Source organism: Arachis hypogaea, chromosome 3, assembly GCF_003086295.3.
Source record: "Arachis hypogaea cultivar Tifrunner chromosome 3, arahy.Tifrunner.gnm2.J5K5, whole genome shotgun sequence".
Classification (NCBI taxonomy): domain Eukaryota; kingdom Viridiplantae; phylum Streptophyta; class Magnoliopsida; order Fabales; family Fabaceae; genus Arachis; species Arachis hypogaea.
Genome location: NC_092038.1, coordinates 6,984,822 through 7,129,000, shown reverse-complemented (window position 1 = coordinate 7,129,000; position 144,179 = coordinate 6,984,822). Strand labels below are relative to the sequence as shown.

General features: G+C 35.0%; 12 protein-coding genes and 1 non-coding gene across 18 annotated transcripts; 8 read left to right on the top strand and 5 right to left on the bottom strand.

The window, feature by feature from the left end:
• Positions 1-9,230: 9,230 nt before the first annotated feature.
• On the bottom strand, positions 9,231-12,488 carry LOC112789193 (peter Pan-like protein). Its single transcript, XM_025830980.3, has 7 exons — positions 12,270-12,488; positions 11,937-12,152; positions 11,131-11,361; positions 10,535-10,627; positions 10,265-10,452; positions 9,799-9,992; positions 9,231-9,567 (listed from the first exon to the last, which is right to left on the bottom strand). The coding sequence occupies exons 1-7, from the start codon at positions 12,270-12,272 to the stop codon at positions 9,422-9,424; spliced, it is 1,071 nt and encodes a 356-aa protein (XP_025686765.1). The 5' UTR covers positions 12,273-12,488; the 3' UTR covers positions 9,231-9,421.
• A 1,087-nt stretch (positions 12,489-13,575) lies between these two features.
• On the bottom strand, positions 13,576-17,735 carry LOC112789192 (photosystem II stability/assembly factor HCF136, chloroplastic). Its single transcript, XM_025830979.3, has 9 exons — positions 17,125-17,735; positions 16,322-16,557; positions 15,873-16,003; positions 15,534-15,666; positions 15,306-15,428; positions 15,074-15,148; positions 14,754-14,869; positions 14,389-14,472; positions 13,576-13,925 (listed from the first exon to the last, which is right to left on the bottom strand). Exons 1-8 carry the CDS (start codon positions 17,492-17,494, stop codon positions 14,406-14,408), a joined length of 1,251 nt encoding a protein of 416 aa, XP_025686764.1. The 5' UTR covers positions 17,495-17,735; the 3' UTR covers positions 13,576-13,925; positions 14,389-14,405.
• Positions 17,736-25,696: 7,961 nt separating this feature from the next.
• On the bottom strand, positions 25,697-32,279 carry LOC112789190 (probable E3 ubiquitin-protein ligase ARI10). The gene is made up of 2 exons (XM_025830977.3): positions 31,148-32,279; positions 25,697-26,568 (listed from the first exon to the last, which is right to left on the bottom strand). Exons 1-2 carry the CDS (start codon positions 32,221-32,223, stop codon positions 25,887-25,889), a joined length of 1,758 nt encoding a protein of 585 aa, XP_025686762.1. The 5' UTR covers positions 32,224-32,279; the 3' UTR covers positions 25,697-25,886.
• Positions 32,280-41,881: 9,602 nt separating this feature from the next.
• On the top strand, positions 41,882-45,138 carry LOC112789189 (uncharacterized). Its single transcript, XM_025830976.3, has 6 exons — positions 41,882-42,766; positions 42,946-43,098; positions 43,183-43,308; positions 43,412-43,471; positions 43,664-44,250; positions 44,348-45,138. Exons 1-6 carry the CDS (start codon positions 42,211-42,213, stop codon positions 44,987-44,989), a joined length of 2,124 nt encoding a protein of 707 aa, XP_025686761.1. The 5' UTR covers positions 41,882-42,210; the 3' UTR covers positions 44,990-45,138.
• A 1,016-nt stretch (positions 45,139-46,154) lies between these two features.
• Positions 46,155-49,384, top strand: LOC112789185 (protein GAMETE CELL DEFECTIVE 1, mitochondrial). Its single transcript, XM_025830972.3, has 3 exons — positions 46,155-46,844; positions 48,571-48,757; positions 48,950-49,384. Exons 1-3 carry the CDS (start codon positions 46,243-46,245, stop codon positions 49,151-49,153), a joined length of 993 nt encoding a protein of 330 aa, XP_025686757.1. The 5' UTR covers positions 46,155-46,242; the 3' UTR covers positions 49,154-49,384.
• On the top strand, positions 49,075-55,899 carry LOC112789183 (TMV resistance protein N). 4 transcript variants are annotated; one of them, XM_029295683.2, is made up of 7 exons: positions 49,075-49,149; positions 49,248-49,309; positions 51,228-51,663; positions 52,001-53,099; positions 53,208-53,474; positions 53,592-54,395; positions 54,500-55,899. In XM_029295683.2, exons 2-7 carry the CDS (start codon positions 49,273-49,275, stop codon positions 55,649-55,651), a joined length of 3,795 nt encoding a protein of 1,264 aa, XP_029151516.1. In that variant the 5' UTR covers positions 49,075-49,149; positions 49,248-49,272; the 3' UTR covers positions 55,652-55,899. The 4 variants fall into 4 exon arrangements, with proteins under 4 accessions (XP_029151516.1, XP_025686753.1, XP_025686754.1 ...); XM_025830968.3 differs by lacking the exon at positions 49,075-49,149 and having other exon boundaries at positions 49,225-49,309; XM_025830969.2 differs by lacking the exon at positions 49,075-49,149 and having other exon boundaries at positions 49,239-49,309; positions 51,244-51,663.
• A 6,276-nt stretch (positions 55,900-62,175) lies between these two features.
• On the top strand, positions 62,176-64,193 carry LOC112789186 (lignin-forming anionic peroxidase-like). 2 transcript variants are annotated; one of them, XM_072226492.1, is made up of 5 exons: positions 62,176-62,329; positions 62,409-62,557; positions 62,948-63,142; positions 63,324-63,489; positions 63,612-64,172. In XM_072226492.1, exons 1-5 carry the CDS (start codon positions 62,191-62,193, stop codon positions 64,007-64,009), a joined length of 1,047 nt encoding a protein of 348 aa, XP_072082593.1. In that variant the 5' UTR covers positions 62,176-62,190; the 3' UTR covers positions 64,010-64,172. The 2 variants fall into 2 exon arrangements, with proteins under 2 accessions (XP_072082593.1, XP_025686759.1); XM_025830974.2 differs by having other exon boundaries at positions 62,213-62,557; positions 63,612-64,193.
• Positions 64,194-66,308: 2,115 nt separating this feature from the next.
• LOC112789188 (protein MAIN-LIKE 1-like) lies at positions 66,309-67,387 on the top strand. Its single transcript, XM_025830975.2, has 3 exons — positions 66,309-66,820; positions 66,914-67,001; positions 67,079-67,387. Exons 1-3 carry the CDS (start codon positions 66,309-66,311, stop codon positions 67,385-67,387), a joined length of 909 nt encoding a protein of 302 aa, XP_025686760.1.
• Positions 67,388-67,499: 112 nt separating this feature from the next.
• LOC112772216 (uncharacterized) lies at positions 67,500-68,861 on the bottom strand. The gene has a single exon (XM_025817116.1). The coding sequence runs from the start codon at positions 68,859-68,861 to the stop codon at positions 67,500-67,502; it is 1,362 nt and encodes a 453-aa protein (XP_025672901.1).
• Positions 68,862-88,647: 19,786 nt separating this feature from the next.
• Positions 88,648-95,368, top strand: LOC112772208 (disease resistance protein Roq1). 2 transcript variants are annotated; one of them, XM_029295687.2, is made up of 6 exons: positions 88,648-89,025; positions 90,322-90,741; positions 91,211-92,363; positions 92,548-92,808; positions 93,221-94,027; positions 94,123-95,368. In XM_029295687.2, the coding sequence occupies exons 1-6, from the start codon at positions 88,997-88,999 to the stop codon at positions 94,813-94,815; spliced, it is 3,363 nt and encodes a 1,120-aa protein (XP_029151520.1). In that variant the 5' UTR covers positions 88,648-88,996; the 3' UTR covers positions 94,816-95,368. The 2 variants fall into 2 exon arrangements, with proteins under 2 accessions (XP_029151520.1, XP_029151518.1); XM_029295685.2 differs by lacking the exon at positions 88,648-89,025 and having other exon boundaries at positions 89,614-90,741.
• Positions 95,369-118,497: 23,129 nt separating this feature from the next.
• LOC140182894 (uncharacterized) lies at positions 118,498-120,082 on the top strand. The gene is made up of 4 exons (XM_072230778.1): positions 118,498-118,506; positions 118,821-119,445; positions 119,550-119,746; positions 119,867-120,082. The coding sequence occupies exons 1-4, from the start codon at positions 118,498-118,500 to the stop codon at positions 120,080-120,082; spliced, it is 1,047 nt and encodes a 348-aa protein (XP_072086879.1).
• Positions 120,083-124,028: 3,946 nt separating this feature from the next.
• LOC112793781 (small nucleolar RNA R71) lies at positions 124,029-124,136 on the bottom strand. Its single transcript, XR_003198476.1, has one exon. It is a non-coding gene; the product is annotated as a small nucleolar RNA R71 (small nucleolar RNA).
• A 7,511-nt stretch (positions 124,137-131,647) lies between these two features.
• On the top strand, positions 131,648-136,432 carry LOC112789182 (disease resistance protein Roq1). The gene is made up of 5 exons (XM_025830967.3): positions 131,648-132,186; positions 132,671-133,820; positions 134,007-134,267; positions 134,690-135,496; positions 135,592-136,432. Exons 1-5 carry the CDS (start codon positions 131,702-131,704, stop codon positions 136,279-136,281), a joined length of 3,393 nt encoding a protein of 1,130 aa, XP_025686752.1. The 5' UTR covers positions 131,648-131,701; the 3' UTR covers positions 136,282-136,432.
• The last annotated feature ends 7,747 nt before the right edge of the window (positions 136,433-144,179 follow it).

Here is a 144,179-nt window from a genome sequence, read left to right as displayed (position 1 = left end):
AAAATGACATGAAATAATCTTGTTTCATGTGGCTCCTTGAATTAGACCTCATGTTTGAAGAATTGGTGTTACCTTGAGCTTGCAAGCATGAAGTACTTGATGATCTCCTCACACCATTTAGAAAATCACCTCCCATATGCAATGCAACCCTGCTAGCAGATTTCTGTCTCAGAGCTAAGCTATTTCCTTTTCTTGATGGCAATCCAACAATACTCTCTTCCTTCATGAGGATCTCTGTAGCCCTAATGTCCGATTCAGTACTCCGTTTATTGTTGTTGTGCTCCATATCTGACTTCTGCATAACCTCATCCAAAATGCTTTCAGCCAAACTCCTAGATTTCTGGTGGTGACATGGCCGACTGGAGGTTGCCGAATCCGATGAATCTTTGCTGCAAGTTGTTGCCTCCAAGTCTGTTGGTACATTTCCATAATAGCCTTGTGAAGCGTTCATGGATGCAGCGAGCTTCTGTCCAGAAGAATTCGCTTCTAGGGACCGGAATGATTCAGACAGTTTCGAGCTTGCTACCTCGATTGGACTGTGACCAGAGTTATAATATCTAAAATCAACAATAATTCAAATGCTAATGGAAAATAAACACTCAGACCATAATGATTTTGAAGGGAAGTTTGTATTGAAATCTATAAAAACAAATATATAAAATCTAATTACTCAAATATATTTACCCAGGTTATGTTCATATCAAAGAAAAGAATTTGAGAGACAAACATGTTAATGTTCATAGTTTGACCTATATAAGCAATTTATATGGTAACAATTTAAGTTTATGTTTGTTTAACCTTTTTGTATAAAGATATTCCAAAATGTTCATTTAGACAAGGAAATACTTAATGACCAAAAAAAAAAAAAAGACAAGGAAATACTTAAATATCATAATTTGAAAGCTTAAGCATAAATGGACGATGATCAAGTTATCAAACTTTGCATGGATAGCGCCCTAACAAGAGCTTTCTGAAAGCATAAATAATTTTGTGATGTTCTGAATTGAATAAACTTGTGAAAAGGGAGATTGGAATGTGCCTTCCAGGTAGAGGAATGTGGAGGGTCCTTAAAGCAAACATTTGACGATCTGTAACAAGCCCGTTCACCTTTTTTATATCTGCAACCTACAGTTTTCCAAAGCAAATTAAAATGCTCAAAATTCTAGAGAGAAACAAAAAAAAAAATCAACAATTATTTTAAATACTGTTTGCAGGATGTCAAAAGATTGTTTTTGAGAGTTTTGTGGATAATAATATTGGTCAAATTTATTCTTAAAGTCTAATATTAAATCTAATAAATGATTAAAGCATATGATAAGTGATTGGTATATGGTACTACAAAAACTTTAATCACCATATCTAAGAGTTTATTGCGTGAATAACGTCTCATGTGATATACAATAAAACAGTTACATGACATGCATGGAGGCTGATTTATAAGTGCCATTTTAATCACGAAATTCCTAAAAAGATAATCTAGTACCTCAACACCATACTTGATTGCAATGCCAGCTAACGTGTCCAGTTTGGAGATAGAATGTTGGATGCATCCAAGTGCAATAGGAGGTGATGCACAAGAAGACATCATTTTGGGTACCTTTTTACCATATCCACATGCAAATTGATCATGATAATACCCATTAGTCTCTTTCCACATAAACATTTCCATTTTGAAAATCACTTGAAAAAGAAGAGAACGAAAAAATATCAAATAAAATTGGAATTCAACAACACAAAAGCATTTGAAATGTGTAAAAATGAAAAGGGTATCTGTTTTATATAAAAAGGAATCAGATTGGGATGCAAAGGTTGAGACTTTGAGGGATGGAAAATGTGGTTGGTTGTAGGAACAAAGTCCCTCAACTAAGCATGGATTTTGGGACAAGTTAGTTTGAGAAACAAAATTTGTTGCTGTTTTTGGGAAACTTTGTTAGGTTCTCTTTCTTGTCAAACAAATAAATACTTTTCTCTAAAAACAATTTAATAAATATAATTATTCTTGTATACATAATTGATAGGTTGGAGGAAAAGATATTAATGGTTTGTAAGTTATTAACGGTGATCGTTCTTTCCAATATAAAACAACCCACTGAAATTGTGGCCTTTGAAAACATTGGATCATGTTTATTGGGACGTATTACGGTGTTCTAGTCTTAGGCTCTTAGCCGATAAATAGTAAAGCAAATTATTTTAGTTTAATTAAATCAAATTTACAGCAATATCAATTGACAAAAGAACTTCGATTTCTTAATTATATATATAACTATATAAGTGACATTATTTTAAAATTGATTAATTTTTATTATATAATTATTACACAAAAATTTCATATATATTTATCAATAAAGCTAGGCGTTCAAACTTTTTTAAATCAAGGATTTAATCAAGTAGTCATAGCGCGTTTCTTTTGCAAACCGTTATGTTGCTAATTATTTTGTTTGATTTCTTTTCCTTCTTTTTTCTTTCTCATCCTCTGGCATTATTATTATCTGTTAGAAATAAGAGATCAAGCTGAAAAAAGTATTTTTGTGTATTATTCAGTATGTTCAAGTTGTCTATTCAAGTTGTTTGGAATAATACAACATGAAAGGATATTTATAGGTACTAAGAGAATCGTAATAATAAAGACGTAATCTCCTATAATAAATATTCAGATATACTAAATAATACTAATTGATCCTAATTATATTCTAACATCCCCCTCAAACTCAAGTGACAACTTGAGTTTAAAACTTATTTAAAACAACGAAATAAAGAGAAAAAAAACTGCATAAACTGATAAAACGGGTGCAGACGGAACTGCTGGAAAGAAGTGCAGATGGAACTGCCGCTAATCTGAAGGAAGCGCAGACGGAGCTATCACTAGGAAGCGCTGCCAGAAAGAAACGCAGACGAAACTGCCACAAGGAAACACGGACGAAACACAGACGCTACAAGAAAACGCAGACGGAATTGCCACGAGAGAATACAAACGGAACTGCCACGAGAGAACGCAGACGGAACTGTCACGAGAGAACGCAGACAGAACTGCAAAGAAAGCAAAAACTATATGATTTCTTCATGAGAATAGGTAAGCAGCGGATAACAATGGTGTTTGATCATATGACTCGAAAAAACACAAGACAGACAAAATAGGTTCAGTGAGGTGAAAAAGTATCAAATGAGTGACAAAAGGAAAAGAAGAATGGCATAGATAAAAATGTAAAAACTACGGTGATTTCACCACAAGAAAAACAACCTATTCTCTTCAAAGAGGATACCATGACTCTGATATCATGTTAAAAACAAGAGAACAAGCTAAAGAAAGTATTATTGTGTATTATTCATTATGTTCAAGTTCTCTATTCAAATTGTTTGGAATAATACAATATGAAAGGGTATTTATAGGTACTAAGAGAATCGTAATAATAAAGACGTAATCTCCTATAATAAATATTCAAATATACTAAATAATACTAATTGATCCTAATTATATTCTAACATCATCGTCATCATCTTCTTCATCTTCTTTTTCTATATATATTTTGAAAATTAGAGTACAAAAATTTTGATGCCTAGCATAGAAAATTTTAATGCACAATAAAATTTTTTAAAAGACTACGTGCCTAGAACATTAAACCCAACTAATAAAATACGCATAACACAAAAATTTTAGTACTCAACACAAAAAATTTAGTGTACAAGGCAGAAATTTTAGTACATAACACAAAAATTTTAAAGATTACATATCAAAAATATTAGGTTTAATTACTCTGTTGGTCCTTATAGTTTAGCGAAATTTTCAATTAGGTCCCTACACTTTTTTTCCTTTCAATTGGGTCTCTGCCCCCAATTTTTTTTTCAATTAGGTTCCTACCGTAACCAAACAGTTAGATTTAACGAAATATTCCGTTCCTAAGTTAAAGATTCTTTAACTTTATGTGAAATTCCTAATGCTCTTTCACTCATACTTTTTCTGAAATACCATTTTACCCTCTCAGAGTTAGAAACTGTTCGGTCTCTTCTCCCAAACTTAGAGAAGAAAGTCGTTTGCATTCCTTGCTTCCCAACTCGCTCAGCTGCAGAGATCAACTCCACCGGAATATTGCGGGAGGGTTTGGCGTCTTCGGTATCACTGCCATCGTCGTAGGCGTTGTTTCTTCCTCTAGGTAAGACAACGCTCAACGTTTCACTCATTGAAGGGTTTTTGTTCTTTTCTCCTGGGAAAGTTTGTCATTCTGTTTATTAGAGCTTCCTTTTGTTTCTGAAAGTGTTTGAACAGGGATTTATGGCATTATTTTTTTTTTGGTATGCAGTTATGGGTGATTTGAATTTCAGTATCGAAATTTATCATGGTGGAAAATTTGTTGACAGTGGACAACGATTAGAGTATTTAGGAGGAATGGTTGTGGAGGATTTACATTTTGAGGTTGATGAATGGTCATTGCAAGAGATTGTCAGTCAGCTAAAGCAACTAGGGTATAAGGGTTTCGCTAGGGTCTGGTACAAGGAACCTGGGATGGATTTGAAGTCAGGTCTTAGAGAGTTGAAGTCCGATGGGGATGCGATGAGAATGGCTAGGTCACTGGTGTCAAATTCTTGCAAACATTGCGAGGTATATGTTGTCGATGGAGCCAGAGAAAGTAATGGGATTGAGATCACTTCAACTGATGCTGATTATGTGCTAGAGGAATGTGAGGACAGTGCTGATGATGATGGGTTGCTAGAGGTTGAAGTGGATGCTGAGTCAGAGCCTTCTACTGAAGAAGAGGTATTTGATGATAGTGCTGATGATGGTGACCATGATGATCAGTTTTGGTTTGAGGTGGAGGATAATGATCCACCATCAAATGCATTTGGGGGATTTACTGGCCCACTAAATGATGAGAGAACTGCAGCAGCTGGCACAGCTGAAGGTGATGAAGGTTTAAGGGAGGGTGATGAGCAAGTTGGGGGCTTATCTGATGGATATGAGATTGATGACATAGATAGTTATGAGGGGGACTCTGATGATATGATAAAAAAGAGGAGGTTCCCTAAGTACAATGAGGCAGAAATGAACAGAGAGTATGAATTTCAGGTGGGGCTGGAATTTAAATCACTTAGTCAATTCAAAGAGGCTGTTAAGGAGCATGCCCTATTGAATGGTAGGGACATTAGGTTTCGAAAAAATGATAAGGTGAGGTGTAGAGTTGTTTGCAAAGGAAGAAAGGGAAAGTGCAAGTGGGTTTTTTTGCGAGTAAGGTGGGGGGTTCTGACTGTTTCCGGATCAAGACGTTGAATGGAAAGCATACATGTGGAAGGAACTATAGCGGAAGACTTGCATCAAGTAATGAACATAAATTTGATATGTTAGTGATGCTATGTTTAGATGCAATGGCTAAGCTTTTGAACATTAAGCTTCAAAATTTCATATGTTAGTGAACATTTACCTGACTATGTTGTGTATACTGTGTTCTGGACTGAATCAATAAAACAGGGGCTGATGCAAATCTTTGAAGAGGCATTGCCAACACTGGAGCATAGGCTTTGTCTGAGGCATTTATATGCCAACTGTAAGAAAGCTTATGGGGGTGGTACTGTACTAAGGGACTTAATTCTGTCTATTGCCAAAGCTACCTATGTGGAAGAATGGGAAAGAAGGATGAATCAACTAAAGGAGCTCAACAGAGACTGTTATGAGAAGTTGTTTGCTTTGGATCCAAAATTGTGGACAAAGAGTCACTTTACATTTCTGGCCAAGAGTGACATGTTGATGAACAACATCTCGGAGGCATTCAATGGAAAAATCCTAGAGGCAAGAGACAAGCCAATTCTGACAATGTTTGAATGGATTAGGTGCTATTTGATGACAAGGTTTGCAGAGAAAAAGAAGAAGGCAGAGAGGTATGAGGGTACACTTTTGCCAAAACCAAAGAAACGGCTAGATATCATCGCGGTTAGAGCTATGGAGTGGCAAGCTAAATGGGCAGGAGACCTGAAGTTTGAAGTCCACCATAAGAACAGGATGATAATGGAAAGGTTTGTGGTCGATTTGATGGCTGGGAGGTGTAGTTGTAGGTTCTGGAGTTTGTGTGGTATGCCGTGTCCCCATGCTTGCTGTGCTATCTTTGAGAAGGGTGACAGCCCGGAAGATTATTGTAGTAACTATTACAGCAAGGCAGCATACCTTGCTACATATGGGCAGTCAATATCACCAATTAATGGAGAAAATATGTGGCCAAAGATACAATGCGATACCATCATCCCTCCAATTTTCAGAGTTAAACCAGGAAGGCCAAGGATGGTTAGGATAAGGGAACCCGATGAAAACAGAACACAAACAAAATATAGAAGATCTGGAACTTCTGTCACCTGTAGTAATTGTGGCCAATACGGACACAATAGGAGACTCTGTCCAAACCCTATAGTGACAGGTATTGTTTGCCAAGTTATTTTCTTCATATGTTGATGAACTATTATTAACTGCTATTTCATCTTGTAGCTCCTGAAGGCACACAATGATCTGATGCTGCAACTGGAACTGGAGGAGTTGACTCTGCTGCTAATGAACCTGCTGCTGCTGATGAAGTAAATGGATCTGCACCTGCTGCAATTGCTAGATCCAGGATGGTTAAAGGGAGAGGGAGAGGAAGAGCAGCAGGAGGGATGGCCAGAGGAAGGGGTAGAGGGAGGGCTGCACCCATGACTGCAACAGCATCAAGGCCTTCAAACACCCCTGCACCCACATCCCAGCCACCATATACCCCTGCACCCCCATCCCAGCCACCACACACCCCTGTCCTACCCTCACAGCCTACAAACACCCATGCACCACCATCACAGCCTACCACCTTACCCACACCAGCATCATTGTCCACCACTTTGCCTACACCTGCATCACTGCCCACTGCACCAGCATCTCAACCTTTGTACAAGACCAAAATCTTTGGTGTCAGAAGAAGTGGAAGACTCAAGATTGGAGTTAGGAAGGCAACAAATCAGCCGCCTGAACATGTTGACCTTACCCTTGATTGAGGCTGAAGAAAGTTTAGGGTTTCTTTTTGATATCTCTTGTGTTATGTAGGATTTGTGTTCACCTGTGACTCTGGTTTCTTTATTGTTTGGACCACTATTATTATGTGTTGTGGACCACTTTTGTTATGTGGGTATAAAACTGATATGAGTGTGTGTCACATTTATTTTGTTGCTATCTAGGTGTCCTACATTATATAATGTAAAAAACAATGGTATCTATTATAATTCAATGCATCTTTTGTTTTACCTACTTTTTTCTCAGTTTCATACTTGTATGCATATTAAATAGCAAAGGAACAACTTTCATTTAGAAAAATTAAACATTTCATATAACTTCATTGAACCCAACATAAACAGTACACTATTGTCTTATATAGACTATTACATTATCATAACAGCCATGCTTTCTACATCTTTACATATAACACTGCAACAATCAAAACACCTAATATCAAGCCCAGCATAATTAGCATCTTGTATTGCTTTTTCATACTATCTTCCATCTTAGCAAATTGCTGCTCCACTGAACTCAGCTCAGCACATAACCTTCCTACCCAGGCATCTACTTCTCCAACCTCTGCAATTAATCTCTCTAGATCCACACTTAATCTGTCTATCTTCCTTTCTTGTGCCTCCAATTCTCTAACCCTTCCAAGTACTTGCTGTGAACTGTTCACTGCATCTTCTCCAGATATCTTTTTTTCTTTCCCATCAACTCACTCAAAAAACTTGCATCTCCTATTAGGGCAAGAAATGAATCTTCTGTTTGGATTTTTTGATGTACTTGAACTACGAAGAATCAGAGTGTCTCCACAAAAGCACCGAACCCTCCTTTCCTTTTGCTTCAACCATCCGCTCTTCTCATCTTCTTCATCATCAATCTACTCGAAGAACTTGCATTTTGGCATTCTCCCACAACCAACATACCTTCTTTCATGGCTTGCTACTGCCGAAGAAGACATCACAGCAACTGCCTCACCACAAAAACAAAGATGTCTCTTCTTGATGAGGGTTCTGGAACTACAGACTCCTGAAGATAACTGACTCTGATCTATGAGTATTGACATAGTAAGGGTAAGGGTTGCAAAGAGACGAGCAGAAGTTTGAGGAAGAGGCGAAAAGAAGAGAGATAGAACTCAGATCCCTACTGAGTCTCCTTCATTTGTAAGGGATAACTGAGGGTTATAATGGTTATATCACACAATCTTAACGTTTTTTTTGTAACGTTTACCGTCAATAGGGACCTAATTGAAAAAAATTGGGGGCAGGGACCCAATTGAAAGGAAAAAAAGTGTAGGGACCTAATTGAAAATTTTGCTAAACTATAAGGACCAACAGAGTAATTAAACCAAAATATTAATATCTAACTAACAAAATACATACAGTACAGAAATTTTGGTGAACAGAACATAAACTTTTGACGCACAGCACAATTTTCGTGCACAGCACAAATTTTTAAAAGATCACGTGTTGAGAAAATTGACTCATCCAACTAACAAATTACATTCGTAGCAAAAATTTATGTAACAATTTTTTTACTATGAATAAAAATTTATGCTATGTACAAAAATTTTTCTGTTATATCAATAAATTTGCGTTTGTACAAAAAATTATGTGCTATGTACACAAATTTTTTTGTTATGTCCATAAATTTTTGTGCTTTACAATAGAGATTTTTGTGCTAAGGAAGCGGAGAAAAAGAGAAGTGATGAAACATGTACAAATTTTATTTTGTTAAACTTGCGTTAACTTAGTTGAATTTGATTACAAAAAGACTTAGAATAATGCTATATATTCAAATCTTTTTTATTAATCAAATTACTCTAATATTATTTTAAATCTTTTTGTTTAACTTAGTTAAATTTAATTTATAAAAAAACTTAGATATATAACATTACTCAAAAAGACTTATACATATAACGTATATTTATTATTGTTTCATTTACTGCATTGCGTAAATTCAATATATTTAATAAAGAAAGTTATTTAATTAAAAGTTTGTATTCCAGTAATTTTCAATGCAATATTTTGACCATTTTATATCTCTCTACAATTATTTAGATATATCCTAAAAAATGTGTAGTTAGAATTTAACAAACATCAATGACCAATTTTTAAAGCGCATCATTTTAAAGGATTCCTGCTTATTGTTGATAATAGAATTGGCATAACTAAGTTTCAGCCGAATAAAATACCTGGAAAAAGTGTCTTAACACGAGAAGAGTTAAAGCCGGTTTTTGTTACTCTAAATATATATAAACTTAACTTCTTCAAACAAAATTTATATATAACCCAAACAAAATTTATACGAGGCCACTAGAATGGCTAATGAAAAATTTCTGGTGGCAACTTTCTAACTGAATACCACCATTAATTAATTCATTCATAACTTTCAGAACACTAAAACTGAATACCACCATTTCCCTCAATCAAGTTCTTCATGGCCTTCATCTTCATCAACTTCAGAACCATTGCCATCTTGATCTTCACTACCTTCTGAATCATCTTCATCTTCATTGTCCTGCATCTCATTATCTTCATCATCATGTTTTCCTTTGTCACCAGGTTTCCCTAACAGGGAAGAAGAAATACAGGCAAAAAAATGAGATGAGGAGGAGGTATTATCAAAAGGAAAAGGCATTAAGAGACAAGATGCAAACTAGTAGAGAATTTAAAACGAAGGTACATATAACAGAAGGACTAAGGAACGATGAAGGAATAGGAAAGAGAAGAAAATGAATGAATTTGCGAGTTTCCGAGGAAGTACAGATAACAAGGATATGCAATTGCAAGATGATATACCATATTCGCTGAAAAGGACTTCTCCTGAACAAAGTCCCTTTTCAACTTTAACTAGTTGAAGAGTCATCCTGGGACCAATTTCTTGAAGCTTGACAGCACTTTTCATCGAAGCACGGTTAACTCTACCAATATCGCTAGACAAAGTTACAGTTGCAGCTTCTTCATCTGCTTCACTTTCTGATCCATAGCCAGCTCTTAAAAATCAAAGTGGATGTGAGAATTAATAGAATGAAAAGGAAAAACAAAAAAAAAAGCATTCTTATTTTCTGTGCATAATACAATTCATATGAAAATTAAGGGCAAGTTAAATAGGAATATAGGATCTATTCAATACAAATCTTACTCCTAAAAGAGATCATATTTACCAGTTTGAAGAAGGAAATAATGAGTGGAAATGTTAGAAATGGATTATATCTATTCTTCAAATGGGAAAATGAAGGCTTAAGTAGATAATCAAGGGACTTACTTTGTCACGAAATCACTCACATCTTGAAGATTCCTTAGATCTGGCACCTGATGGTTCTGCACAAATTTTCTTATTCTGCGTGAAACACCTATTGGTTGTAATCTTATTGAATAATGCCGAAAATCAATTTGCTTAGTGTCTTTGTTGTAATTAAGCAACACGATCCTTTGGCAAGAAGAGAGCTTAACCTAGAACAGTATATGTCACAAATTAAAAGAAGAACTTGAGCGTCAAGTAAGTTAATGATGCATATGTATCAGTAAAACTCACTGTTTTAACATCAATTGTTGGAAATATATTCTGAAACATGTTAGTTGTAAGCTTTAGAGGTAGATCTCCACTCACAAATCCAGAAAGTACAATCTGACAAGAAAATACAGAGACATCAATATGGGATGAAAAATGAACCCATATCAAGACTTATTGATAGTTACTATATAACAAGCAGTATGTGACTACACAATCTAATCCCTAATTTAACAGTTGCAACAGTGATATATTCCCCATATACTAATTACCATCACGAACAGTTATGACAATAACCAGAGAAGAGACATCACAGCAGATTTCTATTTGGTATAATAACAATGTCATCTAGAGTTCTTCACTATCCCATCAGCCTCCAACTTGACAGTAATAATATCATAAAAGTTTGGGGGAAAAAGGCTTAATAATAACCAACATCTTTTTTTATAAAAAATTAAGCACTTTAGTTGCATCCCATTGGCAAACTTTGTGTTAATACTTGAGATGAAATTTGAATAACAGAAGATGTAATGGTATCAAAGCAGTTGAGGCATTCCTTATTTTGTAAATTTTAAGCTACACAACCATAGTTGGATCTGTGTATGAGAGGAATACGTTACCAAAGCAGACTTCGTAAAAAGATCTTTTGGGCAGCGGGGATGCAACTGAGATTTAGCAACATCAGCTGCCAATGAGTATTCATTTATCTTAAACGTAAGAGTGGGTCCCTGCGGGGTTGTCGCAACTCTCAGGTAAGCCGCAGTTGCAGTTTTTGACAATATGAGGAAATGCGTGACACCCATAGGTCCAGCAACATTCAGAAAATCCTTTAGATTGTTCCGTCTCTTTTCCTGTAAAAAGGAGACCATAAGGGTGTAGTCAACATACAGGTCACTGTGGAACACTTAAAACTAGTGATAAATATTCAACGTGATGACTACAAATCCCTACTACTACCAACTTTATCTTCTCGTATAAATTAAAATCCATTTCATTGTCAACAATTTGATTAAAAAGCTAAGCAACACAAATAATTTGCAAGACTTATGGTTCCAGGAATGAATTCCAAATCTGTATGAGAAACTAGATTGTGGAGCCAAACCCAACATGATATTATGTTTATAACTTAATCTCTTGGTTTTCTACCAATCCAATTGTTTCTGTAGAAATATGCCTACTTAACAAATCAGGAAAAACTACTAAGTAGTAATACAAGTTGAAAAATCAAACCATATTGCATATTGGACAGTAGCAACAACTCTAATGTCTCAACCAAATCCCTAAATTTGACCTTAAGAGCTCTACGAACTAAGATGACCTAACCGGAATTCTCGAATCACAAGCGCACAACACAACAATTAGAGCTAGAAACCGAGAAAGCAATTTCATGATAGCAAAAAACTCAGCATCGCCATGAAAGAGTAACCTTAAGGCTGAGAGCAGTGTACGGAAGCATCAACTTCCTGAGGTCCATCTGAAGCTGTTTGAGAGGACCAGGAATCTTCCCTCTCGAAAACACGAAGCTTTTAGGGATCTTCTTGCCAGTGATAGGGTCCACACTAGCCAGATGGGGCTGCTGCTTCGTGTTAGTGTTGGTCTTCACCACAAAAGGCCTTCGGAACTCGCCGTGTTTCTTCTTCCTCTGTGTAATGCAAAACGGGTGAGTACCAATCCGCGGGGAAGAGAATAATCGAAATCCAAAATATAGAAGAAAAGGTCAGCTAAATCAGCAGAACATAAAGAGAAGAATTAAGCTTACCATTGTTGAAGTAGTTTGACAACTCAGGAAATCAGAGGTGAGGCCGCCGGCGAAGGTAGTCGTTGGCGGCTGAGAGGGAACCGAGAGCGGACTCCAAACAGGGTTTGGGTTTAACGGGTCGCTCAGAGGAAGGGTTTTTAAGGAGTTTAATTAGTTAGTGGTAGTCTTCTTTTTTCTTTTTGCAATTTCATCTTTTAATAAAGAGTGGGAATTTTTCTTACTAAACAAAAGAGTGAGATTTTTTTATAATTTAAAATATATATTAAAAATTAATCCCAGTTGATAATCAATAAAGACAAGACAGTCACCAAAAAAAAAAATCAATAAAGACAAGACAATAAACCAACAAACATTTTTAAATTACATATCATAATTAATTGTTATTAATTATTGATTATTTAATTTTTATTTTTAAAAATATAAATTAATTATTATTAATTATATTTATTTAAAATTGATCGATTAAGAATTATTTATTTCTACCTTTTCATTAAAAATTTATAGAACAATACGTAAATAAATATGGTAACAGTCTGATATATCAAAATGAATAATCATGTTTTTAGACGCAACAAAAAAAATAATAATAAAAAATAAATAATGAATTAAGAAAATAAAACAAAAATCTGTTATCATTTTTATTTTAATTTATGCAAGTATGCTTTCAAAAAAAATAGAATTGAAATGTATAATATTATTTTTTTTTTAAGTAAAAAATTCAACATGACAAAGTGAAACATCAATGAAAAAATATTAAATAGATAAAATAAACTAATTCTTAATCATTTTCGACAATACTATCAACACCCCAAAAGATCAAATATCGCTCAACTCTTTATAACTCCTAATCGATTTATTGACTACTTCTGCAATACCTGTTTCTTGACTTCTAAAGACTCTGTCACTCCTTTCCAACCAAATGCTCTCAAAGATAACAATAAAACCAAACTCACCAACATTTTATTAAATCGACTACAAGATTAAACCTGAATCACATAAAATTACTGTCATTCAGTTCTATATTCACCAATTCTATATCTTGTATTCATGTTTTAAAATCTTCTATCTTACTTTTAGATTTGTTCGACTTCGTTTCATTTTTTCATTATTTAGTTAAACTTAATGGGATCGAATTTGTGTATGCAGCACGGGTAATAGCACCAGAGGAATAAAATAAAACGATTATATATTTCATATCATGAGAAGAAAAAAAAAGAAGGATTAATGCAACAAATTTCAGAGAACATATATGTACTCCCTAACTCCCTCCTCAAGAATGAATTAAAAAATGAAAGAAAAATGCCTATTTTATTTTGAGGAAGGAGTAATCTCTCGTAATTATATTATAGGGACGATTATTTGTAGATGTTAATATGCACAACTTCAATGTCCACTAGCATAGCCTATTCTGCTTGAGTACAACAACGCAGCATAAAATTGCATTTTAATGTGAAAGTTACATACATGGCAATTACAATTTCAGATTACATAATACAGCTTTCTTCACAAGTTGTGATGTTTGTTTTTTTCTATATCTCCTCAAATTTTTCGGCACAACACCAGGGAGTCGATTTGATCCCAAAGCTCTATCCACAGATAATGAATACTAAGCATGGATATGTAATCAGCTACAAAATTGCAATCCAGTTGACAAACCTACAACATTTCCACATGTAAGTTAGAAATCAAACTCTAGTTATCCTATGCTTGAGGAAATTGGCAAATCTTACAAGCAATAACAAGGGATATAAATCTCCAACCCATAAACCAGATAAATGTGGTGGTGGCGGGATGAATAGATATTATGTAGCTTCTAATTCTCAGTCTCAAAATAATTATAAAACTATACAGTTAGACAGGTGGTTAGATGAGCGAAAACTTCAGGCGATACTAAAAGGGTTCGAAACAATGGTGAACATATGAACATGACCGTGACCATGATCATGTTATGTTCATTTTGAACATAAGTGATACCAAAAGTTAACACGATGAACAATCCCTGGTGAAAATGGGAACATGACCTTGGCAGGTGAAAAGAGGATCTAAATCCAAATTGAAAGATGTTGGCTATAGCTTATGTCAAGTTCTGAACCAGAAACAGGAAAAGATCAAATATTACCATGTTGAGTTGCAGCTTCATCCAAGGTAGCGAAGCAAGACTCCATCATTCCCCAATACAAATCCCTTCTTGTCATCAAGGAACCTGCAAGCAAGTAGGTAGTTACAACAAAATTTTACTGAAAATTGTTACCAAACAGTGTTGACTAATTATCCTAACTCGTAGATATTTTTTTTCATCTGAAATTTTTTCATCCTATTCAATTTACACAACTTAACAGATATAGGTTTTAAGTTGACAGAGTTAACTGTTGATAAGAAAGCCCCAGCCTCCAAGTAAATTTGTTGCTTGAAGTTGTAGGATACAATATTAAATAAATATGATTGTTTATAAGGTGAGGATGGTGTAGAATTAATTAAACTTACTTCACTGAGTATAAATTTGCAGCAATGTTGTCAGCAGCTTTGTCACGGATCCATGACTTGCCACCATTAGTAGTTCTCAACAGAATACCACTTCCACCTGCTGCCCAAGCCTCCTCCTGTATGCATGATTCATACACATTTTTTTAAAAAGGGCTTAAGGTTTCATTACTCTCTTCTTTCATAACTTAAAAAAATAATAAAAAAGGACAATAATAATAATTGAAGAGGATCACAATAACTGAAGAGGCAATGGTCGTATAAAATTGTTGCATGCAAGATCTAGGTAGCTAACAAAAACTCTGAATGCATGAAAACTTCACCTGTGATCGATACCCCACATCAAGAATGCCAAAACCTCGGCTTTGAACTGGAACCTCCTCAAATTCTTCGGTCAACTGAAACAATGAAATATCTTATATATGTTTTCTTGTTCTAAAAGCCTATACAACCAGATTTGCAAAGAGGACAGAGTGACATGGAAAGGAGTGAAAAAATAGAAGACTGTTACTCTTAATATCGATATCATAGTATTTGACTCTCAGAATTACTCACCCCTGTGCCCTTGCTGAGATAAAGGCCACCACCACGAACAAGAAGCCACAGACCACCATCAGCTCTCCATCCCATGTTCTGGATTCTTCTGGCAACTGCTCTATTATGTGGCTGCCAGAATGGCTGAAAATCAGAGAAAAATAACCATTAACATCACAAAAATGCCACAGTATGGTAGCAGGCAAGTAGAAGTGAAAGAACGATGTCATCACAAAGTAAAAGCCTCACCTGACCAGGTTCCCATGTTAGATAGAAGTTGCCACGACTTGAGACTGCAACATACCTCCCATCTGGAGAGCGATTGACAGTATTGAACGTCCCGGTGTAATAACTTGCACCACTAATACCACTAGAGACTGTTCTGAAGAAGCAACATAGATAGATAAATGTCTTGACTTAATGACCCGTAACAAATGAAAAGGGCAGGTGAAGTTGCAACATATACATAAAATGTAAAAGATGAAACAATGAATGAATTTTGAAGCATATAACATATATTATAGAACTTAACATTTCAATATTATCTGTGCAATATGAGAGTAACATAGCTGTCTATCAGAAACTCACCGATTAAGAGTAGCTGACACAGTTTCCTGAACAGCAGCCTTCCAATTGTAGCCTCTGTTTGATGTAACGTAGATTGCACCTTCGTCAGTCACCATCTCTGCACTCTTTTCACCGGTTGCCTTTATATATACCTGAAGATATTATTTCAAAACAAGAAACAATATTCAGACCATACAAAAGAGTGAGAAAACAATTCAATATTTGACAGGGTACAGTCATACTGAATATACATACACACATATACAGATTCATTATTTATATATTTGAAATATTAATATGCAGCCAACTACCAAAACTTATCAAAAGAGTATGCTTTAGTTGGTCCCTATAAAGAAAAGGTGACATATTTTCTTGGCCTCATTTTCCCTTTGCTGCTATGATCATCATAAAAGGGAAAGCTTACTTCCTATGACTGCAATATTTTATAGCACTGACCAAACAAGACATACCATATCGCCTGGAAGTTGAGCACTAAGTGGTATCCTTTCCCAACTTTCTCCAGCATCAGAAGTATATAATAGAATTGCAGGCTTTCCAACTATCCACCCTTCCTTCCCTTTGAAGCTGATGGAATTAAATCTATAATTAAAATCTTCATCCTCTGCAGAGGGTATCGAACGGGGAGCCCAAGTGTTTCCACCATCTTTTGTCTCCATAATGGTTTGCCTAGTCCCCAAAAGGAAACCTATCAACCAATACCATTTTACACCCAACACAATTAAAACAAAAACCTGAAGCCATATCCAAAGTAAAACATAAACACATTCACCTTTAAAAAAATAAATAAATAAAGGAAAAGAAGCTCATCCGGAAGCTGAAGATATTAGTATCTCAATTATTCGTTTTTTTCTCCCATTTAAACCAATAGATAAAAATACATACAAAATGAATATCTATAAATTTGCTTAGAAATCGACCCACTCAAATAAAGAAAATATTACAGAGTGAAAAGTGAATTTAATCCTAGCTCACATTGAAATCCAAGTTCACTCCCACTCACTCCACCAACTCCCAAACAGGGCGAACCTCTGCATCGACCTCAAATTTGAACTCAATTACATCAATTCAGCATATAGAAGCAAAATGAACTAGGCTAGAGCCGATCCTTCGTACACTCATGTGACAGCTGTGAGTAACTAACTCGTAACAAACTAATAACAAGTATAACAGACTTAACTAACTAACTACCATTTTCTAATACAGCAAGCGCAAAGAAGTGAAAGAAAAATTGAAGATGTCGATAGTAAGATACCGTGGTTGGGATCATCGGGAACAAACGCAATGTCAAGGAGCACGACGCCGGGATCGATAGGGAGGTAAACTCTCTCCCACTCCGACAGCGCTTCCTCCGACCTCGCAGCCTGTTCGAATCCGACGAGCTGATGAATCGAGAGCGAGACGGCGGCAGTGTCGGCGATGAAACGTCTCCGGGAGAGAGAGAATTGATCGTCCTGGTGCGGCTGAAGAGAAGCTCTGGGAACGAAGGTGCAGCTGCCGGTGCTGGTGTTCCGATTCTGAGGGTTTTGGGAATGGCGAGACTTTGCGGCGTAGAGAGAGGGTAAGGAAGGCCTGAAGAAGGTGGAGGTGAGGTTGGAGCAGTCAGTGAAACGCAGAGTCGCCATTGAAAGAAGCTTCGAGGTTTCTCTCTCTAGATTTTCTCTCTCTTACTTATCCTGCAACGGCTTCGCGGGTGATTTAAAGGAGATTTACATTCCCTACTATGAGTGGCTGAGTGACCTGACACGCCATGCATCTATATGATCCATCGTTTATGTATTTGCCATTTAATTTTTAATTATTTATAAACTTATTAGACAGAGTATTTTAAAATTTTAAAGGATTCAAATGTTGTGTAATTAAATTGCCAGCATTGAAATATATTTTAATTTAAAAATATTTCATGATGGTTTGAACCCTCATTAAAGTCGGTTTTTTTTTTTTTTTTACTTGAAAACATTATATAGAATATAATAAGAATATTTTAATTTTTAAAAAATAAAAATAATTAGGCTTGTAGCATTCAATCATTTCTATCATATATAGGCTTGGTTTGGTAAGGTAAAGTTTTTATTCGTTGAGAGTAACTTATAAAAGCTATTTTTTAAAAATCGTAATAATTCTCTTTAGTAAAATTAAACTAAAAATAAATTTTCATAAGTATTAATATTATAATTGTATTGGATAAAATAATTTTTAAAAATAAAAAAAATTATAATAGACACATGTATAATAAAAAATAATTATTTTTTTGGTATTAATAATTAATAACAATAATTTTAAATACTTAATATTAAGACATGAACTTTTGATTTAACAAATGTAAAACAAGTTTTTTTGTAACTTCAAATAAAACAAACAACAATAAAGAAAGAAATAAAAAAACAAGAACATGTAGTTTTTGTGAATATTACTTTCAAATTTCTTTGAAGACAATAGAAGTTTCAATCGAAGAAAAAAAAAAGGCTTTCATTACGGTCGATGTCATGATATCTACTATTGTGTTGCATCATTTAAGATTAACTAGAGATCAACATGTCATTTTTAATATTAAAGAGTCAAAAAACCAAAATAATTTTATAAATTATTGATAATAGTAAAGGATTTTGCATAATCTGTCTCTAATACTAAAAAAAAAAAAAAATTCTCTAAATAACAAACAACTCTCCTCGTTACCGCCTTTTCTTTTAATTTCTACTAACACAAGCAACGATTTCTTAATAAATATAAAACAAGTTATTTATGCATAAGCTACTCTCCAAAAAAAAACTTTACGAAACTAAGTTATTATCCACTTAGTTAAACCAACTCCAGGGACAGAAAAGAAGCATTTTCTGTGATTCCAACATAATAAAAATGTCTGCATCTTATTTCACCTCATCTCATACATAAAACAGTGCTAATTAAACAAAAGTCAACGTGATAACAAGCGTTTGACTAAAAACTAAACTGCAGAGTTAGACATGATAGAACCTAGAAACGGTTGCAACGGGCGGAACACAGAAACCAATCAGAAAGACATAGCCAGCAAAATTGGTAGCTGCAAACAGTGCATGTTACGTGCATGCAACCCCCGTTCCTCTCAATGGGTTGCTTACAACTAGGGCATTTCTTGGTGAAAGTAGAGATCCAACGCAGGCTCTTAGAATCACCACTTTCTTGGTTCTTCTGAGCCATCATTTCACAACTCACGGGTCTATGAGCATCTTCGCCGCATCCCCAGCAAAACCTATGCCCATTCCTGCAACTTACTTCAACATATTTGTTAACATAATTTCCATCTGATTTGTACCTAACAGCAAGATCGCAATCAGGCCTTGGACACCACTTTATATTCTTTCTTGTTTCGACATAAGATCGTAACAAGAAACGATCGTACATCTTTCTGTTTTGCTGGCTAGCGAATCGCCGAATCATGTTAATCTCCAAAGAAGCCTCACAAGATGGATGAGGACATCTCATGGGCTTGAGGCACTCATGAGGACCTTCTTTGATCTTCTCATTGATGTAGCGCTTCCAACAATCGACGCAGTATGCGTGGCCACACTTGGCGGATTTCAACTTCTTCTCCAAGCAAACCGTATTATCAAAACATATCTCACAAGTTTGGGTTGTTACGATCTCTCCGGAGTTGTGTTTGAGCAATCCAACAAGTTTCCGAACTCTTTCTTTGTCGTCGAACCAGGCCTCGTCGACCTTCGTGGCGCTCCAACCATGGTGGATTAGCAAAAGGCACGCCTCGGATTTTGTTATCGAAAGATTAGATGATACCTCATTGATTTTAGTTTTTTGGAGCTTCTTGATGTTTGACTTGGTCAAAGTAGTGAAGCGGCTTCTCTTTCGTGATGTGGTGCATTCTTCTAGAGATTCTTCTTCTTCATCTTCCAGTGATTCATCGTCTTCTTCGTCTTCCAGAGATTCTTCTTTTTCATCTTCCAGTGATTCATCGTCTTCTTCGTCTTCCAGTGATTCATCGTCTTCTTCCTCTTCGAGAGGTTCTTCTTCTAGAGATTCTTCTTCTTCATCTTCCAGTGATTCATCGTCTTCGTCGTCTTCCAGTGATTCATCGTCTTCTTCGTCTTCCAGAGATTCTTCTTCTTCATCTTCCAGTGATTCATCGTCTTCTTCGTCTTCCACTGATTCTTCGTCTTCGTCTTCTTCATCTTCCGTTTCATATGTGTAGTTGTTGTTCATGGATGGAACCAAAGGATGCAGGAAATTGAGAAAACAAAGGGGCAGTTGTCTGAGTATCACGCAAAGACCTACTATATATTGGAAAAGTACACAATTTTATTAAATTCTGGTAAGAATGTAATCAGTAAAAAAAGGTGAGGAGTCTTACACTATTAAAAATATTATTGATAGTTATTTAATAGTTATAAATCACAAAAGTTGCCAGCTCTTTAACACTCTTCGTATATATGACTTATTATTATTAAATAAAATAAAATAAATTAGCTTATTATAGTTAATTTTAATTTTTAATTTAACATAAATTTTTGGTAGAAATTCAAGTGTAATCAACTTCACGTGAAGTTGATACTTAAAAACAGTTAGATGATTTGACTAAATTTTTATCTAACGGCTCTGAGATATCAACTTCACGTGAAGTCGACTTCACCTGAATTTTCACCTAAATTTTTTAATTTAAACAATTAATTATGATCTAACCTTTTTAAATTAAAAGAATTAATAAAAAAAGTTAATTTTATAATTTTTTATTTTTTTCAAATTATATATTTTATTAATCAATTTTAATCACAAAATAAAAATCTCAAAATACAAAAAAAAAAAAACTAAAAATTTCAAGAGGCACCAAAAATTTAAAATTTTTAAAATTTTCTCTTTCTTGCTTTCTTCAATTTTTTTCAAAAATATTTTTCAATGTTCTAAGAGAGCATTATTAGAAAAACGTTTTCGAAAGTTTAAATTTTATGTCTCTTCGATTTTTTTATTTTTTTTTTTATAAATTTTTTATTTTGTGGTTAAAATTAATTAATAGATGTGTGATTTAAAAAAATAAAAAATTGTAAAACAGAACTTTTTTAGTAATTTTTGTAATTTATAAAAAAAATTTATATCATAATTATTTGATTAGGTTAGCGAAATTTAGATTAGATTAAAAATTTAATCATGATAAGTCAACCTATTTTATCTAATAATAATAAGACATGTCATAAAAGAATAAGTTATCTTTTATTTTAGAAAAAAATAATAAAATAATTTTTTTGAACAATATAAACAACCACTAATTAAATAAAAACACACTACACTTTTAAATTATCTACTTAAATTTTAATAGTAAAATAATCATCAACACACCTAATAAAATGAACATCTGAGTTCACATTATTTAATATTTTCATTATCTACCTATACTTTACCTATACTTTTCCATATATATATAACTAACTTTAAACAACTATAATTATTAATTAATAATAATTAATATCAAATACAGTCTAAGGAAATGTTAAAAAAAATGATAATGTAAATTGTGATCTCTAATTTTGAATAGATCCTCTCCAGTTTTTTTAACACTTGAAGAAATGAAGTATGATCTCTCACCATTAACTTTATAAGTGAGACAAAAAATAAATAAAAGAGAGAGAGGAATAAAGGGTGAGAGATCACAATTGACACCATCCAATTTTTTTCACGGAAGAGAATCCACTTCCCACACTTTACTCCCTCAATTGTTAACAAAAAAAAATTGAAAGAATTCATTTCTCAATTTAAAAATACTTGTTAATTTATTATTAACTAGATCTTTATTGATTACTTAACAGAAAATATAAAAAAATGTAAAAAATATTATATGCAATTATATCCACTTTTGTCCAGTGATGAATACAAAATGAAAAAAAAAACATTTTTTATAACATAAATTTTCTTAATTTTTTTAATTATTTGATAAAGTATAATCTTTTTCTTATATTCTTTAAATGAAATAAAAATATATATATATAATATTAAATAATAAAAAATCACACTTTATCAAATAATTATTTTAAAAAAATAGAGAGAATCAATTAAAAAAATGTATATTTGTAGTATATCTGTTCGGTTGTTTGGGTATCGGACGATTTGGTGAGATCCCTGGTTGATAAGGTGGGGTATCGCCTGGTTCCGGGTTGTAGGAGCGAAGCTGGAGCAGTCGACCTCCCGAACTCTTCATGTGGAGAGGGGGGTGTCACCTGCAAAGATACTACAACGCTTTAGTTAGAAGGTGTGTAAACAAAAAGTGAGTGAGGTGATGTGTATGACGTACTTTGGGAGAGAAGTATGACTTTTTCCATATATACCTTGTCAGGAGTAGGTCCGACGAGAACAGACTCATATTCCTCAAAATTTTCCAATACAGCTGTAACAGTAAGTTGTAAAAAACGTGTGTCCGGATTAGTGGCGGAGCGTATCGTACCCGCTCGTTCGCGTCGAATGGCCTATAGACCGGGTCAGCCATCACGATGTTTGAGTTGGGCCGTAACAATATCAAAGACGGGTATAAATACAATTTCTCGTAAATGTGAACTCAATTTCAAATATATAACGTCAGGAGGAGCATAAATTTTGTATTGATTATTGTGCAATAGTGATCAACATATAGAATGAAAAATAAATGTACGAGTAAAGCAATAAATCTCCTAAATTATTCAATCGACGAGAAATGTTTTCCTAAATTTGTTAACGATTAAAATAACTCTAAAATATTTTAAAACGCAATAAAAACACTATAACGTTAATAATATATACTTTTGAAAATAATTTTATAGATTAGATTTGATATAAGTTTTTGCAATTATAATTTAAAAAATAAGTTTTTTTATTTTTCAAATTTAATGATTTTATCCAGAATATATATCTTTTGCAATGATATCTTTTGCAATTTTAATGACCAAAATTATTTTTAAAAATAAAAAATATAGATCGAATTTTAGTTCTTCTTTAATTGCATGTATATTTTAAATAGTTATTTAGATATTTTTTAATTTTTTAATCAAATATGTAAGGAATTTATCAAAAATATAAAAGTTATTTGTCACTTATAAAAACTTGAATATTTGATCAGTTTTATCACATTTTAAATTATTTTAAATGTATTTTTATCATCATCAAATTTATTAGAAGATATTTTTATCAACAATTTGGTAGTTCAAAGACATTTTTTGTGGTTTACTATCAATGCATTGAAAAGTATAAAATTAAGAGTCTTGCTAACACATTTTAAAAATATTATAAAAAATATCTCACTAAGTTATTGAAAAGATAAATTTTTTTCTTTTACATTTTTAATACATTAAATGCATCGAACATTTAAAAAAATATATTATTATTCTCTTTAAATAATAAATCCTATAGTTTTTTCACTCGTTTACAGTCAATCAATATATTAAAATATATTTTTCTCTAATAATAATAATAATAATGATAATAATAATAATAATAATTTAGCTAACTTATCTAAGGCACATTTTAAACATACAATAATAGAATTTTTTTAAAATTTTTAATATATTTAATATATTAAAAATATAAACAAAGGCATTTTTAAAATAACTTTTATAAAATTTTTTCTATAAATGATCTTCTTATCCTATATCTTTTAACACAAATTAATAAAATTCTTATTATTAATCAAAACAAAAGTACTATTTGTTGATCCTTGTACATAAGCAAGATAGGACTATGGGAATGGATTTTTTCTTTTAATTAAATGTAGAGAATCTTGAACTCGTAACTTATTAGATGAGTATGAAAAACTATGTCATTTAAATTATAATTTATTGGAGGTAGAAATAAATTATTTGAATATGAAGTAATACAGTGATGTAATTTTTCATTCTATTGTTGAGTTAATGATCAAATTAATGTTAAAAGATAGGTGGATTATCAATTTCATCTCCAAATAATTTTTTAATCAAATTAATTTTTAAAAGATTTAAATTCAATCACTTTTGTCCTTCTATCAATTAGTTAATCCTTACCGTTAATATTTTGGCACGTAAATAAGTGACACAACACATTTTTAATAAGTGACACAGCAAGTCTAAAATGATCTTCTTAGTCCATAAAGCATTTTGATCGAATCCAAAGCCCAATCTGAGTTGAAGATATGGAAACCCTAGCAATAAATCTCCAATCTCTCAATCTTTCTCACTTTTATGATTTACAATTCACAGCCTTGTCTTCATGTTCAAGCTTCATGGCTCCATTTTCACTTCTCTCACTTTCTCTACTTCTGAACTCTAAAATCCGACCAAAATTACTGCCGTTTATTTAATTTGTGTGGCATGCCGTTTGTGGGTGTTGCTGGTGGATTGGTGGTGTGGTTGGGCTGTCGGGTTTCTGGGTTGCATCACTGAGTGAGTCTTTCTGGTTCTCTGTGTAATTAGCGTCACTGTTGCTCCATGTCGCTAATGTCGTTGGTTAGTGGTCACAATGTCAACCATAGCTTAGCATTGGTACCCTAAACCACAAAGAATGAGTGCAGTCGCACTTTGCATAGTATCGCCGATTATGGCTTCCTCATCCCTTCCGATGATCCGAGCTCCGTGGTGTTCTCTCTAACTGATGTTTCATGCGTTTTGAGAGAGTAGAAAAGAAAAACGGCGCCGGTTTAACACAATATTCTCTTAATACTAAAAAACGACGTCGTTTTATTGTTGTTGATTTGTCGTACATGCGAAAAACATTAATGGAAGTTGTTAAGTATTTGACATAAGAACAAATGAGATTAAAATCTCTAACGTAGCTTTTGTTTTGAGATACTGAGACTCAGTATTAGATTTGTTGGTTTAGAGACTGATACTAAATTTTCTGTCTCTATTTCCAAAATTTCAGTATTTCAATACCTCCAAAAAATATGGATATATGGGACTAAAATTTATAAAAATCAAGACTGAAATTTTAATAATATTTTATGAAAAAGTTTAGGGGGCAGTAATTTTATTGAATTTTGGCCAGCATATAACTAGCAGAAAAATGTGAGTCATTAGATGAAATTTTACACCATTAAATCATCATTGATGGCTATTTGATGACTACTAATCACAAAAGTTGCTGGCCCCTAACATTACTCATATTTTATATATAAAATACCCTTATTTTAATTAATTAATTCTAATTTGACCTTTTATGCAAATTAAATTAGAATTTTATTCTTATTTTAATTTTTGTCTCCTACTTTACACCAAATAAAATATTAAAATTTATTTCAATTTCTGTCTCTTAATCTATGTCTTTTAATCTATGTCTTTTAATTTCTGTCTTTTTTTTCTGTCTTTTCACCAAACACTATTAAAAGACTAATTTAAATAAATAAATCTTTAAGAGATTAATTTGATTAAAAATTGAGGAACGAAGGTGACGATCGACTAATTGACTAACCTTTCAAACTAATTTTATCATTAACCCTTCTATTGTTTGAATATTTCAATTAACTAATGTATAAATTTCAAAAAGGAGGACAAAGTGTATAATCACTTTCCATCTCTTCCTTTTGAACATTTATATGGTTGGTTTCTTTTTAACATATGTATATATCTCATTACGGACACGTGCTCACACACACTAATCAATTTAAGAAAACTAGTAAATTGAGAAAGTAAAAATACAACCCTTGAATCAAATAGTAAAAATCATACACAATGAAAATTACATATTCAACACTCAACAGAGATCCTTACTTTATTACTTAAAATTCTCGGATTTTTCCATCAATTATATACTTTGATCATGTGTAGAGTACTAGAGTTTGATGGGATTGTGCGTATTTGACCAAGCTTTTTATGTTAGAAAATGTTTAGACTTTAGATAGGAGAAAGCAGTAAGCACCAATTCCTCGCTGGGTCAGAGAAGACCCCATTAAACTAGAGAAATTTTGATTAAGTAGTTCATCACCAAAAACAAGAACCGTTACATAGCTTAACTAAATTGTTATCTAATAGTTTTCCTCGGTCAACTTACGCAAAAACAAGTGCTACCAAAAGGAAAATGGTTTGAGTAATTGAATGGATGTTAATTAACCATACGCAATGGACACCAAATGACACGAGGATCACGAGAACAGATCCAGCACTGGTATTTGTATTTCTTCTCAATGCAGGGACACTCTAGAGTGCTGGCAAGGTTGTAGTAACCGCAATAACCGCATTTCCGGAGACCAATCTCTGTCATCCCATCCCTCACCACACCTCGAGGCGACGAAGACAGTGAGGAGGAGCTTGAGCTTTCACCATAACTCTTCACATTCACATCATCAAGCCCTCTATCCTCCAATTGTGTCACCATATTATCAAAGAAATTCTTGGTGACAACGGTCAGATGAGAAAGTTCCAGACGATTCCTATCGAAACCGTCTTTCTTCTTATTCAGGATCTCCATCAGCATTGTTTCGGCAAACTTGTGAAGCTTCTCCAATGCATTCTCAGCAACGCCTTGCGTGTGTTCGAACAACTCCTTCTTGGCTTTCTCCTCCTCAGGGATGAAGTAACCATATGCATAGGTCCACTTCAGCAACTTCCTACACTCGATTACCTCTTCCCAAGCCTTCTTCACAAACTCAAAATCATCTTCACGCCTTTCAAATTCCTTGCACAGGATTCTTATATTCTCATTGTTCAGGTACTTCTCCATCATCTCAATCGATTTTTTCCTTGAGAATTCGTTGGTAAACCAACGTTCATAATAGTGAGTGTACCTATCAAATACGAACCCAATTACTAAATCAAATATGAACAAGAATATTCTATGGTAAACAATTTTCTAGTCAACAAAAAATGAGAAAATAAAAAAAAATGTTAGAGGATAAACATTTTTAGCATAAAAAAAAAAGACTAATATTAGTTCAAACATAAGGAGACAAAAAGGCTTAGTCATAAAAAGTTTCTCATTAAGAAAAGAAAAAACCGGAAGACTATTACTTTTAATGACAAAAGATTGAAGAATTAGATTAATACATACTCAAATGCATTTTCACTCACACATTACATTTGACATACTTTGACATGTTAGACTAATTTATCTACCATAATGTGAGTTAATATTTTAACTTTTATTTGAACTATGAATCTAATTTTATCCTATTATCCAATTAAATTTATCCATCTAGATAATATCAAATTAATTATTTTTGCTAGAGTGAAACAATTGATTATCTGTCCAAGGATATGCAAATTAAATTCATTCAACATACTACCGCAACACAGGTAAACTTTTTCATCAATACCAATCAAATAAGTAGAACACGTAACAATAATAGTGACTATGCTGCGTACACAACAAAAACAGCTAACAAAATCGGCCACAAATACAAAATATATAGATTATAAATATACATTAAAAATAAATTCAATCACATATATATTTATACACAATAAAAAATATTATTCGTGTTAATGAATTATAACTTAAATGGCATAGTCTCTTTATACGTTAAAATTAGTTATTAAGATCAGCTACCAATATATTTGTGTGTTAAATATATGTATAGTTTAATTTATTTTTAATATATATTTGTATTCCAGTGTATTTTATGCTAATGACAGACTTTAGTGACTAATTTACCTTTTTTTTAAGGCGACCACTCTGATAAAGACATCAAAAATGTCTTTTTTAAAACGTTACGTGTATTATATTGCTATTGGACGAATTATTAAACCGGTCAATAAAATATTTTGAATAAACTTAGAATAAAATCGATTTATTATAATTATCAGATCTGATTCGATCCGATCAGTTTACACAATCTGAACCGAATCATATTTAAATTTTTTTATCAAAATAACAAATATATCCCTAACTTTTTATTTCGCATATATTTAAATCCATAAAAATTTAAAATTATAATTAAGTCCTTGAAAAAAAAACCTAATCTTAGACCCTTACTAACCCAAGCCCAAGCCAAGGCCAATCTAAATGTTAGACCAACCTTCTGTTGCTCCCTCATCTTCTCTATGCACTTTCTCTTTGCCGTCGTGAGGCCTAGGCTCTGGTTCCTCTCCCGTCACACTATGTTCTGCTGCGCCGCCATCGTTAGAGTTTCAACCACTCCGTCGTCGCTGGGCAAGGGTTTCATTGCTCCCCCATCATTGCTGTACATCTGCTCTGTCTCTACGATTGTTGGCAAGGGTTTCGTTCTTCATTTTTTATGTTTTTTTAATTTTTAAAAAACATAAACATCATTTTTTTCTTTCTAATTTTTTTTTAAATTTCGGTTGCTGACTTTGAATATGAAATTGCAGTTGATGATTGCTGAATTGTTTAATTTAAGATTTCTATTAAATTTATTTTGTGGTTGTTGCTGATGCTGAATTGTTGGGTAGAAAGAAAAGGGTTGGGGGTAGTGATTTAGGATGATGAGCATATTTTTCTTTTGGTTTTAAGTCCAATAATTGTAGATGTCTATATTCTTGGATTGTCTGTTTTTCCTTGTTACAGAAGACCATCTTTCTTTAATCCAACATATACTGTCGAATTTAGAATTCATATACTTTTTATTCATGAATATTCTTAGATTGGATATGTATTTATGTGTTGTCAAATTAGGTGAATGCTAGCTGACAGTTTGTTAGAGTAGCTGAGATGCTTGGACCAGTGCCCTTCAACAAAGACATGAAGTTTTGGAAACTTTACAAATATAATGGATTCTTCCCAATTAGGTGGCATATAATAGGCTTCGTTTGGTTACTGTCTTCAAAATATATAGACACAGACACAACTATACCAAAAGACACAGACACAACTATACCAAAAGACACAGACACAGATAGACATAAATTTTTTAACGTGTTTGGCAACAGTGTACAAGACACAACAATTTAATTCAAATGTCCATTTTATCCTTATTAGTTCTCTACCATCATCTTCCACCAACATTAAAGTTGCTGCCACCATAACTTTCTACTACCACCACTGTCACCTGCAATTTTCTAACTTCATCGTAAAATACTATCTTCAACTTTCATTTATTCATCAGCAATTTAATTTTCTCATTTAAAAAAAATGAAACAGGTTGAAATAAATAAATAAAAAACAAAAATAAGAAGACAGATCTCAAAAATGATGGACAACTATTTGGGTGTTTTTAATTTTTTTCGCCTTTCTTAATAAAATTGATTCAAGTAATAGTGGAGACGAATAGATCTGAGCAACACCTGATGAATGTATAGGAATAAATCTGATCGAAAATGATGACTCATGGTAGTGATAGGCGCGACTGTGTGAAGAGAGAAAGAGAGAAGAGGAGGAAGAAGAAAGAAGGGGGCGTCAATGGTGGCGGTCCGTGACAACGGTATGGAGGGGCACAACAATGGAAAGAGAAGTAGAGTGATGGGTGTGGTGATGCGAAGAGAGAAAGAGAGAAGGAGATGAGAAAGAGAGGAGAGGCAATGGCTATGGCGGTGGTGTAAAAGAGGGACACAGCCATGGAAGAGGGAGGATGGAGGAAGAAACGTGGAGGTTGAAAGGATTTTGGGGTTAGAAACACAGAATAGAGAAGATAAGAAGAGAGAAAAGGGGGAATTAGGGTTAGATTAATTAGGGATATAGTTGGAATTTAAAAAAAAAAGTAGGGATAAAAATGTAAAATTTTGTGTCTTATAAACTGTGTCTCAATGTCTCAACTAAATGGAGAGACACTAAAAACATGTATTTTGTGTATACTTGTGTACCACCGTGTCCATCATAAATTTGTGTCTCAACAAACAAACGGTGGACATATGCCACCGTGTCCATGTCTTTAGTGTCTAGAGACACCAACCAAACGCACGCATAAAGAACGTTCCCGACGCTAAATTTTGTCACATTTATATCATTGTTGAAAACGAGAACAGAGACGTTACTTACACTAGGGACACACAAGAGGTAAGTAATGTCTTCTGTTTTCAGTGTTTAGGAGACTGAAAACTAAGAATTATCTCTTGTGTGTCCCTAGTGTAAGTAACGTCCCTGTTCGCGTTTTCAATAATGATATGAATGCGACAAAATTGAGTGTTGGGAACGTCCTTTATTATATGCTACCTAATTGGGAAGAATCCATTGTATTTGTAAAGTTTTAAAAATTTCATGTCTTTGTTGAAGTCCACTGGTCCAAACATCTCAGCTACTCCAACAAACTGCTGGTTAGCATTCACCTAATTTGACAACACATAAATACATATCCAATCTAAGAATATTCATGAATAAATATGTAAGTATATGAACTTCGAATTCGACAATATATGTTAGATTAAAGAAAGATAATCTTATGTAATAAGAATTTTAAACAGACAATCCAAGAATATGGACATCTACAATTATTGGACATAAAACCAATAGAAAAATATGCTCATCATTCTAAATCACTACCACCATCCACTACCCCCAACCCTTTTCTTTCCACCCAACAATTCAGCATCAGCAACAACCACAAAATAAATTTAATAGAAATTTCAAATTAGACAATTTAACAATCATCAACCGCATAGAAATTAAAAAAAAATTAGAAAGAAAAAAATAATGTTTTATGTTCTTCCAAAATTAAAAAACATAAAAAAAAAGGAGAACGAAACTCTTGCCAACGATCGTAGAGACAGAATAGATGTAACAGCAATGATGGGGAGCAATGAAACCATGCCCAGCGACGATGGAGCAGTTGAAACTCTAGTAATGGCAGCGCAACAAAACATAGTGTGACGGGAGAGGAACCAGAGCGCAGCCCCGCGACGGCAAAGAGAAAGCCCGCAGATGCATAGAGAAGATGAGGAGAGCAGCAGAGGGTTGGTCTAACCGCGACAGAACGGCTGAACCCCGGCAACAATGGCGATGGGGAACACCAGCGACGGAGCGCGAAGAACCCCACCAGAGAGAGAGAGAGAGAGGAGCTTGGCTTGACTTGGGTTTGGGTTAGTAAGGGTCTAAGGTTAAATTTTTTTCAAGGGTTTAATTGTAATTTTAAATTTTTATGGATTTAAACGTTTGCGAAATAAAAAAAGCTAAAGATATATTTATATTTATCATTTTGATAAAAAAAATTTAAATATAATTTGGTTTAGATTGTATAAACTGATTGGATCGAATCAGATCTAATAATTATAATAAATCAATTTTATTTTAATTTATTCTAAATATTTTATTGATTGGTTTAATAATTCGTCCAATAACAATACGACACACATAACGTCTTAAAAAAAAAAGACATTTCTAATATCTTTATCATAGTGATCCCATATTTCAATAATAATAATAATATATGACAAAATAGAAGTATAACATAACATAACAAATATAAATGTGTGTACCTCTCCAAGTCCAAATAGCCATTTCCATTGTTCATTGTGGGCGTCTCAATATTCCGGGCTGAGAAACGGTTACAACCGTAAGCGGAACACAGAGACCACTTAGAAAGACATAGCCAGCAAAATCGGCAGCCACAAACAGTGCAAATCATCTGCATGCAACCCTCATTCTTCTCAATGCGAATCCCACAATCGGGGCATTCCTTCGTGAAAGCAGAGATCCAAATCACGCTCTGAGAATCATCCACATTCTTCTTCATCCACTCAGCCACCGTTTCACAACTCACAGGTCTATGACCATCTTCACCACATTCCCAGCAAAACCTATGTTCATTACTGCAACAAGCTTCAACATATTTGTTAGCGTAATTTCCATCCGATTCGTAAAGAACAGCAAGATCGCAAGCAGGACTTGGACACCACTTTATATTCTTTCTGGTTTCGACATACGAGCGTAACAAGAAACGATCGTACATGTTCTTGTTTGTCTCGCTGGCGAATCGCCGAACAGTTTCAATCTCCAAGGAAGCCTCACAAGATGGATGAGGGCATCGCATCGGTTTCAGGCACTCATGAGAACCTTCTTGGATCTTCTCATCGATGTAGTGCTTCCAACAATCGATGCAGTATCCATGGCCACACTTGGCATACTCCACCTTCTTGTACCAAACTGAATCATCAAAGCAGATCTCGCATGTAGAACTCTGGATGATGTTGTTACTACTATCGAGCAAGCCAACGAGTTCTCGAACGCTTTTCTCGTCTTCGAACCAAGCTTCGTGGACCTTCATGGCGCTCCAGCCATGGTGGATAAGCAAAAGGCACGCATCGGATTGTGGTATGAGAAGAACAGATGATACCTTGTTGATTTCAGTGGTTTGGAGCTTCCTGATATCGGAGTCGGTCAAAGTAGTGAAGCAGCTGCTTTGTGGTGTGGATGATGATGATGATGATGATGGTGGTGGTGATTCTTTGATCTCTGCTGCAGCAATAATGGAGTACTCATCCTCCTCTTCTACTTCATGATGAGGAGATTCGTTTTGAAACAGAAAAGGTTCCATTTCATTTGAGGTGTCCATGGAGGGAACCAAAGGATGAAGGAAACTGAAGAAGCAAAGGGAATGGATGTGCTTATTGGAGAAGACATGACTAGACTTTTTATATGTATACAACTCTTATATTATATTTTTTTTAAAATTTTATATAATATATTTTATGGAAGCAACAAAGAGACAAAAATCAAGAAATTTTTTTATATAATATATGTTAACCATAAATCCTAATAAAACCAATGAATGAATGTATAGGTATTAGTAGATACACTCCTCCTATATGCAACTGTGGATCCAAATCTGTCAATCAATATTAGTTTCACCATTTGGGTTTGAATACTGAGAGAGAGACCAAAAGAAATCTTGAATTTATTGTCATTTTTACACTTTTCAGTATTTTGAGGCTCAAGGCAGCTTTATGTCAAGCCAGGAACTCATGGGTGGTCAAAACTCAAAACAATTTGATAAGCATTCCTTCAAAGCTCTGAACCGTCAAAGATATTCATTTAAGAAATTGCATCTTTGAATGATTAAGTGTGTGTTTGAATTTCGGTTTGTAAAGGAAATATTGCATAGAATTGATTTTGTAAATTTGATTTTGATGAAAAATAAGTTTGTATTGAAGTGATTTATGTTTGGCTATTTTTATATCAAAATGGATTATAGTAAAATAAATATGGTTTGAAATACACTACTCAAAATCACTTTTAAATAAAAAATTACTAAAATAGACATCAACTTAAATAATTTTTTCTATTATCCTATCATTTTAATTTACATATTTGAATAATCTTATTAATTAATTTTATAATAAAATTAATATATATTATTTTAAATAAAAATAACATATAAAAATTAGCAAAATAAAATTATATATATAAGAGTATTTTTTGTGTGACTATATATAAGAGTATTTAATCAAATATGTTATATTTTTTTAAAAATTTTAAGTATTAACGTAAAAATATTAATTTAGTATTTTTTAACATTATATTTTTGGTTTAATACTCTTAATAATTTTATTTTTAATATTATTTTAGAATCTAACGTGTATAATTTTATTAATACCTATGATTAAATTTTTATTTAATTTATCTTTTTTAATAGGATCATAATCTATATTATAAAAATTACAATAAAAACTATATATACCAGAATTATAATTATAAAAAAGAATATTAAAAAAATAAAATTAAATATTTATTTTGACAGTAATAAAAACAAATCTAAAATTTTTTGATAATGTATTTTATATAGTATATTTTTAATTCTCTTAATACTCTTTTTTAGTACATTATAATTTTTTACTATTATTATTATTATTTATGGTTAATATTTTGTTTAATTTACTTTACCTAGTGGAATTAATAAATCATATTATAAAAAGATAATAATAAATATAATATACAAAAATCATAATTATAAGAATGTATAATGTTAAATAAAAATTTAACAAAAAAAATAATAAATAATAGAAAAAAAGTTTATATAAAGAGAAATAATAAGAAAAGAAGGCAAATTCACCTAATAAGAATTTCATAAATAATATAATAAAATGTCTATAGGATAAAATTGGTAAAAAAAAAATAGATTTTGAAGGTAAATGGCTAAAAGTCAGTTGGTGAAACGCATAAAATAAAAATTATTGCTTCTGGTAAACGTGGTTTTAAATATAAAATCACTTCTGCGTTCGCTAAACTAAAAATTAGCCAAACAAAAATGTAAAGCTTTCAAGAAGTTTAAACGTGCTTTTTCTTCTTAAACGGGTTTGTCAAACACCCCCTAAATTTACTGATGTGTCAAGTTTTCTTCTCCTAATTGGCAACCGTACTTTTTAATGTTAGAAAGTATATGTAAAGCATCTGCAATTACAAATGGGCTTCTGGCTTCGGATAAAAAAAAAAAACTAAAAAAGGTAAAAGAAAAAGTAAAATGAAAAGATCACTTTGGTTTTTGGTGATCACAAAAAAATCAAGTAATCTTTTCTCCTGTCCCTAAAATATTTGGTTATTGACTAATGGTTTTTTTAGGTGTATTGTTATTGACTAATGGTTGCTAGTTTCCATGCTTAGTCATGAAGTGACCATTACTTCCAAGCTATCAACACATAAATTTATGATCACATTTTTTATTGTTGTTTGTATCATAAAATTTATTTATAACAAAAAAATGAGAAAAATTAACAAAAAATTAATAATACTATATTTATTTTTAATAATATTATTTTTTATATAATTTTTATTATATATTATAAATTTATAAAAAAGTAACATTATCAAAATAAAAATAATTTTTTTCCTAAAAATAAAAGTAAAACTCAAATTCGTAATTTTTAAATAAATATAAAAAAATATGTCATTTCAGAGTCAAATAATATTATTATTTCTCAAATTAATAATCTTGAGTGGATGTAATCATGATGCATATTTCTGTGTTTATTTTGGGTCCTATTCACAATGTAACTGCTCGGCAAGAAACAGGAATGATGTGAGACTCCGAACTCCCATTGAGTTGTTTTGTGTCACTTCTCAATTAAGTAAAGGCGAATTTTCTCATGCTTTTAATTTTGGTATCGAAATTGCCAAAGTTAGCTTTCTACAATAAGTTTAAAATATTTAAAAATTATTTATTTTTATATTTTTAATTTTAATATTAATTTTTATTTTTTTTTAATAAATTAGGCAAATATATATAGGTATTATAGCACGCACCTTAAGTAAATAGCTTCTGTCAGAAAGAAAATCGAAAGGGAAGATTTCGTACTTAAAACTGATTCTTTTTCGGCACTTTTAGAACCATTGGTAGGCTAAATAATTTTAATATGAAAAAAATATGAGTTTTTAATACCAGAAGATTTTTGTTAGTCTGATATAGTATAATTGAAATACTAAAAAGGATTAATAATATTTATTTTTATTTTATTTATTAATTTTAATAATTACAAAATAAAATAAATTAATAATATTAAAATAGGAAAAAATAATTACACAAAACTCAAAATTTTTATTATTAATATTTATATTATTTATTAGTTTTAGTAGTTACAAAATAAAATAAAATAAAGATAACATTAACATCAAAACTAAAATATAATTATATATTATTCAATAATCAATTACATTTTTATAATACAAGTAATTATTAATTTTAATAAATACCAAAAAAATAAATTAATAACTTGCTGCAACAGAACAAAATTAATAATTACATAAAATTTGAAATTTTTATTATTCATATTTCTATTATTTATTAGTTTTAGTAATTACATAATTTTAGTAATTATAAGATAAAATAAAATAAAAATAATATCAAAAAACAAAATAAAATATAATTATATATTATTTGATAACAAATTATATTTTTATAATTATATTGATTATTAATTTTAATAAATACCAATTCGAATAAGATAATAATGTTGTAACAGAAAATAAAATGAATAATAATTATAGAAAATTTGAATTTTTAATTATTCATATTTATATTATTTAACAATTTTAATAATTAAAATTAAAATAACATAATAATATTATAACAGAGAAATAAAAAATAATATCATATTATAACAAAAATATAAAATATTATATTATAATAATTAACAGAAATATCATATGTATATTATTTATTAATTTTTAATGATTAACAAAAATGTTAAATATATATTATAACAAAAAATAAAAAAATATTATAAAAAATTATACATACTAATAACAGAAAAATATAAAAAATTAAATAATATTATTTTCAAAAAATCAATAATTATTATTAATTATATTATTTATTCATATTAACAGAAATAACAATACAACTAAATTAATATAAATGAAATAAACAATAACAAACTACTAAGCTAATATTAACCAAATAAATACTAATAACTTAATTAAAAATAATAAATTTACATAATTATAATATTCTAAATAATTGATAATATGATATTTCGCAGACGTATAATCATATATTATTTTAAACGTAATACTCTCATTTTCAACTAAAATTAACTTACTCACTTTTAACTAAATCACAAAACCTATCTTCTCTATATCTAAAATGAAGCCGCGGTGAGCAAAATGAAGCACCCCACCTTCTCTTTTATTCCGTTGCCATTAATGAAGCCACTTCGAGAGTAAGTCTTGTCTCTTTCATAGAGATACTGACCAAAAATAGTCAACATGCAAAATGCATGTTGTACAAGTGATGCCACATGGTGTTTACGTACTTGGAGATTGTAATCAAGGCGCTTTAAAAACGTGTGATGAATATTTGTAAATGGTAACATGTAGGGTACGTGTTGTCTTGGAGCTATTACGTAATGAATTTTTGATAAAATTGTTTAGAAATTCTGTGAGAAATTTCTGCTAAAGTAACACGTAGGGTGCGTATTCATGGCGAATTTCTGTTAAAAATTTCTGATAAATTTGATTCGAAATTATGTAAAAAAATCCTTAATAAAATAACATATATGGTGTGTGTTACTTTAAAATTGTCATGTGGCAAATTTCTGCTGAGAATATTTAATAAAGTTGCCTAAAAGCTCTACTAAAAATTTTTGCTAAAGTAACACACAGAGTGTGTTGCACCGAAAGATAACACGTGGTGAATATTTGATAATGTTGTTTTGAAATTCTATAAAAAGTAACATACACCATAAGTGTTGTGTTAGTATTTTTTGAATATCTACATTTCTAAAAAACACTTTAAACACTAATATTCAATAAAAATACTATTAATTTTTTATATTTAAAATAATTTCTGCCATTTATACAATATTTTTTATTAGTTCAAGACATTGAAAAAGAGAAATTTATTGAGAAAAATAATAGTAAAAATCACTGGTAAAGAATAATTAAAAAGAAAGGCTAAATATGCTAAAATTATTAATGAAGACCATAATAAATTTTATTTCACAGTATAATTTTATGTGACACAATAAGAGGACTAGAGGAGGTTAAATGACAACATACTAATAAATGATCATTTTGATTTTTCTTTAATTTCAATACTACGTTTTACCAAATATAGTATTAATATAATGATAAAAAAATGCACGGGTACGTTTTCTAATAGAATTTATTTTTTATATATTGATTAATATAAAATATTTATATAATTATTTAATTTTTTAAATAATTATTTATATAATTAATATAAAAATCCGATGTATTAAAATTAAACTTTTTAAGTAAATAGAAAGATTGTAATATTGTATTGTTACCTACTGTTGTGGGGGTCAAATATTAGTATTCAACTTTATTAAAATTAAAATGAGTTACATGTTGTAAAATAAAAGATATATAAAATAAAGATGTATAAATAGAAGACTCTAGTATTAAAATAATTAGTTCAATAATAATTTATATATATATAATAATATTATATGTTGTAATGTATATATATATACAAAGATAGAAAGGAGTATAAAAAGTAAAAAGAGAGAGAATAACATTTGTTTTTATTATTGTTATGTGTATAAAGGGAGAGAGAATAATATTCAGTTGTTGTTGTTGTGTAAAATTGACGGAGGCTTAACCTCCTTTTATAGATATATAAGGTCAAATATTCAAAACTCCATTTATTATCATTTTGGCTTGGGAGCTTCATTTTTCATAGGGAAAATGGACATCCACGTCCTTTTTGGACTTACCACAACACTCCCTATTGGATGACCATTTTAGGATTATGTCTCATTAAAACCTTACTAAAGAAAACCCAGTGCGAAAAACTTTAGTGAAGGAAAAAGAGTACAAAATCCTTTAGTGATGGGGACTGCCTCATTAAAAACCTTGTCAAAAAAAACCCAATGGAAAAAAAAAACTTGACCAAGGGAAAAAGAGTACAGTCTCCCCCTCTTGCTGACCTCATTTAATGTCTCGAAATCGGCGCATCCCAATCTCATGTACCAATTTTTCAAAGGAGGATTTTGGGAGTGACTTTGTAAATAAATCTGCCAGATTGTCACTTGAACGAATCTGTTGGACATTAATTGTCCCTTGATTTTGAAGATCATGAGTGAAGAAGAATTTGGGAGAAATATGCTTTGTTCTATCACCTTTGATGTATCCACCCTTAAGTTGAGCAATACATGCTGTATTATTTTCAAACAGAACAGTTGGAGCTATCTTATGATCAATCAGTCCACATGATGACAGAATATATTGAATCAGACTCCTCAGCCAAAAACACTCGCGACTAGCTTCATGAATTGCCAAGATTTCAGCATGATTAGAAGAGGTTGCTACTATTGTCTGTTTCGTGGACCTCCATGATATAGCTGTACCACCATATGTGAACAGGTATCCTGTTTGAGATCTCCCTTTATGTGGATCTGACAAGTATCTGGCATCTGCATAGCCAACTAGGTTTGACTTGGATCCATAGGGATAAAACAATCCCATATCAACCGTTCCATGAAGATATCGAAAATTTTGTTTGATGCCACTCTAATGTCTTCTGGTTGGAGAGGAACTATACCTTGCTAGTAAATTCACCGCGAATGATATGTCAGGTCGCGTATTATTAGCAAGATACATTAGCGCTCCAATAGCACTAAGATATGGTACTTCAGGACCAAGGATATCTTCATTTTCTTCTCTAGGACAGAATTGATCCTTTTTCACATCTAAATATCTTATGATCATTGGGGTACTTAATGGATGTGACTTATCTATATAAAATCTCTTCAAGATCTTCTCTGTGTATGTTGTTTGATGAATAAAGATCCCATTTTTTATATGCTCGATCTGCAGGTCGGGACAAAATTTAGTTCTTCCAAGATCTTTCATCTCAAACTCTTCTTTTAGAGTTTTTATAATTGTTGGAATCTCTTCAGGAGTCTCAATGATATTTAAATCATCAACGTACACAGCAATTATAATAAACCCAAATGTAGTTTTCTTTATGAAAACACATGGGCAGATATCATCATTCTTAAATCCATTTTTGGCCAGATACTCAGTAAGACGATTATACCACATTCGTCCAGATTGCTTTAGACCATATAAAGATCTTTGCAATTTGACTGAGTATAACCCTTGCGAATATTCATTGGATGGTTTAGATATCTTCAGTCCTTCAAGAACTTTCATATAGATATCCCGATCTAATGAGCCGTATAAATAGGCTGTTACCACATCCATTAAATGCATATGCAGTTTATGATATGTAGATAAACTGACCAAATAACGCAATGTTATCGCATCCACTACAGGGTAATACGTTTCTTCGTAATCTATACCGGGCCTTTGTGAAAAACCTTGTGCTATAAGTCGAGTTTTGTAGTGCACAACTTCATTTTTCTCATTTCGTTTTCTCACAAATACCCATCGGTATCCAACAGGTTTTACATCTTCTGGTGTACGGACTACAGGTCCAAAGACTTCACGTTTTGTAAGTGAGTCTAACTCAGCCTTCATGGCTTCTTTCCATTTTGGCCAATCATTACTTAGTCGACATTCTTCGACTGATCTTGGCTCAAGATCCTTATTTTCATGCATGATATTTAATGCCACATTATATGCAAATATTTCATTGACAATTGTCTTATTTCGGTCCTATTTCTCTCCTGTAAAGACATAATTTATCGAGATCTCCTGCAAATCTTTACATTATTTATTTACATAGATACTTCACAATCCCACATATTAAACTATTCCATCATTGATCAAATGACCAATATTTCCTTCAGGATCCTCAAAGAAATCAGATACATCATAATGAGTGGTGGAGTTCTCAGCATCATTTGAAACAAAATTTGTTTCCTTTCCTTTGTCGTCATTTTTCAAAGATGCCTGATAAAGATCGACTAGGTGCCTTGGGGTACGACAGGTACGTGACCAATGGCCCTTTCCACCACAACAAAAACACTTATCCTCTGTTGATTTATTCTGCCCGATATTACTCTTTTTATCCCGCTTCTAGTGAGATCCTCTCTTTTGAACATAATTCTTTTTCCTTCCATAATTTTTCTTATTATTAAAACCTTGCCATTTACCTCTTTTGGGGTAATTTGCCACATTTACTTCAGGAAATGGGGCAGCGCCAGCTGGGCACACTTCATGATTTTTCAATAACAACTCATTGTTGCGTTTAGCAACAAGAAGGCAAGAAATTAACTCAGAATATTTTTTAAACCATTTCTCTCGATACTGCTGCTACAGGAGCACATTCGAGGCATGGAAGGTTGAGAAAATTTTCTCCAACATATCATGATCAGTTATTTTTTCCCCACACAATTTCATTCGTGAGGTGATTTGAAACATTGCAGAATTATATTCATTTATAGATTTAAAATCTTGTAAACGCAAATGCGTCCATTCATATCGGGTTTGAGGAAGTATCACCGTTTTCTGATGATTATACCTTTCTTCAAGGTCTTTCCAAAGATCTGCAGGATCTTTTAATGTAAGATATTCATTTTTCAATCCTTCGTCAAGATGACGACGAAGAAAAATCATGGCTTTAGTTTTATCCTTTTGGGATGCATTATTTTCAGCCTTAATGGTATCTCCAAGATCCATTGTATCAAGATAGATTTCAGCATCTAGTATCCATGATAAATAATTGTTTCCAGATATATCAAGAGCATTGAATTCAAGATGAGAGAGTTTCGACATAATGAAAAAATGTTACCTGAGTCTTCTTAAAAATTTGAGCAGAGCCTCGTGCTGATAACGTGTTGTAAAATAAAAGATATATAAAATAAAGATGCATAAATAGAAGACTCTAGTATTAAAATAATTAGTTCAATAATAATTTATATATATATATATATATATATATAATAAAAATAAAGATAGAAATGAGTATAAAAATAAAGAGAAAAAATAGCATTTACTTTTATTATTGTTATGTGTATAAAAGGAGAGAGAATAATATTCAATGTTGTTGTTGTGTAAAATTGACGGAGGCTTAACCTCCTTTTATACATAAAGTCAAATATTCAAAGCTTCATTTATTATCATTTTGTATTGAGAACTTCATTTCTTATAGAAAAAATGGACATTCACGTACTTTTGGACTTACCACAACATTACATTAATTTTACGGAAATTTAAATACAAATATTAAGTTAATATATAAATCACCATTAATCACCAAAAAATATAAATCACCATTAACCGCTGTTAATTACCGTTCTCCGGCCAAAACCGTCACCTTTACCCAGTTCCGCCGCCGAAACATCCTGCCACATGTTCGCAGCCACCCCGTTCAACGCCACATTTCGCAGCACATAAATCTCTATCGTTTTCTTCTCGAAGGTATTTAAGTGTATGAAGCTGAGGAAATAGCTTGTCCTGCTCAATTTCTATGGAGTTGAACCCTCATTGAAAGTTAAAGTTTGATCTCTTGGAGTCTATTATTTTGATGAGATGAATTCTCGGTATTCGTCAAAATGAAATCTTGCACTCACCAACTTATTGGGTCTTTGTTAAATTAGATGCTTAGCTAAGTTAGTTATTTAGTTAGTTTTCTGTTATGATTATTGGTTGTGTAGTTGGTGTCCTTGTGTGCATGGAAGTGTGAATTGGAATAATACGAAATTATTCCAAAAATTCAATGATTCGAGACACAAATTAAACATGTGATTAATTGAAGTATTATTGATATAATTTTTAAGGGTTAATTGCAATAGCTTCTAACATACAAAAGAGTGCAGGTAACAGTTTATAATATATAAGAGGTTTGTAGCAGGGAGGTAAATTGTTTTACATCTGTTATCTCGTATCTGTGTAAGCAAAGAATAATGGCCACGGTTTAAAACAGGAAGAAAGAGGTTGCTTTTAGTGATTAGATGCTTTAAACTCGGCATTAAACTTTCCTTGTCATACTAATCAAGAATTGGTGCTAAACCAAAGGACACAGACTTCTATGTTATTTTAACATTCATGATTAATGAGAGCTTCTTAATCCTACGAAAAACATTATTAATCACTAGCTAGCTAATTAATCCGCACATGCATGAGTAGATATAGAGTGCATATATTGCTGTGAGAAAAGAGAGAATCAAAGGGGGAAATGGCTGAGAGTGAGAGAGAATCAATAAAAGAACAAATCTCTATGTTTGATGAGAAAATGATAAGTGCTCAAAGGGCTGCTAGGAGGGAAAACTGGAGGGAATTCAAGAAAAATTTTGAAGAAGATAGGATGCGATTACTTGAACCGCTTGACTTATTTGGGAACACTGCCATCCACATTGCGACTCACTCCAATAGTCCAAATCTCTTGCAGGAACTTCTGGAGATGCTTCCTCGACAAGAAAGGTGGCGCGCAATGAGGATGGGGAATTGCGTCAATAACACCCTTCTGCATGAGATTATCTTTTGCACAACGGTCAAAATGGCTGGTGTTGTGTTCAAGTTGGAGAAGGAGCTGCAGCAAGAAGAACCATATGAGCCCCTTGTAGAGGTAAGAAATGATTCTGGTGAATCCCCTCTGTTCAGGGCTGCTAAGCTTGGAAAGCTGAAGATGCTCAAGTATATGGCAAAACATGTGGTTGGTGACATAAGAAGTCATTTTGTAAGATTTGATAGATGTTCCATTCTTCATGCTTGCATTCTTGGTCAATTCTTTGGTAGGTCTCTCCCTAATTTCATGGTTGTCATTGAATAGTATGCTTATGTTAATAAGTATGATATATAGTATAGTAATTTGTCCATTCCATAATATCTATCACTCTATAAGTTTCGCATATTCATAACTTAATGTATCTCTATACTATAATAAAACGAAGAGTGTCACTTTATGGTGCAGATGTTGCTATTTGGTTATTGAAATTGGATGGAAATTTGGCTCAACACAAGGATATGGATGGGTTGACATGTCTTCAACTTCTTGCCAACATGCCTCTTGTTTTTCGGAGCCAAACCCCCTCAATGGGAGCAGTGAAGAACCTTATGTATTATTGTACATTCCTATTTCCCCATTTCTACATTCAATTTTCCAACATTGGCATAATTGTTTACCTTTATTATAATTTGGTTGACGCAGTGCTTCCAGATGAAGGATATGAAATTGATGATGATTATGATGAGAAGGGAGAGGAGGAAGAGAGTGTTGTTTTCAGACAGAGAACAGATCTAGAAAGTGGTCCACTGGATGAGGCAAAGCAACCCGGTACTCCCCCGGGCAGCAGCATTCTTTTGTTTTTTTGTTTACATTACTAAGCACATGGATTTCCTAACGAAATTGTTTTCCGGCCCTTTTCATGTGAGTAAAGTTCATCAATTTGCTGCTTTTTCAAGGATCAGCTATTCTATATGGAAAATTCTAGCTAAAGGTATATACCATACAAGTTAAACTATAAACAAAGCTTTCTTAGCAACAGATTATCTTTTATCTTCAGGCATCTGATTTAATGTTAGTAACTCTATGTTATCCTTAGAAAATAGTTGAATTACTAATTGAACTAACTAGATTTTGTTGAAGGATTGTTTTCTTTTTGATGAATTTTATGGTTGATCATGTGCAGAGTTCAATGGGATTGGACATATTTGGCAAAAGAAGAAACAACACAAGTTAGCAGAGTGTCTGGCTGAGTTGTTAGTGCAGAAGGACTTCTCATGGCAGATTTCTTTTCATTCAAATTTTCAACCATTGATTGTGTTGCCAATTCTTTCCTCCAAACTAGACAGAATAAAAGAAATTCAGCTGATGAAGGAGAAACGCCAGTTAGTTGAAATAGCTCATTCTAGAATCAGCAAACCTTTGCTCAAGGAATCCATTTCCGAAGCATCCCATTTTAAAAACTACACACCTCTTCTCATGGCAGCCGGTTCAGGAATCATAGAAATTGTTGAAAAAATCATTGACATGAATCCTGAGGCTATTAGTCATGTTAGCCAGGATGAACACAATGTTCTACACATGGCTGTGAAGCACCGGCAGCTTAAAATCTTCAATCTGATAAAGAGAAATTCTGCATTCAAATCATTGATACACAGGATAACCGGGGAAGGTCGCACTCTCTTGCACCAAGTTGCTAGAATGGAGTTTTACAAAGAGCAACGGCTCCCTGGCGTGGCGTTCCAACTGCAAGACGAGTTGCGTTGGTACGAAGTAAGCAGCTCTATGACCCTTTCTGAATTGTGATTTGCTTTTGTCCTATCTTCAAATTGATTAAAATTAACTGGTTCATAACAAATTATTGGTACAGAGAGTGAGAAGGATTGTTCCTCCTCACTACTTAATGCATTGTGACAAAGATGGCCTAACTGCGAAAGATGTTTTGGAAATGGAGCATCAGGATATGCACAAAGAGGCAAAGTCCTGGATAAAGGAGACAGCTCAATCATGCTCCACCGTAGCAGTTCTCGTTGCCACAGTTGTCTTTGCAGCAGCCTACACAATCCCAGGTGGGAGCCAAAACGGCACGCCAGTGTTCTTCGGCTCACGAGTCTTCCTCTTCTTCACTATCACTGATGTTGTGGCCCTTGTGAGCTCACTTGCCTCAGTGGTGATGTTCCTTTCAATCCTGACATCACCGTTCGAGCTATGGGATTTCTACAAGTCCCTCCCAAGAAAGCTCAGCCTGGGATTTGCATTGCTGTTCTTCTCGTTGGTGTGCACAATGCTGGCATTCAGCGCAACCGTTTTGCTGACGATTCGGTTGGATAACAAGGAATGGACTTCTATTTTGTTCTATTGTGCTGGATTCCTTCCTGTGGCTATATTTGCATGGATGCAATTCCCACTCTATAAGACTCTTCAAAAGTTAGTTAGGAGGCTTTGCAACGGTGTTAAGCAGTTGGTGCCAACTACATTGATCAATTGTTTCAAAAGACACAAAAGTTATTAATTAATTCACCAATGGCTAGATAGATGGCGTTTTTCCTGATATAAACTAACATTACTTGTAAGGTGTAAATACTGTGACAGCATATATATACATTTGGGGGATCTTTCTGTAAGCTTCTTGATCACTGAAACACACACACTTTTCATGTATTTAAATGAGTCAAAAAGAATATTTCAAGCCTTTTATTAGACTTTAGGAAAGCTGAGATTTTAGAGTATATTGTTATGAACTTCACAATTACCATATCATAAGATCCTAGCTTCCTACACTTATTTTATAGTTTTTTTCATTCTTATTCTTAATACCTTTTAATGTGTCTTCTGTATTACTTTTATTTACTTTACTTTTAGAAATAAATAATTTTGTGTCCTTTTAACTTATGATTTATTTATTTATCCTTACAAATATTTCCTAAATATAATGTTAGTTTCTATAATATTACAACTTAACATTAAATTCAAATGATAGAGACAAAAGACTTAGGGCTATTTGGAAAGATTTAAAAGTAATTTTTTTTAAATTTTTGACTTATGAAAAGTAATAGTATTAATGTCTGGTGCAATTTTCAAAATCAAATTGCAGTTTTTTAAAAAGCTATTCAGGAGTTTATAAAAAAGTTAAAAAAATAATTTCTTTCATAATACTACTACTTTTTATCACATTTTTATAAAATAAACACTTTTAAAGCTAAAAATTCAAATACAAATTAACTTATAAACTACTTTTAATATAATCATTTATTATTTAAGCTATTTTTTCAAAAGTAGATTTTTTTTTTTTTTTTTTTTTTTTTGGTTTCCCACGGTATCCCCCAACCCGACAGGTCAAGGACTAATCCGTCGCGGTACTGAGCTCCATTTAAGGGTTTGCCGCTGGCCAATGGGTTGCTGCATGCACAAGGCGGGATTCGAACCCCCGACACTTGCTTAAGCGGACTAGTGAGCTAACCACTAGACCAACCCAACTTGGTTTTTTCAAAAGTAGATTAATTAAGCTGTTTTTTAAACCGGGCTTAATGATAAAAACTCTCTTGCCCCCGAGTCATGGTAGCGTTTCAATTTTTTGGGAACCCTTTAGAATTGGGCCTACTTTTTCATATGGGCCGAACGCTATAAAGCCCAATGACGAATAGCCGATATTACCCTATGTTCTACCCTCTTACACTCCGAATCCAATGCCTACTTCCGGGTCTGAGTAGCGCTTAGCTGCTTGCCTACTTCGCTACTTAGCTTCCTAATTTCTACAAACAAAAAATGCAAGCGTTTCGAAGAATCGCAACCTCTATCTCACTATCAAAACCCAAGCAATTAAACGCACCGTCCTTCACCGTTGCCGCCAAACCCTATCTCAAGATTTCCGACGAAGTTCCCGCGACGAGGTTCTGGTCGTCGGGGCGTGATTCCGGCAACGGCGAAGATGAATGGAACGAGGCGTGGGAGTCAGCGTGGCTTCCGGAGGATCTCACGCCCAAGTCTCGGGCGCCTTGGGAGACCGACGTTAACTTTGGTTCCCCCTCCACGTCCTTGCCGGAGTCTTCCTCCACCGCCATTTCCGCCGGCGTTGCGGTGGCGGAAACCGAAGCTCATGCTGACGCGGAGACGAAAGCGTTCGTGGAGGAGATGAACGAGAATTGGGAGGTTAGGAGAAAGAAGGGATCGAAGGAGAAAGAGAAGGTGCAAAATGGTGCCGTTTATAGCGTGGAGAATATGAAGAAGGATTACCGGTTGAGGAAGCAAAGGGTGCACGCTGGGCTGTGGGTTAAGGAGATTGAGAAGCTCGAGGAGGCTAAGTTGGGGGATTCCAATGGCAGCGGCGGCGGCGATGACATTCAGAGATTGCTTGATAGCTGCTCGGAGTATGCCTCTCTCTCTTGTAATTTCGGTGTTGAAAATTGGAACTGCATTTCTATTTTTACTTTTATTTTATTATTTTCAAATAAGAATAAAGGGACAATTAGGTCCCGATGATTTTGACTTCGGACTATTAGTCCTAAAGGAAAAAAAAAAAAAGAAAAGTATCAATTTGGTCCTTCACATAGCAAATGGTGGATACATGTCCTTTTATCAATTTATCAACTAAGATTTAACCGTGATATTACTCTCACCTATCTATTTATGAAAGATAGGCATATAGGTAACAACTTTTGGAGTGAAACTTAATTTGTTTGTTTTGATAGAATTTATCATAAATAGAGATATAAAAAATATATAAAAACTCAAAAGATAGTAAATATTTCATTGTCCAAAACTACATCCTTATCATGTGATGTGATAGCAACGAGACATGCACTAGCGTAAATAACGAAATACATGGACAATTATGTTTTGTTTTGCACTATTCATTGACAGAAGGAAATACATGTCCACTGTTTGTTATCTTGGAGAACTTAATTGGTATTTCTTTTCAAGGACTAATCAGTCCAAGTTTAACATCTTCAAAGATCTAACTGTTATTTTTTCTCTTCAAATAATGAAGGTTTTATAATATTAATGCATGGTGTGGATGGTCCCTTAATTGGATTGAGTAAGTATTCAGAGTTGGTCAGTTGAAGTTGCCTCATACTGATGAGTGAGGAGAATTTTAGATGTGATTGGACCATGTTAGTGAAGTTTAGGATTCCTAGTTTTATGAGATAAACATAAATTTTATGTTGCAGGGAAGAGTTGTCTTAGTGTAGGATCAGGTATGGCTTTGAGATCAATGAGGTACTTACTATAATTTACATTTTGAGAAATGTGAGAGGCCAACACTTTTTATCAATATTAGGTAACACTTTATTTTTATACTATTAAGATTTAGGGTGTAGGGTTTTGAATTTAGTATAAAAATACTTTTATTGGCCAAGTGTCGGTAAAATATGATAAATTTGTTGGTCATATAGTATTGCTCTTACATTTTTATAATAATCCATCAATGAGAAATCTCAAGAATTGAACTCAAGTCGACTTTGTGAGGCACTGAGGCCTTAATGTCTTTATGTTATTGGTGACTGCACACCATCTTATGAGGCATTATAGCTATTTTAATAGAGTAGGGCATGTCAAATTTGTGTTGAATGTGGTCTCGTCAATGGGAATGTTAATGTTTATGTTGCTTTGACAAGTTGCCATTCAACATGGTTGTCTATCTAAAACAAAATTAATAAATTATAAAACGATAGTTTCTGATGTTAAATATAAACATGGCACCATGTGTAATTTTTGAAAACTCTTAGCAAGGATTCAGGAGTGTTTGATAATATCTCATTTTATCAATTTATCCTAGTTTATTCCATTTTCTACTGTTAATGACCAGCTCTCCTGATAACTTAATCTTTTTGCTAATGCCCGTGATTCATTTCTAATTATTCTATGACACACCCCATGTTATAAATAGATAAGGCTTGAAGTTTTGACAAAGTATAGCTCAGTGTAGTGCTTTTCTATGTGATGAAATTCCATTTTTTATTTAGCTAAATGGTGTTGTAATCCTCCTCCTTTCCTAATTTATGTATGCTACAGCAACTTCAATAATTTCAATTACATATACAATAGTGCTATACTATTTCTGTGTGTTGCACTTAATGCTCTAAACACTTGTAGCATCTTCGACTCCGGCAACAATGATCTGAACAACACAGAAGTTCCAACTTCTGAGTTCAAAAACATGCCTGATGGATGGGAAACAATATCTAAATCTCAAGATGGAAACATATGGGAGATGTCCCAGAGAGAAGAGGATATACTTCTCCAGGAATTTGAGCGTCGAATTGCTTATAGCAAGTTTCAGGTTTGTCTACAAATATATTCAAATTATGCATTTCGAGTGCCGAAACAAGGCACGAACACCATTTTCACAAACAATAAAGTTCATGGATACATTCTGGTCTTCTATAATGTCAGTCAGTTATATCTTCAAATTTCTTCTGCAGTCCTTATTTGCAGCACTTATTATTCACAATCTTGTGAATCTGGAATGCAGATCGCTAGTTTTATCAAGACTCATATATTTAGTAGGAGGAGACCAATCGATGGGTGGAAATATATGATAGAGGTGGTGGGACCAAATTCTAAGAAAGGGAAGGGTAGTGTCTCTAGGGTTCCTAGTCTAGCTGATCCCTCTACTCAACCGTTCAAGGAGAAGACCCTTGTTGACAAGAATTACATTCCCCTTGAGAGAAGGTAGTATCATGTATTCTCTTTCACTTTCTATAGGTATTATCATTTAAATATTGGCAGATAAGAGGACAGTTATAGCAACTTATCTATGCTGACAACAGATATGCTTCATGAGTACATGGTTAAATGCTCAAAACCCTTCATGAAGTTATGCATTTTCGGTGTAAGTTTCCCTACTCTGCGGATTATTTGTAATGCATCCAATCTATTGCATGTTTGTCTGGCAATGTTTGCGTCCTATCCTTGTGTTGGTAAAGTTAGCTTATTATCCGTCAGTAGATAAATGTTTAATATAATAAGTTAATAACTTGCAAGGAAAAAGTTTGTTTGTTTTAGAAAATGGTTTGCAGATTAAGGTATTTGAATTGAATAAGATATTTATAAACTACCAAATGGGATTTTATGGAGATTCATGAGAAATGGCATATTACTGCTGTTTTTTTGAGAGGGGAATTGACAAAAGAAAAGGGTTTTCAAGTAAGTAGTTGTAGATATGCTTTGTGAGAATCATTGATACTAGTAAAAACGATAAAAAGTATATGGGTAACAGAGAAGTGAAAAAAGAAGGAAAGGAATAGTGATTAGAGAACTGCACTTACAAGCAGTTAAAATTTTTAAAGTGACACGATTTACAGACGAATTTACGTAGCAATCACCATTTAAGCAAAAGTGAGTAATCATCCATATTGAAACCTTGAATGCATATAAAATAATAATTCCAATTTACTAGACATTTATCTTTTAGTGATGAACTTGACATGGGTATCTGACTGCTTTATCTACATTTTCCGTTTGAAAAATTTAATATTGCATGTTAAGATTGAAAATCATGAACAGTAACCAGCAAAATAAAAAACGGAGAGTGGCAGAGTGGCAGAAGAAGGCAAAAACAATTTGTACATCGCTACTCAGTACTCACGGTTGGCAAAATCATTGAATGGAATCTTGAGGCTATTTCAAATGTAAATGCATGTTCTATCATCTTGTGGCATCGACCACTCAGCAAATGAGTAAAGACCCAGATATTTACTCTTTCAACAAAATATGCAGACGCAGAAGCTTTAAAAAGAAATTTAGGATCTTGAATTTCACACTTGGGAGCCTATAACAGTTGAGACTTGAGAGTTGATATGCATAACATATTGTTCATTGCCCAGAACGTGATGATGACTGGTGATTGTTCCGTGATCCCAAAAGCACCAGCACATATAAAATAATCCAAAATGCTAATTCAACACCCGGAGAATGAGATCGATAGCCACAACTATGCTCAAATAGTAAGAAATATGTGTAGAGTATAAAATATGGGAAACGTGTCAGGTGAAGTAATGTACTTTCGTGGCATTTTAGTACGCCATGGTTTGTAACCATTAAGATTTAAATTAAAATATTTTAATGGTTAAGATGATGTGGAGTTTTTATGCTGTGAACACAAGTTATTTAAGACATAGTTATTAAAATTGAACCGGACAGACCGAAAAACTGATGAACCATAAAAAATATTATTCAACGGCCATTTTTCTTTAATATTTACACATGACATAGGAGTTAATTAATAATTTTTTGTCTTTTTAATTAGGAAGTAGTATCATAATGTTAACGAATTATAACTTAAATGACATAGTTTTCCTTTTTTCAAATAGCGGTCTCAAATTTGAGTTTTATTTCTAACTTAAAAAAAATATTTTTTTGAATTTGTTAAATTTTTGTATAGGTTTTATTTTTTTATTTGATTTATGTTATATTTTTTATATATTATGTTATAAAATCCCTCATTTGAAACTGATAGGAGGAGGTAAGAAGTACATGTATTCTTTATTTCTTTTCATTGAGCAAAGCTCCTTAGTTCCAGAAACCAATTATTAAAGTCAAGAAAGCTAGAAATACACGTTAAAATAAAATGTAAAAAATGAAGACTAAAATGTAAGTCAAAGTTCATGCTTCTTGTGTGAGTGAATCATTCTCCTTCTGCAAATATTGGTTCATTTTTCATGATAGTACTGTGTTTGAGTTTTATGCTATTGAAGTGATGGCAAGAACAGTTGCAGCTTCTGAAACAAAGACTAATAAAAACTATGAAGTTTTCTTGAGTTTCAGGGGTAAAGACACGCGTGAAACATTCACAGGGTATCTCTATGAAGCTTTGTGCCGCGAGGGAATCATCACCTTCATGGATGATGAATATCTAACAGAAGGAGAAACAATTCGACCACAACTCTTAAAAGCCATTGAAGACTCAAAGGTTTCAATCGTTGTTTTCTCCGAAAATTATGCAACCTCAGCATGGTGTCTTGATGAGCTTGTCAAGATCTTCCAATGTCACAAGGAGAAGAACCAGCTCGTTTTTCCGATCTTCTACAAAGTAGATCCCTCTGATGTAAGGCATCAGAATAATAGTTACAAGCAAGCCATGGATGCTCATGAAATTAGGTATTGTTATGAGTCTCAGAAGGTTCAGAAGTGGAAGGAAACTTTGGCTGAAATCTCCAACATGAAAGGGTTTCATTTGAAACAAGGGTGAGTAAATTAACTAATACTACTTACTTTGATCCTGATCCTTTTGGTAGTAACAAGTCATTTTGGTTTCCAAGTATGAATGATAACAAATCTACGAAGATAAAAATGGCCAACAATGCATATATTTTGTAGCTCTTAAAATGGTAACAAATTCAGGGTACTAACTATATCGTATATGCAGGAATACCTTTTTCTTTGTTTATATAATTGAAATGAAACAATTTAGAGCTGTAGAAATGTTAGTTGCTAAATGAGAATTCTAGTCTATTGTTTTGAAGAAGTAATTCCCTACTACTGAAAAAAATTGCATTAAACCATTTCGTTTCTACATTTGCAGCTATGAATTTGAGTTTATTCAAGATATTGTGAACAAGATCAGTACTAAAGTATCTGCTAAGCAACTGCCCATTGAGGAGCATGTAGTTGGATTGCAGTACCAAGTTGCAAGACTGAAGTCCATTCTAGATATTGAGTCTAATGACAACACATTCATGTTAGGGATTCTTGGAATCGGCGGAATTGGCAAAACGACGCTTGCAAAAGCTTTGTATAACTCTCTCTGCAATCAGTTTGAAGGTGCTTGTTTTCTTTTCAATGTGAGAGAAACTTCAAGTCAAGAAAAGGGTAAAGTATGCCTACAACAAATGCTACTGTCAAAAATTCTTCAGAAGGGAAAAGTCAAGTTGGGCAGTGTTGATGAAGGAATCTCCACATTAAAAGAGAGACTTTGCACAAAAAGAGTTCTTATAGTTCTTGATGATGTTGATAAAATTGAACAGTTACAAGCACTAGCAGGAGGATGTGCTTGGTTTGGTTCTGGAAGTAGGATTATCATAACGACAAGGGATAAATATTTGCTAGCAGTTCATCAGGTCAAAAGGATTTATGATATGCCAATGCTGAATGAACATGATTCTCTCCAGCTGTTTTGTCAGAATGCATTCAAAACGAGTAGCCCGCCCACAAACTATGAAGACATGTGCAATCGAGCAATTCGATATGCCAAAGGCCTTGCATTAGCTTTAAAAGTTATAGGCTCGAATTTGATTGACAAAGATTTGAAAGAGGGGAAGTCTGCACTGGACAAATATGAAAAGAATCCTCATATAGATATTCAAAGTATTCTTAGAATAAGCTATGACAGTCTGCAGCACAATGAAAAGGAGATTTTCCTTGACATAGCATGCTTCTTTAATGGAATGAGATTGGATTATGTTAAAAGAATACTTGATGGGTGTGGATTCTACTCAGAAGATGGTATCAGAATATTAATTGATAAATCTCTCATAGCTATTGAACATGGTTACTTGAGGATGCATGACTTAATAAAGGACATGGGTAGAGACATTGTTAAGCAGGAGGCACCAAAAGAAGCTGGCGAACGAAGCAGATTATGGTTTCGAGAAGATGTTCTTGAAGTACTAACAAAAAATACAGTAAGTACACCAATAAATTGCTATCTTTAATCAAAATATTGAATCCCCTTCTCACTAGGAATTAATGCCATGTAAATAACTTTTGATGTTTTTTCCATTGTGTTAAAGGGAAGTGCTAAAATTGAAGGTATAAAACTTGATTTGCCAGAAGGGGTTAATTGGAGTGATACTGTCTTTAAGAAGATGAAGAAACTTAGGATTCTCATCGTTCGAAACACGAGTTTCCCATCTTGGCCTATTTATCTGCCGAATCAATTAAAGCTGCTTGATTGGAAGGGATACCCTTCAAAATTCCTTCCACCTGGTTTTTATCCCGAGCAAATTGCTGCCTTCAATTTACGCTTTAGTCTTCTTGTATTGAAAAAGCCATTTCAGGTACAATTGATTCTCTTCTTCTCATTCCTCTAATGGGAAAGTTAGATATGATGATGGTTCCTTTCTTCTCAAAATTTGCATAATGTTGTTATTAACTAACTGATCATTGTTTTTCAGAAATTTGAGCATTTGACCTACATGAATTTCTCTTGCTGTCAGTCTATCACTAAATTCCCTGATGTGTCTGGAGCAAAAAGTTTAAGAGAATTGATACTTGATGGATGTAAGAAACTGGTTAAGGTTGATGACTCAATTGGTTTTCTTCCTAACCTTGTTTATTTGAGTGCTTCAGAATGCACTCAACTGAAGAGTTTTCTGCTTCAAATCTCTTTGCCATCTCTTGAATATCTTAGCTTTGACTTGTGTAGTAGACTTGCACATTTCCCAGATGTACTGGGAAAGAATGATAAGCCATTAAAAATTTCTCTGAGACATACTGCTTTAAGAGAGCTTTCAGATTCTTTTGCTGAACTTAGTGGACTTGGCTATTTAGATATGACAGGTTGTAAGGAACTAAAATATCTACCAAGTAGCTTATTTATGTTGCCAAATTTTGTCACCTTGAAAATTGGAGGATGTTCCCAACTTCGAGAATTATTAACAAGTTCCAAAGGAAGGCTTTCTGAAGCAGAGCACCGGCCAAAGTTAGAGACCTTGGATTTTAGCAATGCATGTTTGTCAAATGAAGATCTTCATGTAATTATGCAGAGTTTTCCAAACTTGAAAGACTTAAACGTATTGTCAAACTATTTTGTGTCATGCCCAGAAAGCATTAAAGAGTCTATTTGCTTGAGAAGTCTTGATGTGAGCTACTGCCTTAAGCTTCAAGAAATTCCAGAACTTCCCTCTAATGTTCAAAAATTAAATGCAAGACATTGCAATTCCTTGACAGCAGATACGTCAAGCATGCTATGGTCACAGGTTTAATCTTATTTCTTTCCATTTGAGCATGCATAAAAGAATTGATGAAATAAGAATGAAAATCAGCACTAAACAAGTTTATTATGTGTTATTGGATGTGACAGGTGTGTAAAGAGATAAACAAATTACAAGTTTTGATGCCACAGACAGATATTCCAGATTGGTTCGACTATCATGATCAAGGCGGAATTCCAATCTTCTGGGCACGTTGCAAGTTCCCTGCTGTGGCTCTAGCATTCATGTTTGGCAAAATGAACTACCAAGCAGTTGAGCTTCACTTGTTTATCGACAGCGAGCATGTAAATGTCCAGCACCAACACAAGCATACTTTAAATATTGCAGAAAATCATGTGCTTCTGTGTGACCTTCGAGCTTTCTTCAACGATGAGGAATGGGAGAGCCTTGATGCACGCATTGGACATGATAATAACTGGAAGCAAGTTCAGGTGGTGTGTGAACCAGACACAAGCCTAAGAGAATGGGGAGTGTATGTGTACAAAAAAGAAACAAACATGAATGATATCCAATTCACATGTCCATATCATGAGTCCTCAAGGCTACAATCCTTGCTAGTTATTACAAATACTAAAACCATATCAAGAGAGGATGATATGGAAATAGAAAGTGCAAGGGCTTCTGCAAGCTCAGTTGAAGAGACATCAGCTAGTATTGTACAAGCTTTAGAAGCATCATACTCAAAACATGGTGTGCCACATGTTAATTCAAATAGTTGGGCTCAAACTTGTAGCCTCTGCTGCTCAGCATTACTTTCAAGTTACAGGAGACTGCTTTGCTGTACCTGCAGATGTAGGATTGATGATGATGAGCCTTGTGGAGAAGCACGGATGACAAAGGCGCAGCCAGCGCGACTCATGCTAGATGATAATTTAAATTGTTGTGCTCAAACTTGTTGCCTCTGCTTCTCAGCATTACTTTCAAGTTTCAGGAGACTGCTTTGCAGTATCTATGGACGCAGACTTGATAATGATGAGCCTTATGGAGAAGTAAAGATGACAAAGGCACAGCCAGGGCCAATGATTTCAAGACCACAAGAAGAATCAACTGAAAATGTTGATGAGGAGCGTGTTCCTTCTTCCTTCTCACAAAGCCTACAAACTGTGGTGGAAAACTTGAAGAGGCTTACAGCTCCAAGAGAAGACAAAGGTTGGAGCCATGGAGAAGACTCTTACAACTCAGAATTGAGTGATGTTGATTTTGAGGACGACGGGGAAGGAAACTTGGACATGGAAGCATAGGACTGTAGGAGATCTTTAGGGGGAGTGTGAATAAAGAGTAAGGTGAAAGAGTAAGGTGAAAATTAAGTCTTTCAAGATTTTAAATTTAGACTAATTAGTCTTCAAAAAAAAAAATAGTACCAACTTGGTCCTCCACGATGATAACAATCAGTTGATACATAACGTCTTTTTATTAATTTATCACGTAAAATTTAACAGTGGTACTTTTATGTACTTTTATCTATTCTAATGAGTTTATTTATGAAAAATCATCATGTAGATCACAACTTTTGGAACGAAGCTTCATCTATTTTGATAGGATATATTCTTAATATATAAAAGTAGATACATAAATTTACTCACGTTATTTTTAAAACATCTTTTTCTTTCTACTAATACCATGTCACTAATATTGCTTATTTGGCAAAATATTAGAATCAATCACTCAATTTTTGTCAAATCAACTATTATTTTAAAATCAGCGAAAAAAAAATGTAATTTACAAAGACATTGAATCCATATCCAGTGGCAGAATTTGAAACAAAATTTTGGGGGTCAGATAGGAGATAATTGTCAAAATATTTTTGATATGGACCCCATTTAAGATAAGCTCGTCTAATCTCATCTATCTGGTTTTGGTGATATTGTCAAATTTAAAGCCGTTTTTCAGGGCATCATTCCAAAAAATTAAGGTCAAACTCATCAGATGTAACCTTTTGAACTTTTGAAGGTTGGATCTCATTTTTTTCGTAATTAATTAAAGTAGAAGAACTATCTACAGGTGTTGATATTGTAAAAGTTATATGTTCTCCTTCTTAAATATTAGTCTTCCTCTTAAGAAATACATCAATTCTTTGATTTTTTATTATTATTTTATATAAAAATTTGAATATATATCCTGTAAAATATGTAAATAAGAAGTTAGAAAGATAAATATTAAAATTTATAATATTTATTAATTTTTTTTAACAATTTATACCAATACAATAATATTAATACTTATTGAATATTCTATTATTTTTTATCATATAAAAATTAAATTAAATAAATAGTAAAATATAAAATAATATTAAATTAAATATATAAAAAAATATCTAATCTTTTATATTTGAACTTAAAGGTAGAGAGAGTGTTACTTATTGAACTTATTGGGTACTTTAAGTCATAGTAAATTATTTAAGTCAATTAAACTATTTTTTATCTTTAAAAAAAGTACTACTAATTTTTTTATAAAAAGTTTGGGGGCATAACCCCATGTCTGAACTAAGCTCCGCCACTGTCCATATCCATATATTTATTATATCTCACCGTTATAAATAATATAATAAATTCATAACTCCAATAATTAATTTATTAATTTCTATAAAAAACTTATTAAATATAATAAATATTCATATTACAAATATAATAATAATAATAATATTAATCATAATAAATTTTACGTTACAAATATTCAAATTTCATACTATTTGAACTTATATAAATCTCTTATCACTATTCCTTCAAATGACATTAAATTTAGCATAAAATATTTATTTTCGAACTACACAACATCTCAAACTTACTCAATGGAGCATCATTCTTTGGACAATATCACCAAATAAAATGACAATTAGTTTATCAAAGTTCGTGTGATTCATCTATGGAAAATATTAACACCCACAAATAAAGAAGAGTCTTTTGCTTAAAAAGGATTATATTAGATGAAAAGGTACAAAACAAACATATTTATTATATTTTTAAATTAAATTTACGAAAAAATACTTTAATTATTTTTACTTTTTATATTATTTTATAATACTTTATATATAATTGTATTTTAATATGTTAAATTATATTTCTTTTAATATGCTATTCATTATTCTTTTTTAACTAATTATGAACTATGATTTAGGGCTTGTTTGGGTGAGTTTCTAAAAAAAGATTTTTTTGAATTATCTTTTTTTTTAAAAAAAATCTTATGAAAAAATAAAAGTAATTTTATGTTGGATATCTCATACAAAAAGATCTTTTTATCTATCAATTATGTTTGGGTATAACGATATAAAAGTACTTATTTATTTATTTATTACATGAAAAATATCTTTTTTAAGGAAAAAAGATTTTTTAAAAAAAGATGTAAATTACAACTTCTCAAAAAGATGGTTTTTTTTTTATTTTTCTAGTGCTTTTACTTTTACTACTAGAAATTTGCCAAACACGCTAAAAAAATAAAAAAGATATTTTTTCATTGAAAAAGATATTTTTTTATCAAAATAATGACGCCCAAGCAAGCACTTACTAACACTGCAGGGAAGAAAAAGTCTATACTATAAAAAATTTAAAAATAGAATATACAAATGATTTGTATAGGCCAATTAAAGGTATAATGAAAGCAAATTTTTTACTCACAATTGTTGTGAAAGAAATTAAAGATCTAATTTTAAACATTTTTCAAGACTATTTTGAATTTGCATCACTTGAGACATTGTCCGACAGAGTGGGTCGAAGAAAAATACTAACAAGTAATTTCATTTTATATTATTTCAATTATTTTTATTAAAAATAACTTATTCAAAAAAAATCTACACATTTTTGTTCTCTTTATTGTAGATGTCATTAGAAAAGTACATCAAGAGATTAAGAAGAAAGAAAATCATACAAATTCAAGACACATTTTCAGAAGAAAAACATACATGGAAAGATGGAACAAACAACATAATAAAAAGTGCATACAACTCAACAATTCATAAAATACATGCCTTCACAAGAACCTCGACAGAAAAAAGAAAACAACAATTCTAACAATAACCAATAAAGAAAAAGGAGGACGAGCGTCACATAAGAAGACTAAATTCATCAACTAAAACAAATGCAAAAATCAAATTACCAAATAAAAATGTCACTTTGTACGACTTTAATATCCAAATCTTATGTACTACAAATTATTTTAAATAAAACACATTTCAAATATAACTTTAGTTTGCACATATTTAATTTAAGAAAAAGTATAGGTAGACAATGAAAATATTAAACAATGTGAATAATAGATATATCGGATGTTCATTTTATTAGGTATACAGATTGTTATTTTAATATTAAGATTTGGATAGTTAATTTGGAAGTGTAGTGTGTTTTTATTTGATTGTTGGTTGTTCATGTTATTTAAAATAATCATTATTTACCTAGCACTCTCCTTAATTTAATTCCATAAAACATAGTCATTTTAAATATTTATTATATACTATCAGTAATTTACCATTCGCGCATTGTGCGGTCTCATTCTAGTTTGTTATAAATAAAGAACAATTAATAGAGATTATATGAAAATTTAAAAAATAATAAATATTTTACTGTCTAAAACTACATCAACGAAATATGCATCACTGTAAATAACAAAATACATGAACAATTTCATTTCGTTTCGCATTATCCATTTCGATATTGATTTTTTTTCAAAAACTAATTAATCTAAAGTCAAAATTCTCAAATATCTAATTGTCACTTTACTCTTAATAAAAGAAGGGAAGGGAGAGGAGCAAAAGTAAGTTATATTGTCATAGATGCTGTGTTGTTGAATTCCCTCTCCAATCTGTGAAGTGTATGTGTTCAAGAAAGAAACAAACATTGATGATGATCATTCTAGTTGCGAAAAGACTGGGCTAGTACTGTGGACGAAGTAGCGTGCTTAGAAGACACTGAGTTCAATATGGAAAGGAGAGTCAAATATGGAAGCATAAAAGATGTCATGAAATGAACTCAAGACAGTTAACGTTAGATCATGCTATGATTAATGCGATAAAGCGTTGGTGGAGGTAAGATAAGAACTCAAGTTCAAATATTAAGGTAATGATTTAAAGTTAAGGTTGAAATGGAATTTAATATGAATATATATGTTGGATTCCTACAACAAAAAGAGTGACAAAATCTATATAATTTTAAAATGTCTTGAATTTGATAAAGTTTAGGATATATGGGTCACGTGTGAAGAAGAAGTCATATTCTTAATTGGATGAAAAGACGATAGAAGAGGAGGCTCAAGTATAGTCTTGAATTATATTCTCATAACAAAATGCTCTGTTCTTTATTAATCATAATTTAAATAGACGGGTTACATGCATAGATTAAATGAACCAATATGAATACGAGACACTGAGAAGCATATGTAGATTCATTTGATCTTATTTTGAATTGAAATCTCGAACGTTGATGGTGCAAAGAAGAAAGCTGGCATGCTCTGGTTACTATTTTCTGCCAGCTAATTGTTATGACAAGAATACAAGAGGTGACCAATTCTCTTTAGCCACCACGCCACCAAATAATTTTTAGATTTCTTCAAAACTCTGTTCGTACTTTTTGAATTTTTGATTGGTTCGTTGGATTAGTTGCATTTATTAACGAAGAAAAGTTGCCTTTCTTTTATTTATTTTTCTCTCTAAGCGTTCAATACGTGTTGGTTTATACTTTATAATTTGCTCCGTTTGATTAATAATCAATATCTCTTACAGAGACATAATATATCTTTTATTTTCTTATTATTTTTATTAATTTTTTATAATTATACTTTTTTAATTTTTAAATAAAAAAATTAAATTAAATTTTTATAATTTATTTTAATTTATTATCAAATAAAATACAAAAACATTAATTTTATATTTTTATCTTTTGTATCTTATTTTTAATATATTATTTTATTTTATTCTCAAAATCAAACGTAATTTTAACGGTGTTTTTTACTTTTTTTTTTCTTATATATTTTATCAACATCATCCTATTAACAAGAGTGTACCTATCTTTGCAAATTGAAATTGCATTTACGTTCGTGGTTTAACTAAATTTACCAAAAGAAATTTCGGAATGGTTAATAATACTTCCTCAATTTGAAGTTGGATTCGAACTAGTATAGGGCAGCCAGCAAGTATATCATAGATTCATAGTTGATGTGTTTGACCAGTCTATTATATTTTTCTGATAATATAGCCAAAGCCAAGGAATAATTACTTTTATATATAGACTTCCAATATTTTATTGTTCCAGCCGAAAATTTGCATGGTGTGCTAATCATTTTTGCTTATTATCGTTTCGCCGAATATTCTGAAAAGGATATATAGTCATTACTCATTCAACACGACAACTAACTAACTAAATTATGTAAATTAAATTGAGATAATTTCATCACTTGTTTATATTTCATATACGAAACAATCATACATTTTAGACATGATACTATAATTGTTCAACGTCTGTATCTTTCGTATTTAGTTATATCTTGATGAAAAAACAAAAATCTTTTTACACACTTGAATACAATCTATCATATATGTCCAACTTATTATTAATACAAGAAATTATTCAAAATACTTTATATAAATACTACAAATATAAACCAATTTAGATTGGTTTAGTAGTTATCTCATTAATCCACTTAAGTAAGTGTTAAGAATTTGAATTTCGTCTTGTATATGCAACAATAATCAAAATCTAAATTGAGAAGAAATCTTGAGACATTAGAATCCTTTAATTTGTAGTTTATGATTTGATCTAATTTCATAAATTTATTATGTTAACTGTCAATTAAGACTAGGTGGAAACTCAGCCGTTAGATGATTTGACTGATTTGACTAAATTTTGATCTAACGGCTCTTAGATATCAACTTCACATAAAGTCGATTTTACCTGAATTTTCACCTTAAGACTATTACGTATGTGTTACGATATCACTTAAAAGTGAAAAAAGACTAATATAATTAATTTAAAATTTTTAAAAAAATTCATTAAAAAAATCTATCAGTAACTAATTTAAAAAATAGATAATTTTTTAAGGACTAATTTAATTATTTATTCTTTATAAATATGTAAACTAATTAAATAATATACTCTATTAGTTTAGTTAATTAGGTTCAGTCTTTTTGGCTCATTTTTTTAATCCTATAATTTCCTATGAAAATTAAGCCAAATCAGAACGTAGGCCATGAATCCACGTACGTGTTGTGGGAGCATTTTCTATTTCAAAATGCTCCTAGCTTCTGCTGCATGCGCGTTAATATAGTCAGGAATCAATTTTGACTCTCACGTGCATTATTTTTTTTACAACAATGTAAATTAAAAAATATAAATTAACTATTAATTAGTTATCGATATAAAAATATATATTTAATATTTTATAATTTTTATTATATTATTATAAATAAATTTAATTATTTATTTATATAAATTTAATTATTCTATTATATCAAATTTAATTATTTAATAACTAATTATTTAACTAGAAAAATATGTAAAACAATATGCATGTATACACACAATATATAACGACTAATTTAGTATTTGTTTTTAGTATATATGGAATATTTTTTTATTTGTTTATTAAGATAAATAAATAAAAGAAATTTCTTTATTGATAAAGTCTTCCTCACGATATTAATTAATGAAGGCATAAAGTGGCATTTAGAGATTTAGTTGCCATTTGGAAAGAAAAGAAATTTCTCAACTCGCCTTTAAGGAACCTTTGCTACGCGTTTTAGCGGACATTAGTGACCATGACAATTTCTCACATAACCAAAGTATGTAACTATAAATACATGACCACTGACACCCACTCCTACATCATCTCTTCATTCTCATCACTAATCATTATTCTACATCTTGTTACCCATTCTTCATTCTTTAATTTCTCAATTGTTTTAACTATATTCATTATCATCTTCAATTATTTGTTCAAAAATAAAAATTATGGGCGGCAGAATTCAAAGTGTCACTACTATTTTTGTTATCATATTGGTTCTCTTAGGCACAGCATGTGATGCACAGTTATCTTCAACATTTTATGATACAACATGCCCCAATGCCCTTTCCACCATTCGAACCACCATTCGCACGGCGGTTTCTAAGGAGCGCCGCATGGCGGCTTCTCTTGTTCGCCTTCATTTCCATGATTGCTTTGTTCAGGTATACTTAATAGTTAATACATTATTCTTCATTATTGATTACATGTTAGAGATATAATTATTAATGTTGCCTTCTTCTATTAGTTTCAATTTTTGGGTTGAGTGATTTTATGACATGGTATTAGAGCTCTATATTTAAAAAGTCTACAATTCGATTCTTGATGAACAAAAAAAAAAAGCATAAAACAAATAAAGGAGAAAAAAAGGCATATACAAAAAATAAAACAGACTTAAAAGAGACTCTTTTTTGAAAGAGAGTGCTAGAGATATAACCATTAATATTATCTTCTCTTGTTAACTTAAATTTTTAGGATAAATAATTTCATCTTTCATGACAAATTATAAATAATTTAATAGAATCTTAAACATTTAAATGTTTATTGATATGCAGGGTTGTGATGCATCAATTTTACTAGATGATAGCCCCCCGACAATTGTGAGCGAGAAAGGTGCATTACCTAATAATAACTCAGTTAGAGGATTTGAAGTCATAGATCAAGCTAAAGCTGCTGTAGAGAAAGTATGCCCTGGAGTCTTTTCATGCGCAGACATTGTTGCTGTAGCTGCTCGTGATGCATCATTCGCTGTAAGTATATTATGAAATCACTTCTCCTAAAAGTTTAAGTTAATCTATAAGATAATGTACATAAATAATTATATTTTTAATACGTCTCTTTTAAATTTTAGAAATTTTGATACTATATTATAGTGAGACTCAAATTAAAGGATGCAATTTTTTGTTCTTTCTCTAACAAATTCTTGATCAGGTGGGTGGTCCATCATGGGTTGTGAAGCTTGGACGCAGAGATTCTACTACAGCAAGTATAACTTTGGCTAATGCTGACCTTCCACTTGCCTCAGATGATCTTAACACTCTCATCTCTCGTTTCAGTAACAAAGGATTTAGTGCAAAAGAAATGGTCACTTTATCTGGTAATTCAATATTCATTGCTAATAATATGTAACATACTCGTCACGCTAAATTTAATATAGAGATAAAATGTTAATTACAAATTATATGACAATCATTAATAAATCTAATTTTTAATTTGTAGGTGCTCATACAATTGGCCAAGCTCGATGTGTGACATTCAGAAATAGAATATATGGTAACACAAGTGACATTGATGCTGGTTTTGCTAGCACTCGCCAACGTGGTTGTCCATCTTTGATTAACAACGACAACAATAAAAAGTTGTCACCATTGGACTTGGTCACACCCAATTCTTTTGATAACAATTACTTCAAGAACTTGATTCAGAAGAAGGGTCTTCTTCAATCGGATCAAGTTTTGTTTAGTGGAGGATCTACAGATTCATTTGTTTCTGAGTATAGTAAGAATCCTACAACTTTTAAATCGGATTTTGCAGCTGCTATGATAAAAATGGGAGATATTTCTCCTTTGACTGGATCAGCTGGAATCATAAGAAAAATTTGCAGTGCTATCAACTAATGGCTCCTGAATCTTGGCTTCAATTTGTACTCATATTGTTTTGTTTTATACATGTTTCATAAATTCTTATTGTTCTTGTCCTTACTAAGGTGTTCTCTAAATTCATATTGATTCATTTAATTGTAATTTGTAACTATCTTTCTTTATTCAATGATAAAAGAAATTGTAAGTTTGGTTTTCTTTATCTAAATTTTTTTTTTTTTTGGTGACTTTTATCTAAATTTATTTGTTTAAAAGCAGTGTCATACTATCCAAATATCAATTTAATTGGTGATTATTTAATTGTTCGAGTATTTTACTAATATGAATCTATGATACACTTTTGTTAATTTTGAGAAAGGAATGATTTATTTGAAATTTAAAAAGATCAATTTAATTTACAGTAAATTTAAGTAATCAATAAATTATGCATTTATTTGTTAAAAACATATATACAATAATTTATTAGTTAATCATAAATTTTTTATTGAAACTATAATTTACGACAGATTTATTTTTGAAGCGTTGGATTAAAAAATATAGTAAAAAAATTAAAAATTATACTATATTAATCATTATATATTTTTATATTAATATATGTATTTTTTTTAATATATATTTTATATTTTAATATATATTATTTTATATAAATAATTAATTTTATATTTTAATATATATTTTATACTTTTATTACACTTAGCATGTTTGTTACAGGAACAAGGATACCGTTAGACACTTTATAAAGGGGCCAAAAATTGTAGATTGTAACAAAAAATTAGGGGTGGCTTAGATCCAACTTTAATTTTATTTGTAAATTGAAATTTTTATATAAATTCAACCTATTTTATTTGTAGATTGAGAATATTTCAATTCTAATATCATTTATTTTTAACTCACGGATATCTGACTTTATTGGTGAGTTATAAAAAAATACAACATTATAATATTAGTATATAACTAGATGATAATTTAAAATAGAACTGATTTTTATATAAAAAAAATATATTAAATTATTAATTAATGATCTTCTCTTAATAATTAAGAATCTTTTGTATTTAACAAGAAATTCTTGGTATATATATATATATATATATATATATATATATATATATATATATATATATATATATATATATATATATATATATATATATATATATATATATATAAAGGATGTAGATTGATCGGATGGTGTTGAGATTTAAGTATTTAACCCATACCCTATTCGATTTGCACGTTAAATATCTGCGGATAAGATATATATATGATGTAGGTTGATCGGATGAAGTTGAGGTTTAAGTGTTTAACCCATACTCTATGGCTTTTTTATATAAATAATCATTGGGATCACTTTTTTTTCCCAAAATACGCATGCTTCCAAATTTTTTCTGAAATACGCATGCTCATATCAGGTACTTCGCCCACGAGATGGAGATGCACAGCATTTCACTACCGGCGCCAGCGAAATGGAGGAGAGAGGAGCCAGGGTCTGCAATTCGTGGCTGCCACCAAGGACTTGAGGCACCTCCAGGACGGCGCACACGAAATGGAGCATCTCACGCTCACCGGCCACGAAATGGCCCATTTAGTTGGCGGCGACCACGAGTTGGCGTCCTCGTTTCTGGCGGGCACGAATTGGGCAGTCAAAGCGGCTGCAGCAGGAGGCTCACATGCATTGGCGTGTTGGGTGGCAGGGTTGTATTGGAAATGGAGCCAGGAGTGTTATAAAAGGGGGGTGGGGAGAGCCTTCATGCACGGTGAAATTGAAATAGGGGTAGAAAAATAAAGTTGAGAGTGGTAAATGAAGGCTGAGAGTGGGTGAGTTTGTGGTGGTGAGTTTTAAAAAAAAATTAAAACTAAATATGAGTGGGGGAGGGGTGAACGTGGAGGAAAACTTGAACCGGTTGGACGAACTTCACATAGCGGCACATTTATTCCATAAGGTTAGTTTACTTTAAATATTTGGATTGCCGTTGTTAGGGAATGTTATAACTAATTTCGTCGATATTTAAAAATTTTATATAGTATTCGTAACTGTTGTCTTCCTTGGCTTTTTATGTTGTAGCCCACACGTGTTCTTACTCCGCATGGCACGTTGGTTGATGTTTTCATGTTAGAGGCTGAGGATCCAACCATGGCAATTAGGCGGGAGAGGCTTGAGCCTTATCTGAGACGCACCGGATTTTATCATGCCTCGCTGATCAAGCGCTTCGAGTACGACAATCCACTTATTAGTGCCTTTGTCGAACGATGACGACCGGAAACACATACTTTTCATCTCCCTTGGGGTGAGTGTACCATAACCCTGGAAGATGTAGCCATGCAGTTAGGTCTACCTATTGATGGTCAGCCTGTTAGCGGTACGCTAAGGTCATGGAGTAAGTTTTACCAAAGAGATATTTGGGAATGGTGTCATGAACTTTTAGGTGAGGTTTCCGCCGGACACGTAGGGACAACGAAGTACAACATCAAGTTGAAGTGGCTCAGAACTCGTCTTCAACAGATGCCGCTTGACTTAGATGATAATGGCCTCATGCAGTATGCACGATGTTACATACTCTACCTGTTGGGAGGCGTCCTTCTTCCAGACAAGGCCAACAACACAGTCCATGTTCGATATCTGCCTTTACTGGCTGAGTATGATGCCATAGGCACCTACAGTTGGGGTAGTGCCGTCCTCTGTTGGTTATATTGTGCTATGTGCCTAGCAACAGATTACAGTGTTGAGGATATGGCCGGGTGTCACACGTTGCTCATGTCGTGGATATACTACAGATTACCGTTCTGGGCCCCGAATGTCACCACACCGTACAGTTTTCCTTTAGCCACTAGGTATTTTATCGGTCTCCACACTTTGTGAATTTTGTCAATTATCCTTTCATGACGGAAATAGATTTTTTAATAAAGTCTGACATTGTGAAACAGGTGGGCAGGGAAAAAAGGACAAAATGACTATGCTGAGCAGCGCCTACTTAGGCACCGGTTGCAGTTGGATAATCTGCAGGTCGACGAGGTCGGTGCCCGTTGTTAGTAATATGTATTCAATAACAACTTATATGGCCGTTGTGACGGGGTTTCTTTTCTTTGTAGTTTGTTTGGCAACCGTACATGGAGCCTTGGATTTTGTCTAGAGTTCCTGCAGAATTCCTCAGCCACCCGCATGGAGATTTCTATACCGCCGCTGTGCCACTAATATTTTTCAGGTGGATTGAGATCCTAAATGTTGATCGGGTGTTGCGACAGTTTGGGGGAAAGCAAGGACCTCCAAACCCTCCGCTGAATATAGATACATTCCATCGACAATCGGCTCGTAATGATGACGGATGGTGGCCGGTTCGACTATCCGAGTGGTTTGAGGTATGGGCCAACCGGCGCACGGATGCATACCGGCATCATTAAAATATAAACGACAACGCAAATGTAACAGAGATTACACAAAATCAACCTTCATTAAATATGATTAAGATACTACATTTGGGAACAAAATACATTAGATTGAGATGGTTGAAACTTAGCTTGCCGAAACATGCGGACAACTGCGCCTGGTATGTCCTGGTGTCCTGCAAAGGCCGCACCTCTTACCTGGTCCCAGCTCAACCTCGTCCATTTCATTCCGAATCCTAGTAGACACCGGACGTCCTTCCACTGAACGTCGTAAGAGGGGGTTGGGACGAAGACGGTGTCCTTCTCGAGGGGGCCACATCTCCTCATCCGGCATTGGCTGGAATTCCTTTTCATATACCCGAAACACGCTCTCAACACGATAGACTAAATCAACGTACTGTTGCCAGTCCAATCTCGCATATGCGCAGGCAGCCAAGGCATGTGCACAGGGATAGTGTAACGCCTGGAAGAAACCACAGTCACATCTGCGGTACTGAAGGTTAACCCAGAACCGTGACTGCACCCCTACAGCAGCTATCTCGTCGACCGTGAAAATAGTAGTATTCCTATCGTGCGACGTCACTAACATCAGCGGGATCCCCTCACGGTTCGCTAGTATGGCTTTTTGCAAGAACTGTGAGAACACCTGACCGCTTGCAATCTGTGCTTGTGCTTGCCGACCCTTGAGGACAAACAACTCATTCAGGCGATGGTAAGTAGACTTGACAATTGCACAGACTGGTAGATTTCTAGCGCCCTTCAGCACGGAATTGATACACTCAGATAGATTGGTCGTCATGTGACCATATCGCCGGCCCTCATCAAGGTGCTGAAGCCATTTAGGTGGCTCTAACCCTCGGATCCACTCCATCATCTGCGGAGATGTAACCGGATCCTCGCTACTAATAAGCTCTAGGTAGTACTGTGACTGCTCTTGCGTCTTCGAATATGCAGCATTGACAAGGTGTCTTTTGGCTTCTTTACTCTTGAAACTGGTTGCGAAGTTTGAGGCAATATGTCGTATACAATACACATTGTGTTCCCATCCACACCCCTCACGCTCCAACGTGGCCTTTATTGCCGCATGCCTGTCGGATATAAGCAGAACTCCTGGCCGAGTTGCGATATGCCTCCTCAAATTGGTGAGGAAGAAGTACCATGAATCTGTGTTCTCTCTCTCAACTAGTGCGAAAGCCACCGGTAGAATGTTGTTATTGCCGTCCTGTGCTATGCCCATGAGAAGGGTGCCTGCGTACTTACCATACAGGTTTGTTCCATCAACTGACACCAGTGGTTTACAATGCCTAAAAGCTTCAACACATGAAGGGAACGACCAGAAGACCTGGTGAAACATGACACTCTCACGGTCGAGTGTGTTTCTGACATAATACGGTCGCGTTTCGAGGTCAACAATTGTCCCTGGTGCGAAAATGCGTACTAAGTTATTACCATGTGAAGGACTCAAGAGACAGTAAATATCAAAGACCATTCGATAATAAAATGCAACTACTACCTGGGACAAAAGCTTGCAAAGCAGTGAGGTATCTACGCAGCTGGTCATACGACTCGTCCTAATCACCATAGATCCTTGCGATTGCCTTTTGCTTCGCGTGCCAAACCTTCTTGTATGACTGACAAACCCCAATTTGACGGTTTGTCTTGTATTGAATTTAGAGCATCTTGACAGCCTTTTGTCACATTTAGCCTAGGAATTAGCATGATTTTGTTATCTCTCCAGTATTTGCTGTACTTCCTTGATGTTGTTTTCTGTGCTAATTGTGCTAATTTGCTATCCGGGGACGTCCGATTTTAAGCCGGAATGCTGCCCGATTTTCAAGGAAATTAGTTTCATTTTGGTCCTCATTTTAATTTTAGGCAAATTTCCGTTTTCCCTTTTGACTTCCCGGATTTACACAATCTTTGTGAACATGAACCATATCTCCTCTTTTCATTGCGCATCAATATCATCATTTCACTAATCCACTTGTTTAACGTACTAATTTCTTTAACCATCTAACTTTCGCTAACCTTTAACCACCTTTAACAATTCTTTCAAAGAATTGATGATATTATTGCCCTTTAAATATGAGTTGTTGATTTTATTAAAGCTTGCTTTCTTGGTTTACTTGTTCACTTTTGCATATTCATTACAACATCATGATTGTTCTTTGTTCATTGTATCCTGAACATGCCTTCTTTGTTACATGCTAAATGTTTTATATATTCTATCATATTTTTTTTCAGGATGTCGGATAAAGGCAAAGCCATAGCCACTGCCTCCAAGAAGAGAAAACACTCTACCCCCTCCATTCCTTCCATCTACAAGCATTATGCTAAGAACCCACTGAATGATGAGGAAAAAGAAAACCAGTTATTGCCTTCCACCAACCCGGACAAATTCCCCAACCTATACTGTGAGCTCCGGTTTTCTAGATATCGAACCACAAAGCTAAACATTGAGAAGAAGTTACTTCTACCTAATGATGTGAGACGGTCCATTACCGGTCGGATCCTTGATTTGGGCATTGACTTTGTTGACCGGGAATTGGGTGATATCAATATATCTTGGGTGAAGGAATTCTACTGCAACTTCTTCCGCCCAACTTTGGATTCGGTTCAGGTGAGGGGTAGGGAGATTATGATTACTGAGACTGCGATTGAGGAGGCGCTACAGTGCCGCCATGTCCCCGATGAGCTGTGTGCCCATCAGCAGGCTGAGTTAGCCATACACAGCATGACTTTTGATTATGAGGCACTCAGGACTGTTATTGGGATACCAGATGCCACATGGGTTATGGATGCCAACAACACCAAGCCGAAAGGGATGCTATTTACTCATCTGACTCGTGAGGCCAAGACTTGGCAGATGATATTCGCTTGCTATGTCCTTCCCACCACCCACTTTTCTGAGATCCCTATGGAGATGCTCCTGCTGATTGGGTGTGTTATGGAGGGGAAGGAGGTCTCTTTCCCTAGGCTTATCCGACAGTGTATGTGGCGGGCGCATATTCGTGGCCTACTCCCATTTCCTACCTTGGTCACGAGTATGGCAGCCCTAGCTGAGGTCCCATGGCTGGACGATGATGTGTGACCACCACCCCCTGATGCTGATGATAGGGAGGTCACTATCCCCTGGGGTGGTTGGGTGCACGAGAGGCCACCTGCTAGACGCCGCTCTCGGGCTAGAGCTGTCATTGGGACACCTTCACCATCGGCCCCTACAGCTGCCCCATCATCCTCCACAGCAGCTCCTTCATCATCTACTGATCCTACAGCTGCCCCTGAGCCTACTTATCTCCTGGTCCAGCGTCTTTTCCGATTCTTAGAGCGAGAGCGACGCCATGTTAGACGCCGTTTAGATCGGATGGACCAGGCACTTATCTCTTTAGGCGCTGAGCTACCTCCGCTTCCCGATTCTCCAGCCTCCGATGAGCAGGATCATCCGGAGGAGGATGCGGAGGCACCGGTTCAGCAGGATGCCCCTGACACTACAGAGCAGCCACAGACTCAGGAGGAGCCGATCCCACAGTCACAGTCAGAGCTGGCGCATATCGTTGTACCTCCCACTGATCCTCCGGTTTAGCATCGAGGACGATGCTTGGTTTTAAGTGTGGGGAGGGCACCGGTAGCATTATTTGGGAACCGGTGAACTTTTCAGCCTAGTTACCTTATTTTGCACATTTTGTATATATTTTGATGCATTTCTAGTTATTTTGGATACTTTTATTGCTTATTTCGGATTTTAGATATTTTGATGTTTGGATATTTTTTTTAGATGTTTTTGATGATAGATTTCGTACTTTTAGTCGGATTTTTCTTTATACATTTTGTTTATCTTTATTTTTAGTTGAGATTGTGATTAGAAATCATACTTTGAATTGATTGCAAATACTTAGTCACCCTTTTTGCATAAGAAATTGATTTTGAGTGAAAAAGGGAAGGGTGAACTAAGAAAAATTTTTGGATTTTTCAATCACAACAATGCTTAGTCAAACATTGAGATTTTTCAAGAAGTTTAAATATAGGGCATTAACCCAATTGATTGAAAGAAAATTTTTGGTGAAACTTGCTTGAATTTCATACTTTGTGAAGCATGTATTGAATTGAGAACACAAGCTTGTGAGACTTGAGCCTATTGATGTGGTTACATTTTATAGCCACTTATTTTCCATTCTTGTGTGAAATTGCTCTCTTTCTATGATTGTGATCCTTGATTTGCTTGATTCTATATATCCATTTATTTCTTGTATTTATGCATTTATATGCTTGAGGCCATCACTTCATCAGCCACTTACCCAAATAGCCAACCCTTTTATATTCCCTTGATTAGCCAATTTTGAGCCTATGCTTAACCAACTTATTCTCAATTTAGCTCATTACAAGCCCAAGGCGGAAAACCAATGAAAAGTCCTTGTTTGGATCTTTGATTAGCCTAGGCTACTGAGAGTGTTCATTATTCAAGTTGGTGAGGCTTGGGAACATTGGATGGGATAAAAGGGGTAGTACACTTTTATGTTTAGGAATTGGGCACATATTCATGTATAAATTGAATGTAGAAACCTTATGCATTGATGTTCTTGTATTTAGTTTGAAAAAAAAAAAGAAGAGGAAAATATATAAAAGAAAAAAAAATGATGAAAAAGAAAAAAAATGGAAAAATGATGATGGAAAAGAAAAAAAAGAGAAATAAATAAAATAACACAATAAAGAAGGGACAAAATGCCCCAAAGTGAAGTCAGTAAAAAGGAATCAATGCATAGGTGATGAGCGGATAATTTATACGCTTTTTGGCATTGTTTTTATATAGTTTTTAGTAAGTTTAAGCTACTTTTAGGGATGTTTTCACTAGTTTTTATGTTAAATTCACATTTCTGGACTTTACTATGAGTTTGTGTGTTTTTCTGTGATTTCAGGTAAATTCTGGCTGAAATTGAGGGATTTGAGCAAAACTCTGAAGAAGGCTGACAAAAGGACTGCTGATGCTGTTGGAATCTGACCTCCCTGCACTCGAAATGGTTTTTCTGGAGCTACAGAACTTCAATCGGCGCGTTCTCAACGGCGTTGGAAAGTAGACATCCAGGGCTTTCCAGCAATATATAATAATCCATCCTTTATTCGAAGAATGACGACGTAACTTGGCGTTGAACGCCAAGTACATGCTGCTGTCTGGAGTTAAACGCCAGAAAAACGTCATGATCCGGAGTTGAACGCCCAAAACACGTCATAACTCGGAGTTCAACTCCAAGAGAAGCCTCAGCTCGTGGGTTGATCAAGCTCAGCCCAAGCATACACCAAGTGGGCCCCGGAAGTGGATTTATGCATCAATTACTTACTCATGTAAACCCTAGTAGCTAGTCTAGTATAAATAGGACATTTAACTATTGTATTAGACATCTCTGGTCTCAGTTTTGTTTTATTCTTCATCCTAAGAGGCTATTGATAACGTTTTAGGGGGCTGGCCATTCGGCCATGCCTGAACCCTTTGCTTATGTATTTTCAACGGTGGAGTTTCTGCACACCATAGATTAAGGGTGTGGAGCTCTGCTGTACCTCAAGTATTAATGCAATTCTATTTTCTTTTATTCAAATCTCTCTTATTCTTATTCCAAGATATTCATTCGCACCCAAGAACATGATGAATGTAATGATGAAAGTGACGATCATTATCATTCTCACTTATGAACGCACGTGATTGACAACCACTTCTGTTCTACATGCAACCGAGCTTGAATGTGTATCTCTTAGATTCCCCAACAGAATCTTTGTGGTATAAGCTAGATAGATGGCGGCATTTATGAGGATCCGGAAAGTCTCACCTTGTCTGTGGTATTTCGAGTAGGATCCTGGGAATCCGGAAAGTCTAACCTTGTCTGTGGTATTCCGAGTAGGATTCCGGTAATGAATGACTGTGACGTGCTTCAAACTTGCAAGTGCTGGGCGTTAGTGACAGACGCAAAAGAATCAAGGGATTCTATTCCAGTAGGAGCGGGAACCAACCAGTGATTAGCCGTACTGTGACAGAGTGCGTGAGCATAGTTTTCACTGCGAGGATGGGATGTAGCCATCAACCATGGGTGATGCCTCCAGACGATTAGCCGTGCGAGTGACAGCCGCATAGGATCATTTTTCCGAGAGGATTGAAAGTAGCCACCGCTGATGGTGAACCCCTATACAAAGCTTGCCATGGAAGGGAGTAAGAAGGATTGAGTAGAAGAAGTGGGAGAGCAGGCGTCCTTGAGTCATACAGCATCTCCATTCGCTTATCTGAAATTCCCACCAATGAATCTGCATAAGTCTTCTATCCTTTTTATAATCTATTCTCTTATTTCTATTTTCGAAAACCCATAAACCATTTTAATCTGCCTAACTGAGATCTACAAGGTGACCATAGCTTGCTTCATACCAACAATCTCTGTGGGATCGACCCTTACTCACGTAAGGTTTATTACTTGGACGACCCAGTACACTTGCTGGTTAGTTGAACGGAGTTGTGAATTCAAATAAAGACAATTATTGAATAAATCCATACAAGCACAAAGAATAGTGATCACAATTTCGTCCACCAAGTTTTTGGCGCCGTTGCCGGGGATTGTTCGAGTATGGACAACTGACGGTTCATCTTGTTGCTCAGATTAGGTAATTTTCTTTTCAAAAATCTTTTTCAAAAATTTTTCTTTTATTTTTCGTTTTTCCAAAAATATTTTCGAAAAAAATAATAAAAATACAAAAAAAATCATAAAATCATAAAAACCAAAAATATTTTGCGTTTCTTGTTTGAGTCTTGAGTCAATTTTTAAGTTTGGTGTCAATTGTATGCTTTAAAAATTTTTTCTTGCATTTTTCGAAAAATCCATGCATTCATAGTGTTCTTCATGATCTTCAAGTTGTTCTTAACAAGTCTTCTTGTTTGATCTTGATAATTTCTTGTTTTGTGTCTTTTGTTGTTTTTCATGTGCATCTTTGCATTCATATTTTTCATGCATTAAAGATTTCTAAGTTTGGTGTCTTGCATGTTTTCTTTGCATTAAAAATTTTTCAAAAATATGTTCTTGATGTTCATCATGATCTTCAAAGTGTTCTTGGTGTTCATCTTGACATTCATAGCATTCTTGCATGCATCCATTGTTTTGATCTAAAAATTTCATGCATTGAGTATTTTTGTTGTTTTTCTCTCTCATAATTCAAAATTCAAAAATAAAAAAATATCTTTTCCTTATTTTCCTCCAAAATTTCGAAATTTTGGGTTGACTTGGTCAAAAATTTTCAAAATTAGTTGTTTCTTACAAGTCAAGTCAAAATTTCAATTTTAAAAATCTTATCTTTTCAAAATCTTTTTCAAAAATCATATCTTTTTCATTTTTTTTATAATTTTCGAAAATTTCAAAAATCTTTTTCAAAATATTTTTCAAAATCTTTTTCTTATCTTTATATTAAATTTTCGAAAATTAGCTAACAATTAATGTGATTGGTTCAAAAATTTGAAGTTCTAGAATCTTATCTTGTAGTTTCTTGTTAGTTAAATAATTTTTAAAATTAAATCTTTTTCAAAATATCTTTTTCAAATATATCTTTTTATCTTTTATCTTATCTTTTTCAAAAATTTTATCTTTTCCAAAATTTGATTTCAAAATATCTTATCTAACTTCTTATCTTCTTATCTTTTTCAAATTTTGATTTCAAATCTTTTTCAATCAACTAACTAACTTTTTGTTTATTTCTTATCTTTTTCAAAACCAACTAACTATTTTTCCCTCTCTAATTTTCGAAAATTCTCCATCTCTTTTTTTTCAAAAATTCTTTTTGTTTTAAATTTTAATTTTAATCTCATCTTATCTTTAATTTTCGAAAATTACTAACCCCTTTTTCAAAATTATTTTCGAAAATTTCTCTTCTCTTCTCTTATTCTATTTAATTAATTAATTACTAACACTTCTCTTCACCTCTCCTCATCCAAAAATCCGAATCCATCCTTCTTCTTTCTTATACCCCTATCTTCTTCTACTAACATAAGGGAATCTCTATACTGTGACATAGAGGATTCCTCTTTCTTTTCTTGTTTTCTTCTCTTTCATATGAGCAGGAACAGGGAAAAGAGCAATCTTGTTGAAGTTGATCCAGAACCTGAAAGGACTCTGAAGAGAAAATTAAGAGAAGCTAAATTACAACAATCCAGAAATAACCTTTCAGAAATTTTCGAACAAGAGAAGGACATGGCAGCCGAAAATAATAATAATAATAATGCAAGGAGAATGCTTGGTGACTTCACAAAGCCAACGTCCAAGTTTGATGGAAGAAGCATCTCCATTCCTGCCATTGGAGCCAATAACTTTGAGCTGAAACCTCAGCTAGTTGCTTTAATGCAACAAAACTGCAAGTTTTATGGACTTCCATCTGAAGATCCTTATCAGTTCTTGACTGAGTTCTTGCAGATCTGTGAGACTGTAAAGACGAATGGAGTTGATCCTGAAGTCTACAGACTCATGCTTTTCCCTTTTGCTGTAAGAGACAGAGCTAGAATATGGTTGGATTCACAACCTAAGGATAGCCTGGACTCCTGGGATAAGCTGGTCACTGATTTCTTAGATAAATTCTTTCCTCCTCAAAAGCTGAGCAAGCTGAGAGTGGATGTTCAAACCTTCAAGCAAAGAGATGGTGAATCCCTCTATGAAGCTTGGGAAAGATACAAGCAGCTGACCAAAAGATGTCCATCTGACATGTTTTCAGAATGGACCCTATTAGATATATTCTATCATGGTCTCTCTGAATTTTCGAAAATGTCACTGGACCATTCTGCAGGTGGATCTATTCACCTGAAGAAAACGCCTGAAGAGGCTCAAGAACTCATTGACATGGTTGCAAACAACCAATTCATGTATACCTCTGAGAGGAATTCCGTGAATAATGGGATACCTCAGAAGAATGGAGTTCTTGAAATTGATGCTCTGAATGCCATATTGGCTCAGAACAAAGTGTTGACTCAACAGGTTAACATGATCTCTCAAAATTTGAATGGGCTGCAACATGCACCCAACAGTACTAGAGAGGCAGCTTCTGAAGAAGCTTATGATCCTGAGAACCCTGCCATGGCAGAGGTTAATTACATGGGTGAACCATATGGAAACACCTATAACCCATCATGGAGAAATCATCCAAATTTCTCCTGGAAGGATCAACAAAAGCCTCAACAAGGCTTTAACAATGGTGGACGCAATAGGCTGAACAATAGTAAGCCATATCCATCATCTTCTCAGCAACAGACAGAGAACTCTGAACAAAACACTTCTAATTTAGCCAATATAGTCTCTGATCTGTCAAAGGCCACTTTCAGTTTCATGAGTGAAACAAGATCCTCCATTAGAAATTTGGAGGCACAAGTGGGCCAGCTGAGTAAGAAAGTCATTGAAACTCCTCCCAGTATTCTCCCAAGCAATACAGAAGAGAATCCAAAAGGAGAGTGCAAGGCCATTGATTTGATCAAAGTGGCCGAATGCACTAAGGAGGAGGAGGACGAAAATCCTAGTGAGGAAGACCTCCTGGGACGTCCTTCAAGCAAGAAGGAGTTTCCTATTAGGGATCCTGAGGAACCTGAGGCTCATACAGAGACCATAGAGATTCCATTAAATCTCCTTCTGCCATTCATGAGCTCTGAAGACTATTCATCCTCTGAAGAGGATGAAGATGTGACTGGAGAGCAAGTTGCTCAATACTTAGGAGCTATCATGAAGCTGAATGCCAAGCTGTTTGGTAATGAGACTTGGGAAAGTGAACCTCCCTTGCTCATTAGTGAACTAGATACTTGGATTCAGAGAACTCTACCTCAAAAGAAACAAGATCCTGGCAAGTTCTTAATACCTTGTACCATTGGCACCATGAGCTTTGAAAAAGCTCTATGTGATCTGGGATCAGGGATAAATCTTATGCCACTCTCTATAATGGAGAAGCTGGGGATCATTGAGGTACAACCTGCCTTGTTCTCATTGCAATTGGCAGACAAGTCAGTGAGACAAGCTTATGGATTAGTGGAGGACGTGCTAGTAAAGGTTGAAGGCCTTTACATCCCTGCTGATTTCATAATCTTAGACACTAGGAAGGAAGAGGATGATTGCATCATCCTTGGAAGACCTTTCCTAGCCACAGCAGAAGCTGTGATAGATGTCAACAGAGGTGTGTTAGTCCTTCAAGTGAATGGGGACTACCTTGTGTTTAAGGCACATGGCCATCCCTCTGTGACAGAAGAGAGTAAGCATGAAGAGCTTCTCTCAGTTCAGAGTCAAGAAGAACCCACACAGTCAAACTCTAAGTTTGGTGTTGTGAAGCCACAACCAAACTCTAAGTTTGGTGTTCAAACTCCATATCCAAACTCTAAGTTTGGTGTGGAGACCACACTAAAATTGACCTGATCACCTTGTGGCTCCATGAGAGCCACTGTCAAGCTATTGACATTAAAGAAGCGCTTGTTGGGAGGCAACCCAATTTTATTTATCTAATTTTATTTTATTTTGTTTCTTTGTTATTTTTGTGTTTAATTAGGTACATGATCATGAGGAGTCACGAAAAAATAAAAAAAATTAAAAACAGAGTCAAAAACAGAAGAAAAAATTTTTTTCACCCTGGAGGTAGCGCAGACTGGCGTTCAACGCCAGTAAGATGCATCTGGCTGGTGTTCAACGCCAGAACAGAGCACCATTCTGGCGCTGAACGCCAGAAACAAGCAACAACCTGGCGTTTAATGCCAGGAATGTGCACACAGAGGACGAACTGGCGCTGAACGCCAGTAACAAGCATGAAACTGGCGTTCAACGCCAGAAACATGCATTACATGGGCGTTGAACGCCCAGAACGTGCACCAATGGGCGTTTGAACGCCAGGATGATGCACGAAGGCAATTTACATGCCTATATGGTGAAGGAATGGTATTTCTTTTCACCTCAGGTTCCTGTGGACCCCACAGGATCACCTCAGGATCTGTGGACCCCACATGATCCCCACCTAATATATTCCCACCTTACCTCCTAATCCTATTTTTGTGATTTGTATTCCCCATGTCACAAAACCCAATACTCCTCACCAATCACCTCAATTCCTCTTCCCAATTACCCCATTCACCATTCACATCAACCCACTCTTCCCCATAAACCCCACCTACCTTCATCAAATTCAAATTCATTTTCCCACCCATTCCCACCCAAATTGGCCGAACCTATCCCTCCCCTCTCCCTATAAATACCCTTCCACTCTTCTTCATTTTCACACATCACAAACCCACATTCTCCCACATAGCCGAACCAACTCTTCTCCCTCTCTTCCCTATTCTCTTCTTCTTCTTCTACTTTTCTTTTCTTTCTTGCTCGAGGGCGAGCAATATTTTAAGTTTGGTGTGGTAAAAGCATAAGCTTTTTGTTTTTCCATTACCATCAATGGCACCTAAGGCTGGAGTATCCTCTAGAAAAGGGAAAGGGAAGACAAAAGCTTCCACCTCCGAGTCATGGGAGAAGGAAAGATTCATCTCCAAGAGCCATCAAGACCACTTCTATGATGTTGTGGCAAAGAAAAAGGTGATCCCCGAGGTCCCTTTCAAGCTCAAAAAGAATGAGTATCCGGAAATCCGACATGAAATTCAAAGAAGAGGTTGGGAAGTCCTAGCCAACCCCATGCAACAAGTCGGAATATTGATGGTTCAAGAGTTCTATGCCAATGCATGGATCACTAGGAACCATGATCAAAGTATGAACCCGAATCCAAAGAACTATATCACAATGGTTCGGGGGAAATACTTAGATTTTAGTCCGGAAAATGTGAGGTTGGCGTTTCACTTGCCTATGATGCAAGGAGATGAACGCCCCTACACTAGAAGGGTCAACTTTAATCAAAGGTTGGACCAAGTCCTTATGGACATATGTGTGGAAGGAGCTCAGTGGAGAATAGACTCCAAAGGCAAGCCAGTCCAACTAAGAAGACTGGATCTCAAGCCTGTGGCTAGAGGATGGTTGGAGTTCATCCAAAGATCCATCATTCCTACAAGCAACCGATCTGAAGTTACTGTGGATCGGGCCATCATGATCCATAGCATCATGATTGGAGAGGAAGTAGAGGTTCATGAGGTCATCTCCAATGAACTCTACAAAATAGCCGACAAGTCCTCACCTATGGCACGGCTAGCTTTCCCTCACCTTATATGCCATCTATGTTACTCAGCTGGAGTTATCATAGATGGAGATGTCTCCATTGAAGAAGACAAGCCCATCACCAAGAAAAGGATGGAGCAAACAAGAGAAGTTCCTCACGGCCCTCAAGAAGAACATGAGGAAGTTCATCATCAACAAATGCCTCAAGGAATGCACTTTCCTCCCAACAACTATTGGAAGCAACTCAGTACCTCTTTAGAAGATTTGAGCCATAATGTTGAACAATTAAGGGTGGAACATCATGAGCACTCCATCATTCTCCAAGAAATAAGAGAAGATCAAAGAGCAATGAGGGAGGAGCAACAAAGGCAAGGAAGGGACATAGAAGAGCTCAAGGACATTGTTGGTCCTTCAAGAAGAAGACGCCACTAGAGGTGGATTCATTCCTTGTTCTTTATTTCTTTCTGTTTTCGGTTTTAGTATTATGTTTATCTATGTTTTGTGTCTTTATTTCATGATCATTAGTATGTAACCATGCCTTAAAGATATGAATAAAATCCATTAATCCTTCACTTCTCTTAAATGAAAAATGTTTTAATTCAAAAGAACAAGAAGTACATAAATTTCGAATTTATCCTTGAATTTAATTTAATTATATTGATGTGGTGGCAATAATTTTTGTTTTCTGAATGAATGCTTGAATAGTGCATATTTTTTATCTTAGTGTTTATGAGTGTTAAAATTGTTGGCTCTTGAAAGAATGATGAACAAAGAGAAATGTTATTGATGATTTGAAAAAAATCATGAAATTGATTCTTGAAGCAAGAAAAAGCAGTGAAAAGCAAAAGTTGGTGCGAAAAAAAATAATAATATGGCGAAAAAAAATAGAAAGAAAAAGAAGGAGCAGTAGAAAAAGCCAATAGCCCTTAAAACCAAAAGGCAAGGGTAAAAAAGGATCCAAGGCTTTGAGCATCAATGGATAGGAGGGCCCAAGGAATTAAATCCAGGCCTAAGCGGCTAAATCAAGCTGTCCCTAACCATGTGCTTGTGTCATGAAGGTCCAAGTGAAAAGCTTGAGACTGAGTGGTTAAAGTCGTGATCCAAAAGAGTGTGCTTAAGAGCTCTGGACACCACTAACTGGGGACTTTAGCAAAGCTGAGTCACAATCTGAAAAGGTTCACCCAGCTATGTGTCTGTGGCATTTGTGTATCCGGTGGTAATACTGGAAAACAAAGTGCTTAGGGCCACAGCCAAGACTCATAAGTAGCTGTGTTCAAGAATCAACATGCTTAACTAGGAAAGTCAATAACACTATCCGAAATTCTAAGTTCCTAGAGAAGCCAATCACTCTAAACTTCAAAGGAAAAAGTGAGATGCCAAAACTGTTCAGAAGCAAAAAGCTACAAGTCCCGCTCATCTAATTAAATTAATATTCATTGATATTCTGTAATTTATAGTATATTCTCTTCTTTTATCCTATTTGATTTTCAGTTGCTTGGGGACAAGCAACAATTTAAGTTTGGTGTTGTGATGAGCGGATAATTTATACGCTTTTTGGCATTGTTTTTATATAGTTTTTAGTAAGTTTAAGCTACTTTTAGGGATGTTTTCACTAGTTTTTATGTTAAATTCACATTTCTGGACTTTACTATGAGTTTGTGTGTTTTTCTGTGATTTCAGGTAAATTCTGGCTGAAATTGAGGGATTTGAGCAAAACTCTGAAGAAGGCTGACAAAAGGACTGCTGATGCTGTTGGAATCTGACCTCCCTGCACTCGAAATGGATTTTCTGGAGCTACAGAACTTCAATCGGCGCGTTCTCAACGGCGTTGGAAAGTAGACATCCAGGGCTTTCCAGCAATATATAATAGTTCATACTTTATTCGAAGAATGACGACGTAACTTGGCATTGAACGCCAAGTACATGCTGCTGTCTGGAGTTAAACGCCAGAAAAACGTCATGATCCGGAGTTGAACGCCCAAAACACGTCATAACTCGGAGTTCAACTCCAAGAGAAGCCTCAGCTCGTGGATTGATCAAGCTCAGCCCAAGCATACACCAAGTGGGCCCCGGAAGTGGATTTATGCATCAATTACTTACTCATGTAAACCCTAGTAGCTAGTCTAGTATAAATAGGACATTTAACTATTGTATTAGACATCTCTGGTCTCAGTTTTGTTTTATTCTTCATCCTAAGAGGCTATTGATCACGTTTTAGGGGGCTGGCCATTCGGCCATGCCTGAACCCTTTGCTTATGTATTTTCAACGGTGGAGTTTCTGCACACCATAGATTAAGGGTGTGGAGCTCTGCTGTACCTCAAGTATTAATGCAATTCTATTTTCTTTTATTCAAATCTCTCTTATTCTTATTCCAAGATATTCATTCGCACCCAAGAACATGATGAATGTAATGATGAAAGTGACGATCATTATCATTCTCACTTATGAACGCACGTGATTGACAACCACTTCCGTTCTACATGCAACCGAGCTTGAATGTGTATCTCTTAGATTCCCCAACAGAATATTTGTGGTATAAGCTAGATAGATGGCGGCATTTATGAGGATCCGGAAAGTCTCACCTTGTCTGTGGTATTCCGAGTAGGATCATGGGAATCCGGAAAGTCTAACCTTGTCTGTGGTATTCCGAGTAGGATTCCGGTAATGAATGACTGTGACGTGCTTCAAACTTGCAAGTGCTGGGCGTTAGTGACAGACGCAAAAGAATCAAGGGATTCTATTCCAGTAGGAGCGGGAACCAACCAGTGATTAGCCGTACTGTGACAGAGTGCGTGAGCATAGTTTTCACTGCGAGGATGGGATGTAGCCATCAACCATGGGTGATGCCTCCAGACGATTAGCCGTGCGAGTGACAGCCGCATAGGATCATTTTCCCGAGAGGATTGAAAGTAGCCACCGCTGATGGTGAACCCCTATACAAAGCTTGCCATGGAAGGGAGTAAGAAGGATTGAGTAGAAGAAGTGGGAGAGCAGGCGTCCTTGAGTCATACAGCATCTCCATTCGCTTATCTGAAATTCCCACCAATGAATCTGCATAAGTCTTCTATCCTTTTTATAATCTATTCTCTTATTTCTATTTTCGAAAACCCATAAACCATTTTAATCTGCCTAACTGAGATCTACAAGGTGACCATAGCTTGCTTCATACCAACAATCTCTGTGGGATCGACCCTTACTCACGTAAGGTTTATTACTTGGATGACCCAGTACACTTGCTGGTTAGTTGAACGGAGTTGTGAATTCAAATAAAGACAATTATTGAATAAATCCATACAAGCACAAAGAATAGTGATCACAATTTCGTCCACCAATAGGTGTTGTGAAATTAAAAAGGAATACATGAGTATGTGAAAAAGTGAAGAATGGGTAGTTAGAGTAGTTTGAACTTGTATAGGTCATTATATAGTTAGGTGGGAAAGTCTATGTTAATCAAAGATTCAATCCTAATCCACTTAACCATAAATGATCCTACCTTGACCCTAACCCCATTACAACCTAAATGAAAGACCTCATGATGAATGTATGCATGCATTGAATAAGTGTTGATTGTTAGAAGAAAATCAAATTTTGGAAAACATGATTAGAAGAGAATCGAGTGAATTAACCCTTAAACACTTGAGTGAATAGAGCGGATACACATCCGGTGAGGGTTCAAAAGTTCAATCACATGTATTCACCCATATTATCTATATTCTTGCAAGTTTGAACTCTTTTTGATAATTCAATACAATTGTGGTTTGGACTTAATTCCTATTGCCTAGCTCTTGTGCTTAAACGTGCTCTCTTGGGAATTGATTTGTTTGACTTAAACATTTCCAATTGCTTTAGGTAGTTACATGTAGATAGGACTCATATAGTTTAGTTGCATTCAATAAATGTCATAACCCTTAGTTCCTTCTTATTTTAGCATGAGGACATGCTAAGGCTTAAGTGTGGGGAGGTTGACAAACCCCAATTTGACGGTTTGTCTTGTATTGAATTTAGAGCATCTTGACAGCCTTTTGTCACATTTAGCCTAGGAATTAGCATGATTTTGTTATCTCTCCAGTATTTGCGCTTAAGTGTAAAAACATGCTTTTTAAGCCTTATTTTGATGAATTCCATTTCCTCTTTGATTCCATAAGATGCCTTGATATGTTTGTTAGTAATCTCAGGATGAAATAGGCTAGGCATGGATCAAAGGAAGCAAGGAAGGAAGCATACAAGTGGAGAGAAGCATAAAAAGTCAAAGAAGCAAAGTCAGCCAAGCACGCGCACGCGCACAAGGCGCTCGCGCGCACATTGCGAGACAGGCCAAGGACGCGCACGCGTACCATGCGCGCACGCGCCGATGATGGCACATGACCTCATTAAGGCAACACGTGCCTGGCAATTTTGGGAAGGTTTCAGCAACCAACTTTGGCGCCAAAATGCATATAAGAGCCAAGGATTGAAGGGGATTGACACACATTAACACATTCACATCCATAGACTAATTTTAGATCATTAGTTAGATAGTTTAGTTTTCTAGAGTTAGTTTCTAGAGAGAGAAGCTCTCACTTCTCTCTAGAATTAGGATTAGGATTAGGTTTAGTTCTTAGATTTAGATTTAGATTCATCTTCTTCTACTTCTATCTTCTCAATCCCTTGTTGCTACATTCATTCTTCTTCCATTCTTTTATTGCAATCTCCCTTATGTTGTTCTTGTATTTTGTTATAGATCTAGTATTGTTCCTTCTACTTTCTTCCAATTCAATAAAAGGTAATTCATAATAAATGTGTTTCTTTTGATTGTTGTTGTTAAATTCTTTCAATAATTGTTGTTAGATTTCATTCTTGTTGTTGATTTACTATGTTTTCCTTTTGTGTCTACCAAGTGTTTGATAAAATGCTTGTTTGGATTTTAGTGTAGGTTTTGTTTCTCTTGGTCTAGGTAGAGTAATTAGTGACTCTTGAGTTATCTAATTCCTTTGTTGATTGATAATTAGAAGTTGCTAATTGATTTGAATGCCTCTAAAGCTAGTCTTTCCTTTAGGAGTTGATTAGGACTCGAGGAATCAAATTGATTCATCCATTTGACTTTCCTCCATGGTTAGAGGTGAACTAAGTGGGAGCAATACACAATTCTCATCACAATTGAGAAGGATAACTAGGATAGGACTTCTAATTCTCATATCTTGCCAAGAGTTTTATTAGTTGTTAGTTTATTTTCTTTGCCATTTATATTTCTTGTCTAAAATCTCAAAAACCCCAAAACAACTCACAACCAATAACAAGACACTTTATTGTAAATCCTAGGGAGAACGACCCGAGGTCTAAATACTTCGGTTTATAAATTTTAGGGGTTTGTACTAGTGACAAACAACTTTTTGTATGAAAGGATTATTGTTTGGTTTAGAAACTATACTTTACAACGAGATTTTATTTGTGAAATTCTAAACCGTCAAAAATCCAATCATCAATGACACCTTGTAACCGTACGCTGACTCTACCGACCCTTGCAATACCTTTACACATATTGTCGCATCAGCATGCACCATGGGAAATATGTGCTGACAGATGACATTGCTGTCCAGTTGAGCGTGGTCTTGAGACATTGAACTTGCCAAGCAACTGTGAGGCCCTACATACTTACGGATTTCCCAAAATCTAGAGGACCTCGTCTTTGCAACCCGTACCATCCAGCGACATAGATCCCCGAACTGCTTGCATCGACATACATACCTAGTTTGGTCTGACTGTACCACTTTATATTCTACACTCTTGCGGATGTTGTAGTTTTTGACTGCTAGCATCGCTGTTTCCCGATTAGGAAATTTCAACCCAATCTCGAGCTCCATCTCTCCTGACAAAGGGTAGCTGCTCGGTCCGTCCTCTGCGTTACTGGAATGCATTGCTCCAAGATTTAGGGACAGGTAGTGTGCTGGAGTGGTTGATGATACACCACCACCTTCCGGTTCGACCCGTGTTGCCGGAACAGCATTTTCATGCAGAGGCTGCGTCTCCGGAACGGCTTCTGCCTCACCATCACTGAAATCTTCAATGTCATCCTCGGCAGACGAATCTGCAATAGCATCATCAAGAACCATATCGACCCCAAAATGTGTAGAAGGGGCGGGGCGTGCTCCACGAATACCTGCACTCTGTTCCCGCAGGACGAACGCGTTGAAACTTGGACTTGGGGCCCTACTAGTGTCCCGAGCCGGAACAAAATCAGCCGCCCCAACATTTCTCACACCCTCCACATTATTCGAACTGGATGAGCTTCCACCAATTTCTTGAAGACTCAGACAAAGCTCCAACGAATAGATGCTTCCTATGCTGCGATGGTAAGAGAACGTCATCGACACATGCTGATCGGATTTTATTTGCATTTTTTGATAGGAAAACGAGTTGGCCATTGCAACAGGCATCCTGTAAGTCAGCTTCCTGGTTTCTTTTTTTCCAACCATTCCGGTATGCATCAGAATCAGATTCTTCAACTCTTGCAACGATGTCTATGGTGGAATCATTATCCACAGTGGATCATCGCAAACGAATGTAATACCTTCTGCTGTATGAGAGATTTCACCGTTTGGGTATATAATCACGTAAACGTTCTCCGAAACCATAGAAATAGCAAATAAAACTTAAGAACAGAAATTCTTTAAGAAAGAAAGATGGAGAAGAATTGAGAGCAACTATTGAGAGTGAGACGAGAGTGAAGATACTACCTTCTTTCGGGTCATCTACGAGCCTTTATATAGCCAAACTCCGGTCTCATTTCGTGGGCGGTACACGTGATTTCCTTCCAATTCGTGGCCGCCGCCCCAGGTTTACCCATTTCGTGGGTGGTAGCCACAACATGGCTCTGGTCCCATTTCGTTAGTGGCAGCCACAAAATGGCTCTGGTCCCATTTCGTGTGCGCCAGGCTTGAGTTGAACCAAGCACCTCTCTCCTCCATTTCGCTGGCGCTGGTTGTGAAATGGTTTGCATCTCCATTTCGTGCCCGATGCACTTGATATGAGCATGCGTATTTCAGAAATATTTTCAAGGCATGCGTATTCTCGGAAATAAAGTGTTTCTAATGATTATTTATATAAAAAAGCCCATACTTTATTCGACTTGTACGTTGAATATCTGCGGATAAGATACATGTTACCATTTCTAAAAAAAAATCTTAAAGAATCATTAAAGACCAAGAAACAAGAGAAGAAAATTAAAGTATTCAGTTAGATTTTTTCAAGTAGAAGTTTTGTTTTGATAATCAACAAATTACGAGTTTTTGAGTCATTCATTCAATAAAACATTAACATATTTTCCTCTTTGAAAACTTTAACTAGCCAGATTCATAAAAATCATCAGAAGTACGATTTTGCATAGAGGAATATCAAAGATGCAAATATGGTGCCCCGACCTCTTAACAAAGGAACAAGTGTATCGGGAGTGGATCCTCTCCAGTGAGAAAAAAAATTGGATGGTATCCAGTGTTCAATCTAACCATTCATTGCGCTCTCTCTCTTATTTATTTCTGGTCTCACTCATAGAATCAAAGGTGATAGATCACACTGGATTCTATCAATTGTTAAAAAAACTGAAGAGGATCTTTTTCCCAAGTGTATCTGATCTAATTTAATATATTTAAATAAATTATTATGTAATAATTTTTAATTATTAATTTCAAATGAATATCAACGTCTGTAAAATATATACATGTTTATACTCGTGGTACTTTTTAATGATATAAAAATTGTGTATTTTTTTTATAGATACTACAAATTTAAAAGTCAAATTTATATTTTAGCATTAAAAAAATTTAAACATGTAAAAAACGAATCCTTTGATTTGTTTTACATAAAAAAAATATTTTCACCCACAAATATAATTTTTTTTTATCACAAATCAAATTTTAGATTTTATATATTAAACAAATATGAACCTGATTTATGAATTTTAATTTAAAAAAAGTTATCTTCATATTTATAAAAAATAGAGGAGTGTTACACATACAAGTCATTTTTGTTTACAAGTCTTACAAGTTGGGCCTAACACGCGCGTTACTGAACCATCTTCGCGTGTTTCATCTTCGTTTCCGTTTTTACGAAGAAGAAGAAGAAGAAACGTGAAAACGGCGTAAATATAAATGATTTGTATGATTTGTATGGAAAAGCGTGCTTTCTTTGCCTTTGATCTCCTTTTGTTTTTTTCGATTTTCATGGTTTCTGAAATCAAGCTTTGAAATTGTTTTGAAGATGATGAAACTTCAGAAATACACCCGAACGATTACAAAAATACACCCAAACGATTACAGAAATACACCCAAACAGTTACAGAAATAAACCAAACGATTACAGAAATACACCCAAAGGATTTAAGAAATACACCAAAAAGATTTAAGAAATACACCCAATATAGGGAGAGACAGTATATTTCTTCTTGAAATCTTTTAATGTTTTGCTGGTTAAGGATAAGGCACATGACAGAGACAATCTAGAAAAAAAAATTTAGAAAAACAGTAAAATAGTACCTTGAATAATGTTTCTTCGTTTTTTCTGGTGATTTTGATGAAGGAGAAAGAGAAAACGAAAAGAGGAGAAGAAATTTCAATAAAAAAAGAGGGAGGAAGAGAAGAAAAAGAGACATGGAAAAAGAAGAAGAAGAAGAAGAAGAAGAAGAAGAGGAAGTACGGAAAAAGAAGAAGAAGAAAAAGAGAAAAAAAAAAACGTGAAACGGCGTGAATATAAATGACTTGTATGACTTGTATGAAAAATCACTTGCATGTTTAGAATTATTCTAAAAAATATGTTACTTTTTTATAATTGGACATAAATATATAATACATCCTAGATCTTTGTAACTAAAAAAATTAGCCATTCAATACTTGTAATTTGGGGTTGTTTTCCAAATACAAAAAGAAAAAAATTTAGATTTATCAAACGGATTAATCTAAAATCTGCAGACTAACTCATTTAATCTATAAATTTTTAGATTAATCGGACTGAGTCTATTTAACTCAAAACTTACACAAATTAAATTTTAAAAATAAAGTCTATTCATTTAAATAAATAAATGAGTTAATCCGATGACCCTACAAATTTGTTCTTGATGGCTTAGTTTAAGTAAGAATTAAGAAAAATATATTTAAAAAAAAAGAAAAAAAGAAATAAAAATGTCATTATTTGGTGATCTTTCCCTAAAAAAAAAGTAGGGCCCTTTCCTCAGTCCTCACAGCTACCCACCGCATTTACACGTTCTACCAATTCCGTCGAATAATCCCAGAGAAATAGTAACTTGACGGCGATGGATGCAATGCCCACGCACCCGCCGCTATACTTGCAGAGATTCGAGGTGCTGCATGGCGGCATGAAGACCATCATGATGATAAGCTCGCTGACGAGTGACGAAGGAGCTTGATCTCTGCGCCTCCTCGCTCGCCGTCAGTTTCTTCATCGACAGAAAACACGAACAGAGACTACTCTGGCCTCCATCCCGGCGCCGCCGATAACCTCGAGCTATATATGTTCTGCGCACCGTTGAAGATTTATAGGTCCAATTCTATGCTGCATGTTATATCTTCTTTTGAACAAGTCAAACAGTCAATTTGTTTTCTCAAAAATTTTGTTTGATACTTAATTTCCATTAATCTTTTTTTACCACAAACTTCATTACTCCCACAAGACTTAATGTTGTAGGGTTTAGAGTTAAATCTAAATGAGTTATTTTATATGATAAAGTGATAAACCATCAAAAATACATTCTTTCCTTCGGAAAAAATTCTTTCCATCGGAAAAAATTCTTTCCAATTTTGTTATCAACAAAAATACTTTGAAATAATTTAAAAATATATAAAAAAATTAAAAATATATAAAAAAATATCCGTTTAGAGACATGCTCCGTGAACAGAAAAACATGAGGTGGCTCACTGCTAATATCAGAATTTTACTTTTCACATAGAAAGTTTTATTTGTCATATCATTCTTTTTCATTAAGTCATTATCAGTTCATAGATATAAATTTTTATCACATTTTTAAATAATTAAAAAATATTTTTGTCAATAATAATTTGTAGATATTTTTATCAGTGACAAAATAATTTGTGTATTTTTTGTGGTTTATCTTATTTTATGATTATTGTGTTGTGGCGGCTATCACATATCACATGTTAAAACAAAGACAAATTGATACCTCTTTGAAAATACAAAAAAAAAATTAGTGGGAACTGGGAAGGAAAGAAGCAGCAGCTTTTCGATGAGAATACTTTATCTATTTTGGGATTTAATTTTCATATAATAAATTTAATTATGCTTTTATTTGTTTCATACACATTTCATGACTTTTATAAAATTGTCTCGACATATTGGCACAATTAGATGTAGTTCATCACATAGACTGATAGACAATATATGCTATTTGGTTAAATTGTCTTTTCATATTAGAAATTACAGCAGAATTTGTAAATTATTATATATCTAAGTAAATATAAAATGTGAGAGGATACTATAAATTTGATATGTAAGAGCATAAGTGTCCTGAGTATTTCACTAATGAAAGTGAATTCTTGTTATCCTCATTTACATCCATAATGTTTGTAAGATTATATAATTATAAAAGTTCTGCTACTGTTGAAAGTCAAGTCAACTAGTCAAGTACTCTCATTGATTCATCAACCTTTTTTCCCGTTTTATCTTCCAAGGAAGTTTCATTGCTGAATTTATAACCGAGCTTGCCATTGTGATTTGTGAATCATTCTATCATTACATTGTTCTGCATTTACAGGGATGGAAAATCGAGCTTCAACTTCTGGGACCATGTTTACTAACTACGATATCTTTCTGAGTTTCAGGGGTGAAGACACACGTCATGGATTCACAGGTCATCTCTATGATGCTCTCTGCCGCAACGGAATCAACACCTTCATCGATGATGAGAATCTCAGAACAGGAGAAACAATTCGACCTCAACTCCTTCAATCCATTGAAGCCTCAAAGATCTCCATTATTGTTTTCTCAACAAACTATGCAGCTTCAACATGGTGCCTTGATGAACTCGTTAAGATCCTGCAATGTCACAGGGAAAGGAACCAACTTGTGTTTCCGGTCTTCTACAAAGTAGAGCCCTCAGATGTACGGCATCAGAGGAACACTTACAAGGAAGCCATGGATGCTCATGAAATCAGGTTTGGTTGTCACACTCAGAAGGTGAAAGAATGGAAGGAAGCTTTGGCAGAAACATCCAACATGAAAGGCTTTCATTTGAAACAAGGGTAAGTAAATACCTTCTCCCCTGATTGTTTGTGTCTAAATCACATTTTTAACTCTCTTATAATTGTGAGGATGTGTGGTATGCTTGACTATTAATATAACTATCTTAACTATCAAAGGATTGGAGGGATTAGTATGACGATATTACTATACTCGTCGACAGTTTAAAAAAAAATCTCGTGAATGTGAGTGGTAAACTAACAATGATCTCAAAAAATTGATATCCTTAATTTTCATTATTCAGTACTTCCATATTAATTTGAATTGATATCTTGTGTGGTAATATGTACATGGTCATATAAGTGAAGATTGATTCATCAATTATTTTAGTTTCAACTAAATAAAACCTTTATTAGAATCAAGTGTTTAACGCCTCAGAGTTCTTCAATGCTTATAAAGATTATCCTTAAAATGTTGCATGATCATTCAATGCCCAATCTCAATATTTGAAAGCTGTTTGCACATCTACAGGTATGAATTCAAGTTTATTCAAGAAATTGTAAGCAAGGCATTGACTCATATACCTCCAAGACAATTACTTATTGAGGATCGTATGATTGGATTGCAAACTCGAGTTGTAGAAGTGGAGTCACATCTATATTCATCGTACAGCACATCTAAGTACAAGATATTATCCAATATCAAATCACCCAAACCAAAGCTCTACAATAACAATACCATGTTGGGGATTGTTGGAATTGGTGGGAGTGGAAAGACGACACTTGCCAAAGCCTTGTATAACTCCATCTGTGGCCGGTTTGAATGTGCTTGTTTTCTTTTCAATGTTAGAAAAATTTCAGATCAAGAAGAGGGCCTAGTACGTCTACAGCAAACGCTCCTCTCAAAGTTGCTTGGGGAGGGGGAAATCAAGGTCCGCAGTGTCGAGGAAGGAATCAGTATGATCAAAGAGAAACTTAGCAAAAAAAGAGCTCTTATTGTTCTTGATGATGTTGATAAGATAGAACAATTAAAAGCATTTGCAGGAGAATGTGATTGGTTTAGTGACGAGACTCGAATTGTTATGACAACAAGGGATAAATATCTTCTAACAGCTCATAAAGTCGAAAAGATTTACAAGATGAAATTGCTAAGTGACCCTGAATCTCTAGAGCTCTTCTGTTGGAATGCCTTCAAAATGACAAGGCCCGAAGCAAACTATGAAGGCCTATCCAATCAAGCAATACATTATGCCCAGGGTCTCCCATTAGCCTTAAAGGTTATAGGCTCTAATTTGATTAATAAAAATTTAAAAGAGTGGAAGTCTGCTTTGGACAAATATGAGAAGAATCCTCCTAAAGACATTCAAAGTGTTCTTAGAGTAAGCTATGATAGTCTTGAAGGCAATGAAAAGGATATTTTTCTTGACATAGCATGCTTCTTCAATGGGAAGAAATGTGAATATGTAAAAAATGTATTAGATGGATGTGGTATGTTTACAGAAGATGGTATTAGAGTACTAGTTGATAAATCTCTCTTAACTATCAACGATGGTTACTTGAGGATGCATGATCTAATACAGAATATGGGTAGAGAGATTGTGAAGCAGGAGGCACCAAAAGACGTTAGTAAACGCAGCAGATTATGGTTTCATGAAGATGTTCTTAAGCTACTAACCGAAGATAAAGTGAGAACTAGACAAACTTTCTTACTTATTTACCTTTTTCTGTCAGATGCAGGGTATTCTAATTATTTGTCTTCCTCCCACCAATAGGCATTGGAAAAGTTTTGAAAAGTTTTGTTTTATTTTATTCCCCCTTCAAGTCTTCCTCAAAAGTAATAACATTTAATGTGACATTCTTATTTGATAGGAAAATAAAAAAATTGAAGGAATAAAGCTTGTTCAATGTGAAGAAGATGATTGGACTGATACTGCCTTTGTGAAGATGAAGCAACTTAGAATTCTCATTCTTCGGAACACAAACCTTTCATGTGGGACTATTCATCTACCTAAGCAATTAAGGCTACTTGATTGGAGGGGGTACCCTTCAAATTCTATCCCATCGGACTTAAAAGAAATTGTTGCCTTCAGTTTGCGTCATAGTCCTCTGACGTTGGAAAAGCCGTTTCAGGTACAACTAGTTGTCTGATTCCCTTATAAAAAGTTCACTTTTATTGTGCATACTACTTTCTTCTAAAACTTGAAATTTATACACAAGGATCCATTTAAACCATGCGTAATTCTTGTTAATTTACAGCATTAGACAACTTTTTATATATTTATATTACGTTTGTGATTAATTTAGCAAATTTTAGAAAATTCAAAAGGGCACCAATAATAGACAAATAATCCAAAGACGAGAATTGACAAAATTGTGTTGTGTCAAAATAAAGTAGTGTTTAACATATTAAATCACTTCCAAATTTTATAAAATTTTACATGATTAATCTATATGGTGAAGTGTCTCAATTCAATGGTTGGATTGGTGTAATTCATATAATATATTGATACCTTTTCTTTATTTTATTGATTTTTGTTTGCAGAACTTTGGGCATTTGACTTACATGAATTTCTCCCATTGTGAATCGATCACTCATTTTCCTAATGTATCTGAAGCCCAATGTTTAAGAAAGTTGATACTCAATGGATGCATAAACTTGGTTAGGTTTGATGAATCAGTTGGATTTCTCCCAAACCTTACATATTTGAGAGCTTCAAAGTGCATTAAGTTAACAAAGTTTCTTTCAAGAATTTGTTTGCCTTCACTAGAGCACCTTTCCTTTAACTGGTGTAGAAGACTTGGACTCTTCCCAGACATAGTGGGAAAGATGGATAAGCCACTAAAGATTTGTTTGAAAGCTACTGCTATTCAAGAGCTTCCAGATTCCTTTGTTGATCTTGTAGGACTTCACTATTTAGATTTGACAAGTTGCGAGAAACTTGGTTATCTTCCAAGCTGCTTATTTATGCTGCCAAATTTTGTCACATTGAAAGTTGGAGGATGCCCTCAACTTGGTGGATCGTTTGCAAGATTCAGAGAAAGCCTTTCAACTAATGCAGAGTGCCGTCCAAGTTTAGAAACTCTACATTTCAGCCATGCAAGTTTATGTGACGAAGATCTTCATGTAATTATGCTGAGTTTTCCAAACTTGGAAGTCTTAAATGTTTCATTAAACAACTTCGTGTCTATTCCAGCATGCGTTCAAGAATTGTCCTACTTGACAAGTTTGGATTTGAGTTATTGCCTAAATCTTCAAGAAATTCCAAAACTTCCCTCTAGTGTTAGGAAAGTGGATCTGAGACACTGCGATTCCTTAAGTGCAAGCACCACAAGTATGCTATGGTCACAGGTTTGTTACTTTTAATCATTTCATATATTTTTAACCAAAATAATGATTAAAAAGAAGAGAGAGAAAAATACTGAAGCAATATCTTTGATTTGTAGGTGCGCGAAGAGATACATAAATTACAAGTTGTGATGCCAACTTCCAATACAAAGATTCCAAAATGGTGGGACGATCGTACAAGTTGGAAGCACGATCCACAGGACCTGAATTTCTGGGCACGTGGCAAGTTCCCAGTTGTGGCTTTGGCGTTTGTGTTTGGAGAAATGAACTATCAATCTGTTGGGCTGGACTTGTCCATTGACTCTGGGGATGTAAACTCTACATACCAACCATCGCATAATTTCAGAGTTGCAGAAAATCATGTGTTGTTGTGCGACCTACGACTATGGTTCAGTGATGAGGAGTGGAAGAGACTTGATGCACATGTTGAGCATGGTAACAAATGGAAGACAGTGAAGGTGAGGTGTGTACCAGACATCATCCCAGTTCATTGGGGAGTGTATGTTTACAAGGAAGAAACAAGCATGAAAGATGTCCAATTTCAGGAGTGGGAGGCGGTTAACTTGAGTTGGACAGAGCCTTCTGTGAAGAAGAGATTATATTCTGCTGAGGAACTTTACATTGCTAGCTTCTCAGAAAGCCTCAAAACTGTGGTAAAAAATTTGAAGCGGCTTATGGCTCCAAGAGAAGAGCAAAGCTTTTGCTTAATGCAACATGACAGAGATAAGGACAAAGATGAGGCTGAGGATGAGGATGAGGATGAGGAAGGAGAGTCAGACATGGAAGCATAGAGGCTGCTTAGGTTCCCCATAGGAAACATGCAATGAGTTGACACTGTACTTGGTCAATGGTCAGTTTAGTTTTGTTCAAATAATTTGTAGTCATAAATTAGCTTTTATTCTTCACGTTGGGTTATTAAAATTTGCGTTTTCTCTGAGAACTATATATTTAGCTTCAAAGTGGTGTTTAGAGGAAGGTGCCAAGATCCTCGAGTGTCAGAAGCAAAAGGGCCAGCAAATAGAGCCATCGGATGTACGGCATCAGAGAAATAGTTATAAACTTGGCATGGCTATTACTCTGAGAAGTGCAGAGGTGTTACATACATAGATTAAATGAACCAATGTGTATTAGAGACACTGAGAAGCATATATAGATTCTCCACTCAAAAGAAGAAAGCTGGCATGCTCTGGTTACTACTTACTATTATCAGCCAGCTATGGCTTGATGATGGTGAATTGTTATGAGTAGAACGAGAGTGGCCAATTCTCTTATTCTCCATAGCTAACCAGCCAGTCAGTGCAAATAGCCACCACTCCAGCAATTAATTGTTAGATTTATTCAAAATTTTCTTTCTACATTTTGGATTTTTTTTTTTTTTGATTCGTTACGTTGGACTAGTTGCATTTGTCGTTGATTGAAGGAAAGTTGCCTTTCTATTAGGAAGGTAAAGCGGGCAGGGGTAATTCGAGTTATCTAATTAAATCCAACCTAACTCAATTATATTGGGTACAATATCTGATGGGTAATTGGATCTAATCGAATAAAAAAAAATAAAAAATAAAAAATATTATACCCGACTTTAGTTGATTGAGGTATTGGACTATTTGGTTTGTATCTAGGTATTCAAACCTATCCGACTATCTAATATATTGTATTAAAAAAATATATAAGATTTATATAACTTTTACTAAAAATAATTCACCTCAGTTATCATTTTTTTCTCATTATTTATTTTTATTTTTTAGTGTTACATAATTTTTTTCTGTTGTGACTAGAATAGGATAAAAATGGATGTTCATTTATGGGTAACTCATTTTCTATGTTAAAAGAAAGAAGTTCTTAGGATGAAGTAAAATAAATGTAGTTTGAAAAGCAAACTTCTATTTGCCTATAAAAACATGATATGAGACAAAGGAATATACACAATAAACAAATCAATTCTCTCTCTCTTTATATATATATATATATATAAATTACAACATATAATATTAGTAAATACACATATGAATTATTGTTATTGAACTAATTATATTAATATTAGAGTCTTCTATTTATACATCTTTATTTTATATTTAGTATATCTTTATTTATTTTAGAACACGTTATCAGCACAAGACTCTGATCAAATTTTTAGGAAGACTCAAGTAACAAATTTTCATTATGTCGAAACTCTCTCATCTTGAATTCAATGCTCTTGATATATTTGGAAACAATTATTTATCATGGATATTAGATGCTGAAATCCATCTTGAATCAATGGATCTTGGAGACACCATTAAGGCTGAAAATAATGCATCTCAGAAGGATAAAGCCAAAGCCATGATTTTTCTTCCTCATCATCTTGACGAAGGATTGAAAAATGAATATCTCATATTAAAAGATCCTGCAGATCTTTGGAAAGACCTTGAAGAAAGGTATAATCATCAAAAGACGGCGATACTTCCTCAAGCCCGATATGAATGGACGCACTTGCATCTATAAGATTTTAAATCCATAAATGAATATGATTCGGCAATATTTCGAATCACCTCACGAATGAAATTATGTGGGGAAAATATATCTGATAATGATATGTTAGAGAAAATATTCTCGACCTTCCATGCCTCGAATGTGCTCCTGCAGCAGCAGTATCAAGAAAAAGGATTTAAAAAATATTCTGAGTTAATTTCTTGCCTTTTTGTTGCTGAACGCAACAATGAGTTGCTCTTAAAGAATCACGAAGCGCGCCCAACTGGCACCACCCCATTTTCTGAAGTAAATGCGGCAAATCATTACCCCATAAGGGGTAAATGGCAAGGTTTTGGCAACAAGAAAAATTATGGAAGGAAAAGGAATTATGTTCAAAAGAGAGGATCTCACCATAAGTGGGATAAAAAAAAGAAATATTGGACAAAATAAACCAACAGAGGATAAGTGTTTCTGTTGTGGTAGAAAGGACCATTGGTCGCGTACTTGTCGTACACCAAGGCACCTAGTCGATCTTTATCAAGCATCTTTGAAAAATGATGACAAAGGAAAGGAAACGAATTTGGTTTCAAATGATGCTGAAAATTCCACCACTCATTATGATATGTCAGATTTCTTTGAGGATCTTAAAGGAAATATTGGTCATTTGATCAATGATGGAATAGTTTAATATGTGGGATTGTTAAGTATCCACGTAAATAAATAATGTAAAGTACTTATTATTAAGTTTTATTTTCTATGTATTTAAGTTTTAAATATGATATATATAAATAATGAAATATTAATGTTTATGAATTTTGAAATCATTAAAGGTGTCAAGTTTTAAAATAAAATTTTAGTATATGACATTATTTTTATGTACAGTGTTTCTTAGAAAAATAATTTCGATCAAGTATTCAATTTAACTGTGCATACTAATTTTATTTTTATTATTTGTCTTTGAAGAAAATAGTAAGGAATATAATGAAGATGTATGCCTTGCGAATAATGCAAGTTCGCACACCATTCTCAGAAGTAATATATATTCTACCCATCTTGTGCCAAAAGAAGAATATGTTAATACTATTATTGGCTCAGGCAATGTGATGGAAGGCTCCGGAAGAGCTATAATTTTGTTTCCCGGAGGAACAAAATTCATAATAAATAATGCACTATTATCTACTAAGTCTCTAAGAAACTTATTGAGTTTTAAAGATATTCGCCGAAATGGATATCATATTGAGACCATAAATGAGGGAAATCATGAGTACTTATGTATCACAACTCATTATTCAAATAAAAAGGTTATATTAGAAAAGTTGCTCTCACTTTCATGTGGGTTATATTATACCAAGATTAGTGCAATTGAATCACATGCCACTGTGAACCAGAAGTTTACTAGCCCAAATGAATTCATAACTTGGCACGACCGATTGGGTCATCCGGGAACAACCATGATGCGAAAAATTATTGAAAACTCCCATGGACATTCACTAAAGAACCAGAAGATTTTTAAATCTAGTGAATTTTGTTGTATTCCATGTTCTCAAGGAAAGTTAATTTTAAAGCCATTACTAGTAAAGATTAGATTTGAATCCCCTGAATTCCTAAAAAGGATTCAAGGCAATATATGTGGACCTATTCATCCATCATGTGACTCTTTTAAATATTTTATGGTCCTGATAGACGCATCTTCGAGATGGTCACATGTGTGCTTATTGTCTTCTCGCAATTTGGCGTTTGCGAGATTACTGGCTCAAATTATTCGATTAAAAGTACAATTTCCAAAAAATCCAATCAAAACAATTCGTGGACAAGGTTTTTAATGAGGTAGTCCCCATCACAAAGGATATTGTACTCTTTTTTCTTCACTAAAGTTTTTTCCCATTGAATTTTTTTTTTAGTAAGGTTTTAACGAGGCATAATCCTAAATGGACATTCAAGGGGAGTGTTGTAACTAGGATAGGATAAGAATGGATGTTCATTTATGGGCAACCCATTTTCTATGTTGAAAAAGTCCTTAGGATGAACCAAAATAAATATAATTTGAAAAGCAAACTTCTGTACCCCTATAAAAACATGATTTGAGACAAGAGAATATACACGATAAACAAATCAATTCTCTCTCTTTACGTTCTAATTTTATTGAATACTTCTCTCTCTCTTTATATATATATATAATATTAATAAATACATACATGAATTATTGTTACTGAACTAATTATATTAATACTAGAGTCTTCTATTTATACATCTTTATTTTATATTTAGTATATCTTTATTTATTTTATAACATTTTTCTCCATTTTCTCCTTTTTCTTGATTTATCTAATTAATTTAATTTCTAATCAAGTACCCGATTATCCAAATCAATTCAATTCGGTTTTGATTGATTTGGATCAATTCAGGTCTTATTAAAAAAAAAAAAAACTAGATGATGATGCTAACATCAATTAAGAGATATCTCACATAAATACTCAATCTCTTAGTCAACCTAATCTTGAAGATGTTAACATCAACAAAAGGGAGAAGAGATATCTAACACATTTTGTCCACAAAGAATTGTGAGACTACCCGTTGAATAATCATACCCAAATTCTTTATCAGCTTGATTTAGCGAGTCTTGAAATGAAGGTTGGTTCAAGGATGATATGGGGATCAAAAACAGCTTCACTTTCTCTCCAAACATAAACTGCAAGATAGCCCTTTGGCACTTCCATAGCTTTTAAAGATAAAGTAAATGCTCCTTTCTTGCGAATTACGATATTGGATAAACCAAAACCTGTGTAAGTCAATGAAATACTATTCTAAGAAATGAAAATAAGAAATAAGTTTTTGTACAAGATGTCTCTGGTACGGGTTGAGAGATGGATCGAGAACTTGCTGGTCAGGGCGGATGCCGGATTCTTCAACTGGAGCAATGAGGGGGAGGTACTTGCAAAGACACTCCGACGCTCAAGTCAGAATGGATCTAAGAGGTATAAGGTGAGAGGAATGAATGAGTACCTGAGGGGGCCTGGGGCTCCCCTTTATATAGGCGATGATAATTATCTTATCTTATCTTATCTTATTTGATTAAGATAAGGGAGGTATTTGAATTTAATTGTTGGTTAGAAGCTCTAATGGGCTGGTTCCGGGCCTTCTACAAGGGCAAAGCGGGTCGGACTCGGGTAACCGGGTCCGGAGACCGTTCCGAGTGTAGGATCCGTGGGCTAGATCCGTAACAGTTGCCTCCGGAGCGAGAAAGTGAGGGTGTTAGGTCTCATCGCTGGAGGAACCTTTTTCTCGCCGTTGTGGTTTGACAAGGAGATCGTTGTTTGGTTTTTCCGGTCGAGGTCGAGGATTTGGGGAGTTCCTGGTTGTTTCATGGTTAGGCGAGGAGCGCGTTGTTTGGGCGTCTCATCACATGCCGGGTTTGATGACCATTCCGAAGAAGGGCTCGGAGATCGGGTCTGGAACAGTTGTCCCCGGAGCATGAGAGTATGCTTTTATGGTCTCAATACTAAGTCGTTAGAGAGTCTGATTCTCTGTAGTTCGAAAGACTATGAGGGGCCTGGAAAGGGCGTGACGTCATCGTGCACCGATTGGTAGGATGTTGATCAGTCCGGCTTTTCGCGAGTTGGAAGACCGTCAACTCATGCTTGTTTTGTGTGGCCTTTTTTAGGCTGTTATTGTGAACTTATTTGGATATCCGTTTTATTATTTAGATATCCGTTTTGTTGGCCTCGAGGTGATTGATCCCTGGGTAGCTGTTTACTTATTTGGATATCTGTTCTGTTATTTGGATATCCGTTCTATTGGCCTCGGGGTAATCGATCCCTGGGTAGCCGTTTGCTTATTTGGATATCCGTTCTGTTGGTCTCGGAGTGATCGATCCCTGGGTAGCCGTTTACTTATTTGGATATCCGTTTTATTATTTGGATATCCGTTTTGTTGGCTCGGGGTGATCGATCATCGGGCCGCCATTTTTTGTTATTTGGATACCCGTTTTGTTATTTGGATATCCGTTTTGTTGGTCTAGGGGTGATCGATCCCTGGGCCGCCATTTTTTGTTATTTGGATACCCGTTTTGTTATTTGGATATCCGTTTTGTTGGCCTCGAAGTGATCGATCCCTGGGTAGCCGTTTTCTTATTTGGATATCTGTTCTGTTGGCCTCGGGGTGATCGATCCCTGGGTAGCCGTTTACTTATCTGGATATCCTTTTTATTATTTGGATATTCGTTTTGTTGGCCTTGGGGTGATCGATCCTCGGGCCGCCATTTTTTGTTATTTGGATATCCGTTTTGTTATTTGGATATTCGTTTTGTTGGCCTCGGGGTGATCGATTCCTGGGTAGCCGTTTACTTATTTGGATATCTGTTCTGTTATTTGGATATCCGTTCTGTTGGTCTCGGGGTAATCGATTCCCGGGTAGTCGTTTACTTATTTAGATATCCGTTTTATTATTTGGATATCCGTTTTGTTGGCCTCAGGGTGATCGATCCCTGGGTAGCCGTTTACTTATTTGGATATCTGTTCTGTTATTTGGATATCCGTTCTGTTGGCTTCGGGGTAATCGATCCCTGAGTAGCCGTTTGCTTATTTGGATATCCGTTCTGTTGGTCTCAGGGTGATCGATCCCTGGGTAGCCGTTTACTTATTTGGATATCCGTTTTATTATTTGGATATCCGTTTTGTTGGCCTCGGAGTGATGGATCCTCGGGCCGCCATTTTTTGTTATTTGGATATCTGTTTTTGTTGGCCTAGGGGTAATCGATCCCTGGGTATCCGTTCTGTTATTTGGATATCCGTTCTATTGGCCTCGGGGTGATCGATCTCCGGGCCGCCATTTTTTGTTATTTGGATACCCGTTTTGTTATTTGGATATCCGTTTTGTCGGCCTCGGGATGATCGATCCCTGGGTAGCCGTTTTCTTATTTGGATATCTGTTCTGTTGGCCTCGGGGTGATCGATCCCTGGGTAGCCGTTTACTTATTTGGATATCCTTTTTATTATTTGGATATTAGTTTTGTTGGCCTTGGGGTGATCGATCCTCGGGCCGCCATTTTTTGTTATTTGGATATCCGTTTTGTTATTTGGATATTCGTTTTGTTGACCTTGGGGTGATCGATCCCCGGGCCGCCATTTTTTGTTATTTGGATATCCGTTTTGTTGGCCTAGGGGGTGATCGATCCCTAAGTAGCCGTTTGCTTATTTGGATATTCGTTCTGTTGGCCTCGGGGTGATCGATTCCCGAGCCGCTATTTTTTGTTATTTGGATACCCGTTTTGTTATTTGGATATCCGTTTTGTGTGCTTCGGGGTTATCGATCCATGGGTAGCCGTTTTCTTATTTGGATATATGTTCTGTTGGCCTCGGGGTGATCGATCCCTGGGTAGCCCTTTACTTATTTGGATATCCGTTTTATTATTTGGATATTCGTTTTGTTGGCCTTGGGGTGATCGATCCCCGGGCCGCCATTTTTTGTTATTTGGATATCCGTTTTGTTATTTGGATATTCGGTTTGTTGGCCTTGCGGTGATCGATCCCTGGGCCGTCATTTTTTGTTATTTGGATATCCGTTTTGTTGGCCTAGGGGTAATCGATCCCCCGGGGTAAGCGCGTTTAGTTCGTGCCGTCGGACGGAGCAATGCTTTTGAAAAAGTGAATTTTATTTGTGGTTTGGGCCTCGTTAAAACCTCCCGATGTGGGTAGCAAAGAGTGCCCAGTAAGAAAATATACGATTGAATAATTTAAGCAATAAATGAAAGTGAAAAAGGCAAAATATAAAAGGTAAAGAGATAGTCTTAAATGACCTCGATCTTGTTGCTTTGGATGGATGTTGCTACATATAGTAGCGCCGTAAGTTGGTGGAATTTCAGGATCTTGGGAGCTTGGTCCCGTCCAATCTTTTGAGCCTATAGGCTCCTTTTCCGATTACCGTCTTGATTTGGTAGGGATCCTTCCAGTTGGGCGTGAGCTTCGCTTCTCTGGGAGTGGGTAGACCGACGTCTTTTTGCGAGTTTTCCGTCTCGGATGTCTTATTCGTGGGCGTCTTTTAGGTCGAAGCAATCTTGGATTTTATGCACATATCATCGGTGGTAGTTGCATCTTGTTGCCACCTGTCCGTTACTTTAGCTGTCGCGCCTTCAGAAGAATGCCTCGTTCCGCTATTTGGTGGCAGATGTCAGTGATGGGCGCGGGTAGGGGGTGTAGTTCGAGAACTTTCCAACCCTGGGTGGTCGGTTGGCGTTCACGGGTTTGAGGTGCTCTTTTGGTGTATCTCTTGATGGTGCGTTACTATGAGGTGCCGTGTTATTGTGCTGCCGTTTGTTGGCGGCTACGACTTGGCTTACCTCTTCGACGTTTATGTATTCCCTTGTGATGCTTTCAATTTTGTGCATGGTCCAAATTGGTTTGGTGGTGAGTTGTTTCTGGAAGTCTTCATTTATGAGGCCGTTGGTTAGACAGAGACTGGCGACCGAGTCCGTGAGTTCGTCGGCCGTCAAGCATTCGTCGTTGAAACGGTCAAGGTTTTTTCTCGTGGACTCATCCTGTCTCTGGGTAACTCCCAACAAGCTGATGGGGTGCTTGGTTTTTGTGATTCTGGTGGTGAACTAGGCCATGAACTTTCTGGAGATATCATGAAAGCTGGCTATAGAGCTGTTTGGAAGGGTGTTGAACCATTTGATTGCGGGGCCGGCTAAGGTTATTGAGAAGGCCTTACACCGGACCATGTCGGTGGCTCCTTCCAGGTTCATCCTGGCCTCGAAGGCCGTTAGGTGTTCCTGGGGATATTTGGTCCTGTCATACTTCATGTCAGTGGGCTTGTTGAAGTCCTTCGGGAGTTTGGTTCTCAAGGATTTATCTGTGAACGGGATGGCTTCCATTATCACGTGCATGTTTCCTTTTCATTTGGCCTCCCGATGGTGTCGTCAGTCGTCTTTTTCGTGTCGGTGTTTCGGGTTTAGGGAAACACTGCGATTGTGCCGTTTGCTATGTCGTTGTTCAGGAGGCCTGGTGTTCCTGGTATCGTGGTGAGATCAGGTCCTAGAGGTCACTTGGCTTGTATACTCCATGGATCGTCGTTCTGCTCCCTGAGGCACAGCTCTTGGATTATCTGGACCGCCTTCTCTCCCAGACCGTCGGGTGGCCGGGCTTCAGTGGGAGGACGGTTGTCCTCTCTTGGTTGTTGCTGGGTTGGGGTTGGTTGGCGATGTGCCGCGCTTGTTATCCTCCTGTGGCTGGGAGGAGTGTTATCTTGGAGTTCGGGAGTTGGGCTTTGTGGGTTTGAGTTAGGGTGTTGGCTGGAGGATTGCTCCTCGAGGTTTTTCGTCATGCCGCCACGATTTGGCAGTACTCCGCATCTGTGCAAGAACCTTGAGAACTTTCTTGATCTCTTGGCTCCTGAGAGGTTTGAGCTTGGCCACGGTGGTGGCGTTAAGGAGGTCGTTCATGATGAGCTTCCTTATGAATTTTCAGTAAGGTTCGAAGGGGGATCATGGTGACAGAGTTGTCATAGGTGAGGTGGCGGATGGCAGAGGTTTGGAACCTGGTGTTGAAGGAGGTGACCTCGTGGGTTTAGAGGAAGAGCTTGAAGAGTTCAAAATAAGAAGCAACCACGGTGGGCATGGAGCCGAAGTAGAGGGAGAAGATGGGGCCATGTCGCTTGGAGAGACGGATGAGTAGTGAATGAGAGGGTCCAAGAGGTGGAGGTATCCCACTAAAGGGAGGCGAGACTTTGGGCTCGGAGGATTTGAAATTTCACCGTTGGAGTAGGACGAAAGTGCATAAAGAGTGTTATCACTAAGAAGGTGATTGCAAGTCGAAGAAACATTGTTCCTTTGGGATTTCGCCATTGGAGTAGGGCGAATGTGTGTTATCACTAAGAAAGTGATACAAGTTAAGGAAACATTATTCCTTTTTGCTCTCTATTAGAAGCAAGAAATCAAGTGAGTGAGTTTGAGGATTGCTCTTTTGGGTTATCCGTCATGCCGCCACGACGTTGCAAATTTTCCACAGACGGCGCCAATGTATAAGATGTCTCTGGTACGGGTTGAGAGATGGATCGGAACTTGCTGGTCGGGGCGGATGCCAGATTCTTCAACAGGAGCAATGAGGGGGAGGTACCTGCAAAGACACTCTGACGTTCAAGTTAGAATGGATCTAAGAGGTATAAGGTGAGAGGAATGAATGAGTACTTGAGAGGACCTCGGGCTCCCCTTTATATAGACGATGGTAATTATCTTATCTTATCTTATCTTATTTGATTCAGATAAGAAATGTATTTAAATTTGATTGTTGGTTAAAAGCTCTAGTGGGGTGGTTTCGGACTTTCTAAAAGGGCGAAGCGGGTCAAACTCAAATAACCGAATCTGAAAATCGTTCCGGATGTAGGATCCGTAGACCGAATCCATAATAGTTTTCTTGTGCTTTAGGATGTGAATGAATTGTGTTGCTGCTAAATGCTTGCAACCATGAACATATATATAGATAAAATGATATGCTATAAATATAATGCCACTTGAATGATTGATGAGGATTCAATCAAGGGCTTTAACCAATCAAGAGTTAATTTTCAACAATTTTAATTAGATGGCTGCAAGAAATTGCTGCAGAGAATGATATAATTGGGATTGGATTTCATTAATGATACTACTTTCTTAGTATTTGGTTACAAGAGTTTTTTTGGCACACGCAAAATTGTCATTAAAAGTAAATTTTTGACTCAAAAAATCTCTAATAAGAAAAATAAATTAATGGTAAACTAATATTTATTATGTATTAATCAAATTTGACTTAAGGAGATTAATTATCCTTATAAAATCAATTTTAATCTTATTAATAGCTTTTTTCTATTTAATTTTTTATTTTTTTTACTATTAGGTCAACTTCATTGTTTTTTATTGGGCTATAGTTCGAAATTTTATAAAATAAATTTTAAGATAACTAAAAAAAATTATTTACCAAAAATTGAATTATTAAAGAACATACTTTTATGAAGTAGGAATCCTAGTCTATTGCAGTGAGTCCTAATTTAGTGTAGCGTTACCAGTCAGAGTGAGTTGGGAATATTAGAGTGATACTTTGTAGCCATTTGTTTTCTATGCCAAAAGCAATGACATGCTTCCTTTTCGGCGAGAACTGCTTGGAAAGTGTGATGGCAGAAAACAAACGGGAATCTGGTATTTTGGAGATATTTTGCATTTGTTATTAGGTGAATGATATTGTATCTAAATTATTAGAAAAGGTAAATAAATAATATTTAATAAATTTTATATAATTTATTTTTTATTTAAAAAAAATTAAACAATTTAAGTACCATAATAAAGATACTATATAACTCACCTTGTTATTATGTAGAAATTATTAGAATTTTTTGCTACACAACATTTTAAAGAAATAATATAAGAGGTCGTTGATTTTGATCCATATTTTTATTTTTGTGTGTGCATGTCTTAGAAAAAATAGAAAAAAAAAATGATAAGTAAAAAAATTTCAGTTCATATGAATTATTATAAGTAAAAAATAAGAATATATAAGTAAATTCACACTTTACTGACGTATTTTAAATGTTTAACATTAACAGAGATTAAATTAAAAAAAATTATATGATATAAAATCTAATTAAAAGATATAAAAATTTAATTAAAAATTATAAAAATTTATAAAATAATTAAACCTAATTTAAAATTATCAAATAAATGAATATATTTAAATAAATTATTATCTAATAATTTTTAACTACACAGTCATCTCTAAAATATATACATTTTATACTTGCTGATTGTTATTCTAAAAAAGAAGAGAAATTTTGTTTCTTGAAGGCTTAGTTTAAGAAAATTCGATTAAAAAAAAAAAGAAAACCAAAAAAAAATGTCATTATTTTGTGATTTTTTATTTTTCCCTAAAAAAAGTAGGGCCCCTTCCTCACAGCTACCCTCCGCACTTACACGATCCTACCAATTCCGTCAAGTAATCCCAGAGAAATGGTAACGCGGCGGCGATGGAAGCGATAGCCACGCACCCGCCGCTATACTTGAGAGGTTCGAGGTGCTGCATGGCGACATGAAGATCATCATGAGGATAAGTTCGTTGACGAGTGACGAAGGAGCTTGATCTCTGCGCCTCCTCGCTCGCCGTCAACACTGGCCTCCACCTCGACGACGTCAGTTTAGTCGTTCCCGGCGCCGCCGTTAACGTCGAGATATATATGTTCTGCGCACCGTTGAAGATTTGATAGGTCCGTTTCTATGCTGCATGTTACTATGTCTTCTTTTGATAAAGTCAAACAGTCAATTCACTTTGACTCCCAAAACCTATTCTAATTTCAACTTAGTTGATATCCTAATTTGTTTTCAAAGAAATTTTTATTTCATACTTAATTTCCATTATTTTTTCTTTCACCAAAACCTTCATTACTCCCACAAAGCTTAATGTCGTAGGGTTTAGAGTTAAATGAGTTATGTTATGGGGGTAAATCACCAAAAATACATTGAAATTATATTTTTATTGATAAAAATGTTTTTAATTTTGTTATAAATAAAAATATCTCAAATAATTTAAAAATGTATAAAAAATATCTCGCGATGTCTAAAAAATGCTCCGATAACAAAAAATACTAACGTGGCTCACTTGTCACATAACAAATTTTGTTTATCGTATAACTCTTTTTTATTAACGAAGAATATCTAAGTTTATAAAGGTATATTTTTGTCACATTTTTATATAATTCAAGAATATTTTGGCCGATAATAAAATTTAAAGACATTTTTATCAATGAGTACTTTTTTTGGTTATTTACTCTATTTTATATTGTAGTTAATATTGTCACGACTCAAAATGAGTCATGACCGGCGCTCAGGAAAATAATCCTATAGCAAGACATACTCAAATATAAGTTGAATAAGCAAGTTACAAATATTTTACAAGTTCTAAAATAAATATATATATTTTTAACAAAAATTAAAATAACTAAAAATGGTTGGATCCTGCCTGTGACATATGGAGCATAAACTTCTAGGAATTCGACAAAGAATAAGTACTCATTGCAGACCGTTACTCTTGAATAGAAAGTCTCACATAGTCAAATATTTGATCATGAAAAATATTTTTTAAAAAAGGGGTGAGTTTTGCAACTCAGTGACTAGACGATACATTTATAATCGTCATGAGACCATATAAATATTATTATCAAAGTAATATTAATTAGAAAGTAATAGTTGATAATAATAGGTGAATCAATAAGGGAGTTCTCATACAGAAATCAAATCAAAGTTCACATTTAGGCGGCTCCACCTCTATGGGTAGCCCTTTCCTCTAGTGTGTCCGTACGGAATAACAGATCCAACGTGTGGCCTACACGTTAGGCTAGCAACGCCCCTGCTAGCTGAGGTTTGAGCCAGATGCATCTAGGTTAATGTCATAACCGCCGTTAACTACGGTTTTCTAATACGAGCCTCCCAAACCAATTCAAAACATATAATTTCAAATACAACAAATATTTTATCTTTCAAATATATAAGGTATCGAATCAAATCAAATCAGATAATACTTTCTTACCAGAAATATTTTTCAATCATAAAAGAATTCAAATATATTTCACAATTTTTAAAGTAAATGAGTACCAACAAATACTTTAATGCTTCAAAAACAGATATTCAAGTAAAATCAAATATTGTGGAATAATGCAAAACTTCATAAAAATATATAGTCTCATGTATAGTTCCAAAAGTATAAATTTCATAAAAATAAATTATTTAATTCTAATAAATCAATTATTCTAATGAATTTAAAATCGTTCAAGGCAAATATAGTGAGTATAATTCAAAGATCATAATAGATATATATCAAAATAATTATAGATGCACAATCAAACAATTATAAATGTAAAGCCTACTCGCAGCACGGTCCTAACGGACCGAAGAGACCAAACCCAGAGTGCGTCTCACGATAGCGACAAGGACCACAACACCAAGTAGTCATTTCAAATCGAATACAAAGACAAAGGCAGATAAAATTCTGGAAGATCCAAAACAGAACAAAGACAAAAATAAATCAAAACAAGAACAAGGTAGAAAAATGAAATGGTGGCAGAGATAAAGTGAAAACAGAACAGACTAAGGGAAGAAGCTAGACCAGAACAGTGGCAAGGTAGTGTTGCCGGTGAGTTTGGAAGCTCCGGCGTGATTTCCGGTGACGGTAGCGCCATTCCTGGCGACTAGAGGCACGGCGACGAGTCTCCTTCTCCTCCGGTGAGTTCCTCCTCCCCCCTCTGTTCGTGAATGGTGATGTTTCTCTTTCTGCGAACTCTCTCTCGTTCTCTCTCTCCCGTTCGAGCTCCTCTTCCCGGAAACCCAACGGTGGCAGCGGCGGCGCAGCAGCTCGGCGACGGGGTCTCCATCGGCAAAGACGGATCTGATGACGATGAGACTAACCGTGTCCCTCTCTTCCTCGCGGGTCCTCCTCCTTCTCGGCGACCATGATGGCGGCACCGCAAAACGCTAACGGCAGCGACACTCCTCCAGCTTCCTTCAACTCGCAGACTCCCTCTTTCTCTAGGGTTGACGTCGATGGCGACTTGGCAGCAGCAGAACTTCGGCGACGAGGCGTTGAGGCAACAACCCCTTCTACCATTCTCTCTTTTTTTTCTGCGTGGGTGTATTTGTGTATGGTGTGAGTTTTGAAAAGAAGGGGGGCTGTGGTTGATGAGGAAGAGTGGAAGTTGTTTAGTAATTTAGGGTTAGGGTTGGGTAGGAGGAATAAGGGTAATGTATAAATTTTGATAAAATTAAAAGGTAGGATAGTAATAATAGAAAAAAAAGAAGCTTGGGACATTACGTTCTACCCTCCTTACAAAAATTTTCGCCCTCGAAAATTGATACAGTGTACAAATGAAGGTAACCAAAGTCAACGACAAATTTTTTTTTTCAAAGATTTAAGAGAATGTTTCAAAACACAATCAGGTAAGATATCCGTCAACAATGGATGCAACTAAGAGAGAATCATTTCACAATCTCAAAAAAAGATATGAGATAAACATTTCAAGCATAAATACTATCACGTCAAACAAATTTAAATTGAAACAAAAGATACAAAATTTATGAATTAGAGTAATAGGGATCAGGGGCAAATGTTTTTCCATCAAGAATCTTTAGAGGATACCTAAGTACACAACCAAGCAAGGGTATGTATAAGCAGAAAGACAAAATCGACAACAGAGAAAGCAAGCAAAATATAAATTAAAATAAGACAACATATTCTGGAATAGGCGACTTAACAGTAACTATCACAAAATCAATATGCTTCTTTTCCCTTTCTATAGAAACCTTTGACTAAGTACCTTTAGATTATTATCATGACGTTAGATATTAAGTAACTATGTCATTAATAGATAGATTATGTAAAACATGACGGAAGAATATAAGCAATCATCTCATTATCCTCTAAGCCAACATTTACATGTACATCTAACTTATTATCATTGTAAAATAAACTCAAATATTTTCATATGATCACACAGTTGACTTAATTTACAAATAAAGCTCATATAAGATAAATGAAATAAAACTAAAATTTGACGTTATTGCAATTAACTTAAACTAACATTAGTTATAATAACTGCTACTTTTTATTTTGTCTAATCTTTAAACGTAATTTTTGGTTTCCTTTATTTCCACATTTCACCAACCTCTTATCAGCAATTGTCATAACAATAAATATTCTCAAAAACATTTGATAATAGTATAAAAAATCTATTTCTTAAATTCCATATCCAACATAATCACCAAAGCAACATCGGCAGCCCAATCTTGAATTTGTTTTTAAAATATCAAATAATTTCGGAATTGTACAAGCTTTATACCCAAAGGACCGTCTCAGATTAAGCTTTCTAAATAACTAAAAATTATAATTTTTTGTTTACTCTAACTTCGGAAATAGAAGTAAAACCATGACTGGTCTGCAGTGCCTTAAAAACTAGAAAATAGCAGCAGCCTGTGATATTCAAAATTCATTATAAAATCCAAGTTAAATCCAATGACCTTAAAAATTAGCATGGTTCAACTTCACTCATTCGGGTTTTTTTTTCAATTGGTTCCAAGTTAATATCATTTTTAATAAAGGAGTTATGTAACTCGGAAGTTGAGTAGTTTCCTGCAGAATTCTGTCTAAAAGCCAATGAATATATCCTCTTCCAAGTCCCATAACTCACTCATTTAAAACATGAAAAACCCTGAAATTTAAATCATATATACTAAACATACTCAACTTTCACCTCCAATTGATTGCATCTCGATATCACTTCAGAATTAAAAATTATAAAGTCTCAAAGTTACTGACTTAGAAAACAGAACCTGATTTTTTACTACATAATGCATCTTATTTCAAAAATTCATATCTTTAAAACCACAACTCCACAAATTCTGAATTTTTATGAAATTAAAGTGATAAGACTAAATTTTCATTTAAAATTGGTTTCATTTCAAAATTCAAACTGGAGAATTTTCAGTAGAGGAAACAAGCTGCTGTTGTGTTAAGCATTCTGCAGAAAAATCAGGTTTGACATCCATAATTCAAAAATTCACCATAAATCATAAACTTAATGAAAAAGTCTCAAATTCACCAGTCCAGCTCCCTATATTCCTAAGTTTAATCCAGACTTGGTCTCATACAATTCCGATCATCACAGAATTAGTTATAGATTTTCAAAGTTTCTAGTTTCATTTAAAATAATGCAGAAAATCAGGTTTCACGATTTAACTTTGAAAAATCATAACTAATGTTCCAATTATACGAAACCTTTAAAATTGAATCTTAACAATTTTACTTATTATACTTTACTTGGCTTTTAATCTCTTATCCTTTCAATCACTATTGAGTAACTGGGTCACTTTCCAAATCTGCCGTTGAATTCAAAATTCAAATTTCCAACAAATTAGTTCAACTTTTCAAAATTCAGCTCTCCAACTATCCTCTAAACCCAACTCCAATCAATTTACCAACTAAGTCTGTTACAATAACCAGCTCAACAGTAATCAACTAATATAATCCATCAGGATTTAATAATCACAGCAATTATTGGTCAAACAATTCACAATTCGCATAATCAATCAATATCACTAATCAATAATTCCAGTCACACTTCACAAGCACAATTCAACATTCATATCATCAATTAATCACTCACAACAATTAAAGCTATTTGCAATTTACTCAATAAACCTTGTGGGCATTCTTAAATTAAAACGGTTTAATTAAACCCCCTACATATACAACAATTCAAGGTTTAAACCAGAACATGGTTAACTTGCACAAGGTAAAGTAACTTCAAGCAAAAATACTTTTTTTGGATCATAAATTTGGAACTAAGAAACAGCTGAAAATCAGTAAACGGATTAGGGACTTGTGAGTAAAGGGTCTTCAATGAAAATCCAAACAAGCAAAGCATTGCAGAAGTGCGAGGGTAAAACTTGCATTGATTAAAAGTTTAAAACAAAGGTCTATAAAGGAAGGAAGCTTGAACATTCAAAGCACTTTCTCATACAATAAATAATGTTACAGTGTTAAAAAAAATCAAACAAATAAAATGCACAAAAAGAGAGAACTAACCAACAAGTATAGATTCAAAACTTTTGAAAGGTATTGAAAACAATGCTCAACTTGGGTGTTGAAAAACAACAAAGAATCTTAGATTTCAGAACATGATTGAAAAACAAATGAAGGAGGAAAGAAAGACCCTTCTTCAGAATTCAATGCAATATTCAGTACACAATAAACTAAATTGGTTTGAGTTATTTTTCACAACAAGGTAAGGGTATTAATCCAAAGCAGCATCAACCAATAGGAAAACGAAAAAGGAAAAGAAAAAAAGAAAGCATGGGTTTTGAAAAATTGATTACTACATAGAAATTTCTATTCACAAAAATTATGTCCGCTAATTTGCGTGCTATTTTGAGTCATTTTACCATGAAAAATATGAAGTGTATAACTGAGCAGAAACAAAATGAGTCAAAAATTGAAATCTAAAAATTTCAGAATCAAAAGAACCCTAAGATTGAAAAAGGAAGAACTTGAAGGTTCCCAGAAGAAATAGTGTCCTTGAAAGAAAAGCCACGTTCAACAAACAAAGCCATAGCAGAACAGATTATCAAAAAAAAAAATTCAACTAAACTTTCAGATCGGAAAAGATCTTCAATTCAACTAACAGATCAAAAAAAAAATTTTTTGCCACACCTAAACAGAGAATATTATAATTCCAATCTAGCAAACAAGAATAACACTCCATGCATATATTCGTCACGTAGTTCTTCTACTTAAGCAACCGAATAACTGTTTTTTTTAAATTATTGATTCGAAAGAAAGAATCACGAGTGGTTCAAAATTATGTTAACTTCAAAGATCATCAACATAAGAAGAACAAACTTGTTTTTATCGAAATCCAAAACAAAGCATCTCAATTAGTAGCTAAGTGAATCCACAATCCACAAATCCAAATACTGTTCTATGAGAGGAATAAGATAATAATTAACAGCAAAAACATATCAAAATTTCTAGATAATGGATGAAATCTTGAAATTAGAAACCATAGAAAACAGCATGAAGATGAAGAAGATTAAAGCAAATATTCACAAAAGCGAGGAAGATTAGAACTCGCTACAAGGCAGGAATTGCGAACTAGAACCGAAACTAAAGTCATTGCAAAAGTAAGTTCAAGAAAAGCTACCAAATAATAACTCAAGGATGGGCACAAAGAAGAGAAAAGAGGTGTCAAGAATCGACATATGACTCATGATGATAAGAACCAAAAGACAAGAATGACAAAAAGAGAAGGATGACATTCCTATAGGCCTCTGATAGTGCCACAATTTGTACAAATAGGCGTGCTTCTATTTATACAATTGTGATCCTACCATAGGACACTTGCTCCATATTACACAGATTAAACCTAAACTCTGATACCACTTTGTCACGACCCAAAATAAGTCATGACCGGCGCTCAGGAAAATAATCCTATAGCAAGCCTAACATACTCAAATATAAGTTGAATAAGCAAGTTACAAATATTTTACAAGTTCTAAAATAAATATATATATTTTTAACAAAAATTAAAATAACTAAAAATGGTTGGATCCTGCCTGTGACATATGGAGCATAAACTTCTAGGAATTCGACAAAGAATAAGTACTCATTGCAGACCGTTACTCTTGAATAGAAAGTCTCACATAGTCAAATATTTGATCATGAAAAATATTTTTTAAAAAAGGGGTGAGTTTTGCAACTCAGTGACTAGACGATACATTTATAATCGTCATGAGACCATATAAATATTATTATCAAAGTAATATTAATTAGAAAGTAATAGTTGATAATAATAATAGGTGAATCAATAAGGGAGTTCTCATACAGAAATCAAATCAAAGTTCACATTTAGGCGGCTCCACCTCTATGGGTAGCCCTTTCCTCTAGTGTGTCCGTACGGAATAACAGATCCAACGTGTGGCCTACACGTTAGGCTAGCAACGCCCCTGCTAGCTGAGGTTTGAGCCAGATGCATCTAGGTTAATGTCATAACCGCCGTTAACTACGGTTTTCTAATACGAGCCTCCCAAACCAATTCAAAACATATAATTTCAAATACAACAAATATTTTATCTTTCAAATATATAAGGTATCGAATCAAATCAAATCAGATAATACTTTCTTACCAGAAATATTTTTCAATCATAAAAGAATTCAAATATATTTCACAATTTTTAAAGTAAATGAGTACCAACAAATACTTTAATGCTTCAAAAACAGATATTCAAGTAAAATCAAATATTGTGGAATAATGCAAAACTTCATAAAAATATATAGTCTCATGTATAGTTCCAAAAGTATAAATTTCATAAAAATAAATTATTTAATTCTAATAAATCAATTATTCTAATGAATTTAAAATCGTTCAAGGCAAATATAGTGAGTATAATTCAAAGTTCATAATAGATATATATCAAAATAATTATAGATGCACAATCAAACAATTATAAATGTAAAGCCTAAAGCCTACTCACAGCATGGTCCTAACGGACCGAAGAGACCAAACCCAGAGTGTGTCTCACGACAGCGACAAGGACCACAACACCAAGCAGTCATTTCAAATCGAATACAGAGACAAAGGCAGATAAAATTCTGGAAGATCCAAAACAGAACAAAGACAAAAATAAATCAAAACAAGAACAAGGTAGAAAAATGAAATGGTGGCAGAGATAAAGTGAAAACAGAACAGACTAAGGGAAGAAGCTAGACCAGAACAGTGGCAAGGTAGTGTTGCCGGTGAGTTTGGAAGCTCCGGCGTTATTTCCGGTGACGGTAGCGCCATTCCTGGCGACTAGAGGCACGGCGACGAGTCTCCTTCTCCTCTGGTGAGTCCCTCCTCCCCCTTCTGTTCGTGTATGGTGATGTTTCTCTTTCTGCGAACTCTCTCTCGTTCTCTCTCTCCCGTTCGAGCTCCTCTTCCCGAAACCCAACGATGGCAGTGGCGGCGCAGCAGCTCGGCGACGGGGTCTCCATCGGCAAAGACGGATCTAATGACGATGAGACTGACCGCGTCCCTCTCTTCCTCGCGGGTCCTCCTCCTTCTCGGCGACCATGATGGCGGCACCGCAAAACGCTAACAGCAACGACACTCCTCCAGCTTCCTTCAACTCGCAGACTCCTTCTTTCTTTAGGGTTGACATCGATGGCGACTTGGCAGCAGCAGAACTTTGGCGACGAGGCATGAAGGCAACAGCCCCTTCTACCATTCTCTCTTTTTTTTCTGCGTGGGCGTATTTGTGTATGGTGTGAGTTTTGAAAAGAAGGGGGCTGTGGTTGATGAGGAAGAGTGGAAGTTGTTTAGTAATTTAGGGTTAGGGTTGGGTAGGAGGAATAAGGGTAATGTAGGAATTTTGATAAAATTAAAGGGTAGGATAGTAATAATAGAAAAAAAAAAGAAGCTTGGGACATTACAAATATGTTGTGGCTACTATCACATATCACATGTTACATCAAAGACAAATTGATACCTCTTTGAAAATACTAAAAAATTAGTGGGAACGGGGAAGAAAAAAAGCAGCAGCTTTTCGAGAGTTAATACTCAGAGTGGTCCCTAAACTTGCACTCGAGACTCAAAGTGGTCCTTAACCTTGCACTGGCCTCAATATTATCCCCGAATTTAACACAAGTGTTTCATGGTCGTCCCTGAAGCATTTTTTGGTGACGGAAAGATGACTTGGACTTACGGATGCCACGCTGAAAGCTAGGCTGGACTCCCAAAACGACGTCGTTTTTTAATTTGGCGCCCAAATTGCATTGAAACGTCGTCGGTTAGTGTTTGGAGAAGGGATTTAACATGCAGTGACTACTTCTCTCTCAAGCCAAGACAGTCTCTTCCTCTTCTCCTTATTTTCTTCAATGGCGCCAGTTTGAGAGGGATTTTCGCTGGCCTTCTCTCTCAATGAAATCAAACATATTGTGATTATCTCGTCTCTATCGCACACGTAGTGGTCTGACGGGAAGCACTTTGATTATTAGAGGTAAGCAAAATAGAAAGGATAAACACAATAGCTACCATCTACTCCTCTGTTTTTGTTGATCATGACTTTTTGTACATTGTTAAGTCGTTATATGTTCATTCGCTCATCGTTTTGTTATATGGTTTTTCTGAAAATTTTTGTTAGGGTTTTCTGCGTATGTTGATATTGCGTTTTTTTTGTTATTGTTTTTTGCTGTAATGATGGTAGCTATGGTTGTAATGTGCTGAAAATAGAAGAATGTAGGTTGTTTATGGATGTTGTTTATATGTGTTCATGGAGGGTTAGGGACTGGTGTTATTCTGCTTTCCTGGTTGATGGCAATCTTGATGATCATTTGTTATTTTTTTTTTAGATGGGTCTCATAACTATTGTGTGTCACCATGGGGGATCCTTTGTGAGGAGTGAAGAGGTGTCGTGTCATACACCAGGGACCATATTTCAGAGATTCCGAAGGTTGACCCTGATAGGCTAGATGTCTTTTTCTTAAGGAATTACTACAAAGAACTTGGGTATGATAAGGCCGAACACTGTTGGTGGCTGGTTCCAAAGAGACCATTAGAGACTGGCCTAAGGGAACTTAATTCTGATGCTGAGCTGCTGGAGATGTGCTTCCTTGCTGAAAGCAACCATGGAGGTGTGCATGTGTACTATGAACATGGGGTATCTATTCCAACGTACTTGGAAGAACCATCATTCAGAAAGGACAAGGAGGAGGTGGTGGTTGAAGTCCCTACCCAACCAGTTTTGCTGAGAACAGGACCAAGCTCCAAGGCCATTCCTCCAGACCCAGTTCCAACCCCATGTATCAACCGTCCGAGTACTACCAAACCCACCCAGGAGGCAACCTCTACGAAAACTACCCCTGCCCCACCCATGGACCATACTAAATTACTAGTTGCAACCACCAAATCAACCCCAACCCTCAAATCCACCATTTCGACCCCAATTTCTATGGCTGCTACCCCTGCCCCACCCAACCAAGACATGGGTCATACTCAAGAACCAGCTGCAACCACGAAATCAACACCAATTCCTAAAAGTACTCCAACACTGGTGCCTAAGCCAAAACAGGGTAAGATTTTTCAACCGAAAGTGCCCTCAAAGAATGGAACAGAGAAGAAACAAGCTACTTTGAAAAAAACTGGAAAGAAAGGCGAACCAAGAACAACACTGAATAGGAGATATATAACCAGGGGTCTAGCCAAAGGTCATGTGGCAAGGCAAACAACTAAGGGTAAGAGAAAGCTAGCTGATACGGTAATCAGACTGTTCGGACAGTTATGAAAGTGCAGAGGATAGTGCTTACAAGCCTGGAGCTGAGGAAAGTTCGAGTGATGAAGAGGTCACCAATACAATACTGCAAGGTAAAAGGAAAGAGGTAAACAGGAAGCACCCTAAAAAAGTTAAGGAGAGTAAATTGTGGAAGGAGATACTAGAACCTGATGATGGATTAGTACCTGAGGATGATTCCGGTGAAGATGATGAGTTCTTTTTTGGACAACCGGGAGACCATAGTCCTGATATTGGGAGTTATGATGCTCATGATGAATATCATGATGAGTCAGATGGGGCAGATTCTTGGCATTCCGAAGAAATGAGGACACCCCCAACTCAGAGGATGAATTTGCTGAAGTTCAGGATGACGACGCATTTCCTGTTTTCAGAGAAGGAGCAAGGTTTAGGGAAATCCAATTAGAGGTTGGGATGAAATTCAACACGAAGATGGATTTTAAGGAGGCTGTGAGGGAGTATTACATCCAGGAAGGTAGGAGAGTTAGATTCAAGAAAAAATGATAAAGTACGATGCGGGGCTTTATGTAAGGTTGAGGACTGTCCATGGGTTATCTATGCTTCTATGGATAGTGAGAGTGTTTGCTGGCAAGTTAAAACCTTCAATGATGATCATACCTGCCCAAGGGAGATAAAAAATAGATTAGCTAACAGAGGGTGGTTAGCTAGCAAGTTGGTCAAGAAGCTTAGGAAATTTCCGAATCTGAAGCATTCTGAAGCTTTAACATACTTTAAAAGTAAATATGACTTGAAGTTGAACAAATCTTCCCTGACAAGAGCACTCGGAGATGCAAGGCACATTGTGTATAGTAATGCTGCTGCACAATATGGGATAGTGAGAGATTATAGTGAGACTCTCCTGAAGTGCAACCCTGGTTCTACTGTGCGCATCGCCACAATTCCTCATCCAAACCACTCAGAAGAGCCCACTTTTGATAAGATGTACATTTGTCTCGATGGATGCATGAAGGGGTTTAAGGCAGGATGCAGACCTCTAATAGGGCTTGATGGAGCATTCCTGAAAACCAGATTTGGTGGACAAATATTGGCAGCCATTGGACAAGACGCCAATAATCATATTTACGTAATTGCATATGCCATTGTACCAGTGGAGAAGACAGATAATTGGAGGTAGTTCCTTGAGCTGCTGCATGATGATCTAGGGAGCTACACCCAAAATGGATGCTGTTTCATTTCGGACATGCAAAAGGTAACGGCGAATTTGTTATTTACTAGTTATTGCTTTCATGATTCTGTTTCAAATACCACTGGTTTGTTTCAGACATTGTTGCTGTCATGTTTTGCTTTCATGATTCTGTTTCAATATGCCTTTATTAATATAATCGGATAGGAGTAGAACTGACTATCTAGTCGGGACTAGTTTACTGTCACTTATGTATGTGTAGGGACTAATTTTATATCAGTTATAGATATGTAAGGACTAAGTTTATGTCACTTATGTAATTTGAGGGACCAGGTTGGGTCTCGATAATATAAGTTAATAATTTCTGTGGTTTCCTGCAGGGACTAATGACAGCTGTCCAGGAGGTCTTCCCTGGTGTCCACCACAGGTTTTGTGTTTGGCACTTGTGGAGAAACTTCAATAAGCAGTGGAAAGACAACGAACTCAGAGGATTACTGTGGGAGTGTGCAAGATCTACCACTCAAGAGGGATTCGTTGAGGGGATCATGAAAAATCAGAGAGCTAAGAAGGAAGCCTGGGAGTACCTTGCCAAATGGCGAAGAGATGCATGGAGTCGGGCCTTCTTTCCTACCCAACCAAAATGTGACAACATATGTAATAATGCTTGCGAAGTATTCAATGCAAGAATCAAGGAAGCAAGGGCTAAACCAATTATCACACTACTTGAGGAAGCTAGAATGTATATCATGAGGACAATAGCCCGAAACAAAATGAAATTCAAGAACCATGTTGGGTTACTACCCCCTATTCAACGTAGCCGCTTGGAAAAGATCAGGAATGCTTCAAAGAATTGGCTGCCAATGTGGTCCGGAGATGCAGACTATGAACAATTCGAGGTACATAGGTGGCCGACAAACATGGTAGTGGACTTGGGAAAGGCAATATGCACCTGTGGACTTTGGCAACTAAGTGGTATTACTTTAATTGTCATTACCCTTCCAATAAGTATTCTGATATTGTAATTGTTTTTCTTAATTTATTTTGGATTGCATACTGGAATTGGAGTTGATTACTTAGTAACTTGGATGCATATAATTGATTTGAAACAGGGATGCCCTGTGTCCATGCTTGTGCTACAATGGCTAGGGCAGGCAGGCAGCCTGAAGACTTCTGTCATAGATGGTTGACAATGGATGCATACAATGACACCTATGCATTCCACATCAATCCTATTCCTGGCCAGAAACTATGGGAGAAGTCTCTTCACAATAGACCACAAGCACCCAAATTTAAGAAGATGCCAGGGGTACCCAAGAAGAAAAGAAGAAAGGGAGTTGATGAAGGCCCGGTTGGAGACAAGAAGCAGAAGATCACCAAGATGAAGAGGGTATATAAAGAGGGTTCATGACATCATTGTGGTGGCAAGGGTCACGACAAGAGAAATTGTGCTAAGAAGAAGGCTGACGACGAGGCTGCAGCTATGGCAGCTGCTGCTAGTGAAGCTAATACAGGAAATCAGCAACAACCTCTCCTTGCTGCACCTGAAGTCCCAGATGACGGCAATGCTACTGAGATTGAGGTTGGCATGAGTCAACCAATGGTGTCAGAAAATGAAAATGAAGAATTCCACCAGGTAAATTAGCCCCAGGCAAGGCCACCAAAGCTCCCTCAAAAAAGAAGACAACCTCCATCACCTGCAACAGCTTCGATTCCTCCAGCAGCAACCTGTGCTCCTCCACCAACTGTTTCAAATGCTCCTCCACCAGCCACTATTCCAATTTCAAATACTCCACCTACTACAAGTGCTTGTATCGATCTAATGGTTGGTGCATCAGCAGCTACAGCTTCAAGATTGTGTAACGCTGATGAGCGGATAATTTATACGCTTTTTGGCATTGTTTTTAGTATGTTTTTAGTATATTTTAGTTAGTTTTTATTATATTTTTATTAGTTTTTCGTTAAAATTCACTTTTCTGGACTTTACTATCAGTTTGTGTGTTTTTCTGTGATTTTAGGTATTTTCTGGCTGAAATTGAGGAACCTGAGCAAAAATCTGATTCAGAGGCTGAAAAGGACTGCAGATGCTGTTGGATTCTGACCTCCCTGCACTTGAAGTGGATTTTCTGGAGCTATAGAAGCCCAATTGGCACGCTCTTAATTGCGTTGGAACGTAGACATCCTGGGCTTTCTAGCAATGTATAATAGTTTATGCTTTTTCCGAGATTTGATGGCCCAAACAGGTGTTCCAATTCAGCTCAAGAATTCTGGCGTAAAACGCCGGAACTGGCACAAGAATGGGAGTTAAACGCCCAAACTGGCACAAAAGCTGGCATTTAACTCCAAGAAAAGTCTCTACACATGAAAGCTTCAATGTTCAGCCCAAGAACACACCAAGTGGGCCCGGAAGTAGATTTTTATGTCATTTACTCATCTTTGTAAACCCTAAGCTACTAGTTCTCTACAAATAGGACCTTTTGCTATTGTATTATAATCTTTTGATCACTTTAGATCTTAGGATCATCTTTTGATCATGTTTTTATGATTGAACCCTCTTTGGGAGGCTGGCCATTAGGCCATGCCTAGACCTTGTTCTTATGTATTTTCAACGGTAGAGTTTCTACACACCATAGATTAAGGTGTGGAGCTCTGCTGTACCTCAAGTATTAATGCAATTATTATTGTTCTTATATTCAATTCAACTTATTCTTGTTCTAAGATATCACATGTTCCTCAACTTGATGAATGTGATGATCCGTGACACTCATCATCATTCTCACCTATGAACGTGTGCTTGACAACCACCTCCGTTCTACCTTCGATTGAGTGGATATCTCTTGGATTCCTTAATCAGAATCTTCGTGGTATAAGCTAGAATTGATGGCGGCATTCAAGAGAATCCGGAAGGTCTAAACCTTGTCTGTGGTATTCTGAGTAGGATTCAAGGATTGAATGACTGTGACGAGCTTCAAACTCCTGAAGGCTGGGCGTTAGTGACAGACGCAAAAGAATCAATGGATTCTATTCCAACCTGATTGAGAACCGACAGATGATTAGCCGTGCTGTGACAGAGTGCGTTAAACATTTTCACTGAGAGGACGGGACTGTAGCCACTGACAATGGTGATGCCCAACATACAGCTTGCCATGGAAAGGAGTAAGAAGGATTGGATGAAGACAGTAGAAAAGCAGAGAGACGGAAGGGACAAAGCATCTCCATACGCTTATCTGAAATTCTCACCAATGAATTACATAAGTATCTTTATCTTTATTTTATGCTTTATTCATAAACCATCCATAACCATTTGAATCTGCCTGACTGAGATTTGCAAGATGACCATAGCTTGCTTCATACCAACAATCTCCGTGGGATCGACCCTTACTCGCGTAAGGTTTATTACTTGGACGACCCAGTGCACATGCTGGTTAGTTGTGCGAAGTTGTGATAAAGAGTTGAGATTACAATTGTGCGTACCATGTTGATGGCGCCATTGATGATCACAATTTCGTGCACCAAGTTTTTGGCGCCGTTGCCGGGAATTAAATGTCCTAACTACAATTTCGCATTTGTTCCCTGCAATAACAGTGCCAAGTTTTGATCCGGCAACAACACCAAGTTTTTGGCGCCGTTGCCGGGGATTGTTCGAGTTTGGACAATTAACGGTTCATCTTGTTGCTCAGATTAGGTAATTTTATTTTATGTTTAAGCTTTTTACTTTTTATTTTTGAAAAATTTCAAAAAAAATTTTTATTTGTTCTTCAGAGTTTTTAAGAATGAATTCTAGAGTTTCATGATGATCTGTTGAAGTCTGGCTGGTTGTGAAGCCATGTCTAATCTTATTGGACCGAGGTTTCAACTTATCATCACAAGAGCTTGTTGATTTCCATCAATTTTGCTGTTGTGAGCAATGATCTGCTAAAGCTTGGCTGGCCATTGGCCATGTCTAGTGTTTTGGACCGGAGCTTTCTTTGAAAGTTTGGCTGGCTAGTAAGCCATGTCTAATTCCTGGACCGGAGTTTTAGACTAGCATTGCAATGATTCATGGAATTCTTATTAAAAATTTTGAAACCCTTTCTTTTCCACTCAATTTTCGAAAAATCACAAAAAAAATGTATAAAATTATAAAATCAAAAATATTTTTATGTTTCTTGTTTGAGTCTAGTGTCTAATTTTAAGTGTGGTGTCAATTGCATGTCTTTATTTTTCTAATTTTCGAAAATTACATGCATTATGTTCTTCATTGATCTTCAAGTTGTTCTTGATGATTTCCCTACTCTGATCTTTAAATTCTCTTGTTTTATGTGTTTAGTTGTTTCTTACATGCATCTTTAAATTATTATAGTCAGTAGTATACAAACTTCTAAGTTTGGTGTCTTGCATGCATTGTTTATTTGATTTTAGTTGTATTTTGATTATTCCTCATCATTAAAAATTCAAAAAAAATTTCTTATTTGTGTCTTTTCAAGTCAATAATACAGAGAATTGAAGATTCAGAACATACAGCAGAGGAATTACACAGAAAAAGCTGGGGGTTCAAAACACCCAGTGAGGAAGGAAAACTGGCGTTTAAACGCCAGCCAGGGTGCCTGGCTGGGCGTTTGATGCCCAAAAGGGTAGCATTTTGGGCGTTAAACGCCAGAATGTATACCATTCTGGGCGTTTAACGCCAGGATGGCACAAGAGGGAAGATTTTGTTTTTAATTCAAATTTTTTTCAAGTTTTCATAAATTTTCAAAATCAAATCTTTTTAAATTGTTTTTCATATTTTTTTCACTTTATTTCTTTCCCAATCATATTTTTCGAAAATCATTCTTCAATTTTTCAAAATGTTTTTAAAATCTTTTTAATTTATTTTCGAAAATTTCTTCCCTTCTTCTCACATCCTTCTATTTATGGACTAACACTCCTCCTCAATGCACAATTCGAACTCTATCTTTCTTGATAAGTTCGAATTCTTCTACCTCTTTCTTCTATTTTTCTTTTCCTCTGACACCTCAAGGAATCTCTATACTGTGACATAGAGGACTCCATATTTTCTTGTTCTCTTCTCTTTCATATGAGCAAGAGCAAAGACAAAAGCATTCTTGTTGAGGCTAATCCTGAACCTGAAAGGACCTTGAAGAGAAAGCTAAGAGAAGCAAAAGCACAACTCTCTGTAGAAGACCTAACAGAAATCTTCAAAGAAGAAGACATGGCAGCCGAAAACAACAACAATGCCAACAATGCAAGGAAGGTGCTGGGTGACTTTACTGCACCTACTCCCGACTTCTATGGGAGAAGCATCTCTATCCCTACCATTGGAGCAAACAACTTTGAGCTTAAGCCTCAATTAGTTTCTCTAATGAAACAGAATTACAAGTTCCATGGACTTCCATTGGAAGATCCTCATCAGTTTTTAGCTGAATTCTTGCAAATCTGTGACACTGTCAAGACCAATGGGGTTGACCCTGAGGTCTACAGACTTATGCTATTCCCTTTTTGCTGTAAGAGCTAGGATATGGTTGGACTCACAACCTAAAGAAAGCCTGAACTCTTGGGAAAAGCTAGTCAATGCCTTCTTGGCAAAGTTCTTTCCACCTCAAAAATTGAGTAAGCTTAGAGTGGAAGTCCAAACCTTCAGACAGAAGGAAGGTGAATCCCTCTATGAAGCTTGGGAAAGATACAAACAATTGATCAGAAAATGTCCTTCTGACATGCTTTCTGAATGGAGCATCATAGGTATCTTCTATGATGGTCTGTCTGAACTGTCCAAGATGTCATTGGACAGCTCTGCTAGAGGATCTCTTCATCTGAAGAAGACGCCTGCAGAAGCTCAAGAACTCATTGAAATGGTTGCAAATAACCAATTCATGTACACTTCTGTAAGGAATCCTGTGAACAATGGGACGAATCAGAAGAAAGGAGTTCTTGAGATTGATACTCTGAATGCCATATTGGCTCAGAACAAAATATTGACTCAGCAAGTCAACATGATTTCTCAGAGTCTGTCTGGAATGCAAGCTGCACCAGGCAGTACTAAGGACGCTTCATCTGAAGAAGAAGCTTATGATCCTGAGAACCCTTCAATGGAAGAGGTGAATTACATGGGAGAACCCTATGGAAACACCTATAATCCTTCATGGAGAAATCATCCAAATCTCTCATGGAAGGATCAACAAAGACCTCAACAAGGTTTCAACAACAATAATGGTGGAAAAAACAGGTTTGGCAATGGCAAGCCTTTTCCATCATCTTCTCAGCAACAGACAGAGAATTCTAAGCAGAGTCACTCTGACCTAGCAACCATGGTCTCTGATCTAATCAAAACCACTCAAAGTTTCATGACTGAAACAAGGTCCTCCATTAGAAACTTGGAGGCACAAGTGGGACAGCTGAGTAAGAAAATTACTGAACTCCCTCCTAGTACTCTCCCAAGCAATACAGAAGAGAATCCAAAAGGAGAGTGCAAGGCCATCAACACAACCCACACGGCCGAATTTGGAGAGGAGGAAGAGACAGTGAGCGCCACTGAGGAAGACCTCAATGGACGTCCACTAGCCTCCAATGAGTTCCCTAATGAGGAACCATGGGAATCTGAGGCTCACACTGAGACCATAGAGATTCTATTGGAATTACTTCTGCCATTCATGAGCTCTGATGAGTATTCTTCCTCTGAAGAGGATGAGGATGTCACTGAAGAGCAAGTTGCTAAGTACCTTGGAGCAATCATGAAGCTAAATGACAAGTTATTTGGTAATGAGACTTGGGAGGATGAACCCCCTTTTGCTCACCAAAGAACTGGATGACTTGACTAGGCAGAGACTACCTCAAAAGAGACAGGACCCTGGGAAGTTCTCAATACCTTGTACCATAGGCACCATGACCTTTGAGAAGGCTCTGTGGGACCTAGGGTCAAGCATAAACCTCATGCCTCTCTCTGTAATGGAGAAGCTAGGGATCTTTGAGGTGCAAGCTGTAAGAATCTCACTAGAGATGGCAGACAATTCAAGAAAACAAGCTTATGGACTTGTAGAGGATGTTCTGGTAAAGGTTGAAGACTATTACATCCCTGCTGATTTCATAGTCCTAGAGACTGGGAAGTGCATGGATGAATCCATCATCCTTGGCAGACCCTTCCTAGCCACAGCAAAGGCTGTGATTGATGTTGATAGAGGAGAATTGATCATTCAAGTGAATGAAGAATCCTTTGTGTTTAAGGCTCAAGGATATCCCTCTGTAACCATGGAGAGGAAGCATGAAGAGCTTCTCTCAAAACAGAGTCAAACAGAGCCCCCACAGTCAAACTCTAAGTTTGGTGTTGGGAGGCCACAACCAAATTCTAAGTTTGGTGTAGAGTTTGGTGTTGAGAGGTTCCAACATTGCTCTGAACATCTGTGAGGCTCCATGAGAGCCCACTGTCAAGCTACTGACATTAAAGAAGCACTTGTTGGGAGGCAACCCAATGTTATATTTATCTATTTTCCATTGTTATTTTATGTTTTCTATAGGTTGATGATCATGTGAAGTCACAAAATCAATTGAAAAAGCAAAAATAGAATGAAAAACAGAAAGAAAAATAGCACACCCTGGGGGAAAACTTGCTGGCGTTTAAACGCCAGTGAAGACAGCAAAATGGGCGTTTAACGCCCAGTCTGGCACCATTCTGGGCGTTTAACGCCAGGAATGGGCAAGAAGCTGGCGTTAAACGCCAGAATTGGCAGAAGGAGCATTTTTGCTCGCCACTTGGTGCAGGGATGAATTATCCTTGACACCTCAGGATCTGTGGACCCCACAAGATCCACACCTACCCCACCACTCTCTCTCTTCTTCACCCATTCAACAATCACCTCAATACCTCTTTCCCAAAAAACCCCTCACCTATTAAATCCCACCATTCTCTTCACCACTCACATCCATCCTTCATAAAACCCCACCTACCTTACCATTCAAATTCAAACCACTTTCCCTCCCAAACCCACCCATAATGGCCGAACCATACACCCCCTCTCCACTCCTATATAAACCCACCTTCACTCCTTCATTTTCACACAACCTATACACTACTTCTACCCCTTGGCCGAAAAACAAAGCCACCTCCATCTCCTCTATTTCTTCTTCTTCTACTCTCTTCTTTCTTCTTTTGCTCGAGGACGAGCAAACCTTCTAAGTTTGGTGTGGTAAAAGCATTGCTTTTTATTTTTCCATAACCATTTATGGCATCTAAGGCTGGAGAAACCTCTAGAAAGAGGAAAGGGAAGGCAAAAGCTTCCACCTCCGAGTCATGGGAGATGGAGAGATTCATCTCAAGGGTGCATCAAGACCACTTCTATGAAGTTGTGGCCAAGAAGAATGTGATCCCCGAGGTCCCTTTCAAACACAAAAAGGGTCAACTTTGATCAAAGGTTGGACCAAGTCCTCATGGATACCACTAAGAAAAGGATGGAGCAAACAAGAGATCCCACTCATGGACATGAGCATGAGGAAATTCTTCATCATGAAGTCCCTGAGATGCCTCAAGGGATGCACTTTCCTCCACAAAACTATTGGGAGCAAATCAACACCTCCCTAGGAGAATTGAGTTCCAACATGGGACAACTAAGGGTGGAGCACCAAGAACATTCCATCCTCCTCTATGAAATTAGAGAAGATCAAAGAATCATGAGAGAGGAGCAACAAAGGCAAGGAAGAGACATTGAGGAGTTCAAGCACTCCATAAGATCTTCAAGAGGAAGAACAAGCCGCCATCACTAAGGTGGACCCGTTCTTTAATCTCCTTGTTCTTTATTTTTCTGTTTTTTCAAATTTTTATGCTTATGTTTATTTATGTGTGTGTCTCATGATCATTAGTGTCTTAGTGTCTATGCCTTAAAGTTATGAATGTCCTATGAATCCATCACCTTTCTTAAATGAAAAATGTTTTTATTACAAAAGAACAAGAAGTACATGATTTCAAATTCATCCTTAAAACTAGCTTAATTCTTTTGATGTGGTGACAATACTTTTTGTTTTCTGAATGTATGCTTGAACAGTGCATATGTCTTTTGAATTTGTTGTTCATAAATGTTAAAATTGTTGGCTCTTGAAAGAATGATGGAAAAGGAAAAATGTTACTGAGGATCTGAAAAATCATCAAATTGATTCTTGAAGCAAGAAAAAGCAGTGAAAAGCTTGCAGAAAAAAAGAGGGTATATGCGAAAAAAAAAAAGAGAGAGAAAGAAAAAGAAAGAGCAAGCAGAAAAAGCCAATAGCCCTTTAAACCAAAAGGCAAGGGTAATAAAAAGGATCCAAGGCTTTGAGCATCAGTGGATAGGAGGGCCTACAGGAATAATATCCTGGCCTAAGCAGCTAAACCAAGCTGTCCCTAACCATGTGCTTGTGGCGTGAAGGTGTCAAGTGAAAACTTGAGACTGAGCGGTTAAAGTCGTGATCCAAAGCAAAAAGAGTGTGCTTAAGAACCCTGGACACCTCTAATTGGGGACTCTAGCAAAGCTGAGTCACAATCTGAAAAGGTTCACCCAGTTATGTGTCTGTGGCATGTATGTATCCGGTGGTAATACTGGAAGACAGAGTGCTTTGGGCCACGGCCAAGACTCATAAAGTAGCTGTGTTCAAGAATCAACATACTTAACTAGGAGAATCAATAACACTATCTGAATTCTGAGTTCCTATAGATGCCAATCATTCTGAACTTCAAAGGATAAAGTGAGATGCCAAAACTGTTCGGAGGCAAAAAGCTACTAGTCCCGCTCATCTAATTGGAGCTAAGTTTCATTGATAGTTTGGAGTTTATAGTATATTCTCTTCTTTTTATCCTATTTGATTTTCAGTTACTTGGGGACAAGCAACAATTTAAGTTTGGTGTTGTGATGAGCGGATAATTTATACGCTTTTTGGCATTGTTTTTAGTATGTTTTAGTTAGTTTTTATTATATTTTTATTAGTTTTTAGTTAAAATTCACTTTTCTGGACTTTACTATCAGTTTGTATGTTTTTTTGTGATTTCAGGTATTTTCTGGCTGAAATTGAGGAACCTGAGCAAAAATCTGATTCAGAGGCTGAAAAGGACTGCAAATGCTGTTGGATTCTGACCTCCCTGAACTCAAAGTGGATTTTCTGAAGCTACAGAAGCTCAATTGGCACGCTCTCAATTGCGTTGGAAAGTAGACATCCTGGGCTTTCCAGCAATGTATAATAGTCCATACTTTGCCTGAGATTTGATGGCCCAAACAGGCATTCCAAGTCAGCTCAAGAATTCTGGCGTAAAACGCCGGAACTGGCACAAGAATGGGAGTTAAACGCCCAAACTGGCACAAAAGCTGGCGTTTAACTCCAAGAAAAGTCTCTACACATGAAAGCTTCAATGCTCAGCCCAAGCACACACCAAGTGGGCCCGGAAGTGGATTTTTATATCATTTACTCATCTTTGTAAACCTTAAGCTACTAGTTCTCTACAAATAGGACCTTTTGCTATTGTATTATAATCTTTTGATCACTTTAGATCTTAGGATCATCTTTTGATCATGTTTTTATGATTGAACCCTCTTTGGGAGGCTGGCCATTCAGCCATGCCTAGACCTTGTTCTTATGTATTTTCAACGGTAGAGTTTCTACAAACCGTAGATTAAGGTGTGGAGCTCTGCTGTATCTCGAGTATTAATGCAATTACTATTGTTCTTCTATTCAATTCAACTTATTCTTGTTCTAAGATATCACTTGTTCCTCAACTTGATGAATGTGATGATCTGTGACACTCATCATCATTCTCACCTATGAACGTGTGCCTGACAACCACCTCCGTTCTACCTTCGATTGAGTGGATATCTCTTGGATTCCTTAATCAGAATCTTCGTGGTATAAGCTAGAATTGATGGCGGCATTCAAGAGAATCCAGAAGGTCTAAACCTTGTCTGTGGTATTCTGAGTAGGATTCAAGGATTAAATGACTGTGACGAGCTTCAAACTCCTGAAGGCTGGGCGTTAGTGACAGACGCAAAAGAATCAATGGATTCTATTCCAACCTGATTGAGAACCGACAGATGATTAGCCGTGCTGTGACAGAGTGCGTTGAACATTTTCACTGAAAGGACGGGACTGTAGCCACTGACAATGGTGATGCCCAACATACAGCTTGCCATGGAAAGGAGTAAGAAGGATTGGATGAAGACAGTAGGAAAGCAGAGAGACGGAAGGGACAAAGCATCTCCATACGTTTATCTGAAATTCTCACCAATGAATTACATAAGTATCTTTATCTTTATTTTATGCTTTATTCATAAATCATCCATAACCATTTGAATCTGCCTGACTGAGATTTACAAGATGACCATAGCTTGCTTCATACCAATAATCTCCGTGGGATCGACCCTTACTCGCGTAAGGTTTATTACTTGGACGACCCAGTGCACTTGCTGGTTAGTTGTGCGAAGTTGTGATAAAGAGTTGAGATTACAATTGTGCGTACCATGTTGATGGCGCCATTGATGATCACAATTTCGTGCACCAAACGCCATGCGTTTTGTTCCAACTCCGGGGTTCAAACCACCAAGAAAATTCAACAAATGAACACTTTGCTATTTTTCTGTTAAGATATTTTGCTTTTAAACATTGAACTTTATGGTTTCTGATTTCCATGGTAGTTAAATACTCTATGTTGTCTTTTGATCGTGTATGTGTTTTGGATTATAATAGTTAAATACTCTATGTTATCTTTTGATCGTGTCTTGTTTGATACAGACAACTTTGTAAAATAATTAACCATGTGGGAATGTTATTGTTGAATGTTTCAAATTCTATTACACTTCCTTAGCTACTTAAAATAGAATTACACAAATCTATTCATTTCTTCATCATAAGGTACAACAATTACAACTTTTGTTTTACACAATATTCAACTGGAAATCACTGCTTCCATACTACACAAATAACAATTACAATTACTGTAACAACAACCAACAACAAACAAAATGCTAGTTTTAGAGCCTTAACTTCACACTCCAACTTTTCAAGTTTCCAAGCAAATTTCATTCTCCACTCCTCCATTTCAAAGCCATAATTACCTCTATCACTTTCTTCTTCTTCATCAGCAACTTTGTCAGCCCACATAAAGAGACCACACCACCTCTTACCAACACTCTGCAACTACATTTCATGCCCATGGAGAAGAAATGTTACAAATTTAATAAGCAACGATGCTAGGTATATTCATTAACAAAAATTACTTACATTGTAGTTAGGACAACCATAAAATGGTCTCCCTGGATTTGCCTCTGTTCCTGACCACTTCAGGACAGGTCGGCTACCACACCCACACCTATCTGGAACTCGTTCCTGACTACTTCTGGTGGTTCTCCTCCCACAGCTTCTCTCTAAACATCGGTTATTGGAGCTACTAATATGGTTGCTGCCTCCACCCATCATGACCCACTCCACTCAACTCAAGCTCAACAGTGCCGGGGAAGACGAAGGAGAGCAGAGAAGAAGAAACAGACTATTTTCTCGTGATAAATTGGGAATTAGGGTTATAAATGATTTCAGGGACTAAATTGAGTTAAATAAAGATAACTGCCACATCAGATAACCGTTACATATCCAACGTGGCCCCTCTCCATACATGTCAGCACGCCGTTAAGGAATATTCCTCAGAAAATGCTTTAGGGACGACCGTGAAACACTTGTGTTAAATTCGGGGATAATATTGAGGCCAGTGCAAGGTTAAGGACCACTTTGAGTGTCGAGTACAAGTTCAGGGACCACTTTGAGTATTAACTCGCTTTTCGAAGGAGAATACTTTATCTATATTTTTTGGGATTTAATTTTCATATAATAAATTTAATTATGCTTTTATTTTTTTTCATACACATTTTCATGACTTTTATAAAATTGTCTCGACATATTGGCTCAATTAGATGTAGTTCATCACTTCATCACATAGACTGATAGACAATAATTTTTTTTTTCATATTAAAAATTACAGCAGAAATTGTAAATTATTATATATCTAGTAAATATAAAATGTGAGAGGATAATATAAGTATATATGTTGAGTATTTCACTAATGAAAGTGAATTCTTGTTATCCGCATTTACATGCATAATGTTTGTAAGATTATATAATTATAAAAGTTTTGCTACCGTTGAAAATCAAGTCAACTAGTCAAGTACTCGCATTGATTCATCTCTTTTTTTTCCAAGGAAGTTTCATTGCTTAATTTATAAGCCAGGTTGCCATTGTGATTTATGAATCATTCTATCATTACATTGTTCTGCTTGTAAATGCATTTACATGGATGGCAAATCGAGCTTCAACTTCTGTGATCATGGCTACTAATTACGATGTCTTTCTGAGTTTCAGGGGTGAAGAGACACGTCATGGATTCACAGGTCATCTCTATGATGCTCTCTGCCGCAACGGAATCAACACCTTCATCGATGATGAGAATCTCAGAACAGGGGAAACAATTCGACCTCAACTCCTTCAATCCATTGAAGCCTCAAAGATCTCCATTATTGTTTTCTCAACAAACTATGCAGCTTCAACATGGTGCCTTGATGAACTCGTCCAGATCCTTCGGTGTCACAGGGAAAGGTACCAACTTGTGTTTCCAGTCTTCTACAAAGTAGAGCCCTCAGATGTACGGCATCAGAGGAACACTTACAAGGAAGCCGTGGATGCTCATGAAATCAGGTTTGGTTGTCACTCTCAGAAGGTGAAAGAATGGAAGGAAGCTTTGGCAGAAACATCCAACATGAAAGGATTTCATTTGAAACAAGGGTAAGTAATAAATACCTTCTCCCCCTATTGTTTGTGTCTAAATCACATTTTTAATTCTCTTATAATTGTGAGGATGTGTGGTATGCTTCACTATTAATATAACTATATACCATGCTTAACTATCAACGGATTGGAGGGATTAGTATGACGATATTACTATACTCATCGACAGTTTAAAACAAAAAAAATCTTGTGATTGTGACTGATAAACTAACAATGATCTCAAAAAATTGATATCCTTAATTTTCATTATTCAATACTTCCATGTTTATTTGAATTGATATCTTGTGTGGTAATATGTACATGGTCATATAAGTGAAGATTGATTCATCAATTATTTTAGTTTCAACTAAATAAAACCTTTATTAGAATCAAGTGTTTAACGCCTCAGAGTTCTTCAATACTTATAAATATTATCCTTAAAATGTTGCATGATCATTCAATGCCCAATCTCAATATTTGAAAGCTGTTTGCACATCTACAGGTATGAATTCAAGTTTATTCAAGAAATTGTATGCAAGGCATTGACTCATATACCTCCAAGACAATTACTTATTGAGGATCGTATGATTGGATTGCAAACTCGAGTTGTAGAAGTGGAGTCACATCTATATTCTTCGTACAGCACATCTAAGTACAGGATATTATCCAATATCAAATCATCCAAACCAAAGCTCTACAATAACAATACCATGTTAGGGATTGTTGGAATTGGTGGGAGTGGAAAGACGACGCTTGCCAAAGCCTTGTATAACTCCATCTGCGACCGGTTTGAATGTGCTTGTTTTCTTTTCAATGTTAGAAAAATTTCAGATCAAGAAGAGGGCCTAGTACGTCTACAGCAAACGCTCCTCTCAAAGTTGCTTGGGGAGTGGGAAATCAAGGTCCGCAGTGTCGAGGAAGGAATCAGTATGATCAAAGAGAAACTTGGCAAAAAAAGAGCTCTTATTGTTCTTGATGATGTTGATAAGATAGAACAATTAAAAGCATTGGCAGGAGAATGTGATTGGTTTAGTTACGGGACTCGAATTGTTATAACAAGGGATAAATATCTTCTAACAGCCCATAAAGTAGAAAAGATTTACAAGATGAAATTGCTAAGTGACCCTGAATCTCTAGAGCTCTTCTGTTGGAACGCCTTCAAAATGACAAGGCCCAAAGCAAACTATGAAGACCTATCCAATCAAGCAATACATTATGCCCAGGGCCTCCCATTAGCCTTAAAGGTTATAGGCTCTAATTTGATTAATAAAAGTTTAGAAGAGTGGAAGTCTGCTTTGGACAAATATGAGAAGAATCCTCCTAAAGACATTCAAAGTGTTCTTAGAGTAAGCTATGATAGTCTTGAAGGCAATGAAAAGGATATTTTTCTTGACATAGCATGCTTCTTCAATGGGAAGAAATGGGAATATGTAAAAAATGTATTAGATGGATGTGGTATGTTTACAGAAGATGGTATTAGAATACTAGTTGATAAATCTCTCGTAACTATCAAAGATGGTTACTTGAGGATGCATGATCTAATACAGAATATGGGTAGAGAGATTGTGAAGCAGGAGGCACCAAAAGAAGTTAGAGACCGCAGCAGATTATGGTTTCATGAAGATGTTCTTGAGCTACTACCCGATGATAAAGTGAGACTACACAAACTTTCTTTCTTATTTAGCTTTTTCTGTCAGATACAGGGTATTCTAATTATTTTTCTTCCTCCCCATCAATAGGCATTGCAAAAGTTTTGAAAAGTTTTGTTTTATTTTATTCCCCCTTCAAGCCTTCCTCAAAAACAATAACATTTAATGTGACATATTCTTATTTCATAGGAAAATAAAAAAATTGAAGGAATAAAGCTTGTTCAATGTGAAGAACATGATTGGACTGACAATGCCTTTGAAAAGATGAAGAAACTTAGAATTCTCATTCTTCGGAACACAAACCTTTCATGTCGGACTATTCCTCTACCTGAGCAATTAAGGCTGCTTGATTGGAAGGGGTACCCTTCAAATTCTATTCCGTCGAACTTAAAAAAAATTGTTGCCTTAAGTTTACGTCATAGTCCTCTCATGTTGGAAAAGCCGTTTCAGGTACAACTAGTTGTCTGATTCCCTTCTTATAAAAGGTTCACTTTTATTGTGCGTACTACTTTCTTCTAAAACTTGAAATTTATACTCAAGGATCCATTTAGACTATGCGTAATTCTTGTTAATATACACCATTAGACAACTTTTTATATATTTATATTACCTTTGTGATTAATTTAGCAAATTTTAGAAAATTCAAAAGGGCACCAATAATAGACATAATCCAAAGACGAGAATTGACTTATATTATCAAATTGTGTTATGTCAAAATAAAGTAGTGTTTAAAATGTTAAATCACTTCCAAATTTTATAAAATTTTACATGATTAATCTATATGGTGAAGTGTCTCAATTCAAATGTTGGATTGGTGGAATTCATATAATATATTGATACCTTTTTTTTAATTGATTGATTTTTGTTTGCAGAACTTTGAGCATTTGACTTACATGAATTTCTCCCATTGTGAATCCATCACTCATTTTCCTAATGTATCTGAAGCCCAATGTTTAAGAAAGTTGATACTCAATGGATGCATAAACTTGGTTAGGTTTGATGAATCAGTTGGATTTCTCCCAAACCTTACATATTTGAGAGCTTCAAAGTGCACTAAGTTAAGAAAGTTTCTTTCAAGAATTTGTCTGCCTTCACTAGAGCACCTTTCCTTTAACTGGTGTAGAATACTTGGACTCTTCCCGGACATTGTGGGAAAGATGGATAAGCCATTAAAGATTTGTTTGAAAGCTACTGCTATTCAAGAGCTTCCAGATTCTTTTGTTGATCTTGTAGGACTTCGCTATTTAGATTTGACAAGTTGCGAGAAACTTGGTTATCTTCCAAGCAGCTTATTTATGCTGCCAAATTTTGTCACATTGAAAGTTGGAGGATGCCCTCAACTTGGTCGATCATTTGCAAGATTCAGAGGAAGCCTTCCAACTACTGCAGAGAGCCGTCCAAGTTTAGAAACTCTGCATTTCAGCCATGCAAGTTTACGTGACGAAGATCTTCATGTAATTATGCAGAGTTTTCCAAACTTGGAAGTCTTAGATGTTTCATCAAACAACTTTGTGTCTATTCCAGCATGCATTCATGAATCGTCCTACTTGACAAGTTTGGATTTGAGTTACTGCCTAAATCTTCAAGAAATTCCAAAACTTCCCTCTAGTGTTAGGAAAGTGGATGTGAGACACTGCAATTCCTTAAGTGCAAGCACAACAAGTATGCTATGGTCACAGGTTTGTTACTTTTAATCATTTCATATATTTTTAACCAAAATAATGATTAAAAAGAAGAGAGAGAAAAATACTGAAGCAATATCTTTGATTTGTAGGTGTGCGAAGAGATATATAAATTACAAGTTGTGATGCCAACTTCCAATACACAGATTCCAGAATGGTGGGACCATTGTACAAGATGGAAGCACAATCCATCGTACCTGAATTTAAAGGCACGTGGCAAGTTCCCTGCTGTGGCTTTGGCGTTTGTGTTTGGAGAAATGAACTATCAATCTGTTGGGCTGCACTTGTCCATTGACTATGGGGATGTAAACTCTGCATACCAACCATCGCATAATTTCAGAGTTGCAGAAAATCATGTGTTGTTGTGCGACCTACGACTATGGTTCAGTGATGAGGAGTGGAAGAGACTTGATGCACATGTTGAGCATGGTAACAAATGGAAGACAGTGAAGGTGAGGTGTGTACCAGACATCATCCCAGTTCATTGGGGAGTGTATGTTTACAAGGAAGAAACAAGCATGGAAGATATCCAATTTCAGGAGAGGGAGTTGACTTACCAAAGTTGTCCGGATCGTTCATGGAAGAAGAGATTATCTTCTGCTGAGAAACTCGCCATTGCTAGCTTCTCAGAAAGCCTCCAAACTGTGGTAAAAAATTTGAAGCGGCTTATGGCTCCAAGAGAAGAAGAGCAATGCTTTTGCTTAATGCAACATGACAGAGATAAGGACAAAGATGAGGATGAGGATGAGGAAGAGGAAGGAGAGTCAGACATAGAAGCATAGAGGCAGCTAAGGTTCCCCATAGGAAACATGCAATGAGTTGACACTGTACTTGGTCAATGGTCAGTTTTGTTTTGTTCAAATAATTTGTCCTCATAAATTAGCTTTTATTCTTCACGTTGGGTTATTAATTTGCATTTTCTCTGTGACCATATTCTACAAATGGATCCATCGGATGTACGGCAAGAGAGAAATAGTTATAAACTTTCTGAGAAGTGCAGAGGTGTTACATACATAGATTAAATGAAACAATATGTATAGAGACAGTGAGAAGCATATATAGATTCTCCACTCAAAAGAAGAAAGCTGGCATGCTCTGGTTACTATTATCTGCCAGCTATGGCATGATGTTGAATTGTTATGAGAACCGATTCTCTATAGTTAACCAGCCAGTGAGTCAAGCCAGCTCGTGAGCTAACTCGAGCTCGACTCGTTAATAGCTCGATAAGCTAAGCTCGTGAGCTAGTGAGCCAAGCTTGAGCTTAGAATTGAGCTTATAATTTAAATGAGCCGAGCTTGAGTTTGGATAAGCTCAGCTCATTAGCTCGTGAGCTGACTCGATTATATATATATATATATATATATATACTTTTAATATTATATATATACATATGAAATAGTACTATATAATTATATATATTAATGATCTTAATTATTTAAAATTTTATATTTAGTTTTTACATATATTTTGATGTAGGACATAAATAAAAAATTTATAATTTAATGATAGATAACAATATATAAAATTGATCTTTTTAAATATTTTATAAAATATATAAGTTATAATTTATTGATATAGAATTATAGATTATGTATTTAGATTTCTATTATTTGAGCCAGCTCGTAAGCTCGAGCCAGCTCGTGAGCTTTCGGTGAGCCGAGCTTGAGCTTAAGAAATAGGCTCGATTATTAATGAGTCAAGCCGTGAGCCAAGCTCAATTTTTGTGAACCGAACTTGAGCTTGGTCTAGCTCGACTCAGCTCGACTCATTTCCAGCCCTACTCACCGCAGCAATTAATTTTGAGATTTATTCAAAATTTTCTTTCTACATTTTTTTTTTTTTTTGATGCGTTACGTTGGACTAGTTGCATTTGTCGTTGATTGAAGGAAAGTTGCCTTTCTATTAGGAAGGTAAGTGGGTAGGGGTAATTCAAGTTATCCGATTAAATCCAATCCAACTCAATTATATCTGATGGGTAATTAGATCTAATCGGATAAAAAATATTATATGATAAAATAAAAAATATAGTTGATTAAGGTATTGGTTTGTATTAAGATATATAAGAAAAAATATATAAGATTTATATATTTGATTAAAAAAATATAGTTGATTAAAAAATATATTTGATTAAAAAAATATATTATATTAAAAAAATATAAGATTTATATAACTTTTACTAAAAAAAATTCACCTCAGTTATCATTTTTATTTTTTCTCATTATTTATTTTTATTTTTCAATGTTACATAATTTTTTTCCTCCATTTCCCCTTTTTTCTTAATTTATCTAACCAATTGAATTCTAATCAAATACCCGATTATCCAAATCAATTCAATTCGATTTTGATTGATTCGGGTCAATTCAGTTCTAATTATATTTAAAAAAAATTAGATGATGATGTTAACATCAATTAAGAGATATCTCCATAAATAGTCTATCTCTTAGTCAACCTAATCTTGAAATGCTAACATCAACTCAAGCGAGAAGAAATATCTAACACATTTTCTTCACAAAGAATTGAGAGACTATCCGTTGGATACCCAAATTCTTTCTCAGCTTGATTTAGTGAGTCTTGAAATGAAAGTTGGTTCAAGGACGATATGGGAATCAAAAACAGCTTCATTTTCTCTCCAACATAAACTGCAAGATATCCCTTTGGCACTTCCATAGCTTTTAAAGATAAAGTAAATGACTCCTTTTTTGCGAATTACGATATTAGATAAACCAAAACCTGTGTAAGTCGATGAAATACTAGCCTAAGAAATGAAAATAAGAAGTAAGTTTTTGAGTTTCTTGTGCTTTAGGATGTGAATGAATTGTGTTGCTGCTAAATGCTTGCAACCATGAACATATATATAGATAAAATGATATGCTATAAATATAATGCCACTTGAATGATTGATGAGGATTCAATCAAGGGCTTTTAACCAATCAAGACTTAATTTTCAACAATTTTAGTTAGATGGCTTGAAGAAATTGCTGCAGAGAATGATATAATTGGGATTGGATTTCATCAATGACACTACTTTCTTAGTATTCATTTATAAGAATTTTTTTGGAGTATGCAAAACTGTCATTAAAAGTAAATTTTCGACTAAAAAAATCTCTAGTGAGAAAAATAAGTCAACAGTAAACTAATATTTATTATTTATTAGTTAAATTTGATTTAGGGAGATTAATTATTTTCATAAAGTCAATTTTGACTTTATTAATAGTCTTTTTTTATTTAATTTTTTATTTTTTTACTATTGGACTAGCCTCATTGTTTTTTATTGGACTGTGATGCGAAATTTTGCAAAATAAATTTTAAAATAGTCAAAAAAATTTATTTATCGAAAATCGGATTCTTATATAACATTTTTTATGAAGAAGGAATCCTAGTCTATTATAGTGAGTCCTAATTGGAAATGGATCCTCTTCAATTTTTTTAACACTTGAGAGAATAAAATGTGATCTCTCACTTTTAATTCTACAAGTGAGACCAAAAATAAAAAAGAAAGAGAAAAAACAATAAAAGGTGAGATTAAACATTGAATACCATCCATTTTTTTTTTCACGAAAAAAAATTCACTCCCATCCTAATATTAGAAAGTATGATGGTAGAAAACAAACAGACAATAGTATGGTATTTTGAGAATATTTTTGCATTTGTTATTATGCAAAAATTATTGAAATTTCTTGATACACAACTTTTTAAAAAAATAATATAAGAAGTTGTTGACTTTGATCCATATTTCTATTTTTATGTGTGTATGTCTCAAAAAATATAAAAGAAAAGAATGAAAAATAACAAAATCACAGTTCATATGAACTTATTATAAGTAAAAGGCAAAAGTATATAAGTAAATTAATTATTTATTAACATATTTTAAATATTTAACGTTAACTTATATGATATAAAAGTTAATTAAAAAAATATTAAAAATTTAATAAAATTATAAAAATCTGTAAAATAATTAAATTTAATTTAAAATTATCAAATAAATTATTATTTAATAATTTTTAACTAGACCATCATCTCTAAAATATATACAATTTTATACTTTCTGATTGTGGTTGTATTCTAAAAAACAAGAGAAAAATTTTTTCTTGAAGGCTTAGAGCTTGTTTGGGTGAGTTTTTAAGAAAAAAAAAATTTTAGTTATTTTTTTTAAAAGATCTTATGAAAAAATAAAAGTAATTTTATGTTTAGATATCTCACGTAAAAAAATCTTTTTATCTATCAATTATGACGTGTATCCCGCTAAACTCGAAAATTCTATCAACAACAATAACCGACCATAAATCCCGGAAATAATAATCAAAACAGAAGCAAACTACTTGACTAAAAACACACGCAAGTCAAGAACTATCCAATAGTCATTACCAACAACAACGGAACATACTATCTAAACCACTTACATCGGAACAACCAAGCAATATACAGCTCCTCATCAATCTATAAAACTAAACCCAAATAACCCAAAAAGGACAGGTTATATCACTCACTCTAGTTTATTTCCCTCACTCTCTGATAATTCTCATTCTAACTTGAGTGTTGGAGTGCTTTTTGCAGATGCTCCCGCCGCTGTGTTTCAAGGTGTCGAGCGCTGCTTCTTGAACGGCTTATAACTCTTCCACAAATCCAGCAGTTAGCTAGACGTCGTATACCTCGGCTTTTCCAGTACGGAACAAATTATATTTGGGTATAATAATATAAAAGTACTTTTTTGTTTATTTATTACATGAATTTTTTTTTTAAAAAAAGATGTAAATTACAGCTTCTCAAAAAAGATTTTTTTTTAATTTTTCTAGTATTTTTACTTTTATTACTAGAAATTTGTCAAACATACTAAAAAATAAAAAAATTCATTAAAAAAAATTTTTTTTAATCAAAATAATAGCATCCAAACAAGCACTTAAACGTTTAAGTAAGAAAATTCAATTTAAAAAAAGAAAACGAAAAGAAAAATAAAAATGCATTATTTTGTGATTTTTGATTTTTCCCTAAAAAAAGCAGGGTCCCTTCCTCACAGCCACCATCCGCATTTACACGATCCTACCAATTCCGTCGAGTAATCCCAGAGAAATGGTGACGCGGCGGCGATGGATGCGATGCCCACGCACCCGCCGCTATACTTGGAGAGGTTCGAGGTGCTGCATGGCGACGTGAAGATCATCATGATGATAAGTTCGCTGACGAGTGACGAAGGAGCTTGATCTCTGCGCCTCCTCGCTCGCCGTCATCAGTTTCTTCAACGACAGAAAACACGAACAGAGACTACTCTGGCCTCCACCACGACGGCATTAGTTTAGTCGTTCCCGGCGCCGCCGTTAACGTCGAGATATATATGTTCTGCGCACCGTTGAAGATTTGATAGGTCCGTTTCTATGCTGCATGTTACTATGTCTTCTTTTGATAAAGTCAAACAGTCAATTCACTTTGACTCCCAAAACCTATTCTAATTTCAACTTAGTTGATATCCAATTTGTTTTCAAAGAAATTTTTATTTGATACTTAATTTCCATTATTTTTTCTTTTACCAAAAACTTCATTACTCCCACAAAGCTTAATGTCGTAGGGTTTAGAGTTAAATGAGTTATGTTATAGGGGTAAATCACCAAAAATACATTAAAATTATCTTTTTATTGATAAAAATGTTTTTAATTTTTTTATTAATAAAAATATCTCAAATAATTTAAAAACGTATAAAAAATATCTTGCTGTGTCTAGAGAATACTCCGGTAACAAAAAATTCTAAGGTGCTCACTTGTCAAAATTTTACTTATCACATAAAAAATTTTGTTTGTCATATCATTTTTTTCTATTAACCAAGAATATCTAAGTTTATAAATATGTATTTTTATCACATTTTTATATAATTTAAGAATATTTTAGTCGATAACAAAATTTAAAGATATTTTTATCAATTACTACTTTTTTTTGGTTATTTACTCTATTTTATACCATGGTTAATATGTTGTGGCGGCTATCACATATCCTATAACGAGAAAATGGATCCTCTCAATTTTTTTTTTAATAATTGAGTAAGTAAAGTATAATCTCTCACCATTAATTATTATAAGTGGGACAAAAAAAAAATATGAGAGAGAGTGCATTAAAAGTTATAAATCACACTTTACTCTCTCAATTTTTTTAACAATTGAAAAGATCCATTTCCATTCACATATTACAACAAAGACAAATTGATACCTCTTTGAAAATACTAAAAAATTAGGGGGAACTGGGAAGAAAAAAAGCAGCAGCTTTTGAAGGAGAATACTTTATCTATATTTTTTGAGATTTAACTTCATATAATAAATTTAATTATGCTTTTATTTGTTTCATACACATTTTCATGACTTTTATAAAATTGTCTCGACATATTGGCTCAATTAGATGTAGTTCATCACATAGACTGATAGACAATAATTTATTTTTTCATATTAAAAATTACAGCAGAAATTGTAAATTATTATATATCTAGTAAATATAAAACGTGAGAGGATAATATAAGTATGAATATATGTTGAGTATTTCACTAATGAAAGTGAATTCTTGTTATCCGCATTTACATCCATAATGTTTGTAAGATTATATAATTATAAAAGTTTTGCTACCGTTGAAAATCAAGTCAACTAGTCAAGTACTCGCATTGATTCATCAACCTTTTTTCCAAGGAAGTTTCATTGCTTAATTTATAAGCCAGGTTGCCATTGTGATTTGTGAATCATTCTATCATTACATTGTTCTGCTTGTAAATGCATTTACATGGATGGCAAATCGAGCTTCAACTTCTGTGACCATGGCTACTAATTACGATGTCTTTCTGAGTTTCAGGGGTGAAGAGACACGTCATGGATTCACAGGTCATCTCTATGATGCTCTTTGCCGCAACGGAATCAGCACCTTCATCGATGATGAGAATCTCAGAACAGGAGAAACAATTCGACCTCAACTCCTTCAATCCATTGAAGCCTCAAAGATCTCGATTATTGTTTTCTCAACAAACTATGCAGCTTCAACATGGTGCCTTGATGAACTCGTCAAGATCCTGCAATGTCACAGGGAAAGGAACCAACTTGTGTTTCCGGTCTTCTACAAAGTAGAACCCTCAGATGTACGGCATCAGAGGAACACTTAACAAGGAAGCCATGGATGCTCATGAAATCAGGTTCGGTTGTCATTCTCAGAAGGTGAAAGAATGGAAGGAAGCTTTGGCTGAAACATCCAACATGAAAGGATTTCATTTGAAACAAGGGTAAGTAATAAATACCTTCTCCCCCTATTGTTTGTGTCTAAATCACATTTTTAATTCTCTTATAATTGTGAGGATGTGTGGTATGCTTCACTATTAATATTACAATACCAACAAAAAAAAAAAAATAGTCAATCACTTGTATAAGAATCAAGTGAAAGAATATACCACACCAACTTAAAAAGCTTAATGCACTAAATAGATAAACTTCTCATTTCATAAACTCTCACACATTATTTCATTTAATATAAGACTAACTATCCTTCACACTTGTTACTTAACAATACTTACCCAATAGAAAAGCAACTTGTTTTTGTTGTCTCCTATCAAATGATCAACAATTCTTTCAACATGTTATTATAAACAGAAAACCAAAACTGATTGTTGAAATATATTTTGAAATAAAATAGAAGAATACTACAGACTAAATCAAGAAAATCATAATTATTTGTTGAAAAGATAGTTGAAGGGTACCTTTTTCCAATAAAGGTTTGATGCAAATGTTTCATGAGTCGACTTAGGAAACATATTGCAAGCAAATAATTATTGAAGGATATAATGCATAACACAGATATGTAAATCTAGCACCTTGTAGGTTCTAAATAAAATGGCTATTTCTTGCCATTGCAACTATGAAACTCCAGAACAATAAACAATGTAAATAATAAATAATTAACCCAGAGAGAAAGTGAATGAAGAAACTTCTTCATATCAAGCTCTTCATCAGTCACCAAACCCAATAGCAGCATAGGTTACATTTTAACCAAGCCAGTTAATACCCCCTTTTTTCAATTTTAAAACAGCAACCTCATGGTGCAACCTTTGGGACAACACCCTAACCTTCCTGCACGATACAAAGAAAAGCATTAGACATCACACGTAATCACCAATAACAACAACATATAAAACTAAAGTAGCAAAGCTTCAAATAGCAAAAATACCTAATGAAAACAACCCAAAGCATATGAAAGCAAGGTAGCAAAACAAATTCCCTTGCATAATTTAATGTCATCATTCAATTTGGTTGCCTGAAATAATAAAGCAATATAAGAAAATTAAAATGTTAATCAGTTGAGCAATATTTAGATATCCATAGCTAAAATTGAAATATCAAGAGAAAGTATGAGGAACCAATGGAATATTTGTATAATGTGTACAATGGAGAGATTTAGGGAGTATTAGAGATATATCCATTAGTGTTATCTTTTCCCATCAGTTGAAGTTTTTGGGATGAGTGGTATCATGACATGGTATTAAAGCGCTAGATCCGAAAGGTCAAGAGTTCGATTCTCGGTGAAGTTATTACCTGGAGCTGGAGGTGATGAAGAGGATGATCTGAGAAGGAATCAGCAGCAGCAGTTTGAAGCTCAGGCGACGAAGAGGATGATCTTAGTTTTTAGGGTTTTAATGAGACGAGGGACCAGATTGGGTACAAAATTCAGA

Bases quoted from the DNA above. Each gene is read 5' to 3' on its own strand.
- LOC112789193 (XM_025830980.3), bottom strand. The intron at 9,993-10,264 runs GTAAGTCCCTTG...TTGATTTTTAAG, and splicing joins GTGAGTGATTTCGTGACAAA to AGCTGGCTATGGATCAGAAA. The intron at 9,568-9,798 runs GTATATCATCTT...CTTCCCTGTTAG, and splicing joins AGTCCTTTTCAGCGAATATG to GGAAACCTGGTGACAAAGGA.
- LOC112789188 (XM_025830975.2), top strand. From the start codon at position 66,309: ATGCAGTTAGGTCTACCTATTGATGGTCAGCCTGTTAGCGGTACGCTA. The intron at 66,821-66,913 runs GTATTTTATCGG...ATTGTGAAACAG, and splicing joins AGTTTTCCTTTAGCCACTAG to GTGGGCAGGGAAAAAAGGAC. The intron at 67,002-67,078 runs GTCGGTGCCCGT...TTTTCTTTGTAG, and splicing joins ATAATCTGCAGGTCGACGAG to TTTGTTTGGCAACCGTACAT.
- LOC112789189 (XM_025830976.3), top strand. From the start codon at position 42,211: ATGGCTGAGAGTGAGAGAGAATCAATAAAAGAACAAATCTCTATGTTT. The intron at 43,099-43,182 runs GTACATTCCTAT...TGGTTGACGCAG, and splicing joins GAAGAACCTTATGTATTATT to TGCTTCCAGATGAAGGATAT. The intron at 43,309-43,411 runs GTACTCCCCCGG...ATGTGAGTAAAG, and splicing joins GGATGAGGCAAAGCAACCCG to TTCATCAATTTGCTGCTTTT.
- LOC112789186 (XM_072226492.1), top strand. From the start codon at position 62,191: ATGACCACTGACACCCACTCCTACATCATCTCTTCATTCTCATCACTA. The intron at 62,330-62,408 runs AAAATAAAAATT...TAGGCACAGCAT, and splicing joins CATCTTCAATTATTTGTTCA to GTGATGCACAGTTATCTTCA. The intron at 62,558-62,947 runs GTATACTTAATA...ATTGATATGCAG, and splicing joins TCCATGATTGCTTTGTTCAG to GGTTGTGATGCATCAATTTT.
- LOC112789183 (XM_072226459.1), top strand. From the start codon at position 51,176: ATGGCAAGAACAGTTGCAGCTTCTGAAACAAAGACTAATAAAAACTAT. The intron at 53,100-53,207 runs GTAAGTACACCA...ATTGTGTTAAAG, and splicing joins AAGTACTAACAAAAAATACA to GGAAGTGCTAAAATTGAAGG. The intron at 53,475-53,591 runs GTACAATTGATT...ATTGTTTTTCAG, and splicing joins TATTGAAAAAGCCATTTCAG to AAATTTGAGCATTTGACCTA.
- LOC112789182 (XM_025830967.3), top strand. From the start codon at position 131,702: ATGGCAAATCGAGCTTCAACTTCTGTGATCATGGCTACTAATTACGAT. The intron at 133,821-134,006 runs GTGAGACTACAC...CTTATTTCATAG, and splicing joins AGCTACTACCCGATGATAAA to GAAAATAAAAAAATTGAAGG. The intron at 135,497-135,591 runs GTTTGTTACTTT...TTTGATTTGTAG, and splicing joins CAAGTATGCTATGGTCACAG to GTGTGCGAAGAGATATATAA.
- LOC112772216 (XM_025817116.1), bottom strand. From the start codon at position 68,861: ATGGTCTTTGATATTTACTGTCTCTTGAGTCCTTCACATGGTAATAAC.
- LOC112789185 (XM_025830972.3), top strand. From the start codon at position 46,243: ATGCAAGCGTTTCGAAGAATCGCAACCTCTATCTCACTATCAAAACCC. The intron at 46,845-48,570 runs GTATGCCTCTCT...AAACACTTGTAG, and splicing joins TTGCTTGATAGCTGCTCGGA to CATCTTCGACTCCGGCAACA. The intron at 48,758-48,949 runs GTTTGTCTACAA...TCTGGAATGCAG, and splicing joins TTGCTTATAGCAAGTTTCAG to ATCGCTAGTTTTATCAAGAC.
- LOC112789190 (XM_025830977.3), bottom strand. From the start codon at position 32,223: ATGGACACCTCAAATGAAATGGAACCTTTTCTGTTTCAAAACGAATCT. The intron at 26,569-31,147 runs GTACACACATTT...CGTATTTGATAG, and splicing joins GGCTATTTGGACTTGGAGAG to GTACACTCACTATTATGAAC.
- LOC112772208 (XM_029295685.2), top strand. From the start codon at position 90,257: ATGGAAAATCGAGCTTCAACTTCTGGGACCATGTTTACTAACTACGAT. The intron at 90,742-91,210 runs GTAAGTAAATAC...GCACATCTACAG, and splicing joins GGCTTTCATTTGAAACAAGG to GTATGAATTCAAGTTTATTC. The intron at 92,809-93,220 runs GTACAACTAGTT...TTTTGTTTGCAG, and splicing joins CGTTGGAAAAGCCGTTTCAG to AACTTTGGGCATTTGACTTA.
- LOC140182894 (XM_072230778.1), top strand. The intron at 119,446-119,549 runs GTATTCTGATAT...GATTTGAAACAG, and splicing joins TGTCATTACCCTTCCAATAA to GGATGCCCTGTGTCCATGCT. The intron at 119,747-119,866 runs GTACCCAAGAAG...TGTGGTGGCAAG, and splicing joins AATTTAAGAAGATGCCAGGG to GGTCACGACAAGAGAAATTG.
- LOC112789192 (XM_025830979.3), bottom strand. From the start codon at position 17,494: ATGGCGACTCTGCGTTTCACTGACTGCTCCAACCTCACCTCCACCTTC. The intron at 16,558-17,124 runs GTATCTTACTAT...ATTGGTTGATAG, and splicing joins TCCCGATGATCCCAACCACG to GTTTCCTTTTGGGGACTAGG. The intron at 16,004-16,321 runs GTATGTCTTGTT...TAATATCTTCAG, and splicing joins CTCAACTTCCAGGCGATATG to GTATATATAAAGGCAACCGG.